Raw genomic sequence first — 139,935 nt, 5'->3', positions numbered from 1 at the left:
GAACCATCACTCTCGGCTTGCCTGGTGTCCCTGACCGGACACTTGCTACCCCTGGGAGCTTCCTGTTTGAACTTGGCTCTGAATCTTTGTAAGTTCCTTTCAGGAGTAGACTGAAATTTCTAGAACATCTATTCCAATAAATTATATGTATAAAAAGAACCAAGATGACGGTGGAGGTAACCCCATTTTACTCTTTGCCTCTAACAACCACATCAAAATTACAACTAAAATACAGAACAACCATCATTCAGAACTGCCTGAAAGCTGGCTGAGTGGAAGTCCTACAACCAGAGAAGCAAAGAAGGCACATTGAGACTGTAGGAGGGGTGGAGATGTGGAACGGGCTGGTCCGACACCCCCATGTGCCGTTTTTTAATCGGAGGGAGGTCATCTCTTCAGAGGCCTCCGTGAGGAGCAAGCGGTCCCAGCCCCACACCAGATCCCAGCCCAGGGTCCCAGAGCTGGGAAGAGAAGTCCCCACAATTTGGGCTGTAAAAGTCAGTGGGGATTGTGGCTGAGTGACATGGAGGCTGCTGGAGACCCAGGTGTTCCATTTAAAGGGCCAGTGCATGAATTTACTCAGACTTCCAGCACTAGGTGGCTTCGGGGGACCCAGACACATATGTGGAGGAACTGGATTCTCTGGCATCGGGGCAGGAATTTGGGGCAGCTTTCTCCCAGATAAGGGTGCTCGCCGGGGTCATTGTTCCGGTGCTGGGACCTTCCCTGTCACAGAGCTGACTGGCATCCATATCTGAATCTCCATCAGTCTGGAGCGCACTGTTTGCTCTGCCCTGGAGATTCCCTGAGACCCTATCCCATCCAATTTGCAGTCCCACCCAAGCTGTTTGCAGCAGCTTTTCCATATGAATGGCCTGTACTGGCTCAGGCTTCAGACTTTGCTAAAATCTGTCAAACAAGCAGCAGCTGGTGACAGTATACTTCAAACCTATCAATAAAAGGCCCAAGGCATGGCACTAACACCAGCCTGCCTTGCTTCACAGCTGGCCTTGCCTGGGCACCTCCAAGCCCAATACATGTAGCAGCCATCTGCAGATCTCTCTGTAGCTCCTGCTGGGTGGTCCCAGGCAGTGGCTGACTTTGCACCACAGGAGGCCCCAGAGCCAGTGCACCCAGTGGACAGCTCAGACCATAGCAGATTACAACTCTACACACCCACAAGTGACACACTCAAGGGGCAGACTCAGTGAGCACCAAAGCCCCACTGAAGCAAGGCCTGCTCCATAGGGGTGTCTCCAGGATAACAGCTCTTCCATTGTAATTGCAGCTCGTCCTCATAGGCAACTGGCCTGGAGGTTAATTCCTCCCAGTGATGCCAACAGCAATCAAGGCTCAACTACAACAAGACTGTGCACACAGCCCACACAGGGGCACACCGAGAGTGCCCAGCTCAGGTGACTGGGGAGGCTGAGCCACTGGGCCCTATAGGACACGTACTACACAAGGCCACTCTACCAATTGCAGGAGACATAGCAGCTCTACCTAATATATAGAAACAAACACAGGGAAGCAGCTAAAATGTGGAGACAAACATGTCACAAATGAAAGAAATGGAAGCAAGCAAACTATTGATACAGTGTTAAAAACCATGGTTATAAGGTTACTCAAGGATCTTCATGAGATTTTCAAGGATCTTAGTGAGAAAGTCAAAGACATGAAAAAGGACCAGTCAGTAATGAAGCATACACTAACTGAAAGAAAGAATCATTTACAGGGATTCAACAGTAGAGTGGAGGATTGTGAGAATCAAATCAATTATTTGGAATATAAAGAAGCAAAAAATAAATAAATAAATAAATAAATAAATAAATAAAATAAAATATGAAGATAGTGTAAGGAGCCTCTGGGACAACTTCAAGCGTACCAACATTCACATTATGGGGGTGCCAGAAGGAGAAGAGAAAGAGCAAGATGTTGAAAACCTTTTTGAAGAAATAATGACAGAAAACTTTCGCTGCCTGGTGAAAGAAATAGACTTACATGTTCAGGAAGCACAGAGAGTTCCATACAAGAGGAACCCAAAGAGGCCCACACCAAGACACATCATAATTAAAATAATTAAAGCCAAAGAGAGAATCTTAAAAGCAGCAGAGAAAAGAAGCCATACAACTGCTGATTTCTCAATAGAAACTTTGCAGGCCAGTAGGGAGTGGCAAGAAATATTCAAAGTGATGAATAGTAAGGACCTACAACCAAGATTACTCTACCCAGCAAAGCTCTTGTTTAGAATTGAGGATCAGATAAAGAGCTTCACAAACAAGAAAAAGCTAAAGAAGTTCATCACCACCAAACCAGTAAAACATGAAATGAAGAGGAAGAAGGAGAAGGAGAAAGAGAAGGAGGAGAAGAAGACGAAGAAGAAGAAGAAATAAAAAAATATGAAGAATAAAATGGCAGCAAATACATATCTATCAACAATTGAATCTAAAAATCAAAATAAATGACCAAGAAATCTAATGGACAAAATAAACTGGTGAATAAAATAGAATCAGAGGCATGGAAGCATGGACCAGACTGACAAATCTCAGAGGGAAGAGATTAACCAAGATCTTACTTATGGACACAGACAGTAGGGTGGTGAAGGCCTGGGATGGGGTGGGAACCACGTGGAGGGGACAATGGGGGAACAAAGGGGGACATCTGTAATACTCCCAACAGTAAAGATTTAATATATATACACAAATAGAACATAACTATTATTAATTTTTATTTGACAAAGCTTCCCATGTAATTTCAAGTATAATAAATAGGCTTAATTTAGTTTAAGAACATTTCTTTAATAAGAGAAAATAAATCCTTTAGGTATTCCAGGACCCATTGGAATGACTGAAATCTCTCAGTTGGGGGCCATGAGGTCAGCTGAGGAGGGCAGTTGAGGGCCATGAGGCCAGCCGGGGAGGGCATTTGGGGGCCATGAGGCCGGCAGGGGAGGGCAGTTGGGGGCCATGAGGCCAGCAGGGCAGGGCAGTTGGGGGCGAGCAGGCCAGCAGGCAGAGTGGTTAGGGGCAATTGGTCAGGCAGGCAGGTGAGTGGTTAGGAGCCAGCAGTCTGGGATTGCGAGAGGGATGTCCAACTGCCAACTTAGGGATCGGGCCTAAACTGGCAGTCGGACATCCCCAAAGGGGTCCCAGATTGGAGAGGGTGCAGGCCGGGCTGAAGGTCACTCCCCTCCCCGATGAACAAATTTCGTGCACTGGGCCACTAGTATCACATAAAGACCATATTCATAAAGACCACAACATAATTTGAAACATTAATTTTTGCTAAGAAAACAAACATTTTTTAATAAACTTAAAGCTTTCACAAACTTTTATAACCTTCACAATTTTATAAATCTTTCTACAATTTTCAAACCTTCTTACCCATTCAGAAATAATTGTCCTTAGCACAAGTTACTTTCTTCCTTTTCCTTCAAAACTGAATCTCCATACTTATGCCTTCTATTATCACAACCATATAATTCCTCCCAACTTAACTTGAACTTTTAACTCTTAGAAGCCTCAATTTTCAATAATAAACAATAAATAAATAAATAAATAAATAAATAAATAAATAAATAAATAAAGTAAAATGACCAGCTTCTCTTAGATTGATGTTTATGAACACATTTTAAACACATTGGGTACCTCACTTTCAAGAAACACACCTTCAGCAAAGCACAAGACATTAATTACATCAACAGCTCCAACCTACTTTACAGACTTTCTGCAATCAAGACAAAAGCAGGTGAATTAAGACTTATCCAGCAATCAATGTTTCAGTATTTCATGTTATTTCAAAATATCCATAAATTCGATAACTTTAATTAAAATTTACTAATGTAGAAAGGAATAGCTGAAATAAGTTAAAGTGAGATTAAAATGGCCCAGACAAGAGTTCTTGGTATTTGCATTTCAAAGGTCCTGGGACTTTGGTTTCCAAAAGCCAATTATCTATAAGCATTTTGAGCTGAACGAGGGAGGTTTGGGGAAGGTAAAAAGATGAAGTGGGCTTTGATACTCTGGAGCCACGCATCTCTGACTGTGTAAAGACTGCATTGTAGCCCTAGCTGGTTTGACTCAGCGAATAGAGCATTGGCCTGTGGACTGAAGGGTGCTGGGTTCGATTCTGGTCTAGGGCACATGCCCAGGTTGCGGGCTCGATTCCCAGTAGGGGGCAGGAGCGATAATAAACATTAATATCTTAAGCCAATAAATGATTCTCATCATTGATGTTTCTATATTTCTTTTCCTCCTTCTTCCTCTCTGAAATCAATAAAAATATATTTTTAAAAAGGCTGCATTGTAAAACAAGGACAGTATTTCTTTTTTAGTTCCTCAAGGATTTGCAAATGTTGGCAAAGGACTAACAAATTCATTTAACCGTTTTTGAAATGTTTTTCCATCTGAGTACGTTTTCCCCTGAGGCTCTGTGGCAATTACAGAGATATCTAGTTTACAGATAGCATAGAGCGGAGAGTCATTTCTGAGAGTCCTAAGGGCTTGCATGTATGGAAAAGACACACTGATCTCAGAAGGCCTCATTCTCCATTCACTTCCCTGGGGATGGGAAAACAGGGCTAGTTGCAGGGTAGCATTAAACGTACGGGTGCCAATAACTGACCAAACCTCTCCATGGCCCACTGATAGTGGGGCCAGGCTATGCTGCAAAAGATGAACCTTTTTCTTTAGGGACCCAGAATTAAATTTCTCCTGATTGGGGAGTATGTACCCCAAAAAAGGGACTCTCAAGGCACTGCGGCCTGGTTCCCCATCTACAGAGACATGTGTAGCAAGTTGAGAGTTAGGCATCTCTGCACGACGCTGGGCTGTTTGGGCCACTCTGAGTAGGAGGGTACCCTGTTCAGCCTTCTCTCAGGCTTGCGTGGAAGTTAATAATGAAGAAAAGATGGTTAGCAAACGTTCCGTCGGCCTCGAGATTAGTTTCCTCTTGGGAGGTTCCATTTTAAAAATCATCATTTTCCCCTTTTGGCTCAGTATCTGGTTCATTTAGTTCTAAATACATATCACCCTTCTGAAACGCACACATACACATATGTGGGCATCACTGATGTAAGAAAAAAATCTCTCCAGATCAGGCGAATGGGGCCGATTTGACCAGTAAGATTTATGCTGCCTTAGTTGGGAGGGGACAGGCTCTGATTTTAAAACAGCCATTGGTTGCTCAGACACCCCGCCATTTGTACAGAACACTCGGTGGAGAGGAACACTTAGCTGGGCCGGGACAAGAACAGATCAAGTAGGTCCCGGTATCTGCAAGGGCCTCGGTCACTCCCCCTTTTATCATAATTTCAGTTTCTCCGAAAGTATGAGTGAGGAGAAGGGACGATACCCTCTCTCAGTCCCTGGAGCATCCCCACGTTCGCTTCTCTTTGTTTCCTCTTTGTAAATCCCGTTTCCTGCCTACACTCTTTCTTAGGGTGACCTGGCTTTTTCAAGCAAAAACCGACCCTACAGTTTCACAGCAGGCCTTCTTGAGTAATTCTGTTGCCTGGCTCTCAGAAGCCAGTAGGTGTATTAATTGGAACAGGTCAGAATAGCCAGGATTACGTGTTCTAACAGTTAAATTTCTTTGTGAACCGATCAGGATCCCGGATAAAGTTGGGAACAATTGCTGGTTCCCCTCTAGCTATTTACTCTCTGGTTGGGGAAAAGTATAAACCATTCACTCTTTTTTTAAAAAATTTTATTTCAAGAAATATGATCTTAAATATAATAATGTTACATGCAATAAACATTAATATCTTAAGAAAAACGATTTTAAATATGATAATGTTACATGCAATAAACACCAATTATTCAAGAATAATGATCTCACATATAATAATATTACATGCAATAAATATTAATATTTCAAGAATAAAAGGATTTTCAGTATAATAATATTACCAAAACTGTACTAACATAGTATGATATCACAAAAGTTATAGGAAATATTAAATATCTGCAAACAGCCCTAGCCGGCTTGGCTCAGTGGATAGAGCGTCAGCCTGCAGACTGAAGGGTCCCAGGTTCGATTCCGGCCAAGGGCACATGCCTGGGTTGTGGGCTTGTTCCCCCAGTAGGGGGTGTGCAGGAGGCAGCCAACCAATGATTATCTCTCATCTCTCTCATCTCTCTCTCCTTCTCCCTTCCTCTCTGAAATCAATAAAGAAATTTATTTTTAAAAATCTGCAAATAACAGGTTACTTCTATTATATTGTAGTATATTTTTTTCTCTCTGGCTCTATTTTTGTTCATCAGTTTATGTTGTTCATTATATTCCACAAATGAGTGAGATTATATGATATTTACCTTTCTCCGACTTATTTCGCTTAGCATGATGCTTTTAAAGTCTATTTTGTTGGATATGAGTATTGCTACTCCAGCTTTTTTTTCTTTTCTATTTGCTTGGAAAAATTTTTTCCATCTCTTCACTTTCATCCTGTGTGTGTCTTTTATTCTGAGGTGGGTCTCTTGTAGACAGCATATAGTTGGGTCATGTTTTTGTATCCCTTCAGCTACCTTACACCTTTTGATTGGAGCATTTAATCCATTTACATTTAGGGTTATTATTGAGAGGTACTTATTTATAACCATTTTAATTCTGCATGGCTAGGTTTCTCTCTCTGTTTCTTCTCAGCAATCCCTTACAGCAATCCTTTTAGCATTTCTTGTAATGCTGGCTTGGTGGTGATGAACTCCTTTAGCCTTTTTTTGTCTGGGAAGCTCTTTATTTGACTATCTATTTTGAATGATAGCCTTGCTGGATATAGCAATCTTGGTCTCAGATTCTTCCTTTCCATTCCCTTCTGGCTTGTAGAGTTTCTGATGAGAAATCAGGTGTCAGCCTTATGGGAGTTCCTTTGTAGGTAACAGTTTTCTTTTCTCTTGCTTCCTTTAAGATTCTCTCTTTGTTTTTAATTTTTGGCATTTTAATTATGATGTGTCTGGGCATGGGTCTGTTTGAGTTCTTCTTGTTTGGGGTTCTCTGTGACTCTTGAACTTGTGTGACTTTTTCCTTTACCAGGTTAGGGAAGTTTTCTACCATTATTTCTTCAAACACCTTCTCTATGCCTTTCTCCCTTTCTGCCTCTTCTGGCACACCTGCTATTCTAATATTGTTATGTTTCACATTGTCCCCCAGCTCCCTTAAGCTGTCCTCCTGTTTTTTAATTGTTTATTATTTTTGGTTCTCTAATTGAGTGATATTTTCAACTCTGTCTTCTAATTCACTGACTCGATCCTTAGCTTCCCCTAATCTGCTGTGTATTCCTTCCAATGTGTTCATGTCATTCTTTATCTCAGACTGTTCTTTTTTCATAGTTACTATATCTTTTCTCATACTGTTGAGCATTTTTAACATCATTACTCTGAACTCTGTTTCAGATAATTTCTTATCTCTGCTTCCTTTATCTCTTCTTCTGGAGAATTTCCTAGTTCTTTCATTTGGGGGTTGTTTCTTTGTTTCCTCATTTTGGTTGTATGGGTTTGTGACCATGTATTATGTAGATTCTCTATACCTCTCAATCTCTAGTGCAGGACAGTGTTAAAGGCTGTTTCTGATTAATTGGATCAGGCAAAGACTAAAAGCCTCCAGAGATCACCTCTGTCTAAAGACTATTAAGATTCTGACTTGAATTGCTCCCAGGCAATTGTCCTCAGGTGTGGCGAGAGTGTTTTTCATCAGGGTGGGGCAGTTGCTTCTGCCTGGAGGCTAATTGTTACTTCTAATCTCTTAAGTGGCCTCAGGGCAAGGTGTTTTCCAATAGGGTGTGTCGACTGTCTTTTCCCCAGGCAAGGCAGCTCTCTATGTGGGAAAGATGTCCCCTGCTGTGTGAGGGAATGGCTCAGCCCAGGAAACTTGGGGTGTCTGCCTTCTGAGTTCTATTTCCCAAGTCCCCAGTCCTGGCTTCTTCTCTCACAGCTCCAGTCCACTTCACCCTCCCTCTGCCAGAGCACAAGGTGAGTGGCTCCACAGGGAATTTTTGTGCATTGGCCCTTTAAGAGGGTGCCTGAATTTTCAGCTGCAGACAGCACCCCACTGCTTTTCACAGCTAGATGTTATGTGGGTACACTCCTCAGTTTGGTTTCTCTGCTGGAGAGCCCAGCTTTGGGATTAGATCCCAGAGTTCTCAGTGGCACCTCCTCACAGCTGAGATATCTCTTCAGAACTTCAGTTGCTGTCTGTGGGTGCCCAGCCAGCCTCTTTGCGACTCTGCCCCTCCTATCAGTCATAGCGAACAGTTGTTCCACCGTTCGGTCTATTTGCATATTAGCCTTTTATTATATAGGACTAGAGGCCCGGTACACAAAAATTTGTGCACTCGGGGTGGGGGGGAAGAGGGGGTCCCTCAGCCCGGCCTGTGCCCTCTCGAAGTCTGGGACCCCTTGGGAGATAATGACCTGCTGGCTTAGGCCTGCTCCCAGGTGGCAGAGGGCAGGCTCAATCCCTAGGTGCAGCCCCTGGTCAGGCTCAGAGCAGGGCCGATTGGGGATTTGGGGCGCCGCCCCGTGTCATGCACAGAGCAGGGCGGATCGGGAGGTTGCGATGCCACCCTCAGTCATGCTCAGGGTAGGGCCGATTGGGGGGTTGGGGCACCACCCCCGTCACGCACAGAGCAGGGTCAATCGGGGTTGGGGTGCTGCCCCCTGTCATGCACAGAGCAGGGCCCATCAGGGGGGTTGGGGCTCTGTACCCTGTCACGCACAGAGCAGGGTCGATCAGGGGGTTGAGAAGCTCCCCCCTGTCACCCATAGAGCAGGACCGATCAGGGGGTTGGGGCGCTGCACCCTGTCACACTCAGGGCAGGGCTGATGGGGAGGTTACGGCTCTACCCCGTCACACACAGAGCAGGGCCCATGGGGGTGGGGGGGTTGGGGCGCCACCCTCTATCACCCACAGAGCAGGGCTGATCAGGGGGTTGGGGTGCCGCACCCTGTCACACACAGAGCCGCAGGGCAATCAGGGGGTTTGGGCGCTGCCCCCTGTCATGCTGATCCCGGTGCTGGGAGGCATATTACCCTTTTACTATATAGGATAGAGGCCTGGTGCACGGGTGGGGGCCAGCTGGTTTGCCCTGAAGGGTGTCCTGGATCAGGGTGGGGGTCCCCACTGGGTTGCCTGGCCAGCCTGGGTGAGGGGCTGATGGCTGTTTTCAGGCTGGCAGGTGACTGAAGCTCCCAACCGCTCCTTTTTTTCTTTTTTCTTTTTATTCTGGGCCAACTTTAGCTCTGAGGCTTGGCTCCAGCTCTGAGGCCTCAGCTGCTGAAAGCAGGTATCTGGTTTGTTTGGGTTCTATAATCGAAACACTGTTTCAACTCCAGCTCTGAGATCCCGGCTGGCTGAAAGCAGGTTTCTGGGGTTTTGTTTATCTTCTATATTTGTAACAATGTTTCAAACTGCAAGCTCAGAGGCCGGCAAGGCAGGCGGGGAACGTTGGCTTCCTCCGTCACTGAAGCAAGCAAGCCTCATGTTTGCTTCAAGCTGCCTGGCTGCCGGCCGCCATCTTGGCTGGCAGTTAATTTCCATATCGCCCTGATTAGCCAATGGGAAGGGTAGCGGAGGTACGGCTAATTACCATGTTTCTCTTTTATTAGATAGGATAGGGAATTATTAGAACTGAAATGTGTTTTTTTTCTTCCACCAGACCATTTGTCGTAATTCTTACTGTTCTAACTTTTGAAATTTTATAACACAGTTTGTCTCCACCAGGTAACAAGCCCCACTCATACTCAGGAAATACCACCTCTGAACACCTCCTTCTGAGCCCAGGCCTCATTGTCCCTCTGACAGAGAACAAGAATCTCCTGTCTCTAAAAGAAAACCTTCGTCCCTCCTCAGCATGAAGTAGTTTCAGAAATGACTCTACACCAGGGGTGGGCAAACTTTTTGACTCGAGGGCCACAATGGGTTCTTAAACTGGACCGGAGGGCCGGAACAAAAGCATGGATGGAGTGTTAGTGTGAACTAATATAAATTCAAAGTAAACATCATTACATAAAAGGGTACGGTCTTTTTTTTTTTTTTTTTTTTAGTTTTATTCATTTCAAACGGGCTGGATCCGGCCCGCAGGCCATAGTTTGCCCACAGCTGCTCTACACCCTTTTCCCTGAAAGAATTCAGAGGCGAGATCCTTGAGGGGATGTGGTAGGCAATTAGACAGGTATAAGAGCAAGGACACTTCTTCCATGAGCGGGTAGTCCCGGGGCCCGTGCTGCACTTCACGGGGGGCCATAGAGGATGGTGAGGAAGAGGAGTCAGAAGGAGAGGAGGAGGAAGAAGAGGCCAATGCTGTTCTGGGCCTCCAGGTGTCTGATAGTCATTCATGCGTTTCTAGGAGCCCTTCAGCCCTCTGAGTGCAAGCAGCAGTGAGCAGCGACCTGTGGTGTAGCGCCCACACCGACCTTTTTCAAGCGCATAGTTTTACTTCAGTTTTCCTCTCTCCTTATTATTTTGCTTAACCTGTACAGCGGCCGCTTACATGCGTTTCAGAAGTAGTAGACTTCCCCAGGCCCTGCTTTGGGGGGGCCATAGACCACGTCGGGTGGGAAGGCCCCCAGCCCAGGACAGAAGTCCTGAGCTCCTGCTCCCATCTCTCATGTGGAGACCCACCCGCTTGTGCCCAGTCACCTGGTCCTCTGTCTGATCTTGGTGGAGCCGGAGAGCAGTCTGTGCGGCCGTGGGTTCTTACTTTGGTTTTCTTGTCCTCGGGGTGGGGGTGGGTTATGGCGCCCACAGCGCTGAGGTGTCAGCTTGTGTGGTGCACCCCCTATTTATTTGTCCTTTGTGCTGTCAGCCTCAAGTGCGCTGTGCGTGCTGGCGCTGGTCCTCAGGTTTCTGAAACCACGTTTGTGGCTGGAGCCCTGGGGAGGGACGGTGGGGAAGTGGTGCCGCCACTGCACCTGGGGGCCCCTCTCCGCCCATCTTCTGTGGGGAGGGCTGCGTGGGGCACAGGTGGCCCATAATCAATGTTTGTTTCTCCTGATCTTCCCTGCCAGTACTTCCGTAAATCCAGGCACTCTAAAAGTTCCAACCATTTCCATCCATTTCAAAGTGGATGATCTGAAAATGTCAGTCCTTTTCATGGATCCTTCAGAAGATGTTACTTTTTTCCCCCAAATGCATTATAACCAACAGTGACTGTCTCTAAAATGAGACCGTTATGGATTTGATTATCATACAACTGCTGCAATTTTATCCTTCCTGCCAAACACAGTATTCTAGAATAACTACTAGAGTCATAAATGAAAGCATAATATAGTTATTTCTTTATTTGACAAAGCTTCCCATGCGCCTTAAGCAGAACATTTTTCTGAGGTTTATTTTCTAACTTCATTTGTCCTTGGGTGTGGTCAGCAAATGGCACTAGTTACATTTCTGCTCTGTCTCCCTGAGTAGGCTGATATAAGCTATTTACCCTCTGTCAAAATGCAAGTCATTTATTCTTAAGTGTCCTTGGTTTAGGGAAGATAGGATTTATTAGATGGCTCCAAACTGCTGTTTAACCATCTCTGTTTCCCTATTTCTGGCTTACTGGCCTGTGTCATTTATATAATTTCCTTTTGACATTTTTCTTTACAAACATTTTACAACTTTCACAAAACCATAATTTCTTTCCTATTAGTTAGCATTTTTAATACTTAGAAACCTTACTTTTAGATGAAATGTAAGTAATTAACATTCCTCAAATTAGCAATACATTCACATTTTTAAGATATATTTCAAATAAAATACAAGACTTATTTATTAACAGATTTAAATCCATCCTCTAGATCAGTGGTTCCCAACCTTGGCTGCACATTAGAATCACCTGGGAATCTTTTTAAAATCCTGATTTCTGGGCCTCATCCTCCGGAACTTCTGTTTCTTTGTTATGGGGTGGGGCCACAACATTAGGTACAAAGAAACAGAATTTCCGGAGCATGAGGCCCAGAAATCAGGATTTTAAAAAAATTCCCAGGTGGTTCTCATGTGCAGCCAAGGTTGAGAACCACTGCTCTAGCTTCTCCATACAAGGCAAATTCAAATTAATATTTCAATATCCTGTTATTTCAAAATATCTAGATATTTAGTAATTTTTACTATTTAGCCCAACAAACCAAAGTTTTGTTACCAAAGACTTGGGAAAGCTGTGTTGAAGCATATGTAACTATCACTGAAAAGCTTTGCCATATACCCTTCATTTTTGTCATATTCACTTTGCCTTAACAACTTGGAGATTTTAAAGCCAATGATTATACCCAAGGAATTTTTTTTGGCAAATTTTGTAACAGGGATAACGCACCAGCTTCCAGTGGCTTTAATGTGGAAGTATGATTTTAGTTCATTTTTCTTTACAAAATGGGAGTGGCCCCCACTGCTATTTCTGCAGCCTGCTGGAGGGCACTTCTGCAGATCTGGTCCTCCTAGGAAAAGACTTGGGGGGTTTAGAAGGTTTTATTTCCCATACTAAAGGCCCGGTGCATGAAATTCGAGCACAGGTAGGGTCCCTAGGCCTGGCCGGTGGTCAGGGCCGATCAGGTTCGCCACCTCCCTGCCTCCTCCTTCCCTTGCTGCCCGTGCACCACCACCGTGCAGTCCCCCCCCTTGCCTCCCCTGCCTCCCTGCCTCCCTACCTCCTCCTTCCCTCGCTCCCTCAGCACGCTGCCACTGCCGCTGGTCACCCGCCACGTTCCGTGCCGGCCCCTGGTGGTCAGCACACGTCATAACGAGAGATTAAACTCCCGAGGGGACACTTTGCATATTAGCCTTTTATATAGAGAGATTTTTTTATTTCTGAGTAGACTAACAATATGAAATCTTGCATATAAGAAGAGATCTCAAAAACAGAAACAAAAACCCCTACAGTAAATAAATGATCTCACACTAACCCAGCCCAGCAAATGGCCTTTGGTTCTGAGTGGCACAAAGTCCAAACAGCAGAGACAGAGGACTCCCTATTCTATATATATAAAAAGCCAGTGACTAGAACGCCATAATGACCAGAACGGCCAGTCGCTATGACACCACTGAGGACAGTGAACCGGCCTGATCGGGGTGCGGCCGGCCAGCCAACCTCCCGCGGCCCCTCCCCCCAGTTGGCCTCACCCCCAATCGGCCTGCCCCACCCCAATCAGCCCACAGCCCCTCCCCCCAGTCATTCCTGCCCCCATCGCCCCCCTACCCCAATAGGGGATGGGGTCGGCCAGCCAACCTCCTGCATCCCCTCCCCCCTGCTGGCCCCACCCCTGATGGGCCCCCACTACCCCTATTGGTCTGCAGCCCCTCCCCCAAGCTGGCCCTGCCCTTCATCACCCCCCCACCCCAATAGGGGGTGGGGCCAGCTGGCCAACCTCCTGCAGCCCCTCCCCCTGCCCAGTCCCACCCCAGATTGGCCCCCCACCCTGATCAGGGGCAGGGCTGACTGGCCAACCACCCACAGCTCCCCCCTATGGCCAGCCTCACCCCAATCAGACCCCACCACCCCTATCAGCCCACAGCTCCTCCCCCCAGCCAGCTCCACCTACAATTGGCCCCCCACTCTGATCAGGGGCAAAGCTGGTGGCTACCACCCATGGCCCCGCCCTCCAGCTGGCTCACTGCCCACAGCCTCTCCCCATTGCTGGCCCTTTCCCCAATTGGCCCCCCACCCCAATCAGGGGCGGGGCCCGCTGGCCAATTGCCCATAGTCCCTCCCCCTGGCCGGCCCAGCCCTGATCACCCCGATCAGGTTGGGCCAGCCAGCCAACCTCCCATCGTCTCCTCCTCCCCAATCTGCCCTGATCAGGGCCAAGCCGGCCAGATCCCACCCATGCACGAATTCGTGCACTGAGCCTCTAGTGTTCATAAACCTGCGAAGAGCAAACTAAGTCTCCCAAAGATAAGAAAGCAAGCAAAGACCATCAGTAACCAAGTTACATTACAGACACGAACTTTCACTAGCTAAGAGTTTCCAGCGGCTGATGCCTTGAGAGGGAGAGCAGGAAGGGTCCCCAAGATTAAGAACTCTTGGCAGCTGCTGGGAAGTTTCTGTAATCCCTGCCAGGGGTTTAGCCTGCCACAAGCAGCTGGGCCCCTCAAAGCGAGATGTGCCCCATTTTTAAACACAAAACATCAACAGAGACACTCCTACATACAATATTTACAGGCACCCACAACCCACAGACAAGAGCTTCACACATGCTCCTCGTCTGTCCAGCCAGACACCACAGAATGCCCTGCATAAAAAGAAACCACCGACGCAGAGCAATGTCTCTTGTCCCAGAGCAGATCCGACTAAGGGCTCAGAGACCAGGCCAAGGAGCCGGGTGTCTCTTGCCACCCGGAGCTGACCAGGCTCACCCAGTCTTCATCTGAATCAAAGTTGGGCCAAAAGACTGAAGGTCTACAAATTGGGTCTTTAGGCCATATAAAACAACGATATTTGATCATTTTTTGTTTCTCTTTGTCCCTGGTTCAGGGACTCCCCCCCACCCCCCCGCCCACCACCACCCCAGCCGAACCTCGGCATTCTCCCCAGTGGACTATCCAGGGAATGTCTAAGGGAGCCTTCTTGGCTCCACTTTCTGAGTTTCCCTGGGCCAAGAATTCTTGTTTGCCATCCTCAGGAAGTCCCTGTGACTATTCTATGTGCTCAAACCTGCCTTTATTGGAGAGTTCTTGCACACCCCAGATCCGCTTCATCCATCTCTGGTGTTTCCCTCGCAGGAGAACGGATCCACAGATTAGGACTCTGCACTCACTTCGTGTCCAGGACACGTCTCAGTCACACACTCAACCCCCAAGGATACCCAGCTGCTAACGCAGGACTGACTATAGTCCACCTTTCCCTACCTTGGCCCAGGCATGCGGTTGCCTGCTTGCCGCACGTGCCCGTCTTTTATCCCCTGTGTCGGATTTGCCGTCTTCTGAAAAACAGTCTTGGGCTTGTCTCTGGCCTCTGAGAAGAGATGGGGTCTCAGGCAGAGTAGGCCACCCCAAAGCAGGTGAGGTTTCCCCCTCAAAAGCAGGTGAGGGGCCCCGCTCTGCACGGGCACAGAAATCCTAGATGTGTCCCCAAGTTGTGAGAAATGCTCACCTGTCCAAATTCAAATAACAGATTCGGAGATGTGAAATATGGCAAAAATGAGACTTTTCATATGGCCTTGCAAGAGCGGTGTCCAGTGGAGCAGGCACACGGAGCAGTGACCACAGGCTGTTTATCCCTGGGGTGCGAGAGTCCCTCCTCCGGCTCCCCATTGGCTGAGTACTGTGGGGTTAATGGTTTTCCCCATATGTCGCCTGGGTCTTATTGTCTCCTATTGGGGTATCTCCACCTCCCTCTGTGTAGGCGCATCTTCCGGAAGATGTGCTGCTGGTCATGTACAGCTCTTCATTCTTATACCCGCTCCCCTCCTCCCTACATTCTGTTTGCCCTGGGAAAATTCAGTAACCGTTTCCATCAAAGGTTGACTTTGCTGAAGATGGACCACAGAGGCCGATCTCCTACTCTCCACATCATCGAAGGGGATGTTTTTGAGTTCAGGGGGTTTAGACTCCAATGTCTTTGGGCCGTTAATGAGCCCGTCACACAGCTTAGGGTCTAGGACAGCGGTTCTCAACCTGTGGGTCACGACCCCTTTGGGGGTCGAACGACCCTTTCACAGGGGTCGCCTAAGACCATCGGAAAACACATATATAATTACATATTGTTTTTGTGATTAGTCACTATGCTTTAATTATGTTCAATTTGCAACAATGAAATTGGGAATCACCACAACATGAGGAGCTGTATTAAAGGGTCGCGGCGTTAGGAAGGTTGAGAACCACTGGTCGAAGTGTTGCTGGAAAGGCACTGGGCCGGAGCAGCCTGCCTCGGGCCGGCCTGTAGTGTGTGGGTTTTTGATTTTGTGCAGGAGGGAGTCTCTTTTATTAAAGCTGGGACAGTGAGACAAGGAAGGGCCAACTTTGAAAGGAGCAGCAGGAGAGCCGCGGCGGGCTGCTTTGGCTGTAGAAACATTATGGGAAAGAAGTGAGCCAGGAGGGGGCTGCGGTGAGCTGACTGGAGAGTCCGAGAAAAGGGGGCCTTGGGGACAGGTTCAGGGGTGAGCCTGGGACAGGCTGCCGCTGCCCACTGCTTCCCTGGTTGCAAGTCTCATGGGGTCCCTTAGAGTTTAGGGGGAGCGAGAGGGGAGGGAGAGGCGCGGGCTGCTCCATTGGGTCTGTCTTGAGCGTTTTAAAGGCTGTGGGTCTAGGGGAGGTCTCAGCGGAGGGTCTCAGTTCCAGGTGTGCCTTCGCAGGGTCGGGTCTCCCCTGGTTGGGCAGCGCCAGGGCAGGGGGTCGGCAGTCACCCCAGCGGGTCCTGGCATTGCCCTCCGGCTTTGCTGCTTTTCTGGGCCTGGAGCTGAAACACAACCGAGGCCTCGATGTTACCCCCGGGGAGGAAAGGTCAGGGGTCCAAACCGCGTGGCCAGCGATCCGCCGGGAGGAAGGCCACCGGGGGGAGGTTCCACGCCAGCGTTGCCCCCCAGGCACCCGGAGCTTTCTGCCTGGCGACCTGTATCTGCTGTGGACTGTTGTGCCCAGATTTCAAAGTTCCCAAGACCCCCAGGGAGCCAGTCAGTCCGATGCAAGAGCAAAGAGTCCTTTATTATGCAAGCCGGCCTGCGCTCCCCGTTCACCAGACCCACCGACACAGCGGAAAGTCCAGTGGCCGAGAGAGAGAGGCCTGATGGGACAGGGGGTTTTAAAGGGGGGTGGAGTGGGGGCAGGAGAGGGCACTGTGGGCCCGGCCGATTGGCCAGGCGCGAGTGGGTACAGGATGTGGTCATAGTGATGGCGTGCACTTCCCTTGATCACCATTGGTTAATTCAGAGAAATCCTGGGTGTGGCTAGCAGCGGCTTCTTCCCGTGAGGAAGCACATGGCCCCATCCCAAAATGGAGGACCCAAGGCAAGATGGAGGGCGCAGTCCTTGTCCGGCTCCTGCTGCTGCCGCTCGAACTCGCCACAAGGCAGGAAGGCCCCCCCGCACAGCACCCGCAGCTGGCCCGCGGGCAGACCGGGACTCCAGCGCGTCTGGGCGGCACAGGCCCAGCACACGGGGTGCGGCCGGTGGAGCGGCCCAGCTCTGGGGGAGCGGCATCCGCTCGGAGCAGGCCTGGCCCATGGGGCCGGCGCACCGCAGCATGGCGGCCTCCCCGAGCCAGGGCACGCGCCCCACTCCGCTGCCGCCGCTGCTGCACTGGGCCCGGTCCGGGGGTGAGGGCAGCCCGCGCTGGGCTCCCGCTGTGGGCCGGGGAGCCAATGCCCCCCACATGGGGCCCGGCGGTCCGCCCACGCAGGCCCCGGTCCCCCCGACCGGGCCCCGAGGGCCGCACGGACCCTTGGCCCCAGCGCGGGCAAGCGGGGAGCCGACCACGGGGGAAGGGAGGAAAGAGCCAGGCGGTGAGGCCTTCCGCTCCCATGACCTCCCCTGTGGTCGGTCGCCGCCAGGCCCCCACCCCTCGGCCCGCCGCCGGCCACCACGCAGCCGGTCCGGAGACTCGGACCGCTCCGGGGAGGCCAGGCCCTACGGCGGGCGCGGAGGGATCTCAGAGCCGGGCGGTCAGACTCCTCCTCCTGCACTGCCGGAGAGGCCGTGGGCCTTTCATGGACTGCTGGCCAGTTTGTTCAGCTCTCTGCCTCGGTTTCCCCAGCCCACTTGCCAAGGAGCTTGCCTAGCTTCTCACTGTCCTGCCTCCTGAGGGCGGAGCCAGTCTTGGCAGCTGGTTCTGCTGTGCCCAGCTGACTCTCCGGTGGAGCTTTGGCGGGTCTCCCATGGGGACGCCGGCTGCAGGTCCACGCGGAGGCTGGATATGCTCCCAGCTGCCAGCCCTGATGCCCCTCATTCTAGGCGCCAGCATCCAGCCTCAGTTTTGGTGCCTGAACCCCTCAAGGGTCCTATTTGCAGGGTCTTGCTTTGTCTCAGAATTGGGCTGATTGCCCTCCAACAAAGATTTGCTGCTCGCACCCCCCTCCCCCCACGGCTCTGTTTTTGTTAATCCGCACCTGAGGATATTTTTTCCATTGATTTTTATCTTATTATTTTAAATATATTTTTATTGATTTCAGAGAGGAAGGGAGAGGCAGAGAGAAATAGAAACATCAATGATGAGAGAGAACCATTGATCAGCTGCCTCCTGCACACCCCACACTGGAGATCGAGTCCACAACCAGGCCACGTGCCCTGACCAGGAATCGAACTGTGACCTCCTGGTTCATAGGTCGACTCTCAACCACTGAGCCATACCAGCTGGGCTCCATTGATTTTTAGAGAAGGGAGGGAGGGAGGGAAGGAGAGAGAGAAACATCAATTGATTGCCTCCCACACGTATCCTGACTGAGGTCGGGGATTGAACATGCAACCCAGGTATGTGCCCTTCACTGGGATTTGAACCCAAGGTCCTTTGTGCCTGGGCTGACGCTCTAACCACTGAACATGGGTCAGGACCCCCACACAGCTCTCTTGACCCGCTTGGCAAAAAGCAGCCCAGGCTGAGGCCATGTGGCACAGGGGCTAGGCAGAGGCCTGGGCTCAGATCGGCCTGGATTTGAACTCCAGTCCTGCCACTCACCAGTCATAGGCCCTTGAGAGAGCTACTCACCCGTTCATGCATGGCTTGGCCCAGAATAAGCACTTTGACAAACAGAATAAACCCGCCACCTGGTCCACAAGCCCCGGAGGACAGGTGCTCACCCTCGGAAAGGGAGCCGGCCCCACTTTTGCCTCCAGGCACCTCAGATTTGGAGGGAAGTGGATCCCAACCCCTCCCCCAACTGCACCAGTCTGAGGCTTTGAAACCTCAGCTGACACTGAGCCGGAAAGAGCCCCATTATCACATCCTGTCACTCTGGGGTCTGGGGCGGGCGGAAGGCAGGGAGGGGCTGGGAGGAGAGGCGCGCAGCGGCTCCAGCATGGGCCGAGCCAAGGCCTGGCACCCCCTCCTGGGCAGCTCCACCTGCCTGGCCATCTTAGTGTCCCAGTTATGGCCACGGAACTCCCTTCAAGCTGCCTCCTTGTCATTTTGACAAGTTCCCATTGTCCCCTGAGCACTTCCTAACTTCCAGGCTCATCCAGGACCCTCCTGCCCCAGCCCTGGAACCAGCCATCTTGCCAAAGAGATGGAGGGTGGTCTTCTTAGTGGAGGACGGTGTTTAGAAACCAGGATGGAGCCGGTGCGGATGCGCTTCTTACCGTGGAGGTGACATTGCTTCTAGACCAGTGATGGCGAACCTATGACACACGTGTCAGAGGTGACACGCGAACTCATTTTTTTTGGTTGATTTTTCTTTGTTAAATGGCATTTAAATATATAAAATAAATATCAAAAATATAAGTCTTTGTTTTACTATGGTGGCAAATATAAAAAAATTTCTATATGTGACACGGCACCAGAGTTAAGTTAGGGATTTTCAAAATGCTGACACGCCGAGCTCAAAAGGTTCGCCATCACTGCTCTAGAGCGTCTCTGCAGACAAAGCTAGAGGGGCGGGGGGAGGGGGAGAGAATATATATATACACACACTCACATATATACAGGTGTCCACTCAACACACACGCATTATATATACAGGTGTCCGCTCAATTAATATAAATATACCCATTTTATAGATAACCTCATTCTGTCTATTATACAGGGTATCCTCCAAAAATGTATACATACTTTAGCAGCTGGCAGCTCAATTATGAAAATGCAATGTATTTTAGTAAACACTGCCTTTATCATTATTCAAAGTGCCTGGCCGGTGGCTCGGTGGTTGAGCATCGACCTGGAGGTCACAGTTCAATCCCAGGTCAGGGCAGGGCAGTGCCTGCGGTTGCGGGCTTGACCCATCATTGATGTGTCTATCTTTCCCTCTCCCTTCTTCTCTTTGAAATCAATAAATATATATACATATATATTTAAAAATAGAGGGAAGGTGAGTAACAGTGAGTGTGGAGAGGTGTGAGGTGGCCATGGGGTGCGGTGGGGTCTGGAAGGGCCTCCAAAGCCAGGAAACGAGCCTGGGTGGATGCAGTGGCACGGGAGAATCATGCAGGCACTGGCATTTAGGAAAGGCGGCAGACAGGTTGGCGAAGCTGGGGAGTGGTTGGCACCACAAGACACTTGCCTGAGCTGGCGGGTGGCATGCAGCATTCTCCACTGGAGACCTCAGTTTTATCCTCTGAGAGCTGGGTACAAGGAGAGAGACTCGCCCCCAGGGCCGCCCAGAGACTCCCCCGGGCCGTGCCTGTGCCTGGGGTCCCACCCCTCCTGGGTGACACGGCTCTGCTTCCTGTTTCTCCCTGTCAGGGGAGTTTCAGCTTCAGCTTCAGAAGAACAAACCCGCCCTCAAACAAAGGAAGACAGTCCTGACTGCCGAGGAAGCAGGAAGCGCCGCCGCGCTCTCGCTCGCAGCCCAGCTGCTGGGACGGGGCAGCAGGATGGAGTCCGTGGCCCTGTACAGTTTCCAGGCCACGGAGAGCGATGAACTGGCCTTCAACAAGGGGGACACGCTCAAGGTAGGGTGGTCAGAACGGGCCGAGTGGCCCCACATGGGACAGGGAGGCTAAGAACCAGGGTCCCAGGACAGTCCTCCTCGCCCCCCCCCCCCCAAAAAAGAGTCCATCCAGTCTTTGGGGGCCGGGCCCAGCTTCTCCAGTTGCCGGGACAAGGCATCTAGGAAGTGGGGGGTTGTGATGACCCCTCCTGTGGGGCCACGGTGAGGGTCCAAGGAGACATTCGCATGGTGTCTGGCAGGGGGTTCCCAGGGAAGAATTTGAGAAGACAGTTGCCAAGATGAGAGGCGCGTGGGGTGGGGAAGGGAGCGAGGGGGGAGCGGAGGAAGTCCTAGGGGAGTAATGAGTGCACGCTGGCCTGCGGGGTGAAGAGCTGTGATTTCAGTGTTAAGACCAGCTCCCAGCAGCCAGAGAAAAGGGGGGAGTCCTACCACTGCCGTCGCTTCTGGTCTGGGCCTTTGTAAGGAACGGCTGCCTTCCAGGGCGGCCCGGCAGGGGGTCTGTGGGATCTCTCTCTGGAAATGTCTTGGCTCCTCAGACTGCTCAGGGGCTGGGCTCAGGAGGGGCCAGGTCAGGAGTCAGGCACCCAGCGCCCAGCGGCCACGAGCTGAGGAAGCCCCTCCCCTCCCGGCCTGAGCCCCCCGGCCCCCCGCCCCCCAGCAGTGGCATTTGACTAGATGTCCCGCCCTCTGAGCCCTGGGCCTACTCTTGGCCCAGAGCTTCAAGCACACCCTGCGGCCACCCTGCTGTCGCCATCCCCGCTCAGCCGTGTGCCCGTGTCCCGCCTCAGCTGCCCAGATGGGAGGCTGGGCGCCCCCCTGCCCGTTGACTAAGCTGAGGCACAGGGTGGTGACAGGACTTGCTCAGAATGAGGTCCAATTTGAACGTGTGTCCTTTGACTCTACTGTCTGTCCCTGAGGCTCAAGGACTGGTGGGAGGTTAACGCTTCGCAGAAGGAACCACGTCCCTTGAGGACCCACAACCCCTCCCTATGCCAGGATGCGGGTTCCTGGGTACACCGGCGCGGCTGGCCCGATGGGGCGAAGGCAGGCTGAGCTCGGGGCTGTCGAGGCCCTGTCTGTGAGGGCCACGGCGAGGCTGGCTTACCCCCCACCCCCAATCCTAGATGTGAGGAAAGAGGAATGGGGCTCAGCCTGAAAGGCCAGCAGTGGAGAGGGTGGAGCAGGGGACCCCAAGGCCACTGTGAAGACTGTGACTTCCCCACTGCCCCGCCCCCCAGGTTCCTGTACCCACCTTTCCTACCCCAAGATTAGTCATTTCCCACTAACCTTTGCTAAAGTGTTAGCCAATTCCTGGTGTATTTGCTTCTCGTAGAGGGACTGGCTGCTGAGGACGGAGTGAGCTCATGAGGGCAGGATCAGGGCCTAGAACAGGGCCTGGCACACACAGCTGGCTTCAGTACGACAAGGGAAACGTCGAAGGAAGGAAGGAGGACGGATGGAAGGGAGGGACAGAGGAAGGAGGACGGAAGGGAGGGAGGGAAGGACTAAGTGTTAGCAGACACTGGGGTGCCTTCCAGTGGGACTTGCCCCCCGCCCCCCGCCCGCCGCCCCCATGGATGGATGCTGAGGAAGAGGCCTTTCAAGCTCAAAAAATGGTAAATGGTGGAGGAATGAAGGCAGGGGCCACCTTCCCCTTCATTCACTCAGCAAACACTTGTTGCGCGGTTTTGTCCTGGTTTTATCTATATAATAAAAGCCTAGGCGACCCTTAAGGCAGAACGACCAGAACGACCGGTCACTATGACGCACACTGACCACCAGGGGGCAGATGCTCAACACAGGAGCTGCCCCCTGGTGAGTGCGCTCCCACAGGGGGAGCGCCGCTCAGCCCGAAGCTGGGCTCACGGCTGGTGAGCACAGCGGTGGTGGCGGGAGCCTCTCCTGCCTCCACGGCAACACTAAGGAACAGTGAGCAGGTGGGCAGTAAGGAGCGAGGGGTCCCGGACTGCAAGAGGGTGCAGGCCGGGCTGAGGGGAACCCCCCCACCCAGTGCACGAATTTCGTGCACCGGGCCTCTAGTTGGGATATAATTGGCTATAAGGTGTGGTTGTTTAAGCTGTGCAGCATGTGACTTGATAAACTTCTATATGAAACGTCGCCACGATGAGCTAGGCAGGTAAGGTTCATCGCCTCACCAGTAATGTTTTTCCTCTTGAGGACTTTTAAGATCTACTCTCCTAGCAGCTTTCAAACATGCAACACAGTGATATTAGCTGTATCTCCATGCCACACGTTACGTCCCATCACGTATTTATCTTCAACTGGAATGTGTACCTTTGACCCCTTCCCCCACTCCCCCAACCCCCACCCGCTGCCTCTGGCAACAAGCATGTGCTCTGCGTTGAGCTCCCGAGCACCTGCTCCGTTCCAGGCATTGTTCTAAGTGTGGAGGCCGCGCAACAAGGACAGCAGAGCCCTTGCCCCCTGGACCTGCCAGCCCAGAGGCCGCTGGCCCAGGGGTTCTAGTGGGCTGGGGAGTGGACACAGGGAGAGGGGATGCACAGGGGCCACGCTGTGAGAGGTGGCCCCTGAGTGAGACCTGAAGGATGGGCAGGGGGCAGTCATGCAAGCAGCCAGGGCTCTGGCTGGGGAGTAGCTGGTGCCAGGCCGGGAGGCAGGACCCTGTGCACATGTTCGAAGAATTGAAAGGCAGGTCTGTGGCTGAAGACAGTGAGCGAGGAGGCCCAGTGAGTGTGGCGGCAGACAGGAGGCAGGACTGAGGGTTGGGTTTCTCTGTGAGTGTGAGCTATACTCATGAGGGGCATCCTCGGCAATGTTTTAAAGATAACAGAGGGGCGCTGAAGGATCCCAGGTTCAGGTCCAGGCAAGGGCAGGTACCGGGTGAGTGCGGGAGGCACCCGATCGGTGTGTCTCTCACATCCACGTGTCTCTTACTCTGTCTCTAAAAACCAATATTGATACGTTATTATTAACTGAGATCATATCCAGAGTTTGTGCATTCATTCTTATTTTTATAACATACTGTCTTTAAAATACTATTTATCTTGACTCCTGAGATGTTTGGAGCTCCTTTAATTTTCTCCTGAGGTGCCTCGCCCACCTCGCGGAGTCGGGCCGCTTTCTGTGACTATAAAAATGTGACTGTCCCACGTCCTCTCCTGGGCGGCCCAGGGGTGGGCCTGGTGGTCCTTTCACAGCAGCGAGCAACGCTGGCGGGTGCTGGCCCTGGGACCTGGCCCTTTCACCCATCCAACCGGCTTCCGGAGCCCGGCGTGGACCAGGCCTGCAGGGCAGTGCCCACCGTCCCACCCCCCATCCGCCGGGAGCCAGTGAGCAAATCTGAGCCCTGGTCTTAGAGAAAAACTCGGTGGCAGGCTGCCCGCCGGGACAAAGGGCCCCAAACACTCTCCCGGAGCGAAGACCCTCCTTGAGGGGCGGGCATTTCTGGGGGCACAGTGCCTGCTGCTCCTCGCTGGGGGAGGGTGTGGGTGTGGCTGCACCCCCATAGCTCCAAGGATAACCTGGTCTCCGAGGCCCAGACTCGAGGAGCCTAGGGCTCCTTGGCATTTCCACGGGAAAGGCCAGGGCACCTGGGACCCAACACAGGCAACCCTGCCTGCGGCCCAGCCATTCCCCGAAGCCACACGCCCACACCCTCAGAACTGTCTCAGGTGCTCCCTGTTCATCGGATATCCACCCGCCTCAGGGCCTTTGCACCGGCTGGCTGCTCCCTCTGCCCTGCACGCTGTCGCCCACACCTTTCCGTGTCCGGTTCCTGTAATCTGGGTCTCAGGGAGGTGTTTCTCGGCCACCCCGTCTGACCCTGTTGCAAGCCTCCCTGCCCCCAGCTAGGCGCCTCCAGCTGTGCCATCCTGTTGTTCCCAGACCACCTACTGCTACCTTCTTACCTTGTTGACTTGTTTCCTTCCTTTTAAAACATTTTTTCCTTTTTATTGACTTTACTGGGGTGGCACTGTTTGACAAAATCACGCAAGTTTCAGGTCACAGCTCCACAGCACATCATCTGCACATCATCTGTACTGTGTGTTCACCAGCCCAAGTCAAGTCCCGGTCCACCACCATTTACAGGCCCTCAACCTCCTCCCCCTCCCCCACCCCCACCCTCACCCACGCTCGCCTTCCTTTCTTATTACTACCTTTACCCACCAGAATGCAAGCTCCATGTTCCCTGCTGTATTGCTAGAGCTTAGCACGGTGCCTGGCACACAGTAAACAGCAGATGAGCACATAGCAGTCTCTCTGTCAGTAAAGGGAGAGCATGAGGGGAGCGAGATGGTGAGAACCCAGCCCAGGCAGGTAGCAGGTGCCCCGGGCACAGGAGTGGCCCGCACCCTGGGGGAGGCCCTGCGGGAGGCTCAGGGGAAAGCCAGCTCACCAGGCAGGAATCCCCACGTCTCTGAGGTCTAGGGCTTTTGAACCACAGTAACAGGAAGGATTCAGCTACTGTAAACAACAAGAACATTCTGGGTCCTCAGAATGAAGATAATAGGAAAGTAAAACAAGATAGCGACTGGATGAAATATATTACATTCACACGTCCGCGGGGCTTCAAGTTCACAAGACACGGCCACGTTCAGTGCAGGCCGCAGCCACCCCACTCCCCGGGTGATGAAACGGGCGGCGTGGAGAGGCGGGCAGGCAGCGGGCCGGAGCCCAGGGCTCCAGGCATCTTCCTGGAATCTGGCTTTAATTTTCTAGTAAATTGGAAGAATTGTTTTGTTTTGTTTTGTTTTCAGCAAAAGTTTTCCTGAGTCAGCCACCTGCTTCCGTCTGTCCCTGGGCTGCTGCCCCTGCCCCGGCACAGGGCAGGAAGGAAGGACTCACAGCGCCTGGGCAGGCGAGGTGCCTGCCTGCTGGGTCAGGCTCGGGGCTGGGCCCCGGGAAGGCCACCTCAGCTTCTCTTGGAAAATGCTTGTCTGAGTGGCTGCCTCAGGCAGCCTGCCCAGCCTCTGCTCTGGCAGTGCCCTTACTGCTCTCTACCCAGTATTTCCTCCAGCGATGTCCCCACTGGACCCAGCAACGCAGGGCCTGCTGCAGGACTAACAGGAGAGACGCCTCCCAGGCTCGGGTCCGAGACAAAGTGGGAGGTAGAGTGAGAGTAAAACCTGGCGAGCAGGGTCTCCCTTAAACCAGCTGAGCCGGACCCCAGGCCCGGAGCCCTGCTGCTGTGGGCCCTGCCTCGCCCCTCACCCTCGCCCCTCAGCCTCGCCCCTCACCCTCGCCCCTCAGCCTCGCCCCGCTGCGGCCTGGCTCACTCCCCTCTCGGGGGCTGTTTCCCCATCTGTGCAGTGTGGTAGCCTTTGGTGATGCTGACCTCAGAGGGCTGTATGGAAATCAGGGTGATGCATGGAAAGCTTGCCCAGAGAAGGGAGGAGGAGCCCCACGCTTCATGCGGGGCTCTGCAGGCCTGGCCTGCGGGTCCCACAGCCACCTGACTGCTCACCCGCAGCGACTCCCACCGACTCGGCTGTTTCGGTTCCTCTCAGCCACCTGCGGGGTGCAGGGGCCTCGTGCTGTGGGCGAGGAGCCCCTGACCAGAGCAGGCCAGGCCGCAGCCTCACCCAGCCCCGGGGTCTCCTTTCCCTGCTCCCAGGGCCTGAATGCCACCGCCTCCTGCTGAGTGGTCACCCCGAATCAGACTGTGAGGGCGGCGCAAGTGCAGACTTGAGGGGCCACCAGGCGCTGGGCCCGGGCTGGGGCTCCCTGACCCCCCGGAGACTCTGACCTGCCCCTGGGCTTAGTGCTGGGTGTGAGTGCTCTGGGGCCCTGCGCTCGAGGCCCAGCCCAGGAGCCCAGGCTGCTGGGTCTGGGTGCCAGCGCCTGAGCCCAGCTGCAGCCCCGCCAGGGACGCAGTGCCCTCCTGGGGACAGGCTGGCCGGGGCTGGGGCGCAGGACTGAGGAGCCAGGGACGCAGTGCCCTCCTGGGGACAGGCTGGCCGGGGCTGGGGCGCAGGACTGAGGAGCCAGGGACGCGGTGCCCTCCTGGGGACAGGCTGGCCCGGGCTGGGGGCACAGTACTGAGGATCCAGGCCTGACCCTGAGTGGCAGGCCCCTGTGGAATGCCCAGGGCTAACGGGTGACGCCAGGCGCTGAGCGGGGGCCTCGCCGGCGGGTGGCTGAGTGTCTCTCCTCCTGCAGATCCTGAACATGGAGGACGACCAGAACTGGTACAAGGCTGAGCTCCGGGGCGCTGAGGGGTTCATTCCCAAGAACTACATCCGAGTCAAGCCCCACCCGTGAGTGACCATCGCCCCAGCCCTGCAGCTTCCAGGCACCCCCCCACCCCCTGCAGCCGAATGTCCCCCCAGGCCCAGCCCTGTGAGGTGGGAGGGAGGGCGGCAGACGAGGGCAGCAGGCGTGCCCGTTTGGGGCACACGGGAGAGAGAGTGGACATTGGCCAAGCAGAACCTGGATCAGGCCGAAGTGGGCTTATGTGAGGCCCAGGTACCCCAGGGCCTGGGACCTGCTGGCCCGGGAGCTCCTGGTCAGGCCCCCAGCAGGCGCCATCCAAAGCCGCGGCCTGAGCATGGCGGAGCAGGGCCCAGCCCAGAACAGGCCTCAGTGGCCGAGACTCTCTGGGAAGCCCAGCTGCTCACTCAGCCCTCCGCCCAGTACTAGCCGCGGCCCAGGGCCTCGCCTGAACGGCGTGGAGACCTGCTGAGCTGCTGGGGCCGAGCAGCCCGCCCCGTGGAGAGGGGACAGAAGCACAGGGCGCAGGCAGCGCTGAGCAGCCAGCCGAGGAGGCGTCTCGGAAGAGGTGCAGTGAGCGAGGCTTCCAGGGAGTCAGCTGAGTGGAAACAGAGAAAGACGTTCTGGAGGGAGGCGCGGGGAAACTATGGGGGCGAGCCCGTGGGGGGAGGGGGGGCGCAATGACTGGCTGCGGGCTGCCGGAGGCCTGCGCAGGGGAGGTTCTCAGTCAGCCGTGGAGGCCAGTGGCCCGGCCAGGCCGGTGGGTGGGAGGGGAGGGCTGCAGGGCCAGGGTGGGGCAGAGAGTGTTTCCTCTTCCTCTGTCTCTGAGTTATTTCCAAAGCCGATGGGGCCTCCAGCTTCACACGCTGGGCCAGCCCCTCCAGCTGCAGCCCCCGGCTGACCCCAGGGATGTCAATCTTTCTGTCAGTAAAGGGAGAGCCTGAGGGGAGATGGGGAGACCCCAGGGCGGGGCCAAGAGCAAGCTGCCCAGGCATCCGCGGGCCAAGGGAGGACAGGCAGGAGCGTGGCTGTGGGCTGGGGAGGTCTCCCGGTGGCAGCGGATCGGGCAGACCGGACCCGAAGGCCACAGCTGCTGAGGAGCTGGGGCGGGGGGGGGGGGGGGGGGAGAAGGAGGGGTGGAGGCTGGCAAAGGTGTGGCCTGGGGCCAGGCCTGTCGGGCAAAGCTGGTGGTTGAGGCAAGCATGCACCAGCTGTTGGGGGCGTGGAGTGTTCCATGCAGTGACCCTGGGCTCAGCTCTGGCGCTTGTGTCTGGGACAGAGCAGGAAAGGGTTCAGCCACCCCGCCCCCCGCGACCCAACCAAGGCCGTGCCCAGTTTTGTCCTTGTCCAACCACAGCCTGGCCCTGGCCCCAAACAGCGGTGGGGAAACTCCAGCTCAGGGCCCGACCCAGCCCCTCAGGCCCAGGGTGTGTGGAGGGCGGTGCGGAGCGCGGAGCGGGCCAGGTTCCCCTAAAGCCCTGTGCCTCCCCCAGGCCCACTCGTTCCCTGAGCACCCAGCGTCACACACCCCCGCCCAGGGTTCCCAAGGAGAACTGCCCAGAGGAAGGGCATGCCCTGTGGGGCCTCGAAGTCAGAGCAGAAGTTTGCCAGGGAGGGCAGCAGGCAGACCTACCTGAGAGATGGGCAGGGGAGGAGGCACAGGGGGAGGAGGGAGGCACAGGGGGAGGAGGCACAGGGGGAGGAGGGAGGCACAGGGGGAGGAGGGAGGCACAGGGGGAGGAGGGAGGCACAGGGCGAGGGCTGGAGCCGGCCCATGGCAGCAGCAGCTGCAGGAAAAGCCGCGTGTGCAGCACAGACAGGCACAGAGGGGTCCAGTGGCTGTTCAGGTTACTCGGCTGGCAAGAGGCAGAGTGGGATTTGCAGCCGGTGCTGTGGGCCCGGGCCGTGCTCCCCAGGAAGGGCGGTAGGGGAGCCCTTAAGAGCAACTGGGGTTGAGGGAGAGCCCAAGGTCAGGGGCCTACTGTGTAACCGCTCAGGGAATCTGCGACCTGCTCTGGCTGTTTCCTTATCAGTGAGAGGGGGACTAGGCTGGGTGCCCCGAGTGCAGGAGCTGGCGGTGGGGAGCAGGCTCTGGGCAGCCAGAAGAGAAGTGCTCGCTTCTGCCGCCCCAGGGAGGGGCCCAGGACCAGCCGCTCCCCCTGGTGGGACAGGCTGGCCTCCTTGAAGGTGCGGTTGCAACACCCTTTGAGGGTGACAGCCGCCCACATGCTGACACCTCCTGTGGGGTTTTGTGGGTTCTTTGAAGACACCGGGCCCTCAGGAAACGCCCACGTGGACCCCTGCGGGGGCCCTGCACCTGGGTCCCGCCGAGGCTTCTGGGAGAGGGGCTCCCTGCCTGGCCCCGAGCTGGCCTCCATGGTCAGCTCAGCCTCTGGCGGGAGCTTTGTCCAGGACTCCCCAACTCCAGGGACCCAGGCCCTCCACACGCAGCGACCACTTCCTGCCTCTGGCCCCGGGACGCCCACTGTCTGGGGCAGCACTTGGTTGGCACCTCACGTCTGAGGTGTGGGCTCTGGCGGAGGTGGGCCTGAGGCTTGGCTGAGGCCAGGGCTTGGCTTGGGAGCGGGAAGTGGGTGGGCAGGCGCCAGCAGGGTGCGTGAGTGCCGCTGCGCACGCCCTGGGACCAGGGCAGCGGGAGAGGCTCAGGCGCCCAGGGCGGCAGGAAGGGCGGGGCTGGCTGTGGGTCCACCTGTGCCCTGGTCAGCAGGCACCGCTGAGTGTTCCAGGGCTCAGCACACGGGCCCAGTGTGCCAGGCGCCGGGGAGAGCCCGCGGGCAGAACCTCAGTGTTTGCAAGCGTCGGGCCCATGGGACACGAGTGGCACGTGGGGATGGGCAGGATGTGCCAGCCCTGCCGCTGCACCTGCCGCCGGCCTTGGTGGCCACGGTCCCACCAGGAGACTGGCTGCTCCGGCCTTCGTTCCCACCCCTCCCCGAACAATGAGGGGCTGAAACCTGGACTCTCCGAGGGTGGGACCCAGGCAGGCAGGGGGTGGGGTGGGGACAGGCACTGCCTGGCGCCCTGCGGCAGACGGACAGGACTGAACGAGAAGCTGGACCCCAGCCTTTTACTCCCAGACCCTGGGACGGTGGGGCCCTTGCCAGATTCTAAGCATTAATCAGGCACCTTCTGTATACCCAGTTCTGTTTGGTTAGCAGGCAAAGGGACTTGCACCTGTGAGAAAAAGTCCAGGTGGCCACAGTCTGGGCATCTGTGAAATGGGTATAGGTTGAGATCCTTCCTCATCAGATCAAAGCTGCTATTGTTTTTGTCATCGTTTTTATTTTATTTTTTCACTTTTAAGAATCTACTATCCAGCCCTGGCCAGTTTGGCTCAGTGGATAGAGCGTTGGCCTGCGGACTGAAGGATCCCGGGTTTGATTCCCGGTCAGGGCACATGCCCAGGTTGCGGGCTCAATCCCAGTGTGGGGCATGCAGAGGCAGCCGACCAATGATTCTCTCTCATCATTGATGTTTCTTTCTCTCCCTCTCCTTTCCTCTCTAAAATCAATAAAAAGATATATCTTATCTAATAAACAGGGAATATGCTAATTGATTGCCCCACCCTCAAAGATGGCAGCACCAACAACCACAAGATGGCCGGCAGGGGAGGGCAGTTAGGGGCGACCAGGCCAGCAGGGGAGGGCAGTTGGGGGCGATGAAGTCTGCAAGGGAGGGCAGTTGGGGCCCAGGCCTGCAGGGGAGGGCAGCTAGGGGGACCGGGCCAGCAGGGGAGGGCAGTTGAGGGCAATCAGGAAGGCAGGCAGGCGAGTGGTTGGGAGCCAGCAATTCCGGATTGTGAGAGGGATGTCTGACTGCTGGTTTAGGACAGTGGGATCGGGCCTAAACCAGCAGCCGGACATCCCCCAAGGGGTCCCAGATTGGAGAGGGTGCAGGCTGGGCTGAGGGACACCCCCCCCATGTGCATGAATTTTGTGCACTGGGCCTCTAGTACATATATAAAAAAGAATCTACCATCTAAAACGGAAAAGCTCAGCTGGAGTTAGCTGGGTTTGATGTCACTGAGGTTTGATATTTCTGTTTTCCTGATGGTATGTGTTTTTCTGGCCTGGTGGGAAGGGATTGGGCCCGGGGCCAGAAGGCTGGGATTGGTTCCCAGCCCCTGCCTGCCACAGCACATAACCTTGGGCTCGTTGCTTCATCTCTCTGTGCCTCAGGTTCCTCATCTGTAAAATGGGTGCAATGAGATCTCCTGCATTTTGGGATTGCTGTGCGGATGAGTGATGTCGAGCACTGGGCGCAGAGAAGGCAGCTGTCCCTCCCCTCCCCCCCCCCCACCCCGCCACTGCCTTCACCGTCCCCTCTCTCTGCAGGTGGTACTCGGGCAGGATTTCCCGGCAGCTGGCAGAAGAGATTCTGATGAAGCGGAACTACCTGGGAGCCTTCCTGATCCGGGAGAGCGAGAGCTCGCCAGGGGAGTTCTCCATCTCTGTGAAGTGAGTCGTGACCTCCAAGGGGGCAGGGCGGGTGGGCAGGGAGGCAGCACCTGAGCTGTGTCCAAGCACCGAACAGGCTCACAGACGGAGGTGGCAGGAATGTCGTCCCTGGAGCGGAGCAGCCCCAGCAAATGCCTGGAAGCAGTGACCAGCTGGGGTTAGGGGAGGACACCCCCTCCAGGGCGTGGCCAGGGCAGTAAGGATGTGCTTGAAGAGCAGGCTCGGGCCTCCAGTGTCAGCCTGGGGGCCTGGACATTATTCTATGACTAGAAAGGGCCAAAGATTCGTCACCAGGGAGGAGGAAGGTGCCGGTGGCTTGTGTGGTGGGAGCGACTAGGGACAGGAGACACCCCGGCACCAGGGCAGGCCTTCAGGACATACTGTGACAGGGTCCTACTGTTCCTGGGGGGACCTGACCCGGAGCAGATCCTCCTAGGGCCGGCTGTAATGTGTGTTCTTGACTTGGTGCAGGGAAGACGTCACACCACGAGTCCAGGTGACTTTGAGAGGATGTTTATTAAAGCTGGGGCAGTGCAACAAGGAAGGGGCTGGGGTAGAAGCAGCAGGAGAGCCTGGGTGGGGTGCTCTGGTTCACTAAGAAGTCAGAGAAAGGGGCCTTGGAGACAGGATCAGATCGGAGGGTGAGCCCAGCACGAGCTGCCGCTGCCCATTGCTCCCCTGGTGGGGACCCCGTGGAGTGTGGAGTGTAGGAGGTGCCCCCCTGCAGGGGGAGAGGGGAAGGGAAAGGCATGGGCGTGCTCCTGGGAGGGAGAGTGCAGGCTGGGTCCCTCCTGGAGGGTTTAAAGGCTGGGCATTTGGGGAGGTCCCAAGGGGAAGTCTCAATAGCATACTCATCAGCTTTCCAGGGGTGTCCCTTCAGGGTCGGGGGCTCCACTGGTTGGTGGGCGCCAGGGCAGGGGGGCGTTGGTCATTGCAGCTGGTCCCGGTGCCGCCCACCTGGATTCGCTGCTCTTCTGGGCCTGGAGCTGAAATGCACGGAGGCCTCGCTGTGATCTCTAGGGAGGAGACTCTGTGCCTGCTGTAAATGCTGGGCCAGTTTGCTCAGCTCTCAGCCTCATTTTCCTCAATTCGTTTGCCAAGGAATTTTTCTAGCTTCTTACTACCCTGCCTCTTAACTACATGGGGACATAGTTGAGAGGACGGACTCTGGAGCCAGGCTGCTGGGGTTCAGATTCTGGCTCTGCCACTTCCTGGCTGTGTCACCTTGGACAAGTCACTCACCCTCTCTGTGCTTGGTTCCTCGCATGTACAGTGAGTTATTGCAAGGATGAACTAAGTCAGTATAGTGAGAGCATTTAGAATAGTGCTTGGCATGCAGGCAAGATGGCTGCAGAGGACAAGCAGCTCCTCAGGCAGGGCTGGCAGCCAGTCCCAAGGCCACATGGGGAGACGAGGGTCCAGGCTGGAAGTTGGGAGCAGGCGCAGGAGTGGGGTGGCAGGGTCAGGCCCTGGTGGGTCTCTGTCCTTCCTATTTCCAGTGTCTGTGTGAGAAGGGGAGTCCCCCCCACCCCCACTTTCCCCCTTTAGTCCTCCAGTCTGGTCAAACAATTAAAATGGCACGAGACAGACTAACTGGAGAAAATAATCAAATTTAGCCACATGTGCACAGACGGGGGCTCCATAAAAAGATGGCACCTGGAGTCAGACGGGGCGTTCAGGCTTGCTGCCATCCTGAGCTAAAGAGAAAGGAAGGCTGAGGGTGGGGCTTCACAGGGAGGGGGGCAGTTCACGGGGAGATGGAAACCCACACGCTGACGCTGGGGAGGAAATGTCCGCTGGGCCATGGCTGCCAATGGCCCGGGAGGCGCTGTCACAGGCCTCGCTGCGTCCCTCCGTCACCACGGCTCCCTCACATGACAGCAGTTCCCTAGCGATCCCGCTGCCGGGAGAGGCCCCCTCTCAGCTCTTTCGGCAAAGGGGACATCAGAAGTCCCCGAGTCTTCTGTTTTTTTAAAGATAACACTCGACGTCCCAAAGGGGCAGCCTCGGCTCCCTCCCCCTGAGCCAGTTGGGGGGGGGGGGCGCCTAGTCGCTGAGCCACAGGCAGAGCCAGCTGCCCTGGCCTGGGGCTGCCGTCTCAGTCGGGGAGACAGGCAGAAGCAGGTGGACACGGGCAGCCTCTCTGAGAGGCGGCACCTGAGCAAAAACCTGAACCGGGAGTGGAGGCTGCGCAGGCCCCAGGCAGGAGGACCTGGGACGAGGCTGTGGGACAGAGGGAGCCGCCGCACAGAGGCCCTGGCGGGGAAAGGGCTTGGACGAGGGGAGCCCCCAGGACGTGGTGTCACGAGAGAGGGAGCCGGGGGCAGGGGCAGCCAGAGAGATGGCCCGCGGAGCCCGCCCAGGAGGCCGGGTTGGCCCCCGATAGGGAGCCTGGGGAGGACTGGGCAGGAGGGGATAGTAGCTCCTCGGCTGCTGTGAGAGAAGCGGGAGAACAGGGGCGAGTGAGGAGCGGGAGCTGTGCCCGGGCTGAGGGGGGCTGGGGGGGGTGGAGGGGGGGCTGAGGGGGGCTGAGGGGGGCTGGGGGGGCTGGGGGGGCTGAGGGGGGCTGAGGAGGGCGGAGGGGGGGCTGGGGGGGCTGAGGGGGGCGGAGGGGAGCTGAGGGGGGGCTGAGGGAGTGAAAGGGGCGGGTGGGAGGTGGCACAGGTCTGTGGGGTGGGAACCACCAGCAGGAGCAGCCGCCAGGAGTGTTGAGGGCACAGAGTCCACCTGGAGGAGGCACCGCCGTGCCAGCCTTGCCTTCGAGCAGGGCGGCCTTGGGGTGGCCGGCCGCCTCCGGGCGGGGCTGCTCAGGCTGCTGTGAGGCTCATGCCAGTGGCGCCATGATTTTCCGCTGGATAAACGGACATGATCCGCTCTGACGGGTGACGGAGCCGCGGGGTGAGGGTGCCGGGGCCACGGGATCCCACGGAAGCAGAGAAAGGCAGCCTTGGACAGGGAGGGCTCGCAGCGCCCTGGCAGCTCCAAACAAGGCTCCTGTTGGCAGAAATGGCCCCGCGGACCCTCGGGGCGCCCTCGAGCCCTGAGGGGGGCGCTGCTGTGGAGATCTGGGCACGCAGCCCGCGCCCGCTTTTCTCACTCCCCTGCCCAGGACAGGCTGGCCACCCTGAGGACAGGAATGGCTCTCACTCTCTCTGGGCTTCCATGTCCCCGTGTTAGAAACGGGGTGCTGTAAGTGGGGGGACTGAGTGCTTGGCCGACTCCCCCTCAGGATGGCTGCGGGCCACTGGGGGACTGTCTCACCTCCCACTCCCTAGCCCCCCCCCCCACAATACCCCCCCTGCTTCCTCCCCCTCAGCGGGAGCAGAAATGGCAGTGCCCGTGCTGGCTGCCCAGGTGGTCTCCTGCGCATGGCGCCGCCCAGGCCTTTGAATGGCTCCTGGTTTAGCTCCAAAGCCCAAGGTCACCCAGCAAAGCAGGATCACAGGGAAGTCACCTGAGCAGCAGGAGGTGGTGGCCCTCCCAACCCTGACTCCTCTCCACTCTCCCTCCTCCGCTAACAAATCAGGTGCCAAGCTTCCCTTTGTGCCTCCTGCACTGCCCTCCTCTGGCTTCTCTCTGTAAATGCAGCCAAGCTGGTGCGGGCCGAGGTTCACACCCACATCTCAACATGCTTACTGCTCACAGTGCGCGTCCACCGAGGAAGGGCAGGTCGGGGAGGAGTCAAGGCCAAGGGGGAGCGGGCGGTGGCACGGCCTGGCCCAGGGTGTTAGTGATGAATGAAGGGGGGCGGGGGGGATGTTTCAATGACAGGCGCGTTCCACATGGTTGAGGAGGAGAGTATGCAAAGGCCGGAAGGTGGCCCGGGAGGCGTGGGCCTGGAGAGCAAGTTGGACCAGGAGACATGGCAGCCCTAGGAGCCAGCACCAGTGTTGTCGGGGAAGGGCCTGGGAGTGCCCCCAAGAGAAATCCTGGCATATGCCCCCAGCACCTCCCCCAGGCATCTGGCCGAGACCCCCACGGTGAGAGCCACAGGAGCTGCCGTGGTGTCCTCCGCCCTTGGTTTCGTCCAGCTGGGCCAGGGCTCCCAGGTCCCGCTCCCACTCGAGGCCCATCGTCTCTCACGGAGCCTTTCGGTGGTCCCTGGCGGACAGCGGTCAGCGGTCAGAGAAGGAAGCAGACTCAGAGCCGATGTGGCTAGGAGTGTGGGCTTCAGGGCAAGAACCTCAGCTCTGATACTGACGGCTGCATAACCCCTGCACGTTGCCCGGTGGGCCTCTCTCTGCCTCTGTAAACTGAACATCTGCGTAAAGTGTGACGCCTAGCACATAGTCAGTGCTTCGTAAATGCCGGTTACAGCAATTGTCATCACAGGAGCCCTCTGAGGTCGCCCTGTGCTTCCTGGCCCTAGAGAGGGTGGTGGCGCGAGGTGGGGGCCCAGCGCTTGCCTGGCTTCGCTCTGGACCTGCTGGGTACGAGCAGATCCCACTCTCTCTCCTGTGATGCCCTGTGATGCCCTCATCTATAGCGAGGAGACAATGACCGAAGGCCATCCGGAAGGTGATGGCTGCCGGCTCATGGGCGAGAGCATTTCCTCCCTCGCCGGCTTGGCTCTCGGGGCCTCTCACCCCCCTGCATGCCACCTCCTGTTTGCTCATGCTGAGCCTGTAAAGCTGTCAGAGTGGGTTTATGGGCCTCAGGAGCAGCAGTGGCCACGGCCGCTGGCCTTTACGAGTTTACAAAGGGCTGGGCTCTCCCCCTGCAGAAGCGCGTCCGAGCTGGCTGGGCGCCCAGCCTGCGCTGTGTGACTGCCGCACGCTTCACTCCGGCTGCCGTGTCTCCTCGGTCGTAAACAAGAATTTGTTCCCAAGCGAGGGGTTTGCTTCCTCTTAGGCTAGAGGTGCCCTGGACTCAATGCGCGGCCTGCTCCGCCCTCGGGTCCCTGAGCGCCCTCGTGCACAGGCCTGGCCCGCGCTCGGGATTCAGGCACAAACCACTGGGATAGAAGGGACGATAAATGGTTAGCCAATTACACAGAATCCAGGAGGGCGGTAAAGACCGATGGGAAAATGAAGCAGGAATGTGGGGGTATGGTTTTATACGTGCAACGACCAGGAGGAATTGATCCTAGAAACAGTTTACAGGTAAAACAAGACAACAAACCAACAAACCAAAAACCCCTGTTAACGTAAAAAAACCATTGAAACCTGTAAAGAATTTTTGTGAGTTTATTTGAGCCAAACTGTCGACATATGCCGGGAAGCAGAACCGCAATGAATTGAGATAGTGCTCCGGAGAATAGCAGGGTTACATCCGTATTTATACATGAAATTCATTGGTGACAGATTTAAGGAGGTGGGATTAAGCCAAGCGGGGAAACCTCTGTGATAGGATAAAAAGTAAAATGATGGACACATACTTAGGTGGGTGCAGGATCAATCAACATGATAATGAAGGAATTTGTAGTATCTGTCCTGGCGCCCAGAACATTTGGTTGTGCCCCAGGGGCTCCAGAAAAAGGGAAGTTACAAGTTACCCAGACACTTCAAGGGAATGTTATCTTAGAGGCAAAAAGGCAAATGGGCTCAGTAAGGATCAAAGTTGATCTTGTCAGTGAAGATACTGCCTTAGGACGGAAATGCCCACCATAACTGCTTTTAGTTAAAGTTTAATTTCAGACCATCCTTTGTGGTTACTTTAGGTCTCTGAGTCTGCTAGGCTGCCACGCAGGCCTTCCCTGAGCTTGTCAGGTCAGCGTGTGGCCCCTTTCGTCCACACCCCTGAAGCTCAGAGAGGTGCAGGAACTGCCCAAGAGCACAGAGCGAGTAGCCGAGCTGGTGCCCATTGGCCCTGTGCCCTGCAGATTGGGTCTCCCCGGCCACCCCTTCCCCGAGACCCCCAGCCCAGCCCAGGCCCGGGTGATGCCGCTCGCGTCTGCGGGTGCAGGTAGCCCCTCCCTGTTCGCGGATGGGAAGACTGAAGCTGCAGAAGGGCCAGGCCTAATGGAGACCACCCGGGGGCAGGCAGTGAGCGCCAGGTCCTGCCAGGGCTTCCCTGTGACCCTACCCAGCCTGTTTCATCCTCCGGCTGCCACTGTCACCTCTGCTGCCTCCGCCACCAAGCCAGAAAAACCCGCCAGGCAGGACTGGCTGCTCGCATCAGGCCTGACCTGCTCCTTGGGGCTTTCCCAACTGCCCCCCCGGGTGGGTGGGTGTGGGGGTCACACACAGAGACAAACGCAGCCACAGCTGCTCAGAGAGGGATGCGCACAACGGAGACAGACGCCTGGCACCCGCGGGCCAGGACACGTGCACACGCGCCCCAGGCACCGCCCACCATCCTGGACCAGCTCTGCGCCAGGCTCTGAGCCCCTCGGGCTGCCCTTCCCCTGCTGCTCGGGAGGGCTCATCCCCCTCCAGTCCCGGGTCCTGGTTCCCAGGGGCGGTCGGTCCTCTGCATGCCCACAGCTCCCTGGACCGGGGGGAGGGAGCTCTGGAGAGCCCACAGAGGGCAGCCCCGGTGACGGCTTCTCAGGCACCTTGAAGGGTGGCTAAGGCCAAGGCCAGGCAGAAAAGAGGGGACAGGGTTCCTGGCGAGAGTCCGAGGTGAGGCCTGGGAGCCCGGGAGACAGGCGGGCTGGGCGGGAGACGCCCAGGTGCGGAGTCCTTGGGTCAGCAGATGGACGTGGCCTGGCCAGGCCTCAGTCGGTGTGGTCACTGTCAGGCCGGGACTGGCCCAGCAGGGCCCCTGGCTGCAGGCAGGCCCCCTCCGGCCTGCTCTCCTCGCAGGGACAGGACTCAGGGACGGGGGAGAAAGGACGAGACCTGCCCTTCACCGAGCACCACGCACTGAGGATTCTTGAATTTTCAGGTTGGAAGGTTCTAGAATTCCTGGGTCTCTTGCCCTTTCCCACATCTTATCTCATGTTCTCCACTCCCTGACCCTCCTATAGGCTCAGAGAATGTTTTTAAAATATTTTTATTGATTTTTTTCTTTAGAGAGAGAAAGATGAAGTGAGAGGGGGGGAGAGAGAGAGAGAGAGAGAGAGAGAGAGAGAACATCAATGATGAGAGAGAAGCATCAGTTGTCTGCCTCCTGCACACCCCCTACCATAGATTGCGCCTGCGACCCTGGTCTGTGCCCTGACCGGGAATCTAGCCGCAAGCTTTCTGAGCCACACCGGCCGGCCGGGGCAAGAATGCTTTGTTTTGAGTAACTTTCCAGGTAACAGGATAACTTTCAAACACCAAAATGTTCAAAGTTGTGGCCATTGGAGGTTGAGATCTTTTCCACCCACCACACCCTCACCTGCCCTCACCCGGAGAGGACCCCTGCGCCCAGTGCCTCCCGCACGCAGCTCCGGGGCTCTGCCTCTGCCCAGCGCCTCAGGCCTGAGCCCAGGCCTCTTTCCCGACTCCTCGCCGCCTGGCGCTGGCGCCCTCACTCTGCTGCTTGGCTGACACTGCTCCCTGCACCATAGCCAAGCCCAGGGCCAGAACCATCACCGAGAGGGGCAGGACGCCGGGAAGTCACCGCGGCCGCTGGGCCAGGGAGCGTGTGGCCTCGGCAGCTGCAGGTCAGACAGGCAGGAGCCCTGTCCACGCGCCCCCTCCCATCCCAGGGACGCGAACAGGTGTGCCCGCAGCCCACACGCGAGCGGCCTCGGCACCTGGAGCAGTGCTTGCCGATGGCCCACAGGTGGCCTTGTCTTGGGTTCGGGGCCATTGCTCGCCATGGTCAGAGCCTCAGCGTTTTGGCCTCAGTTCCGTGTTGGGACGGACTCGCTCTGGGCTGTACACAAGCCTGGGGGCTGGGCCTGCATCAGGGGCTGGGCGCCTGGAGGCCGGAGCCACAGCTCAGAGCACCCTGGGGCTCCAGCCTGGGGCTGACAGGCTATTGCCTGAGTCCAGCAGCTCTCAGCGGGGCTGACCCTCAGGGACTGACCCCCCTTGGGCTCTCTAGGTGGCTAGTGGGGGGCCTAGAAGCAGTTGGTTACAGGGCTGTGCAGGGGCCACGGAGCCCACAGAGCCTGCCTCCAATGGGCTGAGCAGCTCCCAGAGGTGGGCCCTTTCATCTGGGCCTTGACGAAGGAGTAGAAGTTTGGCTGGAGAGGAATGTGGAGGGACTAGAATGTGCAAAGGCCTGGAGGTGTGTGTACAGGTGGAGAGAGAGGTGCTGTGTAGTTTGGACCCTTGACTTGGGCAGGTCGGGGATCCCACTCTGCCCTCTGCCCCCCACACTACGGGGTCTTCATCTTAAATCTCAAACCTAACACAGCAGCCACCAGGGTGCCGGGGAGGCGAGCAGCAGGCAGGGTGGGCAGAGAGCGGGACCGACGTGCGCTCCCGTTCGGCCTGAGGCCCCGGTGTGGGCCACCTGGACAGACCCAGGCCGAGGGCTACCCGGCTTGTCAGTGCGCTGTGTCCAAAATCGTTTAACAAAATTGAAATTTAGAACCTGAGGTGTTTTTTTCTTTTTATTATCGAGTTTCCAGACCGGTATTTAGTTCTCATTTAGTCGCAAACAAAATGATAACCTATTTCCCTCCCAGGGGCCACCCCTGCCCAGTGCACACACCTGGCCATGCCCAGAAGTCCCTGGGGCCGCCCTGTGGGTGGCACCTGCACAGCCGGGAGTCCCAGGTCCCCCTGCACTGTGGGGGTGCCTCAGCGCCCCCTCCATGTTGCAGGGGAGGGCCCGAGGCCCAGAGCAGCGAGCTGGGTGTAAGCCAGTGGAGCTGGGTGTGGAGGAGGGAGGGGGCCCGCTTGGCCAGGCAGAGAGGACAGAGGGCGCGCCTCCTGGGGCCAGAGCCCCGGTACGACGTGGAGGAGTAGCTCTGGACGTGGAATGACAAGATCTGGGACATGATTGCCACAAGTGGGACCAGCATCATTGCTGCTGCTGTACAGTGATGACCAGTCGGGGGCGCTTCACAGTGACACGTAGGCGCGCAGATGTGGCCCGGCTCTGGCCAGGTGCTGGCTGCACGCAGGGCCTTGGTTCCCCCACAGTAAACAGGGCCCTATTTGCTCCTCCCCCCCCCCCCCCCCCCCCCCCGTGCAGGCCTGGCCACCTGCAGCAGGGAGGAGAAGCGCGGCGGCTCCCTCCCCGCCATCCTGACCCACCTGGCATCTCCCCTGGCCTCCACCGGCATGTCCTGTCCTGGCCTGAAATATGCAGCGAGTGGGAAGGCCCTGGGCAGGTCCCTCAGGTCAGGCCAGGCAGAGCAGGCTCCACCCCTCTGGCCAGTTGGGAGAGGCAGGCGGTCTCCTCACTGAGCAAGAAGGCGTGTGAGAGGATGGGGTGGCCAGGCTTGGGCTGGGGGGCTGGGCAAGGGCAAGGGGTCGAGAAGGGGCCGCTGATTGCATCAGAGATTATAGAAGGAAAGAGGTTGGACATGCAGTTAAAGCCTAGTATTGAGCCGAAACCGGTTTGGCTCAGTGGATAGAGCGTCGGCCTGCGGACTGAAAGGTCCCAGGTTCGATTCCGGTCAAGGGCATGTACCTGGGTTGCGGGCACATCCCCAGTGGGGAGTGTGCAGGAGGCAGCTGGTCGATGTTTCTCTCTCATCGATGTTTCTAACTCTCTATCTCTCTCCCTTCCTCTCTGTAAAAAATCAATGAAATATATTTAAAAAAAAAAAAAAAAAAAGCCTAGTATTGAGTCTCCGGTGTTAAGAGTTTGTCCCAAGGGCAATGGGGAGTCATAGGAGGTTCTTTCTTTTTATAATTAAACTAGAGGCCTGGTGCACAAATTTGTGCACCAGTGGGGTCCTTTGGCCTAGCCTGTGGGGACTGGGCTGAAACTGGCTCTCCAACATCCCCCGAGGGGTCCTGGATAGCGAGGGTGGTTCTCAGGTTCTCGGCAGCTCCTGCGTTGAGTGTCTGCCCCCTGGTGGTCATTGTGCGTCATAGCTACCGGTCTGGTGGTCGGAGGGTCACTTAGCCTTTTATATATATATAGACTAGAGGCCCAATGCATGAAAGTCGTGCGAGAGTAGGCCTTCCTCCCCCAGCTGCTGGCACCGGCTTCCCTCCAGCACTGGAGACCCAGGCTTCCCTCACAGAGGGAGGCTCTGCCCACCCACCACCCATGGCAGCCCGCTGGTGGGTGGCCTGGGCCTCCCTCTTTGGGGTGATCGTGGAGCCCCCCGATTGATTGCCCCGCTGGCCAGTGGCCTGAGCCTCCCTCTGCGGGGTGATCATGGGCGATGGTCAGGCCCCAGACCAGTCACATCGCACCCTCCTTGGCTGGCCTGTGCCAGTGGGTGTCATAGCGTGGTCCCGGGTGGTTGTTTGGATGGTCGTTCCACTGTTCGGCCGTCCGGTCGATTTGCATGTTATGCTTTTGTTATATAGGATTGATTGGGGCGACATTAGTCAACATGAACATATAGGTTTTAGGTGCAGGTTTCTATGTTACAGAGATCTGTATATGGCACCGTGTGCCCACCATCCAAAGTCAAATCTGCTGTCTTCATACCTGTATATTCCACAGAAGGTCCTCGAGGTGGGTGTGGGTGGGAAGGACAGAAGCATCCAACGTGCCTAGGCTCCCCTCCCCCCCACAGGCATAGGCCTGAGTCAGGGCGGCCGGAGGATTTGCTCCTCAAGTGACTGCAAGAGCCGGGAGGGGACGCAGCGGGAGGAGAAGGGAAGGCTGAGGGGGGTGTTAAAGAGAGGAAATGGCCCTAGCGACCCAAGGGTGTGCAGTGGTTAGAGCGCCGGAGCACGGGTTTGACTCCAGTCAAGAGCATGTACCTCGGTTGCATGCTCCATCTCCAGCCCAGGTCGGGGTGCGTTCTGGAGGCAACCAATCGATGTGTCTCTCTCACTAGCCCTCCCTCCCACTCTCTCTTAAAATCCACAGAACAACTCTCCTCAGGTGAGGATTAACCAAGAGAGAGGACATGCACTCAGAGAAACCTACCTCGTGTTGCCATGAGCCACAGTCGGCGTTTTCTGAGCACTGAACAGAGGGAGGAGGCGTTGTGAGGAAACTGAGGTTCAGAGAGTGATTTGCTTAAAGTCACACCGCAAGGAAGTGCCTGGCCCAGGGTCCACCCCTTAGCGGCCAGGGTGCTCACGAGTTCTCACCTGGAGCCTGGGCGGGAGGCCCGCCTGTCCTCCCTCCTGCCCTTCTGAGCCCAGGTCTCACCAGGAAAGAGAAAGGCTGGACCCAGGGCGAGCAGGGGAGACCAGGGCTGGGCGGGAGTGGTCCCTGGCCGTGGGCCCATCCCAGTGACCATGGGTCCTCCCCTCCAGCTACGGCGACCAGGTGCAGCACTTCAAGGTGCTGCGTGAGGCCTCGGGCAAGTACTTCCTGTGGGAGGAGAAGTTCAACTCCCTCAACGAGCTGGTCGACTTCTACCGCACCACCACCATCGCCAAGAAGCGCCAGGTCTTCCTGCGGGATGAGGAGCCCCCACTCCAGGTAGGTGGGCAAGGCCGGGCGGGCGCCCTGCTGTGTGCAGGGGCCACGACACCTGCCGGGGCCGGGCCCGCCAGCTCCCCGCGTGGGAGGGGGTCCGGCCATGTTGTGAGGTTCTATGCTGGTGTCGCTGCAGGGAAATAAGCAAGGCTGGGAAGGGGAGGGGGAGAAAAGGAAGGAACCAACTGGCTATTCCCTGGGGCAAACCATCGGGCTTGTTGTCAGTAGTGCATGGCACGCAGTAGGTGCTCAATAAATGTTGAATGGCTGAAGGTACTGACACCTACTGAGCCTTCTGAGTGCCACATACCGGACTGGGCTCTGCACGGGAGCTTCACTGTCCCTGTCCTGCAGGTGAGGCAGCTGAGGAAGGAGAGTGATGTGACTCACCCCAGGCCACCAGCCGGTAGCTCAGTCCTGCTTCCTGCCCCAGAGGCGCTGGCCTTGGGTGGGGTGTGGGCAGCGTGGGCGAGGTCCTGGCCAGACACGGTGTGTGTGGGGGAGGTTGGCCACCCCGTGTCCTCGCAAGAACAGCAATTTGCCAGCCAGCCTTTCATCAGGGCTCGAGGGCCAGCTCTCATTAGGATGACGACACCTGCTAATGGGGTTATTATTCCCGATGTGCTCTTTTCCTTGGAAGGGGGGGTCGGCCAGGCAGGACCCCGAGACAGCCCGGGCTCTGCAGAGGAGGGAGGCTGAGGGAGGCCCGTCCAGCCTCTCCCTGGGCCGCAGTTGCCTCGTCCAGCACGACTTCAGGGCCAGGTTACCCCTCCCCTGGGCCTCAGTGTCCCCTCTGTCCCATAGGATGTGCCCTGGGATCTGATATTCCAGGGCATCAGCAGTGCCTCAGACACGCCCCCCTATACCCCCCCCCCCCCCGGGCTCCCCTGTCCCACCGGGAGGCTCCGCCTCCGCAGCCTGACCTGGGTTAGGGTTAGGGTTGTGAGCCTCCTCTGGGCCTCCGTACCCCAGACCTTCATCCCTCCCCCTCGCTGCCTGAGCCAGCTCTGACCCTGAAGAGTGTGAGGGAGCCAGCATGGAACTGGGGCCCATTGTGAGCTCCCCACACCCACCACTTCCCTGGGCCCAGCCCTGGGATCGCCTACCCTGTAGGGAGATTCCAGAGCTGGCTCGGTCTCTCGGGACCCAGGCCGCCTCCTCCTTCCTGGGCAGAGAACTGCTAATTACAGCCGGTGCCCGATCCTATCTCCTGCTCAGCAGAGCCGGTGCTGGGAGGGGGTGTCCTGGTGTCGGACTGAGAGCTCTAGTCCAGCGCCATCCGAAGGTGGGGAAACTGAGTCCCACAAGGGCAGGGACTTAACCAAGGTCACTTTGGGGCACAGCTAGGACTGGACGCCAGGCCCGAGAGCTGGGCAGCGCCAAGCATCGCCTTCGCTCCAGAGCCTGGCCAAGGGCAGCAGCAGTGAACTGTGGTGGCCACACGCCACGCCACGGTCTGTGTCAGCCCTGGGGGTCTCGGGGCCCGGAGTCCAGTTATCACGGCCGTTGCACAGCCAGGGACCTGAGGCCCCCGAACAGACAGGGCCTGAACCACTGCCCCTCACTGCGGCCAGGACCCGGTCCCAGCAGAGCCCAGGACAGCGCGGGCTCTCAGGGGAGGCAGTGTCTGTGTGGCGGCCGTGGAGGGGGGGAGGGGGCGCGGGCAGCAGGAGGCCCATGCGGGTGGGTGCCATCACCTTGACCTCAGTTCTGCCTCGAAAACATTGCCCTTCCCAGCCGGCGGCAAATCCCTTCTCCCCGGCCTCCGAGGCCCCACTAACACCCGCTCCGCTTGCAGCCGCCGCGGGCCGGCTTCGCCCAGGCCCAGTTTGACTTCTCGGCCCAGGACCCCTCCCAGCTCAGCTTCCGCCGCGGTGACATCATCGAGGTCCTGGAGCACCTGGACCCGCACTGGTGGCGAGGCCGGTTCTGCGGGCAGGTGGGTTTCTTCCCCCGGAGCTACGTCCAGCCGGTGCACCTCTGACCGGAGCGGGGCAGGGGGCCGAGCCAGCAGACCACCTGTCCGCAGGACGCTGAAGTCCAGAGAGAGACCATGGACACCCCTCCGGGCCCCCTGGGCTCGGCCCAGGCCTGGTAGGGACACGGCCTCTGACGGCCCAGCCCAGCCCTCTGCTCCACATGAACCGGGGCTGCCCCGTGCCCACAGCCAACACCAAGTGCAGTTCCCGCCGGGCAAGGGGCGCTCCCGGGGCTCCCGCAGCCTCTTCCCACTGGTCACCAGCATTGGGACGCCCTAGGGTGGGCTGACAGAGGCTCAGCACACTCCACCGTCAGTGGCCCCACCCACCGGACCCGCCCGCCCCTCCCTCAAAAGGACCCTTAGGTGTCTGGCTATTGGGGAGGTGGTTTCGAGGGAAGGGAAGGCGAGGGCGCTGCCCACCTGATGGCCTGGGCTCCCTGGACAGATCCAGGTGGAGATCAGCTTCTCCAGCGCCCACCTGGGCCCCTGACACTGGGCGGTCGGGCCCTGAGGGCACCATGGAGAAGGCAAGGGGCAGCTGCTCCTCAAAATGGACAAGGCCTGTGGGGTGAGCCCTGGACGCAGCCACCGAGGAGGCTCGGTTCAGGCCCAGGCTCTGCCCAGGCCCCGGGAGCCGGGAGGACCTGGGCCAGGGGAGCTGGGCCTGGGCTGGACTCTGAAGCCCAGCAGCCTGGGGGGCCGTCTGGGGGGGCCCAGTTGGAGAACGGAACGCACACCCAGCAGGGAGTCTGGGCACCTTTGGGAGCAGGAAGAGAGGGGAACTCGGAAGCAGCTGGAATGCCAGGCTGGGTGGGGGGCAGTGAGAAGGGGGGCCCTATGGCACTGGGAGCAGATGGGACAGTGGGGGGCTCTTCCTCCGCCCAGGGGGGCCTGGGGCCCTCCGGTCCCTGAGCTCTGGCGACTGCGCTGCTCCTGCCCTGGACCCACGTATGCAAAATAAAGACAGTAACAATGTAGGAATGTCCTCTGAAATCGCCTTTTATCGCCCGTTATGACGGCCACTTTTGAAGTGTCACATTCTTTTCACCCATTCCCTCCCTAAGTTTTCAGGCTCCCCCCTGGCTGGCCGGGCAGCCTCAGGGCTGGTGTCCTCATTAGGGAAAGGGGCGGCCTCAGGCCCGGCCACATCAGGCGAAGTAGGCGTAGAAGAAGATGTTGACGCACATGAGGAGGATGGCGTTGAGGCCACAGACCCGGGCCCAGAAAGCCTGTTTCCGGCTGCCAGCTGGCAGGGGTGGGAAGAGAGGGACGCTGAGGACCTCAGGGCCACCCCCAGGGCCCTGTTGCTCCGTAGCCCAGCCCCGGGGATGGTGTGAGAGGGACGCCCAGGGCCACGTGCATACCTGTTTTGGCTCCTGGGGGCAGGTCCCTGCCTAGAGTCCACCAGGTAAGGTTCTGGATCTGCAGGGATGGGAGGGAGAGGGTGGCAGGACCGGGAGGGGTGCGGGCTTGGAGGTGGACCCAGACAGGATCAGGGGTCAGTGAGGAAAGAGGGCAGCTGAGTTCAAAAAGGGCCAGGGGCCAGGGCTAGGTCAAGAGCTAGAAAATTCTTGAGTCAGAGAATTGGAACCTGAGTCAGAAGTTGGTAAGGGTCAGAGCCCGGGGTCAGGGCAGGCTTACCTGAGCCCCGGGGGGTGGGGGCGTCAGCAGGCTTCCGGCCACCACCACGGCCCCGCTGAGTGCGAAGAGGGCAATGGCAAAGTGCAGGTAGTGGATGCTGCCCAGGACAGCAGGCCGAGTGTCCACGGCGCCACAGGGCAGGGCGGGGTGCAGGAACTCCAGGACCAGCCTTGTGGCGCCCACCGCCAGCCCGACCATCAGGCCCCAGAAGGCCCCCTGGGGGAGGCAGGACAGCTGGGCCACTGGGTGAAGGCCCAGGGGACGATTCGAGCCCAGCCAGAGGGGAACGAGGAGCCGGCCCAGGCCTGTCCCCGCCCAGCTCTCCTCCGCACCCACCTGCTCGTTGGCTCGCTGCCAGAAGACGCCCAGGATGAAGACAGCGGTCACCGGGGGGGCCAGGGAGCTGGTCACCGACTGCATGTAGATGAAGAGCTGCCCGCTGTTGGCACCCTGCAGGACCGGGATCCAGGCCACGCTCACGCCGATCAGCACCACGATGACCAGCCTGCGGCGGCAGCGGCACCATCAGGAGCACTTCCTCCCCCCCCCCCCTCCCCGGCTGCCCACTCCAAACCCTCCCAAACCTGCCCCAGCTGAGGAGCCGTCCCCCCACCCGCACCAGCTCCCATCCACGCGAGGCCCCTCCACGCAGCCACGCTTCACCCGTTCATTCCACAAGCTCTTCAACAAGAGCTCCCTGGAGCACAGGGGCGCTGTGCTAGGAGCCCCCACTCCCGGAGTGAGGGGGCGCTGTGCTAGGAACCCAGACTCTACAATGAGTGGGCCCTGGTCACTGCCCTGATCAGAATTGAGCAAAAAAGCAGATGAGCCTGTCACCCTGTCACCCGTGCTAAGGGCTGGGCTCAGGGAGCCCAGAGGAAGCATCAATCCAGGAGGGCTTCCAGGAAAAGGAGCCTGGAGCCTGAAGGGCGTGCGGCTCAGCTAAAGGGACAGAGGTCGTTCCATCTACTCCTCCCTGGCTGAGCACCCTGTGTCAGCTGAGTGCCCCTCACCCCTAACCGGGGGAGGCGGGGGTCGGGGGTGGATGAGACCCCCTGGGCCTGCACAGCGGGCGTGACCGTGGCTCTGTGTGAGCTGGGGTGGGTCTGCCTGCCTGCCTGCCCGCCTCCCTTTTCCTTCCTAGGCCTCAGGGGGAGTGGGGGGGGAGGAAGGAGGTGCCACCTCGATGAAGGCTAATTAACCCTCAGCCTGGCAGGCACGGGCCCTGCCCTCTTCAAGTTGCAGGCAGGCTCCAGGGACACGCCCCCCCCCCCCCCCCCCACACACACACACAGGTTCCCGTAGCCCAACAGCTCAGCCTGGAGGGGCCCTGACTTCTTGCTGCCTCTGGGGTTTCTTCTTATTATTATTATTATTACTATTTTTTATTGAGAGGAAGGGAGACAGACAGACAGACAGACATGGGGGATTGAGCACAGCCTGGGTGTGCGCCCTGCTGCCCCTGTCTTCCCTTCTCTGTTATTTGCAGAGAGTGCCGAGGCCTCCCTGGTACGCTGCCTGGATCTGGGCAGTCTAGGGATCCTGGGAGATCCAGAGCTCCTCCCCCCCCCACATGAGGGGCTCCCCTAAACTAGGCTGCAACCCAGGCGCACGCAGGGGCAGTCATCCTGTCAGGAGTGTGTGGTGGGGGGAGCATCAACGCCCCCCCCCCCACTTTGGGCGCATAGGATGACGCTCAACCAGCTGAGCACACTGGCCAGGCCTAGGGTTTCCTCTGATTCAGCCACTGCCCAGCTGCCAGGAGGACCCCAAGGCCAGAGTCTTTCCTTCTGCCTGGAATACCCTTCTCACCTCCCCGGCAGCCCCCCATCTTCCAAGGCCCAGCTCAAGGCCTTCCTCCTCCAGGAAGCCTCCCCGCCCCCCCCCCACACACACACACACTGCTGACAAGATGACCCCCTGTGTGCGCCTGGGCTGCAGCATAGTTTAGGGGAGCCCCTCAGGTCTGGGGGGGCGGAGCTCTGGATCTCCCAGGATCCCTAGACTGCCCAGCTCCAGGCAGCGTACCAAGGAGGCCTCGGCACTGTCTGCAAATAACAGAGAAGGGAAGACAGGGAGAGCCGGGGAGGGAAACACAGGGGCGAAGGCTGGGGAGTGGGCCTGGGCCTGGGGCTGGCGATGGTCAGGGTCCTAGAGGGAGAGCAGTCGCAGCCCCTGGCCTGTGACACCTCCTCTGGCCACCAGCATGCCCTGCCGCCCGCCCACGTGGCCTCCTCCCCAGGGTCCTGGGAGTGCCCAGGGGCCGGAGGGACGGCTCGGCCTGAGTGCAGGCCTTCCCTGTAGAATTCCCATTCCTCCTGGAATTGAGGCACCGCAGATCCCAGACCCCACAAGGCAGGGCACAGCTTAAACGTGTTGCTTGAGACAAGAGGAGGCTGGAGGTGTGGGCAGAGCTGAGCCCTGGCCCTGGGCCCTTTCCACGCCACCAAACTGGCTGCTGAGAGAGCTGAGACCTGGAGAGGGCTCGACCTGCCCCACAGCCCGACCGAGGAGGGCAGGGAGGGGCGAGGGGAGAGGGTGGAGGGCAGGAGCGCTGACAGCAGCATCTGGAGCAGGAGGGCGAGGCTCCTTGTTTGGAGGCTCTGAGCCTGCAGATGAGCTCACGCCTGCCTGCTGCCCGGCGTGTCCCAGCAGGGCCCTTCCCACAGGAGCCGGCTGCTTGGCATCACCGGGACCGCTGCCTGCAGCCCTGGGGGGCCCCACCCTGCCCATGGGCACCACGGCAGAGGGTGCAGGGTCGGCCATGCTAAGCACCAGAAGGCTGGGCCCTCTCCCAGCAGGCAGGAGCCGTGTGGCTCAGTGGGAGAGAGGAGGGGCCTGGGAGAGGGCGAAACAGTTGGACACGCGCACCCGGAGGCCAAGTGCTCATGCACGGCTGACTTCACCCGGGAACAGCCCTGCCCGCCTTGGGGTGGGGGTGTGACAGACGGGCTGTGACAGAGCCTGGCAGGTCCCTTGTGGGAGGCGTTGAGGGGAGAGGGGCCCGTTCCTGGTCAGTGTATCAGGGAGGGCTGAGGAGGGGACTCTTGGGGTGAGTCACTGGGTAATGGACAGCAGGCTTGGAGGAATGGGCAGAGTGCAGTGGGGCCAGGGCACAGGGGCGGAGGGGCAGCTGCGGCCCGAGCGTGGTCGTTCCTGAGCCCGGCTGGGGCTCTCTCTGGAGCAGTGGGGTCAGCAGCAGGCTAGAGGCTCAGATTTGGGGCGACGGAAGGATCTCTGGGCCGACTTGGGGAGGGCACCCCTCAGAGATGTCGTGGAGGAGGCTGGGACTGTGAAGGGGCAGGAGACAGTGGGAGGTGGGGTGGACAGGATTTCCTGGCCTCTCCTTCCTGGCAGCCTCCTTTTTCCAACGGACAAGCTCCTATTCATCCTCTAAAGCCCACTCTGGCGGGCCTCACGGGCTGGGCGCTGGCTGGGGCCCACTTCTCCGCCCGCCCGTGCCAGCACCCACCGCCGTACCGTCCCACCAGCAGCAGCTCCCGCTCGCCAGCCCGCGGCCGCAGCCGCCTCCAGATGTCCATGGTGAAGAGCGTGCTGCTGCTGTTGAAGATGGAGGTCAGCGACGACATGAGCGCGGCCATCATCACGGCGATCATCAGGCCCCGCAGACCTGTGGTCAGAGACGCTGCTGGCCTGCCTGCCTCGCCGCCGCGGCCCCTCCCGCCGTGGCCTCGGGGTGAGGCCCTCCTCAGGCCCTGCCAGCGGGCCTCGTGCTGGAGGTGGTGGGAGAAGCCCGAGGAGGAGGCTGGAGGCGGAGGACAAACACGAGGACTGAACTCCGCACCGCCCCTCCTGGTGCGGTCAGCGGCCCTCGCGTCTGCAGAGCCTCGCAGCCGGCGAAGGCCACGGGGAGTTCCCGTGACGGAGGCTGAGTAACCCGTCTGACAGATGAGACAGTGAGAGTTCAGAGAGGGAAGATGGAGCCCACCGCAGGCCAGACGCAGAACTCGGGGTGGGGCAGGGTGGGGTGGGGCGGGGAGTGAGGGAGGTCTGGTGGGCAGGGGCAGCGGCTCAGCCCTGGCCTCCTACGTGTGGCAGGCCCAGGGGAGTCCCTTCCTTGTTGGCTCTGGAAGAGATGTGGTTCCGATGGGAACAGAAAAGTCCACCTGCTGATTGGCTGAAATGAGCGAGGGCCTGGAGGTGGGCCAGGCCCTGTGTGCAAAGCCTCCCAGGAGTCCGGGCTGGAGCGGGCTGCGGGGGTCACGTCCGCGCTGGGTCCTGGTGCACGTCTGTCTCCCAGGCGTTTATGCTTCTCCTTCTAGTGCCTAAGCATCGCCCCCCCCGCCCCGCACCCCGCCCCCCCGCCCCCTGCCACCACTCCCACAGGCCCTGCCTGCCCTCCGCCTGGCCGGAGGAGGGCTCGGCCGCAAGGTGCCATTCGCTGCCTGGCCCAGGGTCTGCATCCGAGCAGAGGTGTGACTCCGGGCGTCCATGGTCTTTGCTGTTAATGTGTCAGTCTGACTGGGATGGGGCCGAAAGGAAAGTGAGTTCAAGAAAGTGTTTTCCCCAAAACACTTCTCCGCCCTCCTTTTCTTGCTCAGAGAGGTGGGTGAACTCAGGGCTGACTCCCCACCCATTCCAGACAGGGAGCTCAGGCCCTAGAGAGGTGTGGCCCAGTAACAGCAGCCCCGGAACAGGAGGAGGCAGGCCCGGAGGGGAACCCACGCAGCCAGGACGGGCACCAGGCAGTCTCCCGCGTTAGGGTTTAATCCCAGCAGCAACACTCAGGGTGGGTAGGTGTCATCATCTCCAATTTACAAACGAGGACACGGAAGCTCGGAGCGGGGATGTGACATGCCCCACAAATCGCAGCCAACCGTGGCGGAGCCAAGATCTGATCCCGCTCCGAGCGCTAACCTCCCTGGGCCGGGGCTCCCTGGAGGGGGAGGGCAGGCCAGGCCAGGCCAGGCCGCCCCCGCAGGGGAGGCCCAGGGAGGGAGGTGCCGACTAGGGGTCTGAGGACGGGCGGCAGAGGGTCTCAGAAAGGGTCTCCTTTTTGCTTAGGCGGAGCCCCCCACCTGCAGTGGCCTTGGTGCACCCTTCCTGGGACGGGGACCTCATCACCCAGGTCCCGCTGGCAGGACCTCTGCTGCCACGAGAAATGCGCAAAAGGCCTAAGCCCTTCCCCTAGGTTTACCCGTTGGCCCACAGGGTCTCGGGGGAGGCAGAGGTGAAGGTTCACGGGGCCTTGATCACATGATCCCGGCAGAGCCAGCAGCGGGCTTGATAGAAACACTCACATGCCACGTGAGCAACCCGCCTCTTCATCTCAGGGACCGTGTTATCATCATCCCCATTTTAGAGATGGGCACACTGAGACCCAGAGAGGGTAGTGACTTGGCCAAGGTCACGTGGCAGGTGAGCTGCCAAGCAGGGTCTGAACCTGGATAAGAGCCTGTCCTGTCACTTGAGAAATGGGGCCACTTTCTCTTTCAGGCCCACTGGGTGCCAAACGCTTTTGCAAACTGCTTCTCTCCTTAAAGGCTGTGAGGCAGAGCTATTAGCTGCGCGACAGATATGGAAACCGAGGCACGGGGTTGGAGGAGTGCTTGGCCAAGGCCACAGGGTGGCTGAGACACAAACCCCAGCCTGCCTGTACTTTCCTCTCTTCCCCGATGAGCAGAGCATCCTACCCGGACGTCACACACCATCACGTCGGATCCAGAATGGCCCCCACAGCTCCCTCATCGCCCGCCCCCCAGGCCCCCCAGAACCTCACCGATGGGCATCAGTTCCATGACCAGCTTGGGGTAGGCGATGTTGGAGCAGCCAATCTCAGCCCCGCAGGCCCGCAGGCACTCGGACGGCATCACACAGCCCACGTCATCTGTGTGAGAGATGCCCAGAGTTCCACGCCGTCCCCACTGCCCCTTCAGACAGACAGGAGCACTGGGTGAGCTGCCTCCAGGAGCTCCCGAGGACTCTCACTATACCAGGCGCACCCATCACCCCTCCCAGACATCTCCGGGGGCTCATCTGGACTCCTGGCCCTCGGCCCTCAGGGCTCCTCTCCTTCCTTGCTCTCCTCTGACCGGGTGCCAGCAGCTGGCCTTCCTGCCCTTTCTCCACCAGCCTCCCTCTCAGCTGTGGCCTCTTGGGCCCTCGGGCTGAAGTGGCTCTCTCGGGCCTTCCCAGAGGATGGGCGCCTGCACCTGAAATAAACCTCTCTGCTCTCCTGCCCCTCTCCTCTCCCACGTCTCTTTTCCTTCCTGATGACTGACGGGGGCATGTTTGTGTCTCGCCTCTTCCCCACGGTGAGGGGTCTGGTGATGCTGGGGACCTGGACCTGCTGTGGCAGCCCCCTCAGCAGCTGGGACAGGCACACAGCTCCCCTGGTGAGTGAAGGAGGGATCAGTGAATGTCCTGGCCTCAGCCCAGACCTGGAACAAACCCTAAGTGCAGGCCTCCCTCCCTAGCAAGCCGCGGAGCAGAACCGCCTGGGGCAGGAACCTCAGCACTGCGGGCGCCTGCGGGAGGCCCTGGGAGCCTGGCTCTGGCTCTGATGCGGTTCCCAGGGCCTCTGCTCCTCCCCGCCCACAGCAGCGGGGGGGTGGGGGGGGGTCCCTCTCCGCCGGGATCACAGTGTAGGTGACAAGTAGCACCAATCTCATGCTCACTCGTTCCTCCAGGAAATGCTTTTTTAAAATATGTTTTATTGATTGTTTTAGAGAGAGAGGAAGGGAGAGGGATAGAGAGGTAAAAACATCAATGAGAGAGAAACATCATCAATCGGCTGCCTCCTGCATTCCCCCTACTGGCTCTGTCTGCCCCAAGCCTACTGCTTGCTCTGCCAGGATCACGCAATCCGGGCATGTGCCCTGACCAGGAATCGAACCAGTGACCTCCTGGTTCATGCGTCGACGACCAACCACTGAGCCGCACTGGCCAGGCGAAAACACGTTTTAAAACACCTTTGGCTCCTCTCCCCTGGGGTTCTCAGCAGAGGCCACGGAGTGCGGAGCAGAGGAGCCGATGACAGGAAAGTTATAACAGAAGCCACAAGGGGACCAGAGGGAGGGAGGGAGCTGCGGGGCCACGGAGGCCTCTGTGGTGGGGAGCCGGCGTGGTCAAGTCCCCAACAGCAGCGTCGTGGATGTTTCCACACAGACTCGGCACTCGGGGGTTAAGCACTGCTCCCTCCACATGCCCCTTCTGAAAAGTCCCTCCTTAGATGCCCAACTGCAGGGGCAGGGCGTGGTCTCAGCCCCCTTCCTCTCAGTCCCAGGGCTGAGGCACTGGTCCCCCCACTCCCCTACATCCCAGCCCAGTCCAGGCGCCGGAGCCCCAGGTCCAGGACACCTGCCCCCTGTCATCTCCCAGGCCCGACCACTCAGTGTCTAATCAGATTTGTCCCTCCGCCTCCTGCCCCAGTGATGGTCCTCCCTCCCTCTGCCCCCTCCCCTCCCCCCAGCCCCAACCCCATGGCTTCTCCTGCCATCAAGCCTGCTCTCCACCACCAGCTCCTCACTGCCTCCCGCCCAGTCTCTCCATCCTTTCAGAATCTCAGCTCTTCGCTTCCCACTCACTTCTCCGGACGCCTCCCCACCCCAGCGCTGAGCCGCGGCTTTCTGGGGAAAGCCCTTTGCGCAGCATTTGAGCCTCGGTCCCAGGCCCTCCCTGACCTGTTTGCACTTTCACACACACCCAGCATTTCGGCCCCTCCAAGCTTGTGCTGACTCTCCTCTCGGGTGCCCCATCCCTACCCTTGTTTACCGCCTGCACGGCCCATTGCAAACAGCCCGTCCTCTGAGGCTTCCCGACTCCCTCCCACTCTCCCCGGGGCAGAGGAGGCCTAAGGGCTCCTAGGCCAAGGGTTGAACCACAATTGTCTGCTTGCATTTTTACCTTCCTACCAGCCTGGGAGCTCCCCGAGGGTGCACAATGGGTCTGAATCATTTCCCAGTCCCAGGTTCAGGGCTGGGCCCCTAAGAGACGGTCTTTGAACATTTGTGAATGAATGAGTGAACAAGCGAGTGAGGAAGGAGGAAAGGCACAGGAGGAAAGAAAGAGGAGAAAGGACCCAGAAAGATCCATGGAGGAGCTCAGGCACCGTTGGACCCAGCTCCCTACCCTACCACCTCCACCCCCACCAGCTGTGCCGATGAGAGAACTCAGGACCCAAAGGGGCTTGCCCAGGACACACAATCAGACCCAGGACAGAGCCAGGGCCTGGCAGGACTCTGGGCCTCTCGGGTCCAGCATTAGAGGGGAGGTGATGGCCCCTCCTGACAAGTTCTGGGAGGCCTGGCTGGCCCTGGTGCCTGAGGACCGGGCCTCCTGGGAGGGACAGATGAGGAGTCACAGCCCCATAATAGCGCTGAAAGCCTGAGTCAGGAGGTTCTGCTGAGCTATGCAGCCTGCTGCAGGCCGGGCCGGCACCGCCCGCCGGCTGGCTCGGTTCACCTCGCTAGTGTTTGTGCTGAACTCCAAGAGAGAACAACCCCTCCTTTATGACAGCAGCAGCGGTGTCGCCACTTAAACAAAGTCCCCTGAATGTGCCAACTCAGGAGTGTACCGTCCCAAACAATGAGGGCCAGGGCGCGGGCAGGCCTCGGGGTGCGCCGGAGCACCAGCTTCTGTGGACCCAGGACCCTCCCCCCCACCTCCCCCACCCACCCCCTGGCCTCCACAGTGCCACCAGCATCCGCATCCAGCCAAGGGCCCACACAGAAGCCCGGAGTTGCCCCTCTCCTGTCCCCCAAGTCCTCCCCCCCCCGCCCCCCGCAGCCAATGCCCAGGGCAGCACGGGGCTTAGTGACCAGGGCACCGCACCACCTCGTCGCAGCGCCGTCTCTGAGGGAACAGCAGAGGGAACTTCCAGCACCACCACGGCCCTCTCCTCCTTGCTCACACTTTCGGTGCCTCTCCATCCCGCAGTGGGGCCAGTCACACTCTAACGTGCCATTCACAGCCTCTGCCCGCTCCCTGCCCTCACTCCACCAATTTCACCCACACTCCGAGCCTCTGTGTTTGCTGTTCCCTCTCCCCGGAACACCCTTCCCTCCTTCCTGAGCCAGGGAGCACAGATTCACTCCTCTCAACTCTGTGGGTGTCTGGGCTCCTGAATCTCAGGGCAACACCCTCCTGACACCAATAACTCTGTGACCAGCGTCTGTCCTGCCTCGCTACGGGCTGGGCCGGGGAAGCCTGGGCCCCGCAGTGGCCGGCACAGCAAATGCACGGCGGCTCCGCTGGGCTGGTGTTGGACGACCCCTGCCCCAGCTGGCCGCTGAAGTACCCCTGAGGGCTGAGCTAGATCCCCTCCCCGGGGCCTGGCTCCTCCCCGGAGCCGTCCAGACGCGGTGTCGCAGTTGAGGGCAGAAGGGCTTGAGTCCGGGGCGCCGACCCTTCTCTGTGGCCCTGGGTGAGCTCAGTCTCCGGGGCTTTCTCCTCTGCGAAGCCTTTCTGGGGACATCCATGGCCAAAAACCCAACTTCAACCTCAACTTCACCCCTTACACAAAAATGAACTCAAATAGGTCACTGATTTAAATGTCAAACTTCAAACGTTTAGGAGAAAAAAGACAGGAAAACGCCTTGCGACCTGGGCCAGGTGAAGCATTTTTAGACTTGACACTAAAAGCATGATCCACAGGAGGAAAGTGGTAGTTAGACCTCATCAAAACCAAAGCCTCGCTCTGTAAGACGCCTGTGAAAAGCATGAAAGAAAAGCTACAGAAATGACTTCAGTAAAGCTTCCCAGTACAAAATCAATATACAAAAACCCTGTGTGTCGTCGATACACTAACAATGAACTATCAGAAAGAGAAATTAGGAAAACAATCCCATTTACAATTGTATAAAAAGAATAAAATACCTAGGAATATATTTAAGCAAGGAAGTGAAACATCTGTGTACTGAAAGCTTACAAGCCACTACTGAAAGACACCGAGGAAGACACAAATACGTGGGAACTTTACTGCGCTCAGGGTTAGAAGAATTCATATTGTGAACATGTAACACAACCTAAAGCAATCTAAGATTCAATGCAATCCCTATCAAAATTCCAGTGGTATTTTTCACAAAAATAGAAAAAAAAATTTTTAATGATTGTATCAGACCACAAAATACTCCAAATAGCCAAAGCGATGTTAAGAAAGATAAGCAAAAATGGAAGCATCACACTTCCTGATTTCAAACTGTATCACAGCCCTGGCCAGTGTTCCCAGTGGTTAGAGCGTCAGCCAGTGCATGGAAGGGTTGCGGGTTCAATTCCCAGTCAAGGGTACATACCTGGGTTGCAGGTTTGATCCCTGGCCCTGGAAGGGGTATATGCGGGAGGCAGTCAATCAATGTGTCTCTCTCACATCAGTGTTTCTCTAACTCTCCCCCTGTTCCTTCCCTTCCACTCTCTCTAAAAATCAATGGTAAAACTATCCTCAGGTGAGGATTAACAAAACAAAACAAAACAACTGTATTACAAAGCTATAGTAATCAAAACAGTACAGTACTGGCACAAAAGCAGATACAAAATCAATATACAAAAACCCTGTGTGTAGATAAATGGAATAGAAAAGAGAGCCCAGAAATAAACTCATGCATATACACTCTATTACTTTACAACAGAGAAACCAAGAATATACTGTACAGTAGGGCAAGGACAGTCTCTTTAATAAATGGCGTTGGGAAAACTGGATAGACACATGCAAAAGAATGAAACTAAAGCCATATCTTACACCATATGCAAACGTCCATCAACTCAAAATAGATTAAAGATTTGAACATAAAACCTGAAACCATAAACTCCAATGAGAAAACATGGAGTTGAGCTCCTTTACATCAGTTTTGGCAATCATATTTTTTATTTGACACCAAAAGCAAAGGTAAAAAAAACAAAACAAAAAACAGTAAACAACAAATGGGACTACATCAAATTAAAAAGCTTCTGCACAGCAAAGGAAACCATCAGCGAAATGAAATGGCAACCTATGGATTGGGGCAAAACATTTGCAAACCAAATATCTGATAAAGGGTTAATATCCAAAATTACATAGAGAACTCATATAACTCAACAGCAAAAAAACCCCAACAAACCACCAAAAAATCTGATTTAAAAATGAGCAGAGGAACCAAGTAGACATTTTTTCCAAAGGAAAAGTACAAGTGGCCAACAGGTGCATGAAAAAGTGCTCAATTCCCTCATCATCAGGGAAATGCAAATCAGAACCACCAAAAGCTACCACCTGTACCTCTGAGGACAGTTATCATCAAAAGACACAACATAACATGCCTTGGCAAGGACGTGGACAAAAGGGAACCCATGTGTACTGCTGGTGAGAATGTAAATTGGCGCAGCCACTATGAAAAACAGGGAGGTTCCTAAAAAGATTATAAATAGGACTATCTACACTAATAAAAGAGAAAGATGCAAATTGACTGTACCTTCACGACGCCCACCAGCCAATCAGGAGTGAGGATGCAAATTAACCCAATAAAGATGGCAGGTTAATTTGCATGCACAGGCACCGAGTGGCCGGGGGCGGGGTGGGACACAGGCATTCCACACCGCCCCAGCCTCTCCGGGCTCTGGGCAGTGTGGGAAGGTGGAAAGGTGGTTCTGGCTGGAGCAAAGGCGGTGCCAGCAGCCAGGGGAAGGAAGACCCATTCTTGCAAGAATCTTCATACATCGGGCCTCTAGTTATAAATAATCCAGCAATCCCACTTCTAGTTTATACATCTTTTTTAAAAACATATTTGTATTGATTTCAGAGAGGGAAGGAGAGGGAAAGAGATAGAAACATCAATGATGAGAGAGAATCATTGATCGGCTGCCTCCTGCATGCCCCCCACTGGGGATTGAGCCTGCAACCAGGCATGTGCCCTTCACTGGAATTGAACTGGGACCCTTCAGTCTGCCGGATGACACTCTATCCACTGAAGCAAACCAGCTAGGGCTAGTTTATACATCTTTGGGAAATGAAGTCACTCCCTCTAAGAGATATCTGCATTCCCATGTTCATTATTCACAGTAGTCAAGATATGGAGACAACCTAACTGCCCATCAACAGATAAATGGGTAAAGATTATATATATATATAATTTACATATACATGTATACATATATAGCAGCGTATTATTCAGCCATGAGAAAGACAGACATCCTGCCATTTGCAACAACAAGGATGGTCCTAGAAGGTGTTAGGCTAAGTGAAATAAGTCAGAGAAAGACAAATACCGTATGATACCACTTATATTCAGAATTTAAAATGCCAAATTTGTAGAAACAGAGATCAGAATGTGGTTACCCAGGGGCTAGGGCAGTGATGGCGAACCTTTTGAGCTTGGCATGTCAGCATTCTGAAAAACCCTAACTTAACTCTGGTGCCGTGTTACATATAGAAATTTTTTGATATTTCTTAGTAAAACAAAGATTTATATTTTTGATATTTATTTTATATATTTAAATGCCATTTAACAAAGAAAAATCAACCAAAAAAATGAGTTCGCGTGTCATCTCTGACACGCGTGTCATAGGTTCGCCATCACTGGGCTAGGGAGTCAGGGGAGAGGGGAGATGTTAGTCACAGGGTATAAACTTCCAGTTATAAAATGAATGAGTTTTAGGGGTCTAATGTACACCATAGTGATTATAGTTAGCTAGAGGCCCGGTGCACGAAACTCATACATCGGGGGGTGTCCCTCAGCCTGGCCTGCACCCTCTCCAATCTGGGACCCCTCAGGGGATGTCTGGCTGCTGGTTTAGGCCTGATCCCTGAGCAATCCAGGACCGCTGGCTCCTAACCACCCGCCTGCCTGCCTGATTGCCCCCTAACCGCTCCCCTGCTGGCCTGATTGACACCTAACTGCCCTCCCCTGCCACAACCCACCTCCTCCGCCAGGCCCCGCTTGCACCGTGTGCATGGCCATCTTGTGACGATGTTAGGGCGTGATGCATGAGAGCATGACGACCACCTCGGCTATTATTAGTACAGATAATATTTTACAGTTGACCCTTGGCCAATATGGATTTGAACATGGATTTGAAATTATAGATGAATTTTTTCAATAAATACTTTAAATGTCTTTTTCTCTTCCTTATGATGTTCTTAATAACCTTTTCTTTTCTCTAGCTTTCTTATTTAAGAATAATGCATGCCCGGCTAGTGTGGCTCAGCAGTTGAACGTCAACCCAGGAACCAAGAGGTCTCTGGTTCGATTCCCTGTCAGGGCATGTGCCTGGGTTGTGGCTCGATCCCTAGTGTGGGGTGTGCAGGGGGCAGCCGATTGGTGATGTTCCTGTCTCATTGATGTTTCTATCTCTCTATCCCTCTCCCTTCCTCTCTTTCTAAAAATCAATAAAAAATATTTAAAAATAACACATATAATCCATATAACATACAAAATATGTGTTAATCGATTATTTGTTATCAGTAAGGCGTCTGGTCACCAGTAGGCTACTAGTAGTTAAGTTTTGGAGGAATCAAAATTTATACATAGATTTTTTTTTACTCCACAGAGGGGGGGATTCAGTGTCCCTAACCCCCACATTGTTTGAGTCAACTTGTATTATATACGTAAAGACCCAACAAAGGCCTGGTATGGAGACTATATAAAGCGCTCTCAACTCAACAGTGAAACCAGACAATCCAATTAGGAAATGGGTAAAACACATGAACAAACATGTCACTGAGGAATACATACAGATGACAAATAAGCACATGAACATGTGTTCAATGCCATGAGTCATTAAGCCTTAATGATTAAGGAAATGCACGTTAACACCACAGGAAGAGACTGTTACACGTCTATCGGAAGGGCTAAAAGCAGATGATTGTGGCAACATGACATGTCGCAAGGGCAAGGCCACGAAGTTGAATCACTCATACACTGTTGGGGGGGATGTAAAACATACATAAGTCACTACGTATCTGAATGTTCAAAGCAGCTTTACTCATGATCGCCCCAAACTGGGAACCCAATGTCCTTCGACAGATGAAATGGTTAAGTCACTGGTCCACCCACTCCACGGAGTAGCAGTCAGTCACAGAAGGAGCAAGCTACCAACCACTCCCAGCGGCGGAAACAGGTCAGTGGCTGCCGGGGGCCAGGGCTGGGGGGGCTGTGGCTGAATAGAGGGAGAGTCTGGTGGTGACAGAGAGTTCTGCATCTTGATTGTGACAGTGGTTACACAGATCTGCACATGAGCTTGCACACATCTGTGTGTGTGTGTGTGCACGTGCGTGTACACGTCGATCCAGGAACCAAGAGGATGCACGCACATGCACGCACACGTGTGCACACACGCACATACACACGAGCACATCGCAGCATCACCTTCCCTACTGTGATGTCATTGTAGATAGCTGTGCAGGATGGTGCCAATGGGGAATGGGGAAGGCGACCATGCAAGCTCTCTGGGTTTTTTTGTTTGTTTTTTTATTTTATTTTTAAAATATATTTTTATTGATTTCAGAGAAGAGGGGAGAGGGAAAGAGAGATAGAAACATTAGTGATGAGAGAGAATCATGGATCGGCTGGGGATCAAGCCAGCATGTGTCCTGACCCGGAATCAAACCGTAACCTCCTGGTTCAACCACTGAGCCACGCTGTTTGTTTTTTAAACAGCTTCCTGTGAATGTCACTATGGGCCGGTAACTGCAGAAGTTGGAGGCTAGCGGCCTTTCTGCCCTGACAGCTAGGACTCCCTGTGAGCCCAGGGCCTTTGTGCTGGGCTATGAACAAAGGAGGGACTGGGGCCCAGAGAGAGTCATGTTCTGCGTCCCCAGTGGCAGAGGCTTGGCCCAGGCGTCAGAACCCCCAGGGCAGTGTGTCCACGGGCTCCCGGGGAGGAGGGTGCAGGTGTGTGCTCACGTACCTGGGAGGAGCAGGGGCACCTGTGGACTGAGCTCAGGGAGGCAGGGACCTGGTCCTGGGGCTACTGTGTTCAGACAACGTGATCCCCCCACAAACACACTGCCCCAGGCCAGGAAGGAGTGACGGGGACCACGGGGAGAAAGCAGTCATCTCAGGGCAGTGGGCTGAGGGGAGGCCTGACAGGCGAGGAGGGTGGTGAGGCTCTCAGGGGGCAGGTTCCAGCCCTCAGCCACCCAGAGCAGTGTCCTCCGGGTCCCGACCGCAGCCAGAGCACCCAGCCAGGGCAAGCGGTGGGGGTTGGGGGACAGGAGGGAAGGCTGGGCCAGGTGCCTGGCCGACTGGCCTGGCACAAAAATGGGGCGTGGGCTGTTTGGCCAGGTTTAATGGGCTTTGTTGTCCTTGCCCTGGCAGCCTGCTTTCAGATGTGGTCCCCACGCCTCCCATAACCAGGGTCCCAAGCCCCAGGGACGCGGTGCATGGCTGGGCTGACCCCAGCCCACAGCAGCCCTTTCCAGCTCCCCGCCTTCCGTGGGGCCTGCTCCTCACGCAGGTCCAGTCCTGGGGCAGGGCCCCCTCCCCGCAGGGAGCAGGGCTCCTCAGCTGCTTGTCCACACCAAGCTCTGGGAAGGCTCCTAAGATTGGTGCCTTGGGCTTCCCAGCCTAGTATCCCACCTCTACCTCCACAGCTGGACAGCTGGCCCACCATGCACTTCCCCTCCCACCTGGGCAGCAGCAGAGGTGGGGCTGGACCAGGGGTACCCGCAGGCCTGCGGGCGGGCTGCCCAGGCTCTCCACCTGCTGTGTGACCGCAGGAAGAACACTGTCCCTCTCTGGGCCGCATGCAATGTTCCAGGAACTCTTGGACTTGCTCCCTGAGCTTTTCCCAATTAGGGAGCCCACGCCTGGGCAGCGGAGGGGGCGGGTCTGTGCTGTCGGCGGTGTGAACGAGTTCCGGCCCCGCCCCCGGGCCGCACGTGACCTCAGGTGGTGGCGGGGTGGGCGGGGTGGCACTTAGTCACCCGCCTGCCGCCGCCGGTGCGCACCGCTCCGCTCCGCCCTCCCGGCTTCCTCGCCGGCTACGCGACGCGCCCGAGGTCTCCCGGTAAGCGCGGTCCGGCCCGCACCCCGGGTCCCGGCCCCTTCCTCCCGAGCGGACTCCCAGCCTGCCGGCCGCGCCGCCCGCGGCCTCCTCCGGGCAGGCCCCTCGGGTTGCCCGTGTGGCGCGCGGGGTTCCGAGACCCCTGCCTTCCCGGAAGCCCCGCGAGCGCGGCGGCTCCGACCTGAGCCAGCGCCGTCGGGTTTCAGGCTCCTGCCCCCGCCCGGGAGACTTTGGGGAAGTTCCCCCGAAGTAGCCGAGGACTTCAGGCGGCGCCAGAAGCCGGGAACCGGAGCCCCGTCCCGGCAGATTCGGGGCCGGCCCTGCGCGCCCCGCCCTCAGCCCTGCCCTGCCTCCCGGCCGCCCGCCCGGCTGACCGGCGCTCCCCGCTCTCTCCGCAGGCGCCTATGGGCAGAGGAGCAGACCGCCCCGAGGCCCCGCGCTGTCCCCGCCGCCCCGACTTCGGGTCCCGCCGAGCCGAGCGCCCCGCCTCCCGCGCAGCAGCCCGCGCCGGGCACCATGGCCTTCTCCCAGGTGCAGTGTCTGGACAACAGCCACGTCAACTGGCGCTCCAGCGAGTCCAAGCCCGAGTTCTTCTACAGCGAGGAGCAGCGCCTGGCGCTGGAGGCGCTGGTGGCCCGCGGCCCCGAGGCCTTCTACGAGGTGCTGAGCCGGGAGAACATCCGCGACTTCCTCTCCGAGTTGGAGCTGCAGCGCATCCTGGAGACCATCGAGGTGTACGACCCGGGCTCGCAGGACCCGCGGGACTCGGGCTGCCTCCCGGGGTCTGAGGACCATGGAGCGCGGGACCGGGAGGAGGCCAGTGGGGCCGGGGGAGCCCTCGCGGAGGCGGAGCCCCCGCCCTCCCTGGAGTACTGGCCCCAGAAGTCAGACCGCTCCATCCCCCAGCTGGACCTGGGCTGGCCGGACACCATCGCCTACCGCGGCGTGACCCGGGCGAGCGTCTACATGCAGCCGCCCCTCGACGGGCAGGCCCACATCAAAGAGGTGGTGCGCAAGATGATCAGCCAGGCCCAGAAGGTGAGCCGCCCCTGGGGGAGACAGCACCTCCCACTGGTGAACGCTCTCCGCGTGGAGAGGCCATGGTCCAGCGGGCCCCCTGGCTGCCTGCTTCCATGGGGTTTCTGGTTCTTGGCAGAGGGACCAGGTGCCTGTGTGTCCTGGCAGGTGGCAGCAGTGGGCTGCTGCACGCCATGGGCCGCTGTGCCTTGTTGGGGGTAGTTCTGACTCCCAGAGGCCTGGTGAGCGGGTCTCCCAGAAGAAGGTGGGGAGGGGGAGGAAGTATGTGCTTTCTCCCCTGTCCCTGGGGATGGCTCTGACAGCCCTGAGAGGTGCAGCTCTCACACGCACCCTGAGTCTCTGATGCTGCTTTTGTCGGGTGGGGGAATGAATCGTCATGGCGACCAAGAAGTTGCCCGAGCCCATCTGAGGCTGGCCTGGAGGTCTGAGTTCAAATGTGCCTGTTCCCTGGGTGTGTGGGCCACAGGGCCGCTCGCTCCACCGCTCTGAGCTTCTCCATGAGCCTTGCCATGGCAGAACCCGTCAGCCGAGGGTGTGAGAGGCGGGGACGGCCTGGTCTTCGGGTGGGAGCAGTGAGTGCAGCTGAGGGTTGTCCACCGGGTTGAATTTCTCCCCCGGAAGGGACCTCATCGTGGGCCTCCCCTTGCAGACCCCTGCCAAGCTGCGCAGTGGGTAGCCATACGCAGTTGACACACTGACGCAAATTCTGAGAAGAGGCGCTTACCACTGGCAGAGGCAGCCAGGTCATTGCTGGACAGCATGACCTTGAGCGCATGCTTCTCCCCGCCGAGTGGAAGTGCCTTTTGCACGGTTCCAGAGCACATCCTGGCGTGATTGGCACAGCCTGCCGCCAGCTGTGTGAGGAGGAGTCTGAGGCCAGGCCCTGGCTCGGCAGAGAGCAGTGAGTGACTGGGTTGTAGGCAGGTCTTTCTAGTGGAATCTCACCCCTTCGCGGTTCCAGGCCCAGAGGGGACAGCAAATGGCACAAGACCTGAACCTTGGCTGTGGGGGCCATTCCGGCTGCCAGACAGGCCTGGGGAGCTCTTCCGCAAAGAAAGCAGAGTGGGTCAGGAGTTGAGGCGTAGCCGCGGCGTCGCCTTCCAGAGCGGAGTGTCTGTCTCGGGTGGGGGGGGGGGCGGGGGGGTTGGGGGGGGTTGGCTGGGGCCGCTGGCCTGTGCCAGGGGCCGGCTCTCAGCCTGCCCAGGCAGTGCTGGGGCTTCGGGTCTCTGGGCTGTGAATGGAGGTGGCGAGGATAAAAGCCGTGTCTCTGGCTGTTGTGAGGATAGAATTGGGTGATAGGCGTGAGGAAGAGGAGGAGAAGGGGGAGGAGGAAGGGGCCTTCATAGTTTTCAGCCCAAATAACCTGCCCCACACCTGCTGTGGGATAAGAAGGTGCTGCTGACGTGGGTGCCTGACTTGAGGTCATGAAACCCAGTTCCCTGGAGGGCCTGTTGGGACCCATTACCTAGCCTCCACCCCCTTTATACAATTGGGGAAACTGAGGCCAGGAAAACAACCTGCTCTGTCAGGGTTCTCCCTCCTCCCCCCCGGGAATGGGAAGGAGGCAGACACCAGATCCAGCTTGGCCTGGGAACAGCCAGCATCTAATCTCCCCCAGACAGAAAGACAGGCGGCCTGGCTCAGCGATGGGGCCAGATAGGGGCGCCTGGGGCGAGGCTGGGCACTCAGGGTGGCCTCCCCATGTCTCGATGGCTAGGGCTGAGACCCAGCCACTCCATTTAGTCCCGTGGGTCCTCCCATTTCTTCATTTGCTTCCCGCAAAAGCCCCACGAGGTGACGGGTGTCACCTGTCTCAGGTGACATAACCAGGAAAAAGTCCATCTCGGGTTGAAACCCTGCTCTCTTGGCACCACAGTCATGCTCTCCTGCAGCCCCCGACAGGTAGGCATTGCCCTGCTTTCATCCCCCTAAGAATGGGGCTCACTGCTGAGCCTGACGCCCTCTCAGGCAGCAGGGAGCCTCACGAGCCAACAAGAGGGATCTCAGAGGCAATAGAGGCCAAGCTGCTGTCCAGCCCGTCTGCTTCCATGTCACGTCCATCCTGGCTCCCGAGGCCAGTGATGTGTGCGCAAGCCATCTGTAAAAACAACAGCTGCTGTTTATCGAGCGCGAGGCACTTCATGATCTCAGGTAGTGGCTCTGCCCCATTTCTCAGATGTAGAAACTGAGGCCTGGCTGGCTAGTCCCTCCAAGGTCACCTAGCTAGTTCTTGGGTGGAGGGTGGGGACCAGGCCCGTGTTGTCCTCAGACTCGAGGACCGGTCGGTCCCCGGCCATCCTGCCTGGCCCTGGCAGGGCAGGGCGGAGCGCTCATGAGCGCCTCCCATTTCCCCTGCCCCTGCTCTGGCTGCTCCCAGCTCCCAGGGGCTGGGCCGTGACACTGACGGATGCTGACAAATGCTGACCGAGCCCTTACCTGGCCGCCCGCCTGGGAGCTCTTCCTGCTGTCTCTCTTCCCATGAGTCACTTCTTTCCCCCTCTCCCCGAATTCTCTCACCCCTGGTACCAGTGAGGGAGAACTCCCCCGCTTCCCAGACCAAGAATGGGGATCCCACTGTCCAGCCTCATGGCTGGAACACTGGGCCCCTTCCCACTGGGCACTGGGCTGGGGCTGCTGGCACTGAGTCGGGGAAACCCAGCCCGCCACCTCCTCCGCCTGGGCTGTCGTCAGCATGACAGGCAGACCGTGGGCAGCCTGGGAGCCTGTTCCCGCCAGGCTACCCCCTTCAGCGCTGACACCTGCTGCCCTGTGATTCTACACTCCTCTGGGGAGCCCGGGGCCAGGCTGGGCGGGGATGGGTGGTCCTGGGCCTCAGAGGACCGCTGGCTGCGGCTGTGGCTCTGAGCGCTGCTCTCTGGGCATCTTCCGGCCCCACTGGGCTCCAGCTTTCCAAGGTGGGAGGTCATCTGCCCGCCCCCGCCCCCAGGGGCCAGTGATCTGTCTGGAGAAACTGCTCTGGGGTTCAGCTGCAGGCCAGGGGCCGGCTACAGCCTCAGAGAGAAGGGGAGAGGCTGGGTGGCAGGACGGTAGAGTGCACCCCCCCCCCCCACATGGGACCAGAGCCCCTAGTAGGGCCCCTTCACTAGCCTGGCAGCCGTGGGGAGGCCCCAGGGCAGGGGGAGTCATACACCCTGAGGAAACTGAGGGAGAATGAGTGGCCAGGGCGAGCCTGCATGCGATTTCACGCCAGCCAGGCAGGGCGCGGGAGCAGAGACCCAGAGAAGTTCTGTTTCTTGCCAAGTGCCACCAGCAGGAAGGGCAGGAACCAGGTCGCGCGATGCCTGACCAAGCCCACGTCTTTTCTCTCCGGCCCCCGTCACACACTGGAGTTCTGACTGATGGTTGCCTCCAGGAGAATGAAAGCACTTGAATGAGGCATTTATTAAACACCAGGTGTATGCCCGGTGCTGTCATCCTCCCAGCAACTCCATAAACTAGGGGTGCAGGTGAGGAAGCAGGCCTGGTAGGGCTGACCTCTCCATAGCTTGTCGGAGGTCACAGAGCTGACACTGACGGGCTGGGCGCAGAACCCAGGTCGCGGTCTCGGACCCTTTCCCGGGAGCAGCAGTGTCTTGGCTGTCCCTGCTGAGCCAGCCCTGGGAGCAGTGCAGCCTTGCGGCTCCCCATGCACTCGGGACCGGGACCGGAAAAGTACTGCCTCGGGCTCCCTGTCCCCACAGGTCCCACACGCGGCTCTCCGAGAGGGGCTGGCGGGGACAGGGTGCCCGGGAGCCAAGGCGGGTCCCTGCGGACCAGAGGGAGAGCTCTCCCTGTCCCTGAGCTGGGCAGCGCCCCAGAGGCCCCAGGGCACAGCAGGTCCAGGGAGCTGCCTCCTGGCAATTCCCAGCCCCGGGCCCACGGCCCTCCCCTGCAGGCGGGGAGCCAGCTGATAACACAGTCCCAGTGGCCTTTGCATCTTGAGAGTTTGGGGAGAGCCAGGAGGGCTCTGCCAGGAAGCAGGGCGGCCCCTCGGTGCACACCTGGCTCCTGCGGGCAGGCAGCCTCAGACCTGCCAGCAGCCTCAGACCTGCAGGCCCTGCCCTCCCTGGACCCTGGGAGGTGGGGCCTGGCGTCATCGTCCTGTGGCAGATGAGGCTCGGAGGCTCGGAGCAGGCCGGGGCCTGCCGCCCTCGCACCAGCCGCCTTGGCGTGGCCAGCCTGCTCTGGGCTCCACAGAACCCCACTCGCCCTGGTCTGACAGGCTCACCCTGAAGCCGAGGCTCCGCCCTGGGCCGGCAGGGAGGGGCTGGTCTTCTCAGAGGCCCCTGGCTCGCCTGCCCAGCCCAGCCACGTCCTGGCTGCGCGACCTTGGCCTCAGTTTCCTCAGCTCGTACAGTGGGAATTGGGCACTTGTCCCGAGGCGGTAACAGCCGTGAGTGCCCACAGGCTGCCGGGTGCAGGGCACAGCCAGCGGGCCTGGCCTGGGTGGGCTATGCCACCTCCTTTGTGGGGTCCCGGTGACCCCAGGCTCAGGCACCTTCCCAGGTTAAATGCCGCGTGGGCAGTGGAAAGGCTCGCTGCCCCGCAGACCCGGCACGAGCCCAGCGCTGCTGTTAACCATACCCGAGACAGCCCCTCTGCCTCCGACCCCCACTCCTGCCCCTTCGGTGCCATGGCGACGGCGGCGCCTGCCTCAGAGCTGTGGTGGGATCGAATGGGAAAGGGACGTAAAGCACTTGGTGTGGTATCTGGCATGGAGCTGGCATTCCTCCGCATCCTCTTCCCGCCTTCCCTCTGCCTTTCTCCTCACCGCCCTCCTGACAGCCCCTCTCTGGGAGAAGTGGCGAGCTCCCCATCCTGCAGGAGTTCAGGCAGGGGCTTGGGGGGCACAGCAGAGGGTGTGGCTCGCCGGTGGCCTTGGCACGTCTCTGATAGGCCAGTCTTCTGGGGGCTCAGGATGCTCGCTGGGACTCGGGGGAAGCTAAGGCTTTAAAGGCTTTTGAAATTATGACTCTGAGATTTCCCAGTTTGAAAACCCTCCGTTTATGCCAGTCACTGACAACTGTGGGCGGTCTGTCCTGCACCCGCGGCCGGGAAGCTTGGAGGATGTGGGCACCTGGAGCTGGTGGAAGCGGGAGCAGCCTGTCCTCCTGTCCGGTCCACAGGGCACAGCCTGGCCCCCCGATGGCCTTTCCCAGGCTCTGCCAGCGCAGTCCTGAGCCCGGTGAGGAGCTGGTGTGTCTGTGGGAAGGCTGGAGTATGGCTTCTTGACCTCATCCTGCTTCGGCCCTTTGGTGCTCAGGAGGCCCGAGCCTTCTTTAATTGTTCCTAGCGAGGCTCCTGTCTTCATCTTCCAGAAACGGGGGGAGGTGCCAGAGCTGGTAATGTTGGAGGGGAGAGGCCCCGAGGCATTGCCCTCTGGGCGGCTCAAGGTCAGGGGTTTATTTCAGGACCCAAGGTGGCTCTGGGAGGCAGTGGGTGGCGGCACAACTGGAATCCACACAGGACGCCCCGAGAGAGGCTGACAGCGACTCCCCTGCCCCTCTGTCAGGTACCAGCGTGGGAGGCGGCCTGGCCTGGCTCAGCATCTGTTACTACAATCACAGACGTGCTCCCTGCCTGCCCGGGGGATAGGACTAAACTCAGTGCCAGACCTTTAGAGCCAGATGTGCAGACTGGTTTGGGGAGTACCAGGCGTGGGGGCTGCCCACAGGGGGCCAGGGGCTCCCAGGAAGCATCCTCCGTGCTTGGAGAACCTTCCTGGCCTTTCAGACAGCCTCTCATTTATCCCCGCAGGCACCAGGGGAGGAGAGCAGGTCACGCCCGGGTCTGCCCCCGCCCCCTGCTGGAGGCGGTCGGTCGGGCAGGACAGCAGCAGCTCCTGCCTGTCTCAGAGCCCATGCGAGGGGGCCCCTCCGTCTGTACACTGTGCAGATCTGCGGAGAGGAGTCTCTCGGAAAGGTCCTCGCCTCACCTTCGGTTTGGAAGCTACTCTTACCGGGCGTGGCAGCCAGGCTAACAGTTTCCCATTTGGGACCGTGGAGGTGCTGCTGGTGTCCTCTGGCTTGCGTCAGTTCCGAGAGAAACCTGCTTGCCTTGTTCCTGTTGTGTCATGGTCCTGCCCCCTCGGCTGTTTTTAAGATTGTCTCCTTGTCGCTGGCTTTAAGTGATGTGGTTATGATATGCCTTGGTGTCATTTCTTTACATCTCTTCTGCTTGGAATTCACTGAACTTCCTAAAGGCGTGAATGCGTAGTTCTCATCAATGTGGAAAGTTATGGCCATTATTTTTCAATGTCTTTCTGTCTCGCCCCCCCACCCCGCCCTCTGCCTGGGCACCTCTGTGACTTCAGTTACGCCCACAGCTCCCTGAAGCCCTGACCCCGTTTTCCATCTCCTTCTCTGGGTGTCATTTTGGATAATTTTATGGACATGTCTTCAAGTTCACTGTCTTTTCTCTACAGTGTCTCATCTGCTCTTAATCCCATCCCATGTATTTTTCATCTTAAATATTGAACTGTTTCACCTCTTGAGGTTCAGTTTGGTGTTTTTAAACTATCTTCCCTGTCTTAAGTAACTTTTTAACATTTAGAATACTCTTTGTTATCAGTGTTTTCATGTCCGTAGCTGCCAGTTCTAACATCTGTATCCATTCTGGGGTAGTTTTGATAGGTTTTTTTTTTTCCTCCCAAGGATCATTATTTTCCTGTTTATTTGTGTGTCTGGTATTTCTTATTGGATAGCATTTTTTTGCTGTGGGGGGGGGGGGGCTGAAGTTTGATTTTTTTCCTTTAAGTATCTTGGAGCTTCGTTCTGGGATGCAGTGAAGTTGCTTGGAGACAATTCAGTGCTTTTGAGGCTGGCTGCTAAGCTGTCCTGGGTGGAACCAGCAGGGTTAGTCCAGGGTAGGCGTTGGATCAAGCCTGGCCTCCTGCCTGATTTTGTAAATACGGGAGCACAGACAGACACATTTGCTCCGGAGGCCCTCGGCCACTTCCTGCGGCACCAGCGGAGCTGAGTGGCTGTGTCAGAGACCACGTGACTGGTAGAGGCTGACATATTTGCTGTCTGGCCTTTATAGAGGCTCTGGGGCTCGCGTGCCCACTCCTCAGGCAGCAGGACCCTTTGGGGACTGCCCTGCAGACCCTGCGTGTTAGGGGCCTGCCCCTGGCTGAGGGGACGCGAACGGTCCCTGGTCCGTGTGAATCGGCAGGGGACGGTTCCCGCCGGGCCACCTGGAGGCCCTGGGTCTGGAGGAAGAGTCTCAGGTTGCTGTGACGAGGAGGAGGCCGGAAGCGGCTGTGCACTGGCACCGTTCACTGCCTTGTCCTCACCTTATGCAGGAACCAAGGCACTTGCCTGAGGTCGCGTATCTTCCCAGAAGGACAGTCTAGAGCCCATGCTGCCGCCCAGGAAGGGCACAGGGAGTCGGGAATGCCCTGGCAGGGATGGCCTTGGGTGGCACATCAACCTTCCCCATTTTATAGATGAGGAGACAGACCAGAGAGGGACACGGCGCACCCAATGCCATACCGGGACCAAGCCCGGAGCTCCAGCCCTGGTCCTGCCCTGCCCTTGCCCGGGCGCTCAGACTGCTAGTAGGGGCCCGGGAGGAGGGGCGCACTCCAGTGCCCTGTGCCCTGCCGTCAGTCCATCAGGGCCAGCACAGGTGTCACAGACCTGAGGCCTTGGCTATTGAGGCGGTGGCCTCAGGTGGAGGGTCCCACCCACCTCCAGTAACCACCTGGTGATGGAGGTGCCTGTGGTGGGCACCGGGGCCTGGGCCAGGTACCATGTCCACCCCCTACTGGCTTGAGGTGGGACTGGGGGTCCCCTCCCCTCGGGCCACAGTGTCAGCATGTCTCTAGTGGAGGTGGATGGTCACACACCCCAAGGGCATTTTGGGGACACTGAAACCGACAGCAGATGGATGGGGTTATTAAAGGAGACTGGGGAGCAGTCCCAGCCATGTGGAAAGTGGTGGGGGATTCGGACCTGGGAGGCGGGAGGCAGGAGGCAGCTCTGTTGGATGCGGCAGGGGAAAGGGAGGCGTGGAGCTGCCGCAGGAGCGCACTTTGTGGGCTTGCCCACAATGCAGCCCCCCAGACGTGGGGAGGGATTTGGGTACAAGACGCACTCGAGCCCAGCACTGATCCAGTCCCTGCCCATGTCCCCCTCCATATCAGTCCTGGCACAGCCATCCCCCGCCCCCCCCCAAGACATCAGCCCACCCTGCTGCGCTCTGGGGCTGGGGACCGATGGTCTTCGTGGTGTTGGGCCCCTCCCTGCTCTGGGGCTGCATCTTTCCCGGCAGTGAGACCCGGGGACCCCGGGCTCCCTCCCTCCCTCCCTCCGGCTTCGGCTGTGCAGTTTGCAGGGTGTCCACGGCGCCTCGCGTATGGAACACATGTGCCTGCCGCCCCCCCTGGAACCAGTGCTCACGGGGACACAGCCAGTTCACAGGCGCCTGCCCCTCGCGCTGCGCGGCCTCCTGACAGACCTCGGGCAGCGGCGTCTCCAGACTCCACCTCCCCTCTGTCTTGGAGGCTTTGGCCTGGCCTCGCCCAGGGCCTCGTGGGGCTGGGGCTGGGGCTACAGGAGCGGCCGGCGTTCCCCTCGAGGCAGGGCCGGCAGCTTTGTGCTCACGCCTTGGTGTGTGAGCTGGAGAGACCGAGAGCCAGGCCCACACCCCACTGGTGGATGGCAGACAGGGCTCGGGAGGGGCTGGGCTGGTCCCTGGCTACCCTCATTCCTGCAACCCAAGCCATGAGCTCCCATTCTCAGTTGACAATAGCTCCCGGAGGGCCCTAGTCCACGCCCCAAGCTGGGCCCAGCCAGGGGCTCTGCCCTCGATGAGCTCACACTGTCGCAGGCAGTCTGGGCCTCCCAGATAGAGAGCCAGGCAAGGGATGCACCCCTTGGTGCCTCAGTTTCCTCATCTGTAAGATGGGAATTGCTGCGGCCACAGCCCAGAGGCTGGGACTGAACAGGGGCTCTGTCAACCCTTGGCACAGGGTCTGGAAGTAGCTGTGCTCCCTCGAGGAGAAGGGCTCGGGGGGCCCTGGGTGCTAGCTGAGTCTCTTGCCCCAGCTTTCCCATGTGCAGGACTCGGGCTGCCAGAGAGCCCAGTAGCTGACTCAGCAAGCGGCACTGCGCCCACCAGGCTGGCAGCCACCCTGAGGCCAGTGGCTTGTCCACATCGCCCCGGCCTTTCCCTGCGCCTCTCTCTCCTCAGGCCTTGGGCGTGTCGCTGACCACGTTGGACTGTGGCTGGGCTGGGCTGGGGGAGGTGCACCTTGACCTCTGGGGCTCTACCCGGAGTCAGGGCCAGGAAGGTGGAGGTCAGCTGTGTGGGCAGAGGTCGTCAGAGGACAGGAAGAGCCCCGTGCTGGTGTGGGCGGCGAGGGAGCCTGCCAGACCTCACCCCCCGGGCTGCGGGGCGACCTCGGTGAGCCTGTGCCAGCTGCTGCCCTGCCTCCTGGCTGTTGACGCCTGGGGTTCATCTCAGCACCTGGGGTGGCAGGTGGAGGGCAGTGGTGTGACCTGCCACCTCGATCGGACTGAAACGGGCCCGGGGAACCCTGGCACCCGCAGGAAGGAGGCCTCAGGACGCAGCTCCCTTCGGACTGCAAGGCCTCGAGCTGACCCCTCCCGCTCCTTGCGCAGCGCACGCCTCCCTCACCTCCCACCCCCGCCTGGTCACTGAGCTCGGGGTCTCGCGTTAGGAAGGCAGCAGGCACGCTGAGTGGACTTCTCGTCTCCTCCCTGCGGCCTCGGAGTCCAGCCTGTGCCTCCGATCGAGATACTGAGCCTAGAATTTCGGGGCCAGCTCGTCACGTCCCAGTCCCCGTCCTGAGGTGTGGGGAGCAGAGCTGGAGTGGCCCAGAGAGGTGGCAGGCACGGGCGGGTTGTTTGTCTTGCGAGGCACCGGTCCGCACTGTCGTCCTGCCTGACAGCCGTCTCTCCTGTCCCAGGTGGTGGCCGTGGTCATGGACATGTTCACCGACGTGGACATCTTTAAGGACCTGCTGGACGCCGGCTTCAAAAGGAAGGTGGCCGTGTACATCATCCTGGACGAGAGCAACGTCAAGTACTTCCTGCACATGTGCGAGCGGGCCCACATGCACCTGGGCCACCTCAAGGTGAGCTGGCTGGTCACGAGTGACCGACGCGCCCCTCAGCAGACACTGCACCTGCTTTCTGCGGACGGGGCTGTGCCGGCACGGAGTTCGCAACCCGGAGCCTCCTGCCGGGTCGCCTGGCCTCCCCTGCAGGCCGAGGGGCAGGGCGCTAACTACCTCCAACAAGCAGAGACCCGGCAGACATTGAGAAGGGCCCGTGGCCAGGTGCCGGAGCCACACAAGGGCCACCCTTCGTGGTTTTTCTTAGTAGCCCGTGCCACGCTGGTGGCCTGTCTGCTTACACGCCTCCGGTGACGCGTGCTCAGACCCCGACCCCAGCAGCTCACGCCTCATCTGAGATCTGACTCCCAGAGGCTTCCTGAGTGTGAGCCACGCTCTGGCGCTGTAACGTCCACCACAGGCTTTGGGATCTGGCTCTGACAGGAGGCTCCCGGGCGAGGTCAGGGAAGGCCTCCGTAGCTGCGGAGTCAGAGTGGACTTGAGGAAGGAGGGCAGCGTGGAAAGGGCCCGAGAGGGGGATGTCGTTGGGCAGAGAAGCGGGGTCGTGGTGGGCCTGCGCTCTGAGCGCTGCTTGCTGTGTGTCCGTGAGCACATTACCTCCCCTCTGGGCCCAGGATCGCACTGGCCCGACGGAGGGGGGTGTGGGCCAGTGTGGCTGGCCTCTTCCGCACGGACACCTGGCGTTTGGTACTCTGCCCTCCTTTCACCCGGACACCACTTGGCACCTATGTGTGCAGCACACTCCCCAGAGAGTACAGATCAGCCAGTCGATCCCATTTTACAGATGAGGAAATGGAGGCGCTTGCCTGGGTGTCACTCATGGCTAGAAAGTTAGAGAAGAGGGGGCAGCACCAGAGCCCTTGGCTGAGAACAGCCTCCGACGGGTCAGGAGTCCTCGGGCTTTAGGCCTGCGATCTGAACAGACTCCCAGGAGGAGGGGAGGCGCCAGGCTGGGTCACAAGGGGCTGGCACCTGTCCTGTAATTTGTCGGCTTTTGTCAGGTCTGCCCCCGATCCCACTGAGCCTTTTCAAGTGGCTGCGAGCTCTCCCGGGGCGAGGCTCCAGCTGCTGGGACATTTTAATGTGGGCTCTTTAGTGGGCTGACCCCAAGCCCCACGCTCACTCGCCACACTCCCTGCCGTGTAATTAGCACTGAGGGTCGGGTCCGGGGCAGACAGCTCACAGTGAGTCCAGGGCGTGGAACAGGCGTCTCTGAGAGGCGCTGTAGAGGCCCTGGCCCTGTGGCCAGCAGATCAGAGACCCTCGGGGCTCGCTACCCAGCCCCTCCCCCGACAGGCTCCCACGCCGGGCCCCTCCACGAGCCAGTGGGTGCTCCTCACAGCCGCCTCCCCCAGCCCGTGCATTCCCAGGTGTGGATGAGGCTGGAGCACTTGTCCGTGCTGAGCGGGGACCCAGACCTGGGGCTGGCTGCCCCGGAGGCCTCGCCCCATCCAGCGCCCACGCCTCTTCTCAGGGACACCCCACTCTCCGGTCTCCCCGGAGTATCCGAAGTGTCTGAGCTCCCGGTCGTGGGGGGCATCGGGGGCGAGGGGGGCTGGGCTGAGAACACGCCCGCGGGGTGCACAGCTCCCACCCACCGGTCCCGTCCTTCGCTCCCCAGTGCAGTGGGGCCTTAGGATCCGCCGCAGCCCCACAGCCTTGTGGGGCCTGGAGTGCGTGAGCCAGAGGGGCCTCGAGGCCGTCTATGCTAGGCTCCCACAGGGCCGATGGGGAAACTGAGGCCTGTATTCCTGCAAGTTGGGCTGAACCTAAAAGCCAGTAGTGAGAGCTCAGCCTGGACAGGAGGGAGCACAGACCCTTGGTGCCCGACGTCCCTGCCAGAGCAGCCTCCTTGGGACATGGTTCCACCTGCCTGAGCCCCAGCGCCTCTCAACTGTGATGGCGCCTCATAGCGTTGTTTGAGGATGAAGTCAAGGCTGTAAGTGCTCTGTGAGTGGGGTGGAGGGGGGCGCTGTGCAGGACTGGCAGTCACAGGACATCATCAACCACAGGCCTCCACCCCCGCCCGGCTTGAAAACGAAGCTACAGCTGGGGCGCAGCAGCGGCAGCTCACCCTGGATCCTGGGCCTGCCCACCCCCTCACCACCGCCTGGCACTGGGGAAGGTGGCATGGTCTGCAGGGTGCTGTGCTCAGAGCTGGGTGCCTTCATGGGAAGGAATGGGGGACGTTGGCCTCTGAGCCGCCCCCTCTACAGCCTGGGCGGGCGGCTAGAGGCTCCGTGGGCCCAGCCCTGGCCAAGTGTCACCTTGTCTAGGGCCTGCCCACACGGCCCACCTCCCTGCCTGCGGGCTGGCTGGGCCTGGACCTGTCTTGGGAGCACTTCCTTTGCCAGTAATCCCGGGCTCGCCCTCGGCCGCCCGCCGTCCTCGGCCGGCTGTGCTTCGACCTGCCCCCAGATCCTCCAGGCCCAGGGCACAGGAGGCGCGTGGCGGGTCATCCTGGTGACCGTGGCCCTGTCGGGTGCCAGTCTAGGGGAACCAGGCCTGAGCCCCAGCTCTGCCACCTGCACTGAAACCGTGGGCAGAGACACTGCATCTCTCTGGACGTCAGTCTCATTGTCCGAAAAATGGGACTATGGCCATGTCCTTGGCAGGGCTGCTGTGAAGAGGAGGGAGGCCGTGTGGGCAGGACACGCAGCCTGCCTTTGGCTGGGGACAGGCACCACGCCTCCCGGGACACTCAGCTCAGGTCTGAGTGCCGAGGGGCTCCCTTCCCCTCGGAGCCGTGGTGGGCTGGGACCACCTCACGCGCCTGCTCCAGGCGGCGCTCCCACCTGCCTCCTGAGCTTTGAGCCCCACCAGCACGTTCTGGAAACGGTTGTTCTGGTTTCCAGGTGCAGCAGGAGGACGTACACTAGCACGTCCCCACGGATGAGGTCCTCAGCCTCCCCCGGCCCCGGCCCCTGACGGCCCCCCAGGTGGAGAGTGTGGGAATGACGCCCCAGATTACAAATGGGCAACAGGCCTTCCAAAGAAGACCCAGCGCTCCCCCCTCCCAGGACCAGGCCATGTGGCCAAACCACTTTTGGGGGTGAGACTGGGTGCCAAGGGGTGTCCCAGAGCGAGTGGGAGCCAGGCTGGGCCTCGAGGCTCAGAGCTGGGGACGGGGGCTGTGAGGTGCCTGGCTGATCTGAAAGCTGCCGGCTGTGTGCAGCCAGACGGGAAAAACCAGTCGCCGCCTGGGCAAAGGCTGGACCCATTTCTGATGAACAAAGACATCCCAGCCACGGAGGCTGTGGGAAGGTGCTCGGTCGGATGCGCAGCACAGGTTCCACTGGTGCCCGCTCCCTCCCTCCCGCCTCGCTGCTCGGACCCTGGCCTGGGTCTGTGATGGATTCAGGGTGTGTAACGTATTTGGTGCTTCTCAGACAGAGGGGGTTGCCTGGCGTGGGACATTGGCAGTGCCTGGAGCCATTGTTAGTGGTCACGGCTGGAGCACGGCTGACGCCTGGCGGTAAAGGCATGGCGTTCAGTGCCCTGTGATGCCGGGACAGCCCCACAACAGAGAATCCCCTGCCCAGAGTGTCCGCAGCTGAGCTGAGCAGCCGGCCGAGGGGAGGATCTGGGCTGGCCCGGCACTGCCCACTCCCCATCCCCAATGGTGGTGCACAAAGGTGCTCCATCCCAGGTCAGACGGCCAGGGAGGCCAGGGTGTGCCCTGCCCTTCCCCTTCCCCTCCCCTGCATTGCAGCGTGAAACAGACCCTTTAGAAGAGAGTGGAGGCCCTGCGGGGAGGCCCAGTGGCTGAGCGTGGCCCGTGAACCAGGAGGTCATGGTCAGGGCACGTGTCCAGGTTTGGGGCTCTATCCCCAGTAGGGGGCGTGCAAGAGGCAGCTGGTGTTTTTATCTCCCCATGCCGCTCCCTTCCTCTCTCTGAAAGTCAATAACATATAATTTTAAAAAAGAAGAGAGTGGATGCTGGCCAGGCACCCAGCACACGGGGACACGCCCTCCTCTGCTCCACACATCTGGCCTAATTGCTGCCACTGCCAGGCCTGGTCACTGCGCTCCCGTGGGCCTCCCCACTCGTCCTCAGGCCCAGGAGATGCCAGCGGCCCCTTCAGAGTGTGGGCGGAAGTCCCCACGGTACAGCTGGGGGCTGTCCTCAGTCCGGGGGTGGATGCCACTGGGGCGCTGTGGTGAGTCCCTCCTCTGAGCCGCCTGGCCGTCACGGACAGCTGACAGTGCTGGCTTCCCCGGACCCGCGTCCATGTCGTTCCAGATACTTTCTGCTCCTTGGTGTCGGTCCCCACCTGTCCCCGCCCTCTCCGCTCAGTGGGAGGGATCACACCCAGGCAGGCACAGTCACAGCCACCTGTCACCTTGCACGTGTGGGGCTCCCACGGAGCGCCAGGCACCTTCCGGGCCCACCTGCATGCGTGTGGCTTCATTCAGGCCTCACAGCAGCCCTGCAGCATCAGGGTGGGGAGGCCCATCTCACAGATGAGAAGACTGAGGTGTGGAGATGCCAACTCTTTGGTTGGAGCCAGGACTGGAGCCCTGTTTGACCGGAGCTGAAGAATACCCCAGACCCACCCTGCTTGAGGGGCCTGCGCTTGTCCCCTCTGCCTCCCACAGCCCGGGCCTGGTCTCGGGCGGACTTGGTACCCGGTCAAGTCCCATCTCTGTATGAGAACAGGGGTCACAGTGGGGTGTGGGGCAGGGTTTGCCCCATCGCTAGTACCCACCCCACCCTGCCCCACACATGCTTGGGGCAGAGCTCCCTGGGGACAGGTGCTGTGCACCCGGCCACCCTCCCCTGACATCCCCTCAGGGACCCATCGCTGCCCCTTTCGGGTCCGAGGACACAGGCTCCGCCGAGTCCGAGGACTTGCCCGGGGCACCCGCTCTGGCCAGCCCAGCGGCCCCCCTGGCCTCTCCCTGGCCGCCGTGTCCTCGGCAGGGATGTCATGGCTCAGAGACAATGCAGCGTTGTGGAAGCCTCCGCTGCTCCCCCAAGCCCTGACTCCTGAGACATTACCTCATGTGGGCCAGGCCCCATGGGGTGGGCCCGCCCAGGAAGCAGGCCTCGGAGCTGATATGAGGCCGGGGAGGGGGAGCGGCCGCTGCCGCGAGGCCCCGCCTGCCACTGAGCCCCAGGCTAATGGGCCTGAGGTGCGAGGCCTGTCCCCAGCATGCAGGTAGGGAAACCGAGGCCCAGAGAGGCCAGAGACCTGATTAGAGTCACACAGAAAATCTGGTGCCTCTCGCACGGAGCCGAGCCGAGCCCTCCATCCACACAAGTGGGGTGGGTGGGGCAGACACTGGGGCACCGAGGCAGTGGCTGGCCTTCCTGGGAGGAGGGGCTGAGGCCCTGGCACCCAGAGCGCGGGGCGCGGAGCCCACAGGAGCCGTGGAGCTGGCTGTGGTTGGGCACAGGTGACAAGGGAGGCCTTGTACCGCCTCCAGGATCTTTGCTCCTGATTTCTGGCCCTGAGCGTGCCCTGTGTTGGGTACAAAGTCACAGGCGCTAATTGTCCTGGGCTGTGGCCAGCTTCCGGCTGAGCTGGCTGCCTGCAACGGGCGGCCTGGGGCAGAGGGAGCAGGCCCTGGGCACGGAACTTATCTGCCTTCTGGGTTGGGCCCAACAACAAGACGGCTGTTCGTGCCTGGCCAGGTGGGCGTCCACGGGGCCTGCCCCTTGACCCAAGCAGAGGGGTCTGAGACGAGTCCCCCAGAAGCTGAGGGCGGGGCTGAGGGCAAACTCCAGTCTCAGACCCATCCCTTCTCTGTTGCCCTTGCCCCGACGCAGGCCCGCCTCCCCTGCCCACAGCCCCTCCTTGCCCTCAGCCTCCTGCTCTCGGTTCATGCCATGCGGCCTCTGCTGGGTGCCAGCTCCAACTTCGCGACTCCCGCAGGCGGAGTCGGGCGCTTTGGCAGGTGTAGGACCTGCCACCAGCACCAGCTGAGCCCACTCGCAGGATCCAGTGCCCACCGCTGCCCCTGAAGTCCTCATGTGTCTTAAACAGACTTGTCACCAGCCTGCGCTCCTGTCTGGAATGCCAGCCCTGCCTCTGCCCCTGCCCCTAACCTTCTTCCCGCCCTTCACACGCCAGCCTGCAGCCCCTCACAGCTCGAGCTCTGCCCTGCCCTGCCCTGCGGGGTCCTCATCACAGTCTGTTCTGTTGGCAGCTGGGACCTTGGCGGGGGTTGGTGAGTGCCAACGGTGGGCAGTCACTGAGCTGAGGCCAGTGCAGGGGTGAGGGTGACAGAAGTCGCAGGAGGTGTGACAGCCCAGCGCCCGCAGCTGGCACGGAGCCCCTCAGGCGGACCTGCCTCGCGGCCACGCCGACCTGCCTGGGCGGGTGTTGGACTCACTAGGGCTTGTGTGAACTAGGAAATTCCCAGCCTGACCACAGCCTCCTGCGTCAACGCTCCGGGGACCCAGGCCCGTGTCTCCAACACGCCACCCTGGGGTGCTTGCCCAGAGGAGCCCAGGTCTCCTTCCAGGCGCCCCCTCCCCCCCCGCCCTTCCCTCAACTCTGGTTCTCAGCCGGCTCATCTGCCCTCCTGGGTCTGCCAGGCCCACCACTGGCTTTTCACAGCTGCACCCTCAGATACAGCTGCCTCCGCATGGGCGTGCAGTGCCCAGGGGTCTGAGCCCGTCACACCCAGAGGCTGTGGGCGGAGCCACAGACTCCACGGGGAGGGGCCTTCATGGCCAGCGTCCAGAGATGGGCAGGAGTGGCCTGGTCGTGGACTTGGACGGGAGGCACTGCTCATGACTCCTGGGGACCCCTCTCCTTCGCCTGGGTCTCCCCGTCCCCCCCTTGCCCCCCTCCCCCCACTGCCTCTCAGGGCCTCTGGCTTGCTCCTGAGCCAGACAGTGCCGGCCGGTGAGGAGTGGGACTGAACCATGTGCAGAGCTGCTCCTGGGTACAGGCAGTGCGCCCGGGTGAGCGGGCATCAGGGCAACAGAGACAGCACGGGAGAGGCCCCGGGAGAGGCCGCCCGCCGCCCGGCCTGGGAAGGCCACAGCTCGGCTGAGCACCAGAGCCAGACCCCATCGGGCAGGTCCCCCCGCCCCGCTGTGCCGCCATGGGGACCTTCCTGAAGTGTGCCCACATCCCCTCTCCAGACCCCGCATCGGCCCCGCCCCCACCGGAGCAGCAGTCCCCACGGCTGCTGCAGGCTGCAGGCTGAAGGCTGCAGGTCTCGTCCTGCCTGGGCGTGCTCTCTGACACCTCCAGGCCGTGCCCCACCCTCCTGCCCCACTCACACCCCAGCTCTTCCCGCCCTGGCTCCACGCTGCAGTCCCACACCCGCTCCTTTCCCAGCCTCAGCCTCCCCGTCCCAGCTCCCCCACAGCCCCTGAAGCCCAGGCAGGGATTGCTGGGCGTCCCTCCGCGTGGTCAGTGCTGTGGTCATGTCATTCTGTCTCCTGTCGCCCCCAGAATCTCAGGGTGCGGAGCAGCGGGGGAACAGAGTTCTTCACAAGGTCAGCTACCAAGTTCAAGGGCGTCCTGGCCCAGAAGTTCATGTTCGTGGATGGAGACCGGGCCGTCTGTGGCTCCTACAGGTGACTTCTGGCTTTCTGGGGTGGGGAAGAGGTGGCTCTGGGTCCCAGCTAGTTTCTGCCCTTAATCCTGCCTTATGACACCTTGGTTATTCCGGTTCATTGGCCCCCAAACTGCTGAGGTGTGAGCTGGGCTGGGGCGCGCCCGCACACCACCCAGCTCTCCAGAAGAGGCAGAGGAGGGCTTTTGTCTGAGACTTGCTCCAGCCTAGAGGTGTCACCAGCCTGGAGGTGGGGGGTGTGGCCAAGATGGGACATGCGTGGCCCCGCTCTGCAAGCCCCACCAGCAGGGGCAGCAGGGTGGCGCTGCCCACGGCCACTCAGAATGACACCAGGTGTCCAGGGCTGCTCTGGGCACCGGGAGTGGCGTTTGGGGTGCTGTAACCCCAGAGGAGCGCAGGTGGGAGAGGGCTTGGCGGCAGTGACTTGCGCGAGGACCCAGGTCAGGTCTGACCCCGAGGCTGCGCCCCATCCTCTGTCCCCTCACTTACCGGTCCTGCCCAGGGCCCCTCGGCCTGGGGGGTGCCTGGGGGCGCGGACCCCACGTGGGGGCTCGGGCCTGGGGGAGCGGCCCCGTGCTGACCAGCAGCCGTCCCTGTGTTGCAGCTTCACCTGGTCCGCCGCCCGGACGGACCGCAACGTGATCTCCGTGCTGTCGGGCCAAGTGGTGGAGACGTTCGACCGGCAGTTCCAGGAGCTGTACCTCACCTCGCACGGCGTCAGCCTCAAGGGCATCCCCATGGAGAAGGAGCCCGAGCCCGAGCCCATTGTGCTGCCCGCCGTGGTCCCCCTGGCGCCCTCGGGCGCCGTGGCGAAGAAGCTCGTCAACCCTAAGTACGCGCTGGTCAAGGCCAAGAGCGCCGAGGAGATCGCCAAGGTCTCCTCCGAGAAGCCGGAGGGCCAGAGGCCGCCGGGGCTGCGCAGCCCAGGGCTGGCGGAGCAGCCGGGGGACCTCCCGGAGCCGCCCCTGCCCATGCACCCGGGGCTGCTCCACCTGGAGCGGGCCAACATGTTCGAATACCTGCCCACGTGGGTGGAGCCGGACCCAGAGCCGGGCAGCGACATCCTGGGCTACATCAACATCATCGACCCCAACATCTGGAACCCCCAGCCCAGCCAGATCAACCGCATCAAGATCCGAGACACCTCCCAGGGCGGCGCCCAGCTGTGGCGGCAGAGCCAGGACTGCAGCCCCTCTCCGGAGCCCAGCACACCCCAAGACGGTCTCCCAGCCAGGAACGGCCTCCCCCAGGGGGATCCCAAGCCAGAGCCCCCTGTGCCCAAGCCCCGGACAGTCCCTGTGGCAGACGTGCTTGCCCAGGATGGCGGCGGTGCCGGCTGGGCCCCAGAAAGCCCGGAAGAGGAGGTGCTGCGGAACAGAACAGACCACAGGCTGCCCGGGACCCCGGCCCCAGGCCCAGGCCCTGCCCCGCCCCCGCGGCAGCTGTCTGTGGCCCAGGGTGACGCTGGCGGTGAGGGCGGGGGGATCCCCAATGGCCTGGACCAGGAGGACGAGGAAGACGACGATGACTACATAACCCTCAGTGACCAGGACAGCCTCTCGGGCAGCTCTGGCCTTGGCCGTGGCCTGCGGCGGCCCTCAGTGGCTTCCTCTTCTGTGTCGGATGAGTATTTCGAGGTGAGGGGACACCCGCCCCCTCTCCGGAGGCGCCACTCAGAGCAAGAAGCCAATGGGCCGGCCCAGCCCCCTCGCCGACAGCTGAGCGCCCCCCACATCACCCGCGGGACCTTTGGGGAGCCCCTGTGTGGTTCCCCGTGGGCCCAGGGTCGGGAGAGAGGAGAAGCGGGCTCCCTGCGGAAGATGCAGGCCTTTCGCTCCGGGGACAAGAACGCCCAGGTGGGTCAGGTCTCTGCAGCGGGTCTGGGAGCCCCTTCCCTGGGCCTGAGCAGCCAGAGCGGCCTCCGCTGGGCTCCCTGATGAACGGGGTAGGGAGTGGGTAGGCACCCCCCCCCCCCCCCGAACCATGCACGCAGGCGCAGGCACAGGCGCATGACGATGCTGGAGACCTTCGGCCCCAGTCTCCCCTCAAGGCAGCCTCTGCAGCACTGGCGCTGAGTGGAACCCACTGTTTCGCACCGTGTGCTACAGGAAGCCAGTGGCATCCCCCAGGCACACAGCAAGTGGTCCTCCAGGGGCCTTGTGGCAAGCCCCCTCCGTGTGGATCCCTTTGATTGCGGTCCTGGGGACCACTCTCCTCCCTGCCCCCACCCCCACCCAGGAAACAGCTCATATTCATCCGTGGCCTCTTCCTCTACCTCTGCAGCCCCGGCCCTACCTGGGAACAGTGCACGGCTGATCATGCCCGGCATGATGATCAGGCCCATGGGCAGCATCTTGAGGTAGCTGGCCAGGATGGAGCCTGCCTTGGCGTGGTTTAAGTCCCGGGCGGACAGCGACCGCTGCACGATGACCTGGGGGCACAGGGAGGCAGTGAGTCCCGGGGGCAGGACATATCCGGGGGAGCCCCAGGGAGAGGCCTGGGGTGCTGTCCCACTAGTGCCAGACCCGCCTGAGACAACCAACGCCCACGCCTGATACCTGACGGCTCCCCCAGAAGCAGAGCTCATCCTGATTGGCCGAGCGACTGGGGCCAAGGTACTCATTCCAGGGACTCAGTCTCCCCATCTGTTGAGCAGGGAAAGTGGGTCCTGCCCAGCCTGCCTCCCAGCAGTTGGCAGGGCTGGAGGGGCCCTGGTAGGATGGTACCAGGGGACTCCCCCAGCTCCTGTACCCTCACAGGAGGGGCTGGCATATTCATGCATGTGCTTTGTGTCACTGGCAGAGGTCGGGAGCTCTCAGACCTGTGGTTGGGGGAAGCTTCCAGTTCTAGGTCTGCCTGAGGCATCGTCAGGTAGCCTTGGGCAGATCCTGGCTGAGCCTCAGTTTCCAGGTCTGCAGAATGGGAGGAGGGAGGGCTCATGGAACTGATGGCATCTGAGATCCCTCCCAACTCTGACATTACGAGTCTACTTCTTTAAAAACCCACTCTCCTTAAAAACAGCTTTACCGAGCTATGATTCTCCTCTGGTTCAGCCACAAAGTGTACATGTCAGTGCTTTTTCGTATGTTCACGGCACTGTGCACCTGTGACTTTTTTTTTTTAATGTATTTTTATTGGTTTCAGAGAGGAAGGGAGAGGGAGAGGGAGAAAGAGAAACATCAATGATGAGAGAGAATCATTGATTGGCTGCCTCCTGCACGCCCCCTACTGGGGATCGAGCCCACAACCCAGGCATGTGCCCTTGACTGGAATCGAACCTGGGACCCTTCAGTCCGCAGGCCGGCGCTCTATCCACTGAGCCAAACCAGCCAGGGCGCACCTATGACTTTTAAATATAAGTATTTTCCCTTTGCTGTCTGCATTGTAAATCCCTACCAGCAATGGAGAAGCAGGAATTATCTGAGGCTTCAGCTGTTGCAAGCACAGGCCAGTTGAACAGGCAGCGCCCAGCGGCGCCTTCCGTGCACGGCTCTCGATAGCACGAGGCGCAGGGTGCCGGGGACTCGGGGCAAGCTGATGTCCGTCCTGCTTCCCCACCAGCTTCCGGTGACTTGGGGACACTTCCTTGCCTCACGCTGAGCCTCAGTTTCCCTGTCTGGACAATGAGGAGGCTCTGTAGACCCTACCCACTGGTGCCCTGTGATGACACGAGCACTGGCACGGCGGGCGGCATGTCACTGCGCTTGGCCGCCTGCAGGTGGAGGCTGAGGCTCGGGGGCCATCAGGCCTCCTGTGTCACTGGTTCTGCTTGTTTCTAATTACAAGAGTGCAGCCTGTGCCTTGTGGATGAGCTAGGACAGTGGTCGGCAAACTGCGGCTCGCGAGCCACATGCGGCTCTTTGGCCCCTTGAGTGTGGCTCTTCCACAAAATACCACATGCGGGCGCGCACGTACAGTGCGATTGAAACTTCGTGGCCCATGTGCAGAAGTCGGTATTTTGTGGAAGAGCCACACTCAAGGGGCCAAAGAGCCGCATGTGGCTCGCGAGCCGCAGTTTGCCGACCACTGAGCTAGGAGACAGTGAAAAAAGTCTAAAGGAGAGAATGAGAAGTACCCTCCGTCCCAGCACGGAGCTGCCACCTGGCGCTGACCAGACCGGGCATCTCGAAGGGGCGTCCTGGCCTGGGACTGAGTGGCGTTAGCCCTCCAGGTGTCCTGAGGAGTCCACAGGGGCTCGTGTGGGTCACAGCAGAGCAGGCCCAGGAGGTCCAGACCGGTGGGACCCAGTGGACCCGTCTCTGCCTTGTGGGTGCTCTGGACCACGGCCTGGCTGCCCCCTGCAGGCCCAGCGTAGGCAGGAGGAGGACGGGAGGTAAGGCTGAGGCCAGGCTGCCGGCCACCAATGCCGGTGGCGTCCCGCCCCAGCCTCCCCGCGTCGCCCTCTTTCCAGACGGGCCCATTCAGCCCTGACCTCGAGGCCAGCCCTGCCTCCATGAGAAATCTCCTGAATGATACCCCGCCCAGACGTGCCAGCACTGCGCCCGGCCTGTGCTGAGTGGGGAGGAAACGAGAGGTGCCCGGGTACAGGGGCACCGGCCAGCTCAGCCGTATGCCCTCCAGGGCCAGCCCTCACTCCCCCGGCGTGCCCTCGGCCCTCCCAGGAGAGCCAGGTGGAACCTGCGGTGAAAGCAGTGCTCCTCGGACGCCCACATGGGTCGCTTCCCACTGTCACGGCCCCGGGAGGTCTGTCAGCAGACACACTGAGCACCTGCTGCTGGCGGGGGAGAGCCCCTCGCAGCCCCTCGCTGGACGGCAGCCCTGGCCCCAGGGAGACCCCTCCCTGTGGGTGCAGCCCCAGTCCTGCCCTCTGGGCCTCAGTGGTCCAGCCTGGGAATGGGGCTCACGGAACCTCCTGCGAGGGGAGGTGTCCCCACTGGCCCACAGAGATGCTGGGCTGGCCCTGGGGCTGGCGCCTCACTCCCAGGACGGGGCCCTTGGGCTCGGTGCAGGGGCACGGCCCCGGGTTTGTGCCAGCTAAGGCGCTGCTGCCTCTCGACGACTTTCCCCGCCGGTGCCGGTGCCGGTGCCGCCGCCGCCCAGGGCCTGCCACCCAGAGGGGCGGAGGCTGTGAGGTCACCTGGCGCCGTCACCTCTCGGAGAGGACTGGAGGCAGGCTCCCAGGGCCGCCCCTGCCCACAGGACCTCCGGCAGGCGGGCGGAGGCGGGGCAGGGACAGCGAGGAGCCGCACTTGGCGTATCACAGCCACAAAAAGCGGTTATTGCCACAGGACAACTGGGCGCTGAGGCACCAAGTTAGGAACCAGCGGTCAGGCCACCAGCTGCGAGCGTGCGGCTGCAGCCGCTGGCAGCCGCGGGAGGTGGGTGCTCCTCGGATGTCACCTGTCTTTTCTCTCCCCCCAGGACCACCGTCGTGGACCCTCTGCCTTGGAGACGGGGGATAAAGATGGCTTCCCACGGCCCTTGAGGACCCCAGGACCCCTGCCGTACTGCCCCGCGGCCGAGGGCGCCCAGAGCTCTTCCAGGAGAGTGGGTCCCCACTACTGGCAGGCCAAGGGGAGCCTCGCGCCCCACACCCTGCCCGACCCCGGGAGCCCGCCGCTGGCCCCCGACGCGCGTCCCAGTCCCCTGGGGATCCCGTACTCCAAACTGTCCCAGTCGAAGCACCTCAAGGCCCGGCCGGGCGGCGGCCAGTGGGCCTCCGATTCCAGGCGGAGGGTGCAGGCCCCTCGGGACCACAAGGACCCCTAGCCCGGTCGTCCCGGCCTCACCGAAGCCCAGGCCGTGGGGGGTTCCTGGGCTGCACCGGGACGGGCAGGTGGGCGCCGGACCTGCAGCCCACCCTGGAAGGCAGGAAGGCAGGAAGGCGCAGGCGACGATGCGGACACTCACCTGGTCGGTGCACCAGTACCAGGTGGCCATGATGGTCAGCCCGAAGGTCATCCCGGTCCACGGGAGGTCGGCTGTGTGGGGGTCTCGGAACATGTGCATGGCATCCGCACGCGGCAGGTGGCAGGTCGTGTTGGCAACAGTCTTGGATGGTATGGCCTGGGCGTAGGCCGCTGCCAGCTGCTCATACCCGCCGATCTGGTCGAAAGCTGGTGGGGTCGAGGCAGGACGGGGCGGTTGGTGGCTGGTGGCCTGACTCCCAGCCCCCCGCTGCCCTCACCTCGCAGGGAACTTCCTGTGGGTCCCACTGGCCTCCCCACTCCACCTTCCCAGCGTCGGGGAGAGCGTGGGGAGGTGGGCGCTCTGCAGAGGTGAGTCCCCCACTGTTTTCTATGTATTTAAATACTATTAAATGAGCACGTGGTCCTATGGCCTCTGATGCTGGTTGGCCGTGGGCACGGGCTTTAAACTCTCAATTCAGGGAAGAAAAGTACTTTTTCTCAGCACGTGAGGACCTTCTGAGGAGTTTAGTGTTAAAGTCCTGCCCCAGGGGTTTCTGAAGGACGTGATTTGGGGCAGGCGGAGAGTGGCGGGCAGTGACGGCCTGAGAAAGGAAGCCAGTCCCAGGGGACAGGGAGGGCGTGACAGGGCCAGCTGGGCCTCAAGCCCAGACCACATGCCCCCTCACTGTTCCTGTCTGCCTCAGGGTCAGCCCCTCATGGCCCAGCCTGGCCCCCTGTGGCTTTGGCTGTGTCTGTAGTCACTCCCCTCCGTCCAGACCTGGCCTGGCCGCCCAGGCCTCTCGCCTGCAGTGGGTTCTAGGGTCTCAGGCCCCTGGTCTGAAAGGAAGCAGATACCCAGAAACCTGGACACAGGAGAAGCCAGGCCCTATTCCCCACCTTTCCCACGCGGGACGTCTGCTGCCCGGACTCTGGGCCCAGCATCCTTGCCACCTGTGCTCAGAGCAAAGGTACAAACACTACACAAGAGGCAGATGTTGCCGCGGGATCTGGCACCTGAATCTGGAAGAGACTGGCCCCCCTCTGTGGGGTCCTGGCTCTGCTGGCACCTTCCAGGAACAAGGTGTTCCCCAGAGCCCCGGGACAGCCTCTGCCAGGTCAGGTCTGCCTCGCCCTGCGCTCCTCTGCCCTGCCCAGCGCTTCTGGGCTCTTGTCTGTGGTTCTTAACAATCGGAGCAGACACCCAGGCAGGTTTGTGGTCACATTGTGTGTCTGCACATCCGCCCTGGGCCCCACCTCACCCTCAGCCCTGAGCCAGCTCTGCACCAGATGCCGACGCCCAGACCCCAAAGGGCGTGCTACTGGGTGGCCCTGCCAGTCCGTAACCCTCACCTTTGACCGTCAGAATGACAGCCCCCACCACCATGATGAGCGTTTGCAGGGCATCGGTGTAGATCACGGCAGCCAGGCCTCCTGCGGGGGAGAGAGGGAGCTGGAGGGGCCTGGTACCCAGGGAGCAGGGACCAGGGAGCGCTTCCATGGCTCTGGGCGGGCCTGCTGCTCCACGTCCAGGCCCTGCCCTTTCCCGGGTGGGTGAGCGGTGGTAGCAGGCAGCTGGGCCAGCACAGCCGGACTACAGCTGTCCAGGGCTGTGGGGGGAGGTGGCCCTGCCTCCTGCTCATGCCCGTGGGCTCTGCTGGCCTCTCAGATTCGGGCACATGTCCGCCCGGCTGCACCAATGCCCAGCCCAGCGGTCAGGACCCTCTCTCCAGTTTGCCACCCGACCGGGCCTGGCGCTGTACCTGCGATGGTGTACAGGGCGGTGATGGCGAGCATGAGGATGGTGGACAGGTAGAAGTTCCAGCCCAGGCAGACGTGCACGAACAGAGCCCCCGCGTACAGGTCGATCTGGGTGGGAAAGGCATCTGTGTAGAGGCCCGGGGGGACCGCAGGGTGAGCGAGCCCCCCGCTGCTGCTCACTCCCCTAGTGGCCGCAGCGCCCTGTGGATGAGGGACCCCACCTGCCAGGGGCTGGGTGAGGGCGGAGGAGGTCCTGGCCGGGCCTCTGCAGCAGGGACGCTAGTGTTGATGGAAAGTCCTCGTGAGCCACGCCCACCGGGAGCAGCCACGCCCACCGGGAGCAGCCACGCCCACCGGGAGCAGCTCGCTACTGCACCTGGCCCCTGCGGGGGGTAAGGGCAGAGCCCTGGCCCTGTGGTTCCCAGGGGATCCTTGAGGAGGAGGACCCAAGGAGGGCTTCTAGGGGCCTCAGGAAGCAGGTGCACATGCCACTGTCCAGGGGAGCCAGCCTGGACCCCACTCCCTGCTCCCTGTCAGCCGGGGCCTCCCAGAGGAGACCGGGGTGGGCGGGGGAAGGCGGTCTTGCTTCATGTTCCGGCGGGACTGGAATGAGTCAGGACTGTGTCGGGCTGAGGCTGGACCCAGGGGCTGGGCTCGACACCGCCCTTGCCAGCCCAGGACCCATTTGGGGCAAGAACCCGAGCTCCAGGGTGAGCTCTGGACCCGGCCCCCCAGAGCTTGCCCGTCCCCCTGTGCAGGGGGCCCAGAAAGAGAAGGGAGGGCCCTGCCTGTTGCCAGGCCGGCCATTCTGTGCTGGCTACGAGGGGAGGCACCCGAAATAGCCTTTGGGGCACAAGCTCCTGAGAGGGCTGGGCGGGCTGTGGGCCAGTCTGCAAGGCCAGGGGCACCAGCCCCCGGAGCTGCCCCAGCACCCGGTCCAACTTGGAGCTGCCAGCACTGCGGGGGGTGAGGCCTGCAGACACCCTGCTCCCGGCCTTAGGACAGAGCCCACGTTCCCGCGCCTCCCTCCAGGCTCCTCCTCCCTTTTGGGGAGGACACCAGCTGTGTGGAGACTGACGTGTGTGTGTGCGTGTTTGTGTGTGCACTTGTTTGTGTGTGCGCATGTGTTTGTGTGTGTGCACGTGTTTGTGTGTGTGCACATTTGTGTGTGTGCGTGTTTGTGTGTGCGCTTGTTTGTGTGCACGTGTTTGTGTGTGTGCACACGCGTGTGTTGAGACTAGAGGAGAAACGGAGGCACAGGGAGGGAAGGACTTCATCAGGTCAGACCCAGGAAAACAGCGGGATGCCAGGCGGGAGGCCGAGGGCAGGGAGTGCGGGAGGCTCCAGAGAGCAGGCTCCTTCCGGCCCTCCTCCGGCCGCCACGAAAGGCCGTCCCTGAACCCCAGCTGCCCTGAGTGGAGCCCTGGTCTGCCTGACCTTCCGGCCACACATCCCTGTAAGCACAGGTGACACTGGCCACACCATCCGGCGCCCAGCACTTGGCCGCCTCCAGGCCTCGGTACCCAGTCTCTGCATCTCATCCTCCAGAAGTCACTCCGCAGCTGCCTGATCCCCCAAGACCAGTTCCACCCTCCCTGGTGGCAGCAGACCCCAAAGAGGGCGAGGACTGACAGGCCGCAGGGCAGCACCGCCGAGGTGTGGAGGTGGGACGCTCGCTGTCTTCGCTCCGGGTCGCACACAGCGTCAGCGAAGGCTTGCTGCTGTCACCGAGGCGCAGCCGCCAGTGTGCAGTTGGCTGCAGGCTGCGAAGGAGCCCCGATGAATCTCAGGGACACTCCGGGTCTAAGCCGACCAGAACCCTCCTCTGCAGAGCCGGGCAAGCTGCAACCTGGTAGAAGCTCAGAGCCCTAAACCCAGAGCTGCAGGGACCTGGGTCTGTGTCCTTGGTCAACTGTCCCAGCTAAAGGTTGCTTCACCCCCTGAGCCTCTGGCTCTTATCTATGAAATGGGGGGAGAGGGGGGGAACGCAGGAGCACTCAGCTCCCCCAGCCCCTCTAGACCCCCGCGGGCCACTCCCCCTGCGCCTCTCTCCCTGGGCCCAGGAAAGCGCAGTCTCCTGAACTCCGTGTTCACAGAGAGGCGAAGCCAGAGGGACCTGCCCTGGTGGCAAAACCCTGGGAAGATGAAGGGACAGCAGCAGGACGGGAGGCTCAAGGAAGGCCCCTCAAGGGCACAGGCTGGCCAGGTCTGCTGGGCAGGAGCCCCTGGCCCACCTTCACTCAGGACCCGCTGTGGGGGCTGCTCTGTGATCTGACCCCGAACTCCTCGCCAGCTGTCCTTGCCACTTCCTGCTACTTCTTCCCCAAGCGTGAGGCCTGGCGGCGCCCACACCGTGCCTTCTGCCCACAGGCACCTCTCACCCCACAGAAACCCTGCCCCTCCGGAAGGCCCCTTCCCCCAGGCGGTGCCCCTGGTGCCTGGTACACCTACCCTGCGTCACGCGCTGCCCGGAGCGCTTTATTCTGAGAATCTCTGAGGCTCGGCTGTCCTACCCGGTGGGTGTCCTACCGGGCTCCGCCACGAGGAGGCGCACTATGGAGGGAAACACGCTGCCCAAAGCCCTGCAGTCACGAGGTGGGGCCATGGCTGCAGCCTTCGCTGCCTTCCCTGGGGACCCTGAGCTCCCAGGTCCCTAGAGCCAGCGGACCCCATTGTGGCACCATCTCCTGGAGCTTGAAAAAGACCCAGAGCCTAGGACACAGAGGGAGCAGGGAGCGAGGCCCAGCGAGGAGCAAGGGGCTGTGCCGCTGAGCTCCCCTGCTGGGCGGACCTGCTGGGCCCCGGTTCCCCATGAGCGAGCGCGTGCCCCCTGCCACATGTGGTAGCAGAGAAGTGGGCGTGGTGACTCCCCCCCAAATTATCCTGGGTGTCCCCTGCCCCCACACCCTGCCCATCTCACAGAGGCCATAACCATCCTTCAGGGTTGCAGAAACCTCTCCCCTTTGCCACACTCCCTGCACCAGACCCACCAGCCACCTCCCACCTCAGCCACCCGTGCCGCCTTCCTGCGCGTGGCTGGCGCCAGGGACACCCGGAGGCCTGCATGTCCACTGCGTGCAGAGTGAAAGCCACCCCTCTCCCAGCTGCGGCTCCGCAGCTCCAGCCCCACCAGCTCCCTTCAGCTGCTGCAAACCCCGCGTTTTCATCTCCAACGCGAGCCTGGTCCCTCTCCTGCCCCTCACTCTAGACTTCAGCCCAGCCTTCACTTCTTTTTCGCACTTTCACTGTTTATTGAGATTGCATTGCTCTGTTTACTTATCTCATCTGTCTGGAACGTAAGCTCCCTGAGAGCCAGAAAAGAGATCATCACCCGACTCAGCCGGGGCCTGGGGAACCGCCGAGCACGAACTGTGTCAGGGGTGGCACCGGAGCCCACAGACCAACCGCCATGCCCACTGGTGGTGTCGTTCCACTTCAGCGGCAAAGGGCCCTTGAACAGCTTGGGGGCTAGGGGTCCTGACGCCTGTGCAGCTGAAAATCCACCTATAACTTCTGACCCCCTGAGACTTAACTCCAGTCCCTCGGTACCTGCGGGGGATTGATTCCAGGACCGCACAGACACCACGCCCTCTGACACTCAAGTCCCTGATATAAGTGGAGTAAGAAGAATCCATACAGTTGGCCCTCCACACCCGTGGACTCCCAATCGTGGATGCAAAGCCCAGAAAATGGAGAGCCCACTGTATTTACTGAAAAAAGTCACATCGAAGTGGACCTGCACAGTTCACACCCAGGATGTTGAAGGGTTAACTAGTTTGCATGTGGCCTGCAAAACCACAAATACTTACTCCTGGCCCTTTACCAAAAATAAATAAAAATAGCTGATCCCTGGCATATATTCTCTCATTCATTCCCATGAAGTGGGACTGGAGGTACATCAATGAACAAAGAGAAAAAATGGGGGAGACAACAGACATTCTAAGCAAACTATGCAGCATACTGCAAGATTGTACGCGGGTGGAAAAGAGGGAGCAGGTAAGGGAGTCCGGACCTGCTGGGGCAGGACTAGCCATCATGGTGAAGGTGAGAGTAGAAAGACTTGAGACAAGTCAGGGAGTGAGCCATGTGGATACCCAGGGAAAGGAGGTTCCAGGCAGAGACCATAGCACGTGCAAGGCCCTGAAGCAGGCTCATGCCTGGCATGTTCACCAGATTGCAAGGAGGCCAGGCTGGATGCCGGGTGCGACAGGGAGAGGGAGTGGTGAGGGCACCGACGTAGCAGGGGCTGCATCTTGAGGGACCGTGAGGCTCGGTCGGCCTTGACTCCAAGCGGCCTGATGGTCGTGCCGAGATTCCCTGCTTTCCAGACAGTGGACAGGCCCAGAGTCGCACCGCGATGGAGCTGGGCCTTGGCTCCCTCAGACCCGCCGGAGGGTCAGTGGTGCTCTCTGCACCCTGACGTCACATGTTCTCTCTGCAGACCAGAGTCCCCTCCAGAGGGGTGGCAGCAGGCAGGCCCTGTGGTCTCTTTCTGGACAGGCTGCATCCGGGATGGGTCCTGGGAGTGCAGTGCCTGGGCATCCCTGGGGCTCAGCCCAGGGAGGCCAGGGCCTCTGGAGGCCAGCGGGGCAAGGGCACTGCAAACAGCTTCCACCCAGGGATCTAGCCCCCTCTCTGCTTCATCTGGGCAACCCCAGCATCGGTGCTGAAGCCCCAGCCTTGAGGTCAATGGGTGGTTCCCCATTTTATAGGTGGGTAAACTGAGTCACCCTCATCACAAGTGGAGCTGGAAGTATCCCATCGTGGCTGCTTTGGCACAGCAGGCAGGGGTCAGGCGGGCCTGGGAGGCAGAGGCCTGGGTTCTAACCGACTCTGCCTGACTCAGCAGGGCCTTCAGCAAGTGCAGCCGCTCTCTCGGTCTCAGTGGTCTCATCTGTAAACGGGCTGCAGGACAAGAAAGTCTCTGAGGCCCTCCACTTAACCACTCCTCATTCAGGAAGTCCCACCCACGAAGCCCATTTCAGGTTGTTCTGAGTGAGAGACATAACCCTGTCCATAGATACCGCCAGGCTGCACCCTGTCCATAGATACCGCCAGGCTGAACCCTGTCCATAGATACCGCCAGGCTGCACTCTGTCCATAGGGACCGCCAGGCTGAACCCTGTCCATAGGGACCGCCAGGCTGCACTCTGTCCATAGATACCGCCAGGCTGAACCCTGTCCATAATTACCGCCAGGCTGCACCCTGTCCATAGATACCGCCAGGCTGAACCCTGTCCATAATTACCGCCAGGCAGCGCCCTGTCCATAGATACCGCCAGGCAGCGCCCTGTCCATAGATACCGCCAGGCAGCGCCCTGTCCATAGATACCGCCAGGCTGCGCCCTGTCCATAGATACCGCCAGGCTGAACCCTGTCCATAGATACTGCCAGGCTGCGCCCTGTCCATAGATACCGCCAGGCCGCGCCCTGTCCATAGATACCGCCAGGCTGCGCCCTGTCCATAGATACCGCCAGGCTGAGCCCTGTCCATAATTACCGCCAGGCTGCGCCCTGTCCATAGATACCGCCAGGCTGCGCCCTGTCCATAGATACCGCCAGGCTGCGCCCTGTCCATAGATACCGCCAGGCTGCGCCCTGTCCATAGATACCGCCAGGCTGAGCCCTGTCCATAATTACCGCCAGGCTGCGCCCTGTCCATAGATACCGCCAGGCTGCGCCCTGTCCATAGATACCGCCAGGCTGAACCCTGTCCATAATTACCGCCAGGCTGCGCCCTGTCCATAGATACCGCCAGGCTGCGCCCTGTCCATAGATACCGCCAGGCTGCGCCCTGTCCATAGATACCGCCAGGCTGCGCGCTGTCCATAGATACCGCCAGGCTGAGCCCTGTCCATAGATACCGCCAGGCTGCCCCCTGTCCATAGATACCGCCAGGCTGCCCCCTGTCCATAGATACCGCCAGGCAGCACCCTGTCCATAGATACCGCCAGGCTGAGCCCTGTCCATAGATACCGCCAGGCTGCGCCCTGTCCATAGATACCGCCAGGCTGCGCCCTGTCCATAGATACCGCCAGGCTGAACCCTGTCCATAATTACCGCCAGGCTGCACCCTGTCCATAGATACCGCCAGGCTGCGCCCTGTCCATAGATACCGCCAGGCTGAGCCCTGTCCATAATTACCGCCAGGCTGCGCCCTGTCCATAATTACCGCCAGGCTGCGCCCTGTCCATAGATACCGCCAGGCTGCGCCCTGTCCATAGATACCGCCAGGCTGCGCCCTGTCCATAGATACCGCCAGGCTGAACCCTGTCCATAATTACCGCCAGGCTGCACCCTGTCCATAGATACCGCCAGGCTGCGATCTGTCCATAGATACCGCCAGGCTGCGATCTGTCCATAGATACCGCCAGGCTGCACTCTGTCCATAGATACCGCCAGGCTGCACTCTGTCCATAGATACCGCCAGGCTGTGATCTGTCCATAGATACCGCCAGGCTGAACCCTTTCCATAGACACCACCATGCTGGAACCCTTACCATAGATACCCCCAGGCTGAACTGGGGGAGGAAAGAACCCCCGGGCCCAGGACTCGGCCCTGCGGACCCAGGGGGCCTCCCCTCTTCAGGCCTCCCTCCTCGGGCCTGTCCTCTGGGAGGGGCCAGAGGCACTACCTCCAGCCTGACTGTGCCACGACCTGCCTTACCCACATGGACCCCTGACCATCAGCACCTCCAGCCTCACCCCTCACTGTCGTGCTCTAGGCCAGGGCGGACATGGCAGCCCAGCAGCCAGATGGCACACAGGTCTGTTTGGTGCGAACGGGAGCGTGGCCTCTGTATCTGTGCCTCTGGTCCCAGGAGAGGCAGCCGGCACAGGGGCCGGGGAATGCGGGGAGGAAGCGCATGAGGGGGAAATCCTAACCTGGACCTTCAGTGCAGTGTGGAGCAGGCCCCTCCGTCTCCAAAGGGGAACCCTGAGCAAGAAGCCTCTCATGTAGTCTGAGAGCACCTCGCTTTTGGAAGGCAGAGCAGTGCTTGCTTGTTAACCGCTCCCGAAACCTGCACAGAACAAGATGCTCTGGGGCCCCCGGGTTGACCTGCGGGTGCACAGTAGAGGCCAGGCCCAGACAAGGCCCAGGGTGTGCAGAGGGCTGCCGACCACTGTCCCCATGCCCAAGGTGGGGGAGGGTCAGGCCAGATGCCAGGTCAGACCCCCAGTCAGGGCCCATGTGGTCGAGGCCGCCCCAGGCCAGTCCCAGGCCACCCCAGGCTACCCCAGGCCAGTCCCAGGGCACCCCAGGCCAGTCCCAGGCCGCCCCAGGCCAGTCCCAGGCCACCCCAGGCTACCCCAGGCCAGTCCCAGGGCACCCCAGGCCAGTCCCAGGCCGCCCCAGGCCAGTCCCAGACCGCATTTCCAGGGAGCCCTGCCTGCAGGTCCTGGCTGACCAGTGAAGCCTCCACTCCCTCCTCAAAATCCATGGCATGTCTGGGTTTTCCCAGTCCCAGAGCCGACCTGAAGAAAGCCCAGGAGGTGAGCACCACTGAGGAGAAAGCCAGGCTCACGGAGCATGTCCCGCCTCCAACGTGCCAGCCCACCCCCCTGCACAGAGCCTGGGAGGCAGGCCGGCCATCCACCGCCTTCGGGGGCCAAGGCTTGGGTTTCGGGTCTCGTCCAGGCTCACTCAGCTGACAGCAGGCTGACCCAGGACGCAGCCAGGTCCCCTCTCCTGAACCCCGCCAGGGCAGTGAGAGCCAGGCCTGGCATCCTGGCATTGCCATGACATCATCAGCAAGCCTGAGACCAGTCCATGCCTTCCTTGGGCCTTGGCTCCCTACCTGTAAAATCAGGGATTTGGACAGGAAAGCCACCAGCAAGTGCTGCCTGGCACTCGGGTGTGCTTTCTGCTCTTACCCTTCCAGCGGGACCAGGTCCAGGCCCCCAGGGAAGGAGGCCTGTGATGGCAGCCCAATGCCAGGGGGTGGGGGGTGCTGCTGGGGACCAGCTGGTGACAGAGCTGACCAACCACAGTGAGAGGCAGAAGGTGGGTTCCATGCAGCCTCTGAACCTCAGCCCAGACCAGGTGGGCTCTCAGCGCCCCCTCGTGGCAGCCCTGCTCACCTCAGTTCAGGTCCAGGGGAGACCAGAGGCTGACCAGGGATGTCCACCACCAACCCCCCCGAGGCCCCCACACCTAGCACCTGCGGTGAACTTACATTCGTCCCCCAGCTATGCTGGCTGCTGAGCCTACACTCTGGGGGCCCTGGACCAGTTGTCACAAACTCACTGTGTGACCCTAGGCAAGTCATTGTCCCTCTTTGGTCCTCAGTTTCCCCAGATGTTACACAAGGGTGAGAGGATGTCGGGTCTGTTTGGGGGGCCTCCAGAGTGGGATGTGCCCAGGCTCTGCTGGCTAGAAGCTGAGTGGGGGCGGCTCACCGATATCTTGGTGAAGACAGACAGCAGCAGGGACAGGACAGACAGGTACATGCGCATCCTCTGGCCTCCATAGCGCTTCTGGATGTATTCAGGCATGGTGACGATCTGGGGAGGCCGGACAGGGTCACTCTCCTGAGACCACACCAGCACGCGGGCCGGGAGCAGCTCAAGGGCAGGTGCGGGCCCACACTGAGCACTGAACTCAGGCGAAGGGTTTTCACCATCTCCTAAGGGTTCCGGGCAGGGGAGTGGCGGCCAGGCTTACATGGGCTGTTCAAGACTGACATGAGGAATGGACTGGAGGGCCGCTGCTGGGGACAGAGGGACAGGCTCGGAAGCTGATAGGACAAAACCAGACGAGTTATGTGAGGCTGAATGGAGAAGGTGACTGTGAGGGGCAGAGCAGGGGACAGACAGAGACACCCAGGAAATGGAATCCCCTAGACTTAGTGACTGTTCCGCTGGGGCTGAAAGAGTGGGCGAGTCAAGGACAGTGCTGCCTAGGTGTGCCGCCCAGGTGTGCCGCCCAGGTCTGCAGCCCAGGTGTGCCGCATCGGTGTGCAGCTCAGGTGTAACACCCAGGTGTGCCATCCAGATGTGCCGCCCAGGTCTGCAGCCCAGGTGTGCCGCATCGGTGTGCAGCTCAGGTGTAACACCCAGGTGTGCCATCCAGATGTGCCATTCAGATGTGCTGTCCGGGTGTGTGGCCTGTGTGCCCCAGGAACACTGCTGCACAGAACACATCTGGACACTGGCAGACCTAAATTGCTGGGAGGTGCCCCTCTGGCCACCGAGGTGTGGACTCCAAGATGCAACCCAGCAGATAAGGTACCTGGACTGACGTCCTGGGGCCGCCTTGCTGGGCCGATAGGAATGCTAATTGCATAATAAACAGCTGGGAGAGTTTGCCGACTTGTGAGTGAAGCCAGAGGGTCCTGCCCATCACCACCACCAATTCGGACCAAGGCCCAGACCCAAGGGAGGCTGCTCCAAGGTTCCAGGGGCAGACTTACCTCTGAGGAGATGTAGATAGGCACAAAAACCCACGCTAGGGCCAGCAGCACGTAGGTGGCCTGCGGGCGACAGGGGCAGGGTGAGGACAGTGGGCACAGCCCCCACAGCCCTGCTCCACAGGAGAAACTGGGACCAGGGGTCTGGAGGCCTGACTTGCCAGGAGAACTCAGGCCAGCCCCTTCCCCTCCTTGCACCTCTGTAAACAGATGGCCTGGGCCAAGGCTAGCAGCTGCCTTCCTGTTGGTCTGCCCAGCACTTTGGCATTCTGAAGACCAGACCTCCCCCTCCCCGCCAGGAACACTGCTGCACAGAACACATCTGGACACTGGCAGACCTAAGTTGCTGGGAGGTGCCCCTCTGGCCATCGAGGTGTGGACTCCAGTGGAGCCCCTATCCAGGGCCTTGCAGGATGGTTGAGCTCTCCCACACCCTGCACCCACTCTGGGAGCTCACATTCCACTCAAAACCTGCCACAGCCAGGCCTCCAGCTGCGCCTGAGCCGGCCAGTCCAATGAAGAGGCCAGAACCCTCGCTGCTGGCAAAGAGGGAGGCTCCAATCTGGTGGGGAGAGAAGAAAAGGAATCAGCTGTGAGCCACCCAGATTCCAAGGCCCCCGCCCTTCACACAATTTCCAGGACCCCACTCCTATACCCCCAGCTTGGGGACCCCCTGACAGCCTCAGCCTGCCCCATCACCACCTGCTTAAACTGGACTGGACAGTGACCTCAAGGATGCAGATGCTGGCTGACCTGGAGGTCAGATGTGGCCCCAATAGAAGGAGGGGTGGGAGGAGTCCGGGTGCACTCACCGGCCACCATGTCATGTCCCGGCCGGCGAGGAAGTAGCCGCTCACTGTGTTCCTGCTGGCTCGACAGGAGGACTGCAAGCACAGAGCAGAAATGGAAACCCCTGTGCATTGCTGGAAGGAATGTAAATGGCGCCACTGCTGTGGAAAACAGTCTGGCCATTCCTCAAAGAGTTAAACATACAATTACTCTATGGTCCAGCAATTCCACTCCTAGGTGCATATCTAAGAGAACTGAAAACAGGCATTCAGACCAAACTCATACACATGATTGCTCACAGCAGCAGTATTCACAATGGCCAAAAGGTAGAAACCAGCCAATGTCCACCATCTGATGAGAAGATAACAAACTATGGTCTCTCCACACAATGGAATAGTATCCAACCATATAAAGGAATGAAACACTAATACATGCGACAACATGGTGACTCTTGAAAACATTCTTTTAAGTGAAAGAAATCAGGCACAAGAGACCACATGTGGTGTGGTTCTGTTCATACAAATGTCCAGAATAGGTAAGTCCTTAAACAAAAAGTAACAGTGCAGAGCTAGGGAGAGGGGGCAATAGGAAATGACTGCTAATAAGTGTGGGGTTTCCTTTTGGGGTGATGAAAATATTTTGGAACTAGATAGGGGTGGTGATTGCACAACATTGTGAATGTACTAAATGCCACTGAATTGTACACTTTAAAATGGTTAAAATGGATCACAATAGCTTCTCTCCTCACAGAAAGTTAACTGACAGAGAAATTAACACTTAAAATATTAACGAACTTTCCAAGGACACACAGCTTCCTCTCGGTTCTCACTCCAGTTCTGATTTCTGCATTCTGACTCCTGGCTCACGGTCTCCTGCAGCTTTACTCATTTCTCATCTCACTGAGATTGAAACCGCAACACTGGTGAATCAGGACAACGCTCCAACCAACCGAGCTACCTGGCCAGGGCTAGACTATATCCTTAAATACAGCAATCAACAGAGTCTTACCAATTGTACAAGTGGGGACACTAACTTCTGGGTGGAGCATTAGAACAACTGTACCTGTACAACAGCTCACATGACATGGTCAGGGTTGAGCCTCACAGTCAACCAGCCTGAGAGGAGATCCCACCGAAGAATGGGAAAACAATAATCAAGACCCAATTATGCCCAGCCCGCATGGCTCAGTGGTTGAGCGTCAACCTATGAACCAGGCTGTCATGGTTTGATTCCCAATCAGGGCATATGCCCAGATGTGAGTTCACTCCCCAGTGGGGGGCATGCAGGAGACAGACAATCAATGATTCTCTATCATTGATGTTTCTATCTCTCTCTCCCTCTAAAATCAATAAAAATATATATGTTTTTAAAAAGACCCAATTACAACAGGAGAGCCCAAAGAAGCGAAAAAAAGAGACAATCCTAGAGCATCCAGTTCAGGAAGTCAAGAAGATTGTACCACTGGGTCCCACAGGACAGTTACTACAAAAGACCACCCCATGAAGACTGGGAGTCATAGCAGTTCTACCTAATACATAGAAACAAACACAAAGCAACAACTAAAATAGGGAGACAAAGAAACAACCCCTAAATGAAATGGGGTGAGGGGGAAGGACTCTCCAGAAAAAGAGCTAAATGAAATGGAGGTAAGCAATTTATCAGACATAGAGTTCAGATTAATGGTTATAAGGATGCTCAAGAAACTTAGTGAGAACTTAATGGGAACTACATGGAACTTAGTGGGGACGACATCAGCATTAAAAAGGACATAGAAAAACCATGAATCAGAACCAGTCAGAAATGAAGAATACCATATTTGACATCAAGAATACACTAGAAGGAATTTAAAGAGGCTGGAGGAAGCAGAGGATCAAATTAGTGATTTGGAAGACAAGGTAGAAAAAACACTCAATTAGAGCAGCAAAAAGGAAAAAAAAACACTTAAAAAGTATAATGACAGCCTGACCAGCATGGCTCAGTGGTTAATCAGGAGGTCATGGTTCAATTCCCAGTTAGGGAACATGCCTAGTGTGGGGCATGTAGCAGGCAGCCAATCAATGATTCTCTCTCATCATTGATGTTTTAATTCTCTCTCACTCTCTGTTCCTCTCAGAAATCAATAAAAATATATTTTAAAAAAGAAAAAAAGTATGACAAGAGCTTAAGGCAGGGGCCCTCAAACTACGGCCCGTGGGCCACATGCAAATACAAATATTGTATTTGTTCCCGTTTTGTTTATTTACTTCAAAATAAGATATGTGCAGTGTGCATAGGAATTTGTTCATAGTTTTTTTTAAAACTATAGTCCGGCCCTCCAACGGTCTAAGGGACAGTGAACTGGCCCCCTGTTTAAAAAGTTTGAGGGAACTCTGGGACACCATGAACAGTAACAACATCTGTATCACAGGAGTACCAGAGGGAGAAGAAAGTGATCAAGGGGTAGAGAACCTATTTGAAGAAATAATGACAGAAAACTTCCTAAACCTGGTGAAGGAAAAAGTCACACAAATTCAGGAGGCAGAGAGAGACCCAATCAAGATGTTTTTGATTCCCAGTCAGGGCACATGCCCAGGTTGCAGGCTTGATCCCCAGTGTGAGGCATGCAGGAGGCAGCCAATTAATTATTCTCTCCCATCATTGATATTCCTATCTCTATCTCCCTTTACCTTCCTCTCTGAAATAAACATATATTTAAAAATAAACAAATAAATAAAATTGAAGGGAAAATTAAGAGCTTCCCAGACCAAAAAAAAAGAGGGGGGGTGTGTGGCTAAATGAGCTTATTACAACTAAACCAGCATAGCATAAATGCTGAAGGGACTGTTGGAACAAGAATGAAAAATATAGAACTAGAGGAGCATAGGCATAAAGAATAAAAATGGCAATAAATAAGTACCTATAATAATAAACTTAAATGCTCCAAATGACATAGGGTAGCTGAATGGATTTTTTTTAAATGGCCCATATATATGCTCTCTTCAAGAGACCCACCTCAGAACAAGACTCACACAACATGAAAATGAAGGAATGGGGAAAATTTTCCCATGCAAATGGAAATGAAAAAGATGGGGATAGCAAAACTTATATCTGAGAAAATAGACTTCAAAACAAAGGTGATAAAAAAGACAAAGATGGTCATTACATAATACTAAAGTGATTGATCTAACAAAAGGATTTAACCCTGGTAAATATATATGCACCCAATAAATGAGCACATAAATATATATCTAAAAATTCCTGGAGGACTAGCCCTAACCGGTTTTGCTCAGTGGATAGAGCATTGGCCTGTGGACTGAAGGGTCCTAGGTTCGATTCCAGTCAAGGGCACATGCCTGGGTTGCGGGCTCAGTCCAACGTGCAGGAGGCAGCCGATCAATGATTCCCTCTCATCATGGATGTTTCTATCTCTCTCTTCCTCTCCCTTCCTCTCTGAAATCAATAAAAAAATATATTAAAATAAATAAATAAAAATAAAACCCTCAAAGTACAAAAGAGGCTGATGTACACTCAGGGCACTAGAAACCAATCTGGATTCAGCAAATAAAAAAATTATTAAAAAACATTCCTGGAGGACTTTAAGGGAGAGATTATCAGCAATACAGTCATACTAGGGGACTTCACTGACATCACTGGAGATTTTTCACACACAAAAAAATCAACAAGGAAACAGCAACCTTAAATGATACACTAGATCAGGTGGATTTAATTGATATTTATAGAACATTTCATCCCAAAGCTGCAGAATATACATTATTCTCAAGTGCACATGGAACATTAAAAAGATAGACTACATGTTAGGACACAAAATAAGCCTTTACAAGTTCAAGAAGATTGAAATCATATCAAGTATACTAGAGGTCCGATGCATGAAATTTGGGCAAGAGGCTTGACCCATGCAGCCCCGGCTGCCTCATGGCCCTGGCTGCCTCTCGGCCCTACAGCCCCACCCCCGCCCACTGGTCATTCTAGAAGGTTGTTCCTCCATCCATCTAATTAGCATATTAGCTCTTTATTATATAGGATTCTAAGATCACAATGGCATGAAACTATAATAACAAATCTCAAAACCAGTCAAACACATGGAGACCACATAGCATGTTATTAAACAATGAATGGGTTAACAGTGAGATCAAGGAAGAAATAAAAAACTTCCTGGAAACAAATGAAAAGGGACATGCAATTACCCAAAAGCTGTGGGATACAGTGAAAGCAGTTCCGAGAGGGAAGTTCATAGCATTACAGGCCTACCTCATGAAACAAGAAAAACATCAACTACCTAAACCCACAACTAAGATATTAGAAAGAGAACAACAAGAAAAGCCCAGAAGTAGAAGAAATGAAATAATAAATATCAAAGCAGAAATTAATGGCATAGAGACTAAAAAACAACATAAAAGATCAATGAAATCAAGAGCTGGTCCTTTAAAAATAAAAAAATAAATAAATAAAATAAATAAATAAAAAGAAAAACAAGATTGATGAACCATTAGCCAGACTTCATCAAGAAACAAAGAAAGAAGTCAAATAAATACAATCATAAATGAAATAGTCAAAGTAACAATTGACACCACAGAAATACAAAGAATTGTAGAAAAAAAAATACTATGAACAACTATATGCCAACAAACTGAACAACCTGGGTGAAATGGACAAATTCCAGGAAATATACAATCTTCCAAAACTCAATCAGGAAGAATCAGGAAACTTGAATGGGCCAATAACAACTAATGAATTTGAAGCAGTAATAAAAAAACAAACAAACAAAAAACTTGTACTGGATGGCTTCACAGGCGAGTTTTACGAAACATTCAAAGAAGAACTAACACCTAGTCTCCGCAAACTACTCTAGAAAATTCAGGAGGAGGGGAGACTTCCTTTTATGAGGCCAGCATTATCCTAATTCCAAAACCAACTGAAGATACTACAAAGAATGGAAATTATAGGCCAATATCCCTGATGAATATAGATGCTAAAATCCTCAACAAAATATTAGCAAATCGGATCCAGCAATACATTAAAGAGATCATAACAATTTCAACAACTTAACCAACTATAATTTAACAAAGAAATCCCAGGCCTCAGACACCTGCACACTGAAACATCTAAAGGTGGGCAACCAAGAATAAACCAGGACACAAGAAGAGAGGAAAGCACAGATGGCCTGCAGGTGCAGCACTGCAGCCGGGAGCTGGAGGCTCTGCCTAGTGGAGGAAGCCAGCAGTAGCAGGTGCTTTCTTCCACTGGAGGAACAGAGAGATGCAAGCGGGGGTGGGGAGGGAGAGGAGCAGTCCAGCAAGGGGAGCAGCAAGGGAGAGAACAATGAGCCAGCAGATGCCTGACAGAGCACAGGGTCTGGCCGCGCAGCTCCACTGTTGGACCAGGCAGTGGAGTTTCAGACAAAGAAATGGAACCACAGAGGACTGCCACCACTTGGGCTCCCAAAATGTCCCTTCCATTGCCCTTGGGGTCAGGGAGGAGCATATTATCTGTAAACCAAGAGCTGCTGCAGTAGAACTGCTGTTTCCCTCTGTGACTGATCCCCAGGTGGAGTGCTTGGGATGGGACCCCATGGAGGTCAGGGGTCACCATTACTCTGAGGGGAAAACAAACCCCACTCCCAAGCTGCACAGCTGTACTTTCTTACAGAAGCTATGGAGGTTGACAGGGAGATCACGGAAGAAAACAAAATCTTGCAATTCAGTGCCATCTACTGGAAAATAGTAGAAAGATCTCTTCAGGGGAAGCTGCTATCAGCCATATATATATATACAGACAGATATAAATGCCTAGGCAAAGAACAGCAAATACCATGAATAACCATGTTAACAAGGATGATGAGGAAGAAAAGGAAAAACCCCCAGAAGCAACCTACACCACATGGAAATATATGACATAAATGACAGAGATTTGCAGTTCTGAAAATACTCAATGCAATATGAGAAAATACAGACAGGCAATTCAATGCTCTCAGAAAACAAATCAATGAACAAAACGAGTACTTTACCAAAGAGATTGAAACTTTAAAAAAGAACTAATCAGAAATCCTGGAAATTAAGCATGCAATTAAGTAGATTAAGAGTGAACTACTGAGAGACCCAAGATGGCAGCATAGGCAAATGCCTGTGCTCACTGCTTCCCACAACCACATCAAAACTACAACTAAAATACAGAACAACCATCATCCAGAACTGCGGGAAAGCTGGCTGAGTGGAAGTCCTACCACTAGAGAAGCAAAGAAGACAGCACACAGACTGGTAGGAGGTGCGGAGGCACAAAACAGACTGGTCCGGCACCCAGGTGTGCCGCTTTTTTTAATCAGGAGGGAGATCACCTCTGCGGAGGCTGCCCAGAGGAGCAAGGGGTCCCAGCCCCACACCAGACACCCATCCTAGGGTCCCAGAGCTGGGAAAAGAAGTTCCTATGGGCTGGCAGTAAGAACTACAGGCTGTAAAAACCAGTGCGGATTGGGGCTGAATGACACACGGGCTACTGAGACCCAGCTGCTCCTCTTAAAAGGCTAGCACCACAAATTGAATTTACAAGCCCCTGCTTCCTCTGAGCTCTAATGTCGGGCGAGTCTCTGGGGGACCCAGACACATATGAGAAGAAACTGGACTGTCTGGCATTGGGGCAGGAACTTGGGGGTGGCTTTCTTCCAGACAGAGGTGCTCACAGCAGTCATTGTTCTCATGCAGGGACCTCCCCTGTGCAGGGCTGACTGGCAGCCATCTCTGTTTGCTCTGCCCTGCTGATTCCCTGAGACCCTGCCCCACCCAATTTATAACCCCCCCAAGCTGTGAGCAGTGGCTTTTGCATGTGAATGGCATGTCCTTCCAAAGGCTAAAAACCTGTTAAACAAGCTGCAGCTGAGTCAGGGGGCCCCAAACCTATCAATAAAAGCCCCAAGACCCGGCACCAGCACCAGCTCGCCTTGCTTCACAGCTGGGCCTTGTCTGGGCACTTCCAAACCTGAAACAAAGAGGAAGAATCTGCAGATCTCTCTGTAGCTCCTACTGGATGGTCCCAGGCAGTGGATGACTTTGCAACTCCCTGGAGACCCAAGAGCCAGTGTACCCAGTGGTCAGTGTGAGACCATACCAGATTACAGCTCTTCACATCCATAAGTGATATGCTCAAGGGGCAGAATCAGTGAGCACCAAAACCCCACTGAAGCAAGTCTTGCTCCATAACATGTCTCCTGCACAGCAGCTGTCCCACTGTAGTCACAGCTGGTCCCCACAGCCAATTGGCCTGGAGGTCAATTCCTCCCAGTGACACCAACAGCAATCAAGGCTCAACTACAACAAGACTGTGCGCACAGCCCACACAGGGTCACACCTAGAGTGTCCACCATAGGTGATTGGGGAGGCTGAACCACTGGGTCCTATAGGACACCTACTACACAAGGCCACTCTTTCAACTCAGGAGACTCAGCAGCTACCCAACACATAGAAACAAACACAGGGAAGCAGCCAAAAGGCAGGGATAATGAAACATGTCGTCACAAATGAAAGAAATGGAAGAAAGCAAACTACTGGATATAGAGTTCAAAACCATAGTTATAAGGTTACTCAAGAATCTTCTAGAAACCTTCAAGGCAGTGGTGGCCAACCTGTGGTCCACGGACCACTGGTGGTCTGTGAGGTCCAAAAGGTTGCAACTGCTGGTTTAAGGAAACTTTTGGCGCATCAGTCGCCAACCAGTGATCCACGGACCACTGGTGGTCCATGAGGTCTGAAATGTTGGCGACCGTGCTCCAAGGGACTTATTGAGACTTTCAAGGATCTTAGTGAGAATGTCAACAAAATGGAAAAGACCAGTCAGAAATTAAGCATACACTGACTAAAATAAAGAATAATATACAGGGATTCAACAGTAGACTAAAGGATCCTGAGAATCAAATCAATGATTTGAAATATGAGGAAGCAAAAAACACCCAACCAAAAGAGCAAAAAAGAAAAAAGAATCCAAAAGTATGCAAATAGTGTAAGGAGCCTCTCGGACAACTTCAAGCATACCAACATCTGAATTATGGGGGTGCCAGAAGAAGAGAGAGAGCAAGATATCGAAAACCTATTTGAAGAAATAATGATAGAAAACTTCCCAAGTCCAGAAAGCACAGAGAACCCCAAACAAGAGGAACCCAAAGAGGACCACACCAAGACACATCATAATTAAAATGCAAAGGGCAAAAGACAAAGAGAGGACTTTAAAAGCAGCAATAGAAAAGCAGTTAGTTACCTATAAGGGAGTGCCCATACAACTATCAGCTGATTTGTCAACAGAAACTGTAGAGAGCACCTGGAAGGCACATGGTCATTTCTTTAATTATTGTCAGCTGAATCCAGTGGCACTGGCAGAGCCACGTCCTGGAAACACACCTTGCCAGAGGCAGGAGTGTTGTCAGCTTGACCTTCAGCCCAGGCACCAGCGGGTGGGTTTCGTTATCTAAATCCAGCCAAGCACCAGGAATGAATATGACTCTGGCCACCCAAGAATGCACATAATCTCCTTTGTCTTGACCTGTAGTAAAACTTCCTGGTTTTTGCTGTATAAAATGAATGCGCTGTATTGGCTCTGGGTCAGAGGACAGCTGTCCCACCCGGCCCCAGCTTTTCCCTTCTAACTCTGTGTCTGTCTCTTTCTTTCATTTTCTCAATCCCCAGCAGCCCCTACTCAGGAACCGGTCCACTCTCTCGCCACGCTGGATGCAGAAAGGAGAGAAATATTTACATTTGGCACCCGGATCCAGGGACTTGATTACAGGGGAACTCTCAAAAGTCAAGCGAGGGGGTTGCTCCGAGAAGTGCGCTGCACAACAGACTAAAGAAGTAAGGTAAGGAGTGGATGTTGTGAGTCGTATTAGCTTTATGTAAAACATGGGCAATTCAGGGTCTCAGGAAAGACCTCTACTCTCAAATGCTTAAAATATGCTCAAGCTCGAGGATGCCCTGTTAAGAGTAGTCAGATTCTTGATTTCTTAAATTTTGTTAATGAAACGTGCCCTTGGTTTTCTGAAGAGGGAACCATCAACTTTCAAACGTGAGAAAAGGTCGGAAAGCAGTTGCATGACCGATACACAGCAGAAGGTCCAGAGAAGATCCCCCTTTCTACATTCACATTATGGTCTTTAATTCATGATTGCCTTGATCCAGTGCAGGAGAGTTTAAGAATGTCTAAGCAGGATGTGGCCACAGCTTCACAGCCTACAGTGGAGAGGTGCGAATCTCTAAAAATACCACTTCCCCCCTCTGTGCCTCCTTCGCCTCCGCCTGTCGCTCCTGCAACCGCAGTCAAGAGCCCACCTGATAAAGATTTGCCTTGTAATTATGAGCAGGAGCTGGAGTTTGAGGCAGAGCAGGAGAAGCATCACTGTGATGGGATAACTCAGATGATAAGTGTTAGGTCGGAGGGAAGTCCAGGAGCCGCTGCATGCAACCACAAGGCAGGTGGTCACGCAGATACTGGATCCTTCCTGGAACCCGTAACAGACCAGTGCACCAGGTAGATGGTGACACAGATACTGGTTCCTTCCTGGAACCCATGACAGACCTGCCCGTGGCGGAAATTCCCACAGCTCATGCTCCCATGCCCTCACTGAACAGCTGTATAAAAAAAGTGCCTCCACTCCCTTTTGGCGAGACTTCACTGGCCCCATCCTTGGACCCGTGAACCTCACCCGGGAGTGCAGATTAAAGTTCCTTCTTTTCGATTTGCCTGGCTCTCTGACCTTGTCTCCTGCGCCGCAAACCTTACATTTGGTGCTGAAACCTGGGAGGTGCGAGCATCCTATCCGACCATCCCCCACAGTCCGGGGTGCCCTCCTCTCCCTTCTCGTGGCTCAGGAACTCCTGGCCTCTCCCCCGGCTTGGCAGCATCAGCGGTAAGTCCCGGCCCGTGCCGATCCCTGGCAGTCGTCCGCCGACGTCTCTGTCCGTAAAGTGTGGCCACGTCAGAGATTGCCCCCTATTCTCTGGACCCTTCCTGGAAGGGTTCTCTGGACCCCAGGAGGTAGTGGAGATGTCCCTGCAGTCTCTTGGTCCTTTGTAGCCTCGGCTAAATGATTGGGACGCTGATCCTTTAGCCCCAACTACTGACCTCAGGTATCGAGCATGGGTAATCAAAATTCTAAACCTGATCTGAGCACACCTCAAGGGTGCCTGCTCGCCAACCTGGCTAAACTAGGACTGTCCCAGGATCTGCATCCTAGACACCTCATTTATTTCTGTAACGTGGCATAGCCTCAGTATGAATTGGACAACGGGTCAAAATGGCACAAAAACAGGACCTTTGATTTTAACATCCTTACTGACCTCAGTAATTTCTGCCGGTGAACCGGGAAGTGGCTCAAGGTCCCATATGTCCAGGCCTTTTTTTTTATCTGTGCTCCCGCCCCTCCCTCTGCTCCTCCTGTTCCACGGCCCAGGTTCTCCTGGTCCATGAGAAACCTACTCTGCCTACCGATACCCCTCCACTTTCCGCCTTATCTGAACCCCCCGGAAATCTTTCCTCCCCTCCGACTCGTCCGCCTCCCTACCCAGGCCCTTTCCCCAAAGCTCCTTCTGCCTCACCGTCTGCACCCTCTTCTCCTCCCTCCCTACCTGACCTCCCTCCGCTACCCTCTCCTGTAATGCCTTATCCCCTACCTGCTGACCTCCCCCCTCCTCCGCCCCACTCCCGGGACCCTGCCACGGCTGCCACAGGAGACAGGAGCTCAAGCCACCCGGCGACTCCCCCTCCCCCACCCCTGCCTGCTTCCCCGGTCAGCAAACACACACGTTTGCAGGCCCCTCCTCTCCTCTGTCCCCTCCAGAAGGTTGCAGCATCTGAGGGCGTTGTCCAGGTCCATGTTCCCTTCTCTGTCGGATCTTTCCCAGATTGAGAAGCGGCTGGGGTCCTTTTCCGCCAACCACACCGCGTTCATCAAGAAGTTCCAATACCTCTCTCAGGCCTGTGACCTCACCTGGCATGGCATCCATGTCATTCTTTCTTCTACCCTGACGTCAGATGTAAAGGAGAGAGTCTTGGGGGCAGCAATGGACCACGCAGATCAGGTCCACCTTACAGATGCCAATATGCTGGTAGGGGCTCAGGCTGTTCCTCACCAAGAGCCGGGCTGGGAGTACCAACTAGATACCCCCGAGGCCAAATGCCTGATGGCCAGCCTACAGGCCGTCTCCCACAAGGTAGTTAATTATGACAAACTGAGAGAAATTACTCAGGGACCAGATGAGAACCCCGCAGTCTTCCTTAACAGGCTGACTGAGGCTCTGACTTTGTATACTCATCTGGACCCTGGGTCCCCGGCCGGAGCAACAGTTTTAGCCACCCACTTCATCTCGCAGTCGGCCCCAGATATTCGGAAAAAGTTAAAAAAGGCTGAGGATGGCCCTCAGACCCTGGTCCGAGATCTAGTGAACATGGCCTTTAAAGTTTTTAATGCCCATGAGGAGCAGGCAGAGTCGGATCAGGAGGCCTGCCTTCAACAGAAGGTAGACCTGCAAACCCAAGCCCTGGTTGCAGCCCTGTGGCCGACAGCAGCCATGCATGGTCCCAAGGGGGCTGTGTGTGGTGGGGGTGCAACGAGAGGACGAACACCACCTGGAGAATGTTTCAAGTGTGGGAATGAAGGCCACTGGGCAAAGCAGTGCCCCCGGCCCCGGGCTCCAACCAAGCCCTGCCCGGCGTGTGGTCAAAGCGGCCACTGGAAAAGTGACTGCCCCTGGAAAAGCGACGGGCCTTCTGCGTCTCAGCGTGGAGGGGCCACCCTTCCAGATCATGACCCGCCACTGGCCATGCTGGGACTGGCTGAAGACTGAAGGTGCCCGGACTTGACGACCCCCATCACTCTCACCGAGCCCAGGGTACACTCAAAGTAGTGGGTAAGCCAGTCTCCTTCCTGGTCGATACGGGGACTACCTTCTCTGTCCTGCCCTCCTTTTCAGGGCCCCTTTTCCCTCCCACAATTTCAGTCATGGGTATTGACAGCAAATCCACCTGCCTGCTGGCCACTGGACCCCTTCCCTGTCTCCTTGACGATAGCCCTATAACCCACTCCTTCCTAGTCATGCCTTCGTGCCCCGTGCCCCTTTTAGGACGGGATATCCTCACCAAACTAGGGGACACTCTGCAGCTCACTCGGAGCCCTTCAATATCCCTGCTTCTTCCACTCCTGGCCTCCTCCCTTCACGGGGACACCGATTCCCCACTACCTGTGTCCCTTGTCAACCCCAAAGTGTGGGATACCTCTACCCTGGTGGTTACTAGATGCCATGCCCCGGTCAAGATTAGACTTAAGGACCCCACCTCATTTCCATCCCGTTTCCTATCTCCCTAACTCATCACCGAGGGCTCAAACCCCTCATTACTCGGCTTCTGGGGCAGGGTCTCCTCATACCTATCAATTCTTCCTGCAACACCCCCATCCTCCCAGTTAGGAAGGCAGACGGGACCTACCAGCTGGTTCAGGACCTCTGGCCGATCAATGAAGTGGTGGTCCCCATCCACCCGGTGGTCCCTAATCCTTACACTCTCCATTCACGCATCCCGTCCGGTCCCACCCACTTTCCCGTCCTCGACCTCAAGGATGCCCTCTTTACCATCCCCCTGGACCCAGACTCTTTCCATCTGTTTGCATTTCCTTGGGAGGACCCAGACGAGCAGGTATCCCACCAACTCACCTGGACGGTCCTGCCCCAGGTTCAGAGACAGTCCTCACCTGTTTGGCCAGGCCCTAGCCAGAGACCTCCAACAATGCTTGTTGGAACCCAGCACTCTTCTCCAGTATGTAGATGATCTCCTTCTCTGCAGCCTCTCCCTGGACATGTCTCAGAAGCATACAGCTGATCTCCTCAACTTTCTAGGAGACAAGGGATACTGCGTGTCCCCTGCCAAGGCGCAACTGTCAGCCGCCACCGTCACTTACTTGGGGATCTGACGCCCAATTCCTGAGGACTCACAGTTGACCGAGCGCAGGCAATACGAGACCTACAGCCTCCCACTTCTGCAGACCAGATCTTATCCTTTTTGAGACTGGTAGGATTCTTCCACCATTGGGTCCCAAACTTTGCTCTCCTAGCTAAGCCCTTATACCAGGCCGTTAAAGAAATGCCAGTAGGCCCCCTCTCCTCACCCTCCCTCGTTCACCAGGCTTTCTCTAAGCTCCAGGATACCCTTCTGGCATCCCCCCTCTCTCTCTCCCGGACATCTCTAAGCCTTTCCAACTATTTACTGATGAAAGACAGGGAATAGCTATTGGGGTCCTCACCCAGCCCCTAGGGCCGGCCTTCACCCCCGTAGCACCTGTCCCGACAGCTTGACCCCACGGTCCGGGGATGGCAGCCCTGCCTCCGGGCTCTGGCTGCAGCTGCCGCCCTCACCAAGGAGGCCCAAAAGATCTGCCTCCAACAACCCCTACAAGTCTTCTCCATCCATAGACTACAGGATCTCCTGTCCCACCGATCCTTATCTCTCCTTGCCCCCTCTCGCATGCAGGAACTCCATCTCCTGTTCCTCGAGAATCCTGACATCTCCCTGACCCAGTCCCCAGCCCTAAACCCGGCCACTCTCCTTCCCGCTGCCTCCACCAACCTGCGGCAACACACTCCTGCCCCGAGGTCGTCGAGGCCCTCACTCGGCCTCGGGCAGGACTCTCAGATTCTCCTCTCTCTAATCCTGATTTAACTCTGTTTGTGGATGGAAGCTCGTGCCTGGACCCCCAGGGACGTCGGAAAGCCTTCTGTGCAGTAGTAACACCCGAGTGGACCCTGGAGGCGGCCCGACTCCCAGAGGGCACCACCTCTCAAAAGGCCGAGCTCATCGCGCTGACCCGCGCCCTACATCTGGCCAAAGGGAGGAGGGTAAACATATATACAGACTCCAAATATTCCTTTCTGATAGCTCAGAGGTCGGCAAACTCATTAGTCAACAGAGCCAAATATCAACAGTACAACGATTGAAATTTCTTTTGAGAGCCAAATTTTTTAAACTTAAACTATATAGCCCTAACCAGTTTGGCTCAGTGGATAGAGCGTTGGCCTGCGGACTGAAGGGTCTCAGGTTCGATTCCCGTCAAGGGCATGTACCTTGGTTGTGGGCACATCCCCAGTAGAGGGTGTGCAGGAGGCAGCTGATCGATGTTTCTCTCTCATCGATGTTTCTAACTCTCTATCCCTCTCCCTTCCTCTCTGTAAAAATCAATAAAATATATTTTTAAAAAAACTTAAATTATATAGGTAGGTACATTGTTATTAACTTAATTAGGGTACTCCTAAGGCTTAGGAAGAGCCACATTCAAGGGGCCAAAGAGCTGCATGTGGCTCGCAAGCCGCAGTTTGCCGACCACGGTGATAGCCCACTGCCACGCGGTTATTTGGAGGGGGAGGGGCTTTCTCTCTACTAAAGTCTCACCTATTATCAACGCTAGACTCATAACCCCCTCATTTGATGCCTCACAGCTTCCCTCCCAGGTAGCCATCATGCACTGCCGAGGCCATCAGACTGACTCCTCGCTGGTTACGTGAGGAAATGCCCGAGCAGATGCGGTGGCCAGAGGCTTAACTCAGGGTGAAGGGCCCCCAGCCCCGGTCCTGTTCCTTTCCCTTCCATCCATTATCCCACAATATACAGAAGAAGAGAAAAATAAACTCCTGCAGCGGGGAGGCCCTCCTGGTCCTGAGGGATGGATCTTTATAAATAACAAAATCGCCCTCCCTTGGGCCCAGGCAAGGGCCACTGCCCAGCAGATCCACCAGTGGTTGCACAGTGGACCACTGGCACTTTGGAGGTTCCTCGAACCCCTCTTCACCTGGCCCACACTGCGAGAGGCGGTCACGAGTGCCTGCTCCTCCTGCCCCACGTGTGCGGCTGTCTCACCCCAGGGAGGAATGTGCCCCAACTTTCCTACCCATCAGAGGGGACACCTCCCAGGGCAGGACTGGCAGGTAGACTTCACCCATATGCCTCCCCACAAGAAGACCAAGTATCCCCTTACCATGGTAGGCACCCTGGCAGGGTGGGTAGAGGCCTTTCCCACCCGCAAGGAAACTGCTGAAGTGGTGGCTGAGACCCGAATAACACACACAATCCCAAGGGATTCGGCCTCCCCACCTCCACACAATCAGACAACGGCCCAGCTTTTATATCAAGGGTTGTTCAGCAGGTTAGCACCTCTCTTGGCTTCTCCTGGAAACTACACATACCCTACCGACCACAATCATCGGGTAAGATCGAGAGGATTAATGGCCTCCTTAAAGACCATCTAACTAAACTCTCTCTAGAAATTCGCAGCTCCTGGCCGGACCTCCTGCCCATGGCCCTGACCAGAATCCGGGCTACACCAAGGAGCCCCACCTTCTTAAGCCCTTTTGAACTTCTATATGGGAGACCCTTCTTACTCATCCACCATCTCCTTACTGATCCTCCTCCCCTGGGTACTTATCTTCCATATCTGTCCTTACTCAGGCAATTGCTCCAAGAACACGCGGACAGGTTTCTGCCCAAGCCAGAACCGACCGACCAGAGCTCCCGAGGACCAGCCCTTCACCCAGGTGACTCGGTCCTCATTAAGAATCTGCATCCAAAAGCCTTGGAGCCTAGGTGGACGGGACCTCACACTGTAGTCCTTACAACCCCCACCATGGGCAAACTACTTGGCGATCCATCATGGCACCACCTCTCCAGACTCAAGAGGACCCCGAGCAGCATGACTTCTATAAATGTGAGGTGTTGGGCCCCACTAAGGTCTGCCTTAGTCATCCTCCCGCTCCTCCTTCTCCTCCTGGCCCTGAGCAACCTACACCCACCCCCAACCCGCTTATGTGTGGAGGTTCAAGGTCCATGAAACCTACTACCAGGACAGCACACAAGTCACCTGTCAGGTAGGATCTCAGGACTGTCCTCTGGTCGGATGCCAGGCGGAGATCCTGATGGCTGTCGACCTCCGGTCAGTGTCCAATGGTGGCCGACCCTATGCCTGTTTTGCTTATGACCAGCGGAACCCAGACAGGTGTAATCAAGATGTCAACACCTATGGGGGTTGCCGCTGGTCAGGCTGTGTCACCCATCATGCCTATAATGAGGTCAGGACTGGCCCCTTTTTCTGGAAGGATGGGACCTTCAACATCAGGGTCCGGGATCCCTAGGACCAGCGATGGATTACGGGCGTTATGGGAAAAATATACGGGAGTGGTTGGAGCTCAACCTCTTCAGGGACCATTTACATCTCCTGGGAATATGTCTTGGCCCAGGAGGCCCAAGTCCAGGTCTCCAACAGCATCCTACAGGCCGAACAGTCCCTTAAAGGGAAGCTGCCCGACTCCCCCCGGGTAGAAGTCCTATCTTCTTGGCTCCAACTTATTCAACACACTCTACTATTCCTCAACGAGACTCGCACCCTGCCCAATGTCTCGCACTGCTTTCTATGCGCCTCTCTCCAAAGACCTTTGCTGGCTGCCGTCCCACTCATAACTCCTCCAGGGACCCAGGGGCAAGGTGAATGTCAGCCTCCCTTGGCTGGCATTCCCCTTTGGGAATTTGAAACTCCAAAGCCCACCCTGCCCCTACGGATATGCTAACAGACCAGTAATCCGGTAACTGGGGGACGAGTCACTTGGAACTGTACCCAAAACCACACCGCAGCCAGTCCCACCAAGGCCAGCCCCGGTACCTTCTTTTGGTGCAATGGCACCTTAAGCAACTGCATAAACTCCTCTGACCCCGGGCCTTGCTTCGTGGTCACAGTAGTTTCCCAACTAACCTTGTATGGAGAGTTGGAGCTCGCCTGGCTGCTCCCTTCCTCCCACCCCCGGGCCCGCTGGGCAGCCTTCCTCCCTGTCATGTTAGGGGTGAGTGTTGCTGCCTTGGTAGTCCTCGCTGGGGGGGCCCTCAGGAACAGCCTAGTCTCTGCCCAGGATTTCATTGACAAACTCCAGATAGCCCTGGAGTCTACTACCGCCTCCTTAGCTTCCTACAGTGGCAAGTAACATTGGTAGCCCACGTAACCCTGCAGAACTGACAGGCCCTAGACCTTCTTACTTCAGAGAAAGGAGGAACCTGCATATTCCTTTAGGAAGAATGCTGCTACAACATCAACAAGTCCAGAGTAGTGGAGCAGAACGTGCAGACCCTGACTAAGCTGAGTGAAGAACTACGTGCAAGACACTCCTGGGACAACTCTCTTTTTGGCTGGTTCCAAAGCCCCTTAGCTACCTGGATCCTACCCATGATAGGGCCCCTGATTCTCATCTGAGTCTTTTTTTTCTCCTAGCCCCCTGCCTCTTCAGGTTCACCCGCTCCAGGATTGCGGAGATGTCATGGGTGACTGTAAATCAGCTCCTGCTCCACCCCTATGCTAGGCTGCCCTCCAACCTGCCTCTGCCTGACCCTGGCCTTTAAAACCCCCCTTCCCTCTTCGCCCCTGGTCAGCAGGAAGTAGCCAAGACGATTTTGGTGCCCCCTATCACCAAAAGGCCGGGATGTTAGGTCAGAGGGAAGTCCAGGAGCCGATGCATGCAATCGCAAGGCAGATGGTGACGCAGATACTGGATCCTTCCTGGAACCTGGAACAGACCTGCCCACGGCAGAAACTCCCACAGCTCATGCTCCCCTGCCCTCTCTGAACAGCTGTATAAAAGAAGTGCCTCCATGCCATAACCGGTTTGGCTCAGTGGATAGAGCGTCAGCCTGCGGACTGAAGGGTCCCAGGTTCGATTCCGGTCAAGGGCATGTACCTTGGTTGTGGGCACATCCCCAGTAGGGGGTGTGAAGGAGGCAGCTGATTGATGTTTCTCTCTCATCGATGTTTCTAACTCTCTATCCCTCTTCCTTCCTCTCTGTAAAAAAAATCAATAAAATATATATATTTTTAAAAAGTGCCTCCACTCCCTTTTGGTGTGACTTCACTGGCCCCACCCTTGGACCCATGAACCTCACCCGGGAGTGCAGATTAAAGTTCCTTCTTTTTGACTTGCCTGGCTCTCTGACCTTGTCTCCTGTGCCGCGAACCTTACAATAAGAAAGATTTTACTCACAGTTGCTCAGCCTTTACAGCTGGATGCAGAAGCTCGGCCGAAAGTGAAAGTGACTTCATATTTCATTTTTCTGGGGGCTCAAACTACTTGTACTGGGCTGGGCCAAGTAGAAAGGATTAAAGGACTTTCTCAGCAACTGCCAATAATTCTTTATCTTAATTTTTTTTTCTTTCCCTCCCAGACCACCAGAAACTCTTAGCTAGTTAAATTCTTTCTATGTGTCTGTATTGTAAATTTAATCAGCTTTTCTCTGATTTATGATTTTATTGTGCTGTGTTAAAATTTTGAGATTTTAAGATTAATTTGAAAAGTGTAAAATCTGTAAAAATTGCAACCCAGGAAAAACGAAGATGGCGGCATAGGTAAACACTGGAAATTGCTGCCTCTCACAACAACTTCAAAAATACAACGAAAAGACAAAACGGACATCATCCAGAACCACAGGAAGGCTGGCTGAGTGGAAATTCTACAACTAGAAGGAAAGAGAAAAGCACACTGAAACTCAGAGGAGCTGCAGAAGTAAAGTGCAGAGGTACGGAGGCTTGAGCGTGCGCAGAAAGGGGCTGGCACCTGAGGATGCAGCTGTTTTTTGAATCGGGAGGGAGTCACAAGCTCCTAACTGCTCTGAACTCCAGTCCCGGGAAGTCTCTGGGGACCCAGACTCATACGGGGAGAAACTGGACTGTCTGGCATCAGGCAGAACTCAGAACTTGAGGGCGGCTTTCCCTCAGAGGTGCTTGCAGCAATTACCAGCCAGTCCCACCAAGGCCAGCCCCGGTACCTTCTTTTGGTGCAATGGCACCTTAAGCAACTGCATAAACTCCTCTGACCCCGGGCCTTGCTTCGTGGTCACAGTAGTTTCCCAACTAACCTTGTATGGAGAGTCGGAGCTTGCTTGGCTGCTCCCTTCCTGAGTGGCGGGGCCCCTTAGGGCAGGGCTGAGGATCAGCCATAGCTGCTTGCTCCGCCCTCTTGATTCCCTGAGACCCCGCCCCACCCAGGCTGCAGCAGAGGCTTTTGCATATGAATGCCCTGGCCCTTTGCAATCTGAAAATTACCTAACAAATTGCAGCTGGGCCAGACAGACCCAGAACTTCTAAGAGAAGGCCCAAGGCCCCACAGCAGCTTGCATTGCTTCACAGCTGGGCCTCATCTGGGCACCTCCAAACCCCAAAACAGGAAGGGGAATCTTCAGATCTCTTCGTAGCTCCTGCTGGGTAGCCTCAGGAAGAGGCTAAATTAGCACCCCCTAAGATCCAAGAGCCAGTGTACCCAGTGGTCAGAGTGGAACCATCCACATTACAACTCATTAGATCCATAAGGGACACACTCAGGGGGCAGACTCAGTGAGCACCAAAGCCCCACTGATGCAAGTCTTGTCCCAGAAGGGTGTCTTCAGCACAGAAGTTCTCCCACTGCAGACACAGCTGATTCTCACAGCCAATTGACCTGGAGGTCAATTCCTCCCAGTGATACCTACAACAATCAAGGCTTAACTACAACAAGACTACAATAAGACTGTGCACAAAGCCCACAAAGGGATGCACCAAGAGTGTCCAACTCAGGTAATTGGGGAAGCTGAGCCACCGGGCCCTATAGGTCACCTAGCACACAAAGCCACTCTACCAACACAGGGAAGCATAAAAAATGTGGAGACAAAGAAACAGGTCACAAATGACAGAAATGGAGGAAAGCAAACCACTGGATATAGAGTTCAAAACCACGGTTATAAGGTTTTTCAAGAATTTTCTGGAAACCGCTGATAAATTTAGTGAGACCCTGGAGGATATGAAAAAAGACCAACTAGAAATTAAGCATACACTGACTGAAATAAAGAATAATGCACAGAGATCCAACAGCAGACAAGAGGATCCCAAGAATCAAGTCAAAGATTTGAAATACGAAGAAACAAAAAATACTCAACCAGAAAAGCGAAAAGAAAAAAGAATCAAAAAATATGAAGATAGTGTAAGGAGCCTCTGGGACAACTTCAAGCATACCAACATCCGAATTATAGGGATACCAGAAGAAGAGAGAGGGCAAGATATTGAAAACCTATTTGAAGGAATAATGACAGAAAACTTCCCCTACCTGGTGAAAAAAAATAGACTTACAAGTCCAGGAAGTGCAGAGAACCCTAAACAAAAGGAATCCAAAGAGGACCACACCAAGGCACATCATAATTAAAATGCCAAGAGCAAAAGACAAAGAGAGAATCTTAAAAGCAGCAAGAGAAAAAGTCAGTTACCTACAAGGGAGTACCCATATGACTGTCAGCTGATTTCTCAACAGAAACTATGCAGGCCAGAAGAGAGTGACAAGAAATATTCAAAGTGATGAATAGCAAGATCCTACAACCAAGATTACTTTATCCAGAAAAGCTATCATTCAGAATTGAAGGTCAGATAAAGAGCTTCACAGATAAGATATCGCTTCTCGGCCTTTTGGCTAAGATCAAGTGAAGAGCTTCACAGATAAGAAAAAGCTAAAGGAGTTCATCACCACCAAACCAGCATTATATGAAATGCTGAAAGGTATTCTTTAAGAAGAGGAAGAAAAAAAGGTAAAGATAAAAATTATGAACAACAAATTCACATCTATCAACAAGTGAATCTAAAAATCAAGTGAATAAAAAATCTGATGAACAGAGTAAACTGGTGAATATAATAGAACTAGGGACATGGAAAGGGAGTGGACTGACAATTCCTGGGGGGAAAGGGGTGTGGGGGTGTAGGAAGAGACTGGACAAAAATCATACACCTATGGATGAGGACAGTGGAAGGGGTAAGGGCAGAGGGTGGGGTGGGAACTGGATGGAGGAGAGCTATATGGGGGAAAAAGAGTAACAACTGTAATAATTTGAACAATAAAGATTTAATTAAAAAAAATTGCAACCCAGGGAAGTTTAAACAAAGGCCAGCTAATTCCAAGCATGCCTTTAATTTAAAAACAAAAACAAACAAACAGTAGACAACCAGACCATTACTGAATTTTTCCCCAAAGCAAATAGGAGGTGGGGGAAGGAAGACATGTGGTCATCCTGTAACATGTACGCCCCCTCACGAGTGTTCTAGGAAAAGTCTCCTTCTCACCATGAAAAGTTTTGCAGAATTTAGAAATGCGTCTGAGGTTTCTGTGCACGTGTAAAGAGAGAAGTTAGCTTAAAAAATGTGTGCACACGGTTCGATTTTGGATGTTAGATAGTTTTGAGCTAACCTTAATCTCTTTACGATGCTTCAGAATAAAACCCAAAGACTGTTTTTTCTCAAAAGAAAGATGGCAGAGATGACCCAAAGATTTTCATATTAAAGGGTAGTTTTCAAATAATAATAGATCGCATTCTAAAGTTAAAAAATTAAAAAGTTAGTGAGTTATCTCTGTTACAGAATTTGCCAAAGTAAATGCCTTAGATCATTGTAATTGGCTCTAGAATCTCAAAATTGCTAAAACATAGCTAAATAATATCTACACTAATAAAAGACAAACATGCAAATTGACCATACCTTCGCTATGCCTTAAGCCATGCCCACCAGCCAATCAGAGTGACTATATGCAAATTAACCCAGCCAAGATGGCGGCTGGCAGCCACAGAGCTGGAGCAAGCAGAAGACTTGGTTGCCCCAATGATGGAGGAAGCCAAGCTTCCCGCTTGCCACGGCAGGCTCTGAGCTCCACTCAAAGCAACAAAGTTTCAATTATAGAAGGTAAATAAACCCCAGATACCTGCTTTCAGCCGGCCGTGGCCACAGAGGTGGAGCGAGCAGGAGGCTTCCCTCCCACCTGCCCTGGCCGGCTCTGAGCTCCTCTCAAGGCTACAAAGTTTCAATTATAGAAGGTAAATAAATCCCAGAATAAGAAAGAAAGAAAGAAAGAAAGAAAGAAAGAAAGAAAGAAAGAAAGAAAGAAAGAAAGAAAGAAAGAAAGAAAGAAAGGAAGAAAGGAAGGAAGGAAAGAGAGGCTGGGAGCTTCTGTTGCTGGGGGGGTGGGGAGGGCCTTGGCCAGCCTGAAAATGGCCCTCAGCCCCTCACCCAGGCTGGCCAGGCACCCCAGTGGGGACCCCCACCCTGAAGGGGGTGTGACCAGCTGCAAACAGCCATCAGCCCCTCACCCAGGTTGGCCAGGCACCCCAGCAGGGACCCTCACCCTGAAGAGGGTTTGGCCAGTCTGAAAACAGCCCTCAGCTCCTCGCCCGGGCTGACCAGGCACCTAAGTGGGACCCCCCCACCCTGATCCGGGACACCCTTCAGGGCAAACCAGCTGACCCCCACCCATGCACCAGGCCTCTATCCTATATAATAAAAGGGTAATATGCAAATTGACCCTAACAGCAGAGCCACTGGGAATCACTGGTCACTATGACACACACTGACCACCAGGGGGCAGACGCTCAATGCAGGAGCCACCCCTGGTGGTCAGTGTGCTCCCACAGGGGGAGCTTTGCTCAGCCACAAGCCAGGCTGATGGCTGCCAGTACAGCGGTGGTGGTGGGAACTTCTCCCGCTTCCTCAGTAGTGCTAAGGATGTCCAACTGCAGCTTAGACTTGCTCCCCGCTGGCTAGTGGACATCCCCCGAGGGCTGCCAGGCTGCCAGAGGGATGTCTGACTGCCAGCTTGGGCCTGATCTCCCAGGGAGCGGGCCTAAGCCAGCAGGTGGACATCCTCCGAGGGGTCCCAGACTGCAAGAGGGCATAGGCTGGGTTAAGGGACCCCCCTGAGTGCACAAATTTTTGTGCACCAGGCCTCTAGTATTAATTATAAAGGTCCTAGTAGCCCAGGTAAAGACTTGCTACACCCTTTGTCAATTTAGAAGGCTGGCTTCCCATGGTAATCTCTTAAGGAAGAAGGTAGTAATTTACATTTGAATGGCTACCGACCTGCTGCCAAACTATGGCTGCTTAAAACTTTGGAAGTTTGCTGAGTTAAATAATAAAATTAAATGTCTAAGTATTTTGAAATGACAAAATACTGAAATATTAATCTGAATTTGCCTCATGAAAAATCTAGAGGTCAGAATTGAATTAATTATATCTTGTATTCTTAAAAATGTAAAGGTACTACTAATCTGAGAAATGCTAAATATTTAACTTTTATCAGCAAAAAAATTTAAGACTTCTAAGAGTTTAAGGTTCAAATTAAATTGGGAGAAATCATATGATTGTAGTAAAATTTCAACACTGGTCTAATTGAAAAAGAGGATTAATTCTGTGATCTCAGCTAAATTTTTAATATAAAAACCAATTTAAATTTAATTATCTTTTAAAATAATTATAAAAAATATAAAATCTTTTTTTTAAAATATATTTTATTGATTTTTTTACAGAGAGGAAGGGAGAGAGATAGAGAGCCAGAGACATCAATGAGAGAGAAATATCCATCAACCGCCTCCTGCACACCCCCTATTGGGGATGTGCCCGCAACCCAGGTACATGCCCCTGACCGGAATCGAACCTGGGACCTTTCAGTCCACAGGCAGACGCTCTATCCACTGAGCCAAACCGGTTTCGGCAAAAAATATAAAATCTTTATATGATCTTTCCAAGTTAAATTTCAAGACTTTAATGAGAGATACCTTTGGGACATTTCACAGGCCCTAAAAGGTTTTCAAAAGTTTGTTCTCTCTTCTTAAAGGAAATAATTTTAAATTAAACTGCTCTAGTATACTTGAAAGCACATGGGAAGCTTTATCAAATAAAAATTAATAACTATATTCTACTTATATACATATATTTTATATGCAATGAAGGTTTTGGCCTCTAAGGAAGGGCAAAACAAGTAATAAAATATTTCTTAAGTAAAACCAGAAATTTTCACCAGCGAAATTTTAAAAATAAAATGCAAATAAAAGCCCCAAGCAGCCTGCATTCTAAACAGGCTGGGGGTAGGGCAGCATCTGTGCCTCATGGGTCAAATGTATAAATTTATTTGCTTTGCCTTTTTAATAAAGATACAAACAGCCAATAGATCTATTAAAAGATGCCCAACCTCACTGGCAATTAGGAAATGCAAATCAAAACCACAGTGAGATACCACCTCACACCTGTTAGAGTGCCCGTTCTCAAATAGACAAGCAACAACAAGTGCTGGAGAGGCCGTGGAAAAAAGGGAACCCTCATTCACTGCTGATGAGAATGTAGATGGTACAACCACTATGGAAAGCAGTCTGGAGATTCCTCAAAAAGTTAAGAATAGAGCTACTGCCCTAGTTGGTTTGGCTCAGTGGAAAGAGCGTCAGCCTGCAGACTGAAGGGTCCCAAGTTCGATTCCGGTCAAGGGCATATGCCTGGGCTGCGGACTCGATCCCCAGTAGTGGGTGTGCAGGAGGCAGCCGATCAATGATTCTTTCATCATTGATGTTTCTATCTCTCTTTCCTTCTCCCTTCCTCTCTGAAATCAATAAAAATATAATTTTTTAAAAAAAGAATAGAACTACCATTTGACCCAGCCATCCCTCTCCTGAGTATATACTCCAAGATCTCGAAATCTTGTATTCACAAAGATGCATGCACCCCTATTGCATCATTATTCACAGTGGCCAAGACATGGGAACAACCAAAGTGCCCGGCCATAGAGGATGGGTAAAGAAGATGTGGTCCATGCACACAGTGGATATACTCAGCCACGAGAAAGGGCGGATCAGCGCCGTTTACAACCATCTGGACGGGCCCTGAGAACATGATGCCGAGTGAAACCCGTCGGTCGGAACAAGCTGGGAACCACACGATCTCACTCATGTGTGGGATGTAAAAACGAAACTCGTGAACACAAACAGCAGTGTGGTGGGTGCCAGGGGGAAGGGGTGGGGGAGACGGAGATCCTAATACAAGGTGACAGGAGCAGACCTGACTGTGGGTGGTGGGCACGCAGTGCCATATACAGATCTTGTAACATAGAAACCCACAGCTGACACCTATGTTCATGTTGACCAATGTCACCCCAATCAATTTAATTAAAAAAAAAATAAGAGATCATAGACCATGACCAGGGGATTTATTCTGCGGATACAACGCTGGTACAATATTCTCAAATCAATAAATGTGATGCATCACAATCACAAAATGAAGGATAAAAATCACCCTAGCTCAGTGGTCGGCAAACCGCGGCTCGCGAGCCACATGCGGCTCTTTGGCCCCTTGAGCGTGGCTCTTCCACAAAATACCATGTGCGGGCACGCATGTACAGTGCAATTGAAACTTCGTGGCCCATGTGCAGAAGTCAGTTTTCGGCCTAGGAGAGCCTATTTTGAAGAAGTAGCATTAGAAGAAGTGGGGGGGTGTCGGTCGGGCAACGGGAGACGCCGCTCAAGCGGGGTGCAGGATACACAGCTGGGGGAGGTACATTGTTTTGAGGTATGTTCGCTGAGGTCCACCCCTTCCAACTCTCCCATCCACACTCATCTATCTGAAACAAGTATACAAGGCGAGTGTGGATGGGAGAATTGGAAGGGGTCGACCTCAGCGAACGTACCTCCATCAGATTGAGGACGTTTTTAGCAAAGGCCAGCTTAGGAGTCCCCTGATTAAGTTAATAACAATGTACCTACCTATATAGTTTAAGTTTAAAAAATTTGGCTCTCAAAAGAAATTTCAATCGTTGTACTGTTGATATTTGGCTCTGTTGACTAATGAGTTTGCTGACCACTGCCCTAGCTGGTCTGGCTCAGTGGCTAGAGCGCTGGCCTGAGGACCGAAGGGTTCTCAGTTCGATTCTGATCAAGGGCACATGCCCTGGTTGCGGGCTCGATCCCCAGCAGAGGGCATGCTGGAGGCAGCTGATCAATGATTCTCTCTCATCATTGATGTTTCTATCTCTCTCCCCCTCTCCCTTCTTCTCTGAAATCAGTAAAAACATATTTTTTTAAAAATCACATGATCATATCAATAGATGCAGTAAAAGCATTTGACAAAATCCAGCACCCATTTTTGATAAAAACTCTCAGCAAAGTGGGAATAGAGGGATCAACATGATAAAGCCCATGTATGACAAACCCACAGCCAATATCATACTCAATGACCAAAAACTAAAAGCAATCCCATTAAGAACAGGAACAAGACAGGGATGTCCACTTCCACCACTCTTATTCAACATAGTACTGGAAGCCCTAACCCCAGTAATCAGAAAAGATGAACAAGTAAAAAGCACCCAAATTGGAAAGGAGGAAGTAAAACTCTCATTATTCACAAATGGCATGATATTGTACATAGAAAACCCTAAAGACTCCATAAAAAAAATTACTAGGTTTAATAAATGAATTTGTTAAAGTATCAGGATACAAAATTAACATCCAGAAATCAATGGAATTTCTATACACCAATAATGATTATCAAAAAGAGAAACTAGAAAAAAAAATCCCATTTACCATTGCAACCAAAAAAATTAAGATATCTAGGAATAAACTTAATCAAGGAGGTAAAAGACATGTACTCAAAAACTACAGGACATTGAAAAAAGAGATAGAAGACAATACAAACAAGTGGAATCATATACCGTGCTCATAATTTGGTAGAATTAACATCATTAAAATGTCCATATCACCCAAAGTAATCTTTAGATTCAATACAATCCCAGGAGAGACAACCAAGATGGCGGCATAGGTTAACGCCGGAGTTTGCTGCTTTGAACAACTACTTCAAAAGTGAAACCAAAAAACGGAAGGGACATCACCCAGAACCACAGGAACGCTGGCTGAGTGGAAGTCCTACAACTAGGAGGAAAGAGAAACGCATACGGACACTCAGAGGAGGCGCAGTGCTGAAGTCAAATTCTGAGGTGCGGAGTGCGCCAAGCGGGCTGGCGGCGGAGGGCGCGGTTGTTGTTTTCAATTGGGAGGGAGTCACAGACTCTGAGCTCCAGATCCGGGACCCAGACTCAAACGGGAGAAGCGGGACTGTCTGGCTTCGGTCAGAGCGAGTGCAGCTTTCTCTCCGAGCTTTGCAGCGGGTGCTGGGACTCAGAGAGGCAGAGCCCCTGGGGACAGGACTGAGAGCCGCCATAACTGCTCTCTCCGGCCCACGCTGTTGATCCTGTTCGACCCGCCCTGCCCAAGCCCTGCACAGAGGCATTTGCCAGATAGCCTCAGGCAAAGGCTAGATTAGCACCTCCCTAGAGGACAGAAGTTCTCTCACTGCTGACACAGCTGATTCTCATAGCCACTTGGCCTGGAGATCAATCCCTCCCTGGAATTAGCTACAACAATCAAGATTTAACTATAAGACTGCGAACAAAGACCACTAGGGGGTGCACCAAGGAAGCATAACAAAATGCGGAGACAAAGAAACAGGACAAAATTGTCAATGGAAGATATAGAGTTCAGAACCACACTTTTAAGGTCTCTCAAGAACTGTTTAGAAGCTGCCGATAAACTTAATGAGATCTACACGAAAACTAATAAGACCCTCGATCTTATATTGGGGAACCAACTAGAAATTAAGCACACATGGACTGAAATAACGAATATTATACAGACGCCCGACAGCAGACCAGAGGAGCGCAAGAATCAAGTCAATGATTTGAAATGCGAGGAAGCAAAAAACATCCAACCGGAAAAGCAAAATGAAAAAAGAATCCAAAAATGCGAGGATAGTGTAAGGAGCCTCTGGGACAGCTTCAAGCGTAACAACATCAGAATTATAGGGGTGCCAGAAGATGAGAGAGAGCAAGATATTGAAAACCTATTTGAAGAAATAATGACAGAAAACTTCCCCCACCTGGTGAAAGAAATGGACTTACAGGTCCAAGAAGCGCGGAGAACCCCAAACAAAAGGAATCCAAAGAGGACCACACCAAGACACATCATAATTAAAATGCCAAGAGCAAAAGACAAAGAGAGAATCTTAAAAACAGCAAGAGAAAGAAACTCAGTTACCTACAAGGGAATACCCATACGACTGTCAGCTGATTTCTCAACAGAAACTTTGCAGGCCAGAAGGGAGTGGCAAGAAATATTCAAAGTGATGAATACCAAGAACCTACAACCAAGATTACTTTATCCAGCAAAGCTATCATTCAGAATTGAAGGTCAGATAAAGAGCTTCACAGATAAGGAAAAGCTAAAGGAGTTCATCACCACCAAACCAGGATTATATGAAATGCTGAAAGGTATCCTTTAAGAAGAGGAAGAGGAAGAAAAAGGTAAAGATACAAATTATGAACAACAAATATGCATCTATCAACAAGTGAATCTAAGAATCAAGTGAATAAATAATCTGATGAACAGAATGAACTGGTGATTATAATAGAATCAGGGACATAGAAAGGGAATGGACTGACTATTCTTGGGGGGGAAAGGGGTGTGGGAGATTCGGGAAGAGACTGGACAAAAATCGTGCACCTATGGATGAGGACAGTGGGTGGGGAGTGAGGGCGGAGGGTGGGGCGGGAACTGGGAAGAGGGGAGTTATGGGGGGGAAAAAAGAGGAACAAATGTAATAATCTGAACAATAAAGATTTAATTAAAGTAAATAAATAAAATAAAATAAAATAAAAATACAATCCCAGTTAAAATATAATTGGCATATTTCACATATGTAGAGCAAATATTCCAAAAATTTATATAAGGAACCAAAAAAGACTCTGAATAGCTGCAGCACTCTTGATAAAGAAGATCAAAGTTGGATGGATCACAATACCAGATACCAAACTATACTACAAAGCCATTGTTATCAAAACAACCTGGTCCTGGCACAAGAACAGGCATATAGATCAATGGAACAGGACAGAGACCCCAGAAATTGACCCACACCATTATGGTCAATTAATATTTGACAAAGGAGGCAAGATCATACAATAGAGCAAAGACAGTCTCTTCAATAAACGGTGCTTAGAATTAACAGGTATGTGAAAAAGAAATGAAACTAGGCTACAACTTACACCATACACAAGAATAAACTCAAAATGGATAAAAGACGTAAATATAAGTCACAAAAACATAAATATCCTAGAAGAAAACAGGGAGTAAAATCACAGATATCTCATGTAGCAGAATTTTCACTCATACATCTCCTAGGGCAACAGAAACAAAGGAAAAATAAACAAATGGGACTACATCAAACTAAAAATCTTCCTCACAGCAAAAGAAATCAGCATCAAAATGATAAGGGAACCCACTGTGTGGGAGAACATACTCACCTATTATACATCTGATAAGGGGTTAATTTCCAAAATAATCAAAGAACTCATACAAATCAACACCAGGAAGACAAATCATCTGATTTAAAATGGGTAAAGGAACCGAATAGAAGAGGACATACAGATGGCCAAGAGACATATGAAAAAATACTCTGAAGTCACTAATCATCCCAGAGATGCAAATTAAAATGCAATGAGGTATCACCTCACACCTACCAGAATGGCTACCATCAACAAATCAACAAGCAACAAGTGCTGGCGAGGATGTGGAGAAAAGGGAACCGTAGTGCCCTGCTGGTGGGAATGCAGACTGGTGCAGCCACTGTGGAAAACAGTGTGGAGTTGCCCAAAAAATTAAAAGTGGAACCATAGTTTGACCCAGCAATCCCCCTTTTGGGAATATATCCTAAGAGTCCCAAAAATCAATTAGAAAGACTATATGCTCCCCGATGTTCATAGCAGCGCAATTTACAATAGCTAAGATCTGGAAACAGCCCATCAGTAAATGAGTGGATAAAAAGCTGTGGTACATTTACACCATGGGATACTATGCAGCTGTAAAAAGCAGAATCTTTTACCCTTTGCAGCAGCATGGAGGGACCTGGAGAGTATCATGGTAAGTGAAATAAGCCAGTGAGAGAAAGACAAATATCACATGATCTCACTCATATGTGGAATCTAATGAACAAAACAAACTGATGAACAAAATAGATCCAGAGCCATGGAAGCATGGAACAGACTGACAGGTCTCAGAGAGAAACGGGGGAGGAGGGAGATTGGCTTAAAGAACATATGCATAGCCCGTGGACACATAATACTGAGGTGAAGGCCTGGGTGAGGCAGGGGTTGGGGGGAGGGGGCAAAGGGAGGAAAAGGGGAGAATCTGTAATACTGTCAACAATAAAAAAAATGAATAAATAAAAACAAGAAAAAGAGAGTGTTGCTGGGTCTTGGTCTGGGAAGACACTGACGGTTGCATGTGGCTGTAACTATGCCCTGCAGGCTCCTCCAAAGATGGGCAGGACGATGAGCTCAATGGAGTGAGAGGCCCGTGAGCAAGCAGCACAAGAGGTTCCCACTGCACTCCTAACCCCACGTCCTACACGCTTCCCCATTCATGATTGAGGCTCCATGAGATGGATACAACTATTAATCATTTTGCTACTTGATTTTGAATACTAATAGAAAAAACACAAAAAAATTATAACACTAAAACATGGTTAAAATGGTGAGTTTTATGTTACGTGAATATTACCCATTAAAAGAAAAAAGAACAGAGGCAGCCAGCTCCCCATCCACAGCCCGCTCCCCCTGCCCTGGGCTCAGCAGTCAGCTTCCCCGAGCTTCAGTTCTGTCCAGCCTACTCCCGGCCACTGCCCAACCCCCCTGGAGCCGCCACCCCCACCCGGGGGGCAGGGGGAGCTCTGGGCCTCAGGCAGGGATGGACACAGACATAACGGGGAGCTGTGACCACGAGCAGAGCTGACCAGCGCTGACTGAGCCAGCTCCTCCTGGCTTCTTATCCCTGACCAGCCAAACCGCTTCAGGAAGGTTGCTGGGGCCCTGAAGGTCAAGCTTTGACCTTCCTCAGAGCGTGCCTCAGTGCGCAGCTAAGCTGGGCTTTCTTATTTCTGCTCTGGAAGCTGAAAGCCCTTTGGTCTTGATTCCTTACTTCTAATATTTATATTTCTAATACATTTCAACAAATGATCACTTGATGTCCTGCCTGCCTTTTATCTGGGGGGAGTATGGATTTTGGCTCTATGTGTTTGGAATTTAAAATCAGAAATCAGAGTGCCTGGGCAAGCGGCTTAGTGTAACCAGTGCCTCCGTGTCCTCCTCTGAACTGTGGCCCTAGTAGCTCTTCCCTCGTGGGCTCTGAGGAGGTTAATGAGTGAAGGCAGGTGGCTCTGACACTGGCGCCTGGGCCCGGTAAGTGTTGAATAAGGGTCAGGGATCAGGGGGCTTTTCCACGCCTCGTTGGCGCTACCTGGATGAGAGAAATTGGAAAGATAGAAAATTGAAAACAGGAGAAATTTGAGAAAAGGGGCCCAGGAGGCGTATTTAGATACACATTTCAAGGCTGGATCAGAAACTACCAGTCACTCTGTAGGCTTCTGTCTTCCTGGCTTTTCACTGTCCCCCAGCCCATGTTCAAGATGACTAAGCCGAAGCTTTTGATGTGGCTCCTTCCTGCTTTTCTCCGGCCCCAAGTCCACTCGCGTCTCCTCCTTCCTCTGCCCGTGGCCAGCGGGACTGAGAGCAGCGCAGCCCGAAGGCTCCGTCCGGCTGTGTGGCCTGCGCACCCACAGCTCGAGCAGCTCTGGCCGTAGCCCCTGCCTTTTCCTAACGTCTCCTCATCTTTCAAGGACACAGCGCCCTGCCAATTGCCTCCTTATTCTCCTTTCCATTCCTAAAGGGGCCCCTTTTCCCAGCAATTGGCTGGAGTGCCCCCCCCCCACCCCCCATCCCCAGCGCCGGGCCCTGCGCCTGTCACACCTGGTCAGGGGCAGTCCTGGCTTAAGAGGCGGTAGTCAGAGTGCATGCAGCTGGGTTGCTTCTGGACCGCGAGGTGGAGGAGGAAGCTGGGCTCTGGGGCTGCCGGCACCATGGACACCTCGTGTGCACCCACGGAGAGCCCCTCTGTGGCAGAGCTGGTTCCGAGTGAACTCGGAATTTACACCCAGGCTGGACCCTAGGCTGGCATCTCCCCTTCCGGAGGGAAAGTGGACTCAGGACAAAGCCACACATACGAGTAGGTGGAGGCGAGAGAACCACAGTGCTGTGCAACCCTAGCCTTGATGGTACTGCGAGCCCAGATCACACTGTACCTGAAGCCTCCCTATTGCTGCCCTTTTCAGGATGGATGCCTTACATTTCCTTCAGTGTTTTAGCGCATTTGAAATAGGTTTTCTGTCACTTGTTAACAGATGGCCTAATGGGTGCAAAAGGTTAACTCAGAGCCCTCTCCTCCAGGAACCGTCCTTGAAGGCCCTCCCCTGGCTCTCCTCGCCTCACCTCACCACCAGAGCATCTTTGCAGAGCTGCACCTGCCCCGCTGGTCCACCTGCCTCTGGGCCATGAGCACCTACAACCCTGTGGGACCTGGCTCGGCCCCCCCCTCTTCCAGCCCTGCTATATCCTGCACATGCTCACAGCTCTCTGCCAGCGGCACCCAGCGGGGCTGGCATGGCCTCTGGGAGGGGCAGGCCATAACTCCCACATCCCACACTGCCCGGGCCACAGCCAGGCTGCGCTGGGACAGGCGGGTCTGCACGGCACAGTGCCTGGCCTCAGAGGCCCCAAACACCTTCCTTAGGGACGCGCTCCCCGCTAAAGCCTCGCTGGTGCTGGCGGGAAAGCGTCCCTCCTCTCCTCTCCTGTCGGTGCTGAGGTCTGCTGACCTCTCAGCCTCGCTCCCGCTGTCCCACGCAGAAAGCCTCTGCTGGCCCCTCGGTGCGTGCACAGGCCCCGCCTCCCGGAACATGGCCACGATGGTTGGCACCAGATACGCACGCCCCTGTGCTCCTTGGAACAGCCAGGGGTCTGGACTGCACTGACGTTCACACTGTGTGTTCGAGGAAACTGAGCCTCAGACGCTCCGTAAAGAGCCCCACGTACATAGAGAGAGTCAGGGCCAAGCCCAGCTTCCACCGAATTCACAATTTAATCACAAAAGGATCAACTTCAACTGCTGCTTCTGTTATTGCTATTACTACCACCACAACTATCACCACTATATTCTAACCACACCATCCAACAACACTGCCAATACCCCACAGCTACCATCACAACTGTCACCACTAAAATTCTAACCACACTGTCCAACAACACCGCCAATACCCACAGCTACCACCACAACTGTCACCACTAATATTCTAACCACACTGTCCAACAATACCGCCAATACCCCACAACTACCACCACAACTGTCACCACTAATATTCTAACCACACCGTCCAACAACACCGCCAATACCCCACAGCTACCACCACAACTATCACCACTAATATTCTAACCACGCTGTCCAACAACACCGCCAATACCCCACAGCTACCACCACAACTGTCACCACTAATATTCTAACCACACCGTCCAACAACACCGCCAATACCCCACAGCTACCACCACAACTGTCACCACTAACATTCTAACCTCACTGTCCAACAACACCGCCAATACCCCACAGCTACCACCACAACTGTCACCACTAATATTCTAACCACGCTGTCCAACAACACCGCCAATACCCCACAGCTACTAGCACAACTATCACCACTAATATTCTAACCACGCTTTTCAACACCGCCAATACCCCACAGCTACCACTACAACTGTCACCACTAATATTCTAACCACACCTTCCAACAACACCGCCAATACCCCACAGCTACCACCACAAGTGTCACCACTAATATTCTAACCACGCCGTCCAACAACACCGCCAATACCCCACAGCTACCACCACAACTATCACCACTAATATTCTAACCACACCATCCAACAACACCGCCAATACCCCACAGCTACCACCACAACTATCACCACTAATATTCTAACCACGCCGTCCAACAACACCAATACCCCACAGCTACCACCACAACTATCACCACTAATATTCTAACCAAGCCATCCAACAACACCGCCAATACCCCACAGCTACCACCACAACTGTCACCACTAATATTCTAACCACGCCATCCAACAACACTGCCAATACCCCACAGCTACCACCACAACTGTCACCACTAATATTCTAACCACGCCGTCCAACAACACCGCCAATACCCCACAGCTACCACAACTATCACCACTAATATTCTAACCACACCGTCCAACAACACCGCCAATACCCCACAGCTACCACTACAACTGTCACCACTAATATTCTAACCACACCATCCAACAACACCGCCAATACCCCACAGCTACCACCACAACTGTCACCACTAATATTCTAACCACGCCATCCAACACCGCCAATACCCCACAGCTACCACCACAACTATCACCACTAATATTCTAACCACACCGTCCAACAACACCGCCAATACCCCACAGCTACCACTACAACTGTCACCACTAATATTCTAACCACACCATCCAACAACACCGCCAATACCCCACAGCTACCACCACAACTATCACCACTAATATTCTAACCACACCGTCCAACAACACCGCCAATACCCCACAGCTACCACTACAACTGTCACCACTAATATTCTAACCACACCATCCAACAACACCGCCAATACCCCACAGCTACCACCACAACTGTCACCACTAATATTCTAACCACACCATCCAACACCGCCAATACCCCACAGCTACCCCCACAACTGTCACCACTAATATTCTAACCACACCATCCAACAACACCGCCAATACCCCACTGCTACCACCACAACTGATCATCACTAATACACCACCACTACCACCAGCACCACTACCACTGCAGCTGCCAGCACCAGAACTACCACCACCACCACTGCCACTGCAGCTACCTCCACCACTACCACTACTACCACTACCACTGCAGCTACCACCACCACCACTGCCACTGCAGTCTCAAGCACCACTACTACCACCACCACTACCACTACAGATACCAGCACCACTAGTACCAGTACTACTTCCACCATAACTACCAGCACCACTACTACTACCACCACCACCACCACCACCACCACCACCACCACCAATAATACCACTACTACCACCACCACCACTATCACTGCAGCTACCAGCACCACTACTACCAGCACTACTACCACCATAACTACCAGCACCACTACTACTACCACCACCACCACCACCACCACCACCAATAATACCACTACTACCACCACCACCACTATCACTGCAGCTACCAGCACCACTACTACCAGCACTACTACCACCATAACTACCAGCACCACCACTACCACTGCAGCTGGCAGCACCACTACCACCACCACCACCGCTATCACTGCAGCTACCAATACCACTACTACCAGCACTACTACCAGCATAACTACCAGCACCACTACTACTACCACCACCACCACCACCACCACCACCAATAATACCACTACTACCACCATAACTACCAGCACCGCCACTACCAGCACCACCACCACTGCAGCTACCAGCACCACTACTACCAGCACTACTACCACCATAACTACCAGCACCACCACTACCACTGCAGCTGGCAGCACCACTACTACCACCACCACCGCTATCACTGCAGCTACCAGTACCACTACTACCAGCACTACTACCAGCATAACTACCAGCACCACTACTACTACCACCACCACCACCACCACCACCATCAATAATACCACTACTACCACCATAACTACCAGCACCGCCACTACCAGCACCACCACCACTGCAGCTGCCAGCACCACTAGTACCAGCACCACTACCAGCACCAGCACCACGGCAGCTGCCAGCACCACTACAGCTATGGAAGCAGCAGCAGCAGGGTCCAGCCCCGTGGACCTCTTAGGTAGACCTCCCCCCACTTCAAGGACTTGGGACTGAGGACAAGGTAGGTGGTGTGTCCATGTTACAGACCAGGACTCCGAGGCCCAGAAAGCCAAGCAACTTCCCAGGATTCCAGAGCGCACACACCATCCTCCCTCCCAGCCCTCAGAGTCAGGCCCGAAGCCAGAAATGAAGACCACATCCATCCCAGACTGAGAGCAGGACCCAACGCGCCCTGGTCACTGGGGAGATGCTGCCGGCGCCCAGGTCCCACACCCGCCGGCCTCTCACCCATATGCCCACGGCCAGGTCCCACACCCGCCGGCCTCTCACCCATATGCCCACGGCCAGGTCCCACACCCGCCGGCCTCTCACCCATATGCCCATGGCCAGGTCCCACACCCGCTGGCCTCTCACCCATATGCCCACGGCCAGGTCCCACACCCGCCGGCCTCTCACCCATATGCCCATGGCCAGGTCCCACACCCGCCGGCCTCTCACCCATATGCCCACGGCCAGGTCCCACACCCACCGGCCTCTCACCCATATGCCCACGGCCACATTTGCGGCAAAGTACACGGTGATGATGATGATGTCAGCCAGGCTCAGCTGCGAGCTCGAGGCCTGGGGGTCGCCCGTGGAGTTGTCCACCGCCATCCTGCAGTAGTGCCTTCTCTGAGCCAAAGGGAGTAGGGGCCGAGCCGGGCAGAGAGGACTTCCTGGCAGCAATAAATTGATCATTAAACCGAGCAAGACCAGGGCGTCCCCAGCCCCCTGTGGCCGGGCAGGGCAACTGCTTCAGAGTTCTCTCCTCGGGGAGAACTGAAAGGGCGGGGAGGAAGGAGCCTCCTGAAACTCAGAGGAGGTTTGGGGAAAATAAAGAAAGCGTGGTGGATCCAAAGCCACCAGAACGTTCCCAGAAAGGCTGCTACCCAACGGGCGGCCCAACCTCCGTGTAGTTCCTGTGAGAAGTGTGGAGGGCGGGGACCGAGGCCACCGCCCCCACGGGCACAGGCAGCGCCCCTCAGGGCTGGCACTGGGCGAGGGGCCTGGGACGGCGATGCTCACATTCCTGGTTTACTTCCCGCCACAACAGCCTGGCCCCAGATGGCACTCATGAGGGGCAGTGAGGACCTGCCCCAACACCCTTCTGGACCGAGAAACAGGCCCAGGCCCCTCAGGGTGACCTCTTCCGGGCCGGTGTGGTCTTCTTAGGGCCATGAAGCTACCGGTATCCAGCGGGCCTGCCAGGCCGAGGCCTGGCTCAGCTTTCGGCACACTGTCCCTTCCTGTGCTCAGCAAACCACTCAGGTGACGTCACCCCAGCCGGGAGCAGAGGGCAGGAGGCTGCGCCATCTGTCATTTCACTTAAGAGACAAGGCTGGGGTTCAGCTCCAGACCTGACTCCAGACCCTCCTTGTTGGTGGCAGTGATGGCTCTGGGCCCATCAGATGCCGTCGCCCTTCCGCCCTGATGCTCACTCACGAATTAAATCACGTGCAGCTGCGGGCATCGCAGTGCCAGGGCCTGTAGCTTTGCAACACCTTTGGAGTTTGACCAGGACACTCAGCCCTTCCAGAGCCTTCACGGGTGAGCGGCTGCCACTGGGAACACGCTGGCCTACCAACCCAGCTGTGCCTGTTATTTAGTAACAGGGGGTGCGGGGTTTAAAATTAACCCCCTCCCACGCAGGAAACATTAAGTCACGGCTTATAGTAAGCTAGGGAAGGCTCAGACTGCCCTCCCCAACTCCCTTCGCCTTCCATCAACTAACCTCTCAGGTGGCATTTATTTCCCAAGCCATCGCTAGAACTGTACCACGAATCAAAAGGCCGCTTCTGACGGCAGAAGGATCCAGATGTATTAGACATGTCTCTTAAAAATCAAGCAACTGAAAAGAACAGTGCCCTGGGCAGTGTGGGTCAGTTGGTTAGAGCGTTGTTCTGTGCACCGGGAGGGCACATACCTAGGTTGAAGGTTCAATCCTCGGTTGGGTGCATATGGGAGGCAACTGATCAATGTATCTCTCTCGCATTGATGTTTCTCTCTCTCTCTCTCTCTCTCTCTCTCTCTCTCTCTCTTCCCTCCCCTCCCCCCCTCTCTAAAATAAAAATAATAAAGTATTTGATCCCCTCTCCTCAGCCTGGGTCTCAGAGGAAATAAACCTTTTAGAGAGAACACCCCGACGCCCTTCTGATCAAAAGTCCTGGACAAAGACAGCGGGTCAGGAGGAGCCGGTGGGCAGAGCCAGGGAGAGCGTGGCGGGGGGACATGAGGGAGCAATTCCACGCTCAAGCCCAGTCACCGTCTCTATCCCGCCCCCTCCGGTCCAACATGCTCACACACAGACCCAACTCTGCTGGTCGGGACTCTGCCCGCCAAGAGGCCGACCAGATCACACCGGGTGAGCCGCGTCCGTCCCGAGAGAAAGCACCACTGCCATACCTGAGACACCACCTGGCACCTGATGTGTGGGGTTTTCGACACCAACCAGTTCTCCGTCTCTGGACAACGGGGTGTCCTGCAATTCAATTCAATTCTGACGCCGTCTCCCCGAGACTCATCAGGCTGCTCCTGCTTGAGGCGCCATGACAGTCCCAGGCCTCCCGTACTTCTAGCCAAACGTCCATACATCAGGGTTCCCGCAGCCCTTCTTCAGGTTATAATTTGCCAGCACCGCTCACAGGACTCAGGGACACACTTTGCTGTTATGGTTATAATAAAGGTCTGATGGAGGTTACAGATGAACCGCCAGACAAAGAGGTCTGTAGAGGAAGGGGGGTTCAGAAGGGTCCTGAGCACAGGAGCCTCTGTCCCTGTGGAGCTGGGGTGCGTCACCCTCCTGGCACATGGGTGTGTTCACCGACCTGGAAGCTCTCCAAATCCCACTCACCGTGGACGGCTAAGGAGCTTCATCGCCTAGCAGGGCTGCTGAAGTCATGGGCCACTGGTGACTGACTCCAGCCCCTCTCTCCTGGAGTTTGGGTGGGCGGTAGGCTGCCAGTTTCCTACCCTCTAATTGGCTTGGTTTTTTGGGTGACCGTCCCCCATCCTTAAGTTATCTAGGGGCCCCCAGAAACAAGTTATCTCATTGTGGCCGAAAGGGGCCACGTGCTGACCTGACAGCTCAGGGAGGCCTGCATGGCGGTCTTGCAAACTCAGACCTAAAGTCACCACAAAGGATGGTCTGAAATTAAACTTTAACTAAAAGCAGTGATGGTGGGCAGTTACATCCTAGGCCGGAATCTTCCCTGACAAGGTCAACCTTTACCTTAACTGAGCCTATCTGTCTTTTTGCATCTATGATAACATACCTTTGAAATGTCTGGGTAACATGTAACTTCTTTTTCTGGACCCCTTGGGGCACAACCTAATGTGCCTGGGTTCCAGGACAGAGACCACAAATTCCTTCATTGTTACGTTAATTGATCCTGCACCCACCTAAGTGTGTGTCTATCATTCTACTTTGTATCCAATCCCAGAGGTTTCCCTGCTTTGCTTCCTCCCGCCTCTCTAGTCTATCACCAATGGATTTCATGTAACCTACCTACGTCCCTCCTTTAATTGCAAAGTATAAATACAGATGTAACCCGCCATTCTCCAGAGCATTAGCTCAATTCATTGAGGTTGTGCTTCCCGGCATATGTCGACAGTTTGGCTCAAATAAACTCACAAAAATTCTTCACAGGTTTCAATGGTTTTTTTTATCATACAAAAGACACTCTTATCACTCTGGAAATTCCAAGGGTTTTAGGAGCTACGTGCCAGGATCTGGAACAAACACCAAGTACAGCCATTCCCCTCATAACCAGGTTTTGGCAAGGATGAACTGCATGTATTCTGGTGGTAGCCATAGAGCCATGTAGGTGCTCTATTGTTGCAGAAGACGACAGAAAAACCAAGCGACGCTTTAAAGAAAAGGAGGGACACTGTTTAATATGCCAGCGGACTCAGGGAATAACTTTCCAAATCTGAGTGAAGAAACATGCAGGGGGCTTCTCTTTATATCTCCCTGTGGTCTTTGTCCTGCAAATATGAATTATGCTTCGGGTCCTTTTCGCGGGCCTTGCAAGAAGGCCCCCAGGTGTTGGGGGTCTCAGGGCCATATCTGATGGTCTGGCCTGGCGCCAGCGTTAATCACCCTCCCTCTGGGGCAGTGCACTGTTCACAGTTTTATGGCCTCTGTAACAGGTTCTGCAAGACCAGTTTCTGGGAAGGAGGTAGTGGCTTAATTATAGATTATCAGGAATGTCCACTGGGCCTGCTGGCATGGATTCCAATGGCTAGCCCCCCAAAGATCAGGGTTACATTGGAATTAGCCCTTTGTAGCCTTTTCTCTATGATGTTTACACAGTGACGAATTCACCTAGCGATGCATGACTCAGCGCATCCCTGCCATTAAGGGGCACAGTGTATTCATTTTTTTATTATGTTACAGCCCCAGATTCATGAAAAAACGTCTTTTGGACAAGGAGGGGGCTGGGCAGGAGGGGGGTTGGCTGGGGCCAAAACAGGGGGGCTGGGAGCCCCTCTCGGGTGGGGAGGAGACATCTATGGGGTTATTTCCTCTCTTGGTGCCTCAGAATGTGCAGGAGTCTAGCGGCGGCGACCCACATGGATGGGCTGGAACGAGCTAAAGCACGGGTGCTATCCGTCCTTCTGCCCAGCTGTGGGCTGCCCCCTCCAGCTGGTGGCTCCTGCTTTTGCAATAAACACAGTGGTGCCAGTAGAAGTGGGGTCCTTGCAGTGTGCCGAGAAAAACATTTTCGGGGACCCACCAGGGAGGGTGAGGTCTGGCGGTGAGGCGTATTTGGGTGGAAACGGAAGGCTGCCTGTGAGAAATGCTCACCTGTCCGAATTCAGATCCTGGGCTGGGAGACAGAGGGGCGGCAAGAGGCCTTCTACCAGCTCTCAGCGGGGCCGTGGCAGCAGGCTCGCCCGGGGCGGAGGGCTCACCCGGGGCAGCAGCGGGCAATTTTCTCCTACTGCGCGGGAGTCCCTCCGGGTCCTCGCTGGCCGAGTCCTGTGGAGTTTACAGTCCATCCTGTAGGTCGCCCAGGTCTTATGTCTCCTACTGGGTGTTTTTAAAAAATGGGCAGAGTCCTCTTCTAGGTTTCTCTTCCTCCCTTCGTCCAGGCGGACCTTCCAGTCCCCCGTGCACAGCCTCCCGCGTCCTGTTTGCCGGGAAGCTCGGGGCCGACGGGCGCCTGCTGCTTCCTGTCTATGAGGACGACCCGTGGAGGCCGGTCTCCGACTCGCCCCCGGGTCCCCTGCCCCCTCGGCCCACCGCTCTGCGTCCCGTCTCGTCCTCACCAGGCCCGCGCTCAGCCGGTGTCAGGGGCGCTGCGCCCCGGTCCAGGCCGAGGCCCTGCCGCGGTCCGGCTGGCACAGTGCATCCCGGCTGGCGCCCGGCGCCCATCCGCCCCCCGCCCCGCCCCGCAGCTGGAGGCCCACGTGGCTGCCAGGAGGAGAGGCTGCTCACAGGCAGGAGCGCGTCTCCGTCAGGCTGATACTCATCTCAACCCGGGACAGACCAGGTGATGCTAACCAACCACTCAGCTTCCCAAGCGCTCCTGGCTTCCGGTCTCCAGCCCACCTAACCGGCTTCCTAGACCTCCTGCCGCTGTGGTCCTTACCAGCCCCATCCCTTCCCCAGGCTGCACCCACAGGCTCCTACGGCCCCAA

The 139,935-nt window shown here is 56.3% G+C and overlaps 3 protein-coding genes and 1 long non-coding RNA gene across 14 annotated transcripts; 2 read left to right on the top strand and 2 right to left on the bottom strand.

The window, feature by feature from the left end:
* Positions 1-20,341: 20,341 nt before the first annotated feature.
* On the top strand, positions 20,342-45,528 carry GRAP (GRB2 related adaptor protein). Its single transcript, XM_059668435.1, has 5 exons — positions 20,342-20,502; positions 26,643-26,740; positions 31,049-31,171; positions 42,394-42,562; positions 44,358-45,528. Exons 1-5 carry the CDS (start codon positions 20,425-20,427, stop codon positions 44,541-44,543), a joined length of 654 nt encoding a protein of 217 aa, XP_059524418.1. The 5' UTR covers positions 20,342-20,424; the 3' UTR covers positions 44,544-45,528.
* An 11-nt stretch (positions 45,529-45,539) lies between these two features.
* SLC5A10 (solute carrier family 5 member 10) lies at positions 45,540-134,926 on the bottom strand. Of its 3 annotated transcripts, XM_059668433.1 has the most exons (15): positions 134,794-134,926; positions 98,644-98,715; positions 98,289-98,393; positions 97,835-97,894; positions 96,822-96,926; positions 88,424-88,529; positions 88,014-88,094; positions 86,665-86,870; positions 83,089-83,224; positions 51,922-52,029; positions 49,662-49,812; positions 46,518-46,686; positions 46,182-46,397; positions 45,905-45,962; positions 45,565-45,786 (listed from the first exon to the last, which is right to left on the bottom strand). In XM_059668433.1, the coding sequence occupies exons 1-15, from the start codon at positions 134,905-134,907 to the stop codon at positions 45,689-45,691; spliced, it is 1,785 nt and encodes a 594-aa protein (XP_059524416.1). In that variant the 5' UTR covers positions 134,908-134,926; the 3' UTR covers positions 45,565-45,688. The 3 variants fall into 3 exon arrangements, with proteins under 3 accessions (XP_059524415.1, XP_059524417.1, XP_059524416.1); XM_059668432.1 differs by lacking the exon at positions 45,905-45,962 and having other exon boundaries at positions 45,540-45,786; XM_059668434.1 differs by lacking the exons at positions 45,905-45,962; positions 134,794-134,926 and adding an exon at positions 134,542-134,557 and having other exon boundaries at positions 45,540-45,786.
* On the top strand, positions 61,978-136,462 carry FAM83G (family with sequence similarity 83 member G). Of its 9 annotated transcripts, none has more exons than XM_059668423.1 (7): positions 61,978-62,117; positions 62,513-63,152; positions 73,087-73,254; positions 80,670-80,794; positions 81,398-82,649; positions 107,287-107,456; positions 116,989-117,121. In XM_059668423.1, exons 2-7 carry the CDS (start codon positions 62,631-62,633, stop codon positions 117,104-117,106), a joined length of 2,355 nt encoding a protein of 784 aa, XP_059524406.1. In that variant the 5' UTR covers positions 61,978-62,117; positions 62,513-62,630; the 3' UTR covers positions 117,107-117,121. The 9 variants fall into 9 exon arrangements, with proteins under 9 accessions (XP_059524406.1, XP_059524407.1, XP_059524408.1 ...); XM_059668424.1 differs by lacking the exon at positions 116,989-117,121 and adding an exon at positions 136,393-136,462 and having other exon boundaries at positions 61,979-62,117; XM_059668425.1 differs by lacking the exon at positions 116,989-117,121 and adding an exon at positions 128,776-128,818 and having other exon boundaries at positions 61,979-62,117.
* A 1,479-nt stretch (positions 136,463-137,941) lies between these two features.
* Positions 137,942-139,630, bottom strand: LOC132217950 (uncharacterized). Its single transcript, XR_009449048.1, has 3 exons — positions 139,564-139,630; positions 139,100-139,324; positions 137,942-138,947 (listed from the first exon to the last, which is right to left on the bottom strand). It is a non-coding gene; the product is annotated as an uncharacterized LOC132217950 (long non-coding RNA).
* Between the last annotated feature and the right edge of the window lie 305 nt (positions 139,631-139,935).

Source organism: Myotis daubentonii, chromosome 16 (genome assembly GCF_963259705.1).
Source record: "Myotis daubentonii chromosome 16, mMyoDau2.1, whole genome shotgun sequence".
NCBI lineage: Eukaryota > Metazoa > Chordata > Mammalia > Chiroptera > Vespertilionidae > Myotis > Myotis daubentonii.
The sequence above is the reverse complement of the archived record's forward strand: the minus strand, read 5'-3'. Positions and strand labels throughout refer to the sequence as shown.

What these genes read in the sequence shown, in the direction of transcription:
- GRAP (XM_059668435.1), top strand. Translation starts at nt 20,425, where the DNA reads ATGGAGTCCGTGGCCCTGTACAGTTTCCAGGCCACGGAGAGCGATGAA. An exon ending in ACAAGGGGGACACGCTCAAG is followed by an intron (nt 20,503 to 26,642) that starts GTAGGGTGGTCA and finishes CTCCTCCTGCAG; the next exon opens with ATCCTGAACATGGAGGACGA. An exon ending in ATCCGAGTCAAGCCCCACCC is followed by an intron (nt 26,741 to 31,048) that starts GTGAGTGACCAT and finishes CTCTCTCTGCAG; the next exon opens with GTGGTACTCGGGCAGGATTT.
- FAM83G (XM_059668422.1), top strand. Translation starts at nt 62,631, where the DNA reads ATGGCCTTCTCCCAGGTGCAGTGTCTGGACAACAGCCACGTCAACTGG. An exon ending in GCCGTCTGTGGCTCCTACAG is followed by an intron (nt 80,795 to 81,397) that starts GTGACTTCTGGC and finishes CCTGTGTTGCAG; the next exon opens with CTTCACCTGGTCCGCCGCCC. An exon ending in CCGGGGACAAGAACGCCCAG is followed by an intron (nt 82,650 to 86,175) that starts GTGGGTCAGGTC and finishes CTCTCCCCCCAG; the next exon opens with GACCACCGTCGTGGACCCTC.
- SLC5A10 (XM_059668432.1), bottom strand. Translation starts at nt 134,907, where the DNA reads ATGGCGGTGGACAACTCCACGGGCGACCCCCAGGCCTCGAGCTCGCAG. An exon ending in CATGGAACTGATGCCCATCG is followed by an intron (nt 49,813 to 51,921) that starts GTGAGGTTCTGG and finishes CTCTGACCACAG; the next exon opens with GTCTGCGGGGCCTGATGATC. An exon ending in GAGCTGCTGCTGGTGGGACG is followed by an intron (nt 46,687 to 49,661) that starts GTACGGCGGTGG and finishes CTGCCGCCGCAG; the next exon opens with GCTGGTCATCGTGGTGCTGA.